Raw genomic sequence first — 125460 nt, 5'->3', positions numbered from 1 at the left:
GCTGACAAAAGTGTTTCAGGGCAATGTCGCCATCTTTAGCGGAAAAAACTACCTTTCCCAGAATGCATTTCCCTTATACCAGTCCATAATAGTATCAGTCCCTTAAATCAGTCCTTTATATCATTTCCCTTATATCAGTCATTTCCCATAGTTCTTTTCGGGTCTGAGAGTCAACTGGTTCTCTTTTTTACCAGACTTGCTTACAAATTCTTGCCCGGGAGGTTTTGAACAAAGTTTTTTGCTTTTGCAACGGAGATTTGAACAGGCATTTTACATTTTCAATTATGGGACATTGGGAGGTTTCTGGTCTCTCCTCAGCTGGCTTTATCAGGTGTCTCTCCTTTAATTGACACTGGCCCCCCAAATCAGAACTACACCTGCCTCGTTTAGCGCGCATTGAGGTGGGCAATTTCTGATAGCAACTTTCCTCGGGGCTTGTGTTTGTCTTAGCCAGTCAGTGAAAAACATTAACAGAGTTTTTTCATAGCTCTTTCAGAGAGATTTTCTCCCACTGATCTATCTCATTTTGCTTGTTCCTTCCTTCCCTAGATGCAGAGCTTCAGGTATCTGCGGCTCTGTACCTCTGCTAGCTGCCCTTGGAAGTAGGGGCTTTTTTTTTCTCCCCCCCGAATCTGCCTCAAATTCTAGCAGCTTTTTCAGGTCATATTTTTCTGGGGAGGAATCGGTCCCTTCTGTTTCTTTAGAGTCTTTCTCCCAGACAGTTCCCAGTTTGGTCTCAGTTTATCCCCCTCTACCCCAGAAACAGTTTCCGACACTACAGTGGCGGCTTTCCCTGCTACTGAAGGTAGGGACTTTTTGTCCGTTTGTTTTCTGGGGTCTGTGTGGTTTGCGTACAGACTGAAAATCTAACAAGGGAGGTTTTTGCCATTTCTAAACTCCCATTAGGACAGGTGTTTTACCTTATCAGACATTCACCTGGCCCAGTCCCCCAGTGGGTTGCATTTGCTTGTCTGGGTGCTCAAGGACAGAGCTTACGCCAGAGGCAATCACCCCTTAGGGCCACACTCCATCTCAGGGAGTCAGTTGAAACAAAGCTTTTCTCAAAGAGGTGCTTTCTCTGACTGAAAAGAAAACTTTACTCCTGGATAGTTCTGTTCTGCCCTGGCTGGGCTCTCTCCCCAGACAGCATTCTGACTCAGCAGCACGACTGCTTCAGACACAGTTCAGCTTTACTCTTTTCCCAGAAAGGTCCTTACTCTGATAGGAAAGCTTTTTCTCAGATTTCTTTTTGCAGCTGTGGACCTACCAACCTGGGACTTGTAGGAAAGTGGACAACTGTGCCATTCTCACTGGCTTTAGTTTTGTTTGTTCATTAGCAATCTTCCCCTGGGTCCTGCACCTTCCTGCCTCAGCTCTGTGCTCCAGGAAGTTTGCAACTGCAGGAACCCTAGTATCCCCGAAATGCACCCCCAACTCAGAGACGCTGGCCAGTCGCCTCTGGGTTTTTGGTCAGAAGTGAGGATACAATGCTAACAGTTTGCATTGCTTCAGGGGATCTTTGCATCAAGGACGATTAGGAGCACCTTTTCATTCTGAAATGCTCACTCAGAAACAAAACCCTTGATGCCTCAGCTCGGTTGTAACTGAGAAGCTTGACTTTTTTGCTTTTCTCAGGTAAAGTTTCCTGCCCTTTTGGGCTCTCTGTAGCTCTTTACCTACACTCTCCCAAGCGTTTCCCTCAGGGTATTCTGACCCACTGTCTTTTACTAGTTTAAAGAGAGCTTAGAAGAGGTTTTTTTAAGGAACTTGTCCCTGCCTCCTGCATTGCAGGGAGGATTTTTAAAGCTTGAAAGAGAACTTAGAGGTTTTGCTGTCTTAAGAGGTTTGTTGTTTTCCCTTTGAGCTAATCACAGGTGGTCCCCATACTAATATCTCCAGGTGATTCTAATTTTTGTCCTTCTGAGAGAAAGTTAAAGGCTTTAGTTTTTAAGTTTAAGAGAGCTTTTGAGAAAGATTAAGGCTTTTTAGAGAGTTCCCAAGTTTTCCAAGAAAAAGCTTTTAGTTTAAGAGAAAGATTTTTTTCCCCAGAAGAAAGACCAACTTTTCCCAAAACTTCCCAACTTTAAACTTTGACTTCTTACACCCCCATTTTTGCCTCAGGGAGAAATTACTTTCTCCTGCCGCTTGGACTTAGCATTTCAGCTGTCCCCAGGGTCAAAAGCTTCCATAGGAAACTTTTTCTTCCCCATAAGCTCAAAGAAGAGCTTTTTTACTACCCAAAAAGCCCAAAGAAAGTTTTTTTTTTTCCCCAGTTTGCGTTTATAGCCCCCAAAGTTAGAAAATTGAAGTTTTTCTGTCTAGTTGCCTTACTTATTTTTTTCCTACACAATCTTACACTTCTAAGTTTTTTCCTACACTATTTTACTACCCTATGCCTTATACTTATTTTTCACAGAAATTGAGAAAGGGATAGAATATAGAAAATTTTGACAGAAGAGAATTTCGCTGCAGCATCGGACATCCTTCCAGTCCGCTTTCCTTTTCTCTCGAGGATAAAACCCCTGCCTCTCAAAAATATATATATATAAAATATATATTTTCCATAACACCGGCATGCCTCATCCACTGGCAGGGCTGAACTCAGCACTTTCGCCAAAAACTCTGTAATAAAACTATTATTTTCCTTTATCTTTAGTCCCTATTACTTTGTCTTTAGTCCCTGTTCATTTGTCTTTAGTCCCCCCTTCTTTTTTAGTCCCCCCTTTTTTCTTTAGTCCTTTTTTTTCTTTGGTCCCTGTTCATGGCGCCATTCTGTGGGGCGTTTACCCAACCACCCCCACAGTTCCCCAGAGTTTTCTTGAGTGCGAGCAGCAGGAAATATTAGATAGAAGGATTTATTGCGGAGAATATCGCGGAGATAAACAGATAGAAAATAAAGGATAGCCTCGAGAGGGCCTGGAACCTATTCCAACGGGCCCCGACTGTCTCTGCCCCAGGGTTTTTATAGAGACACCAAGGGGTGGAGCAAAAGACCTCCTCCCCCAGCACAGCCAAGTGCAGACCATCTCAGACACCTGCACTCAGGCCCGTGGTCTAATCATCCTCTATGTGGACCTGCTGGGTAAAGCCACGAGGAACCCGAGAATGGGCTCCCACAGGTCCCCCTTTCTTAATATATAAAAAAATAACTATTAATGGCTTACAGCAATCTCCATAGCTGTTATACCTCCCAATATGGGAGTAGAGGATAATAAAGATGGCATTTCTCTTTTGAATTAGGTCCAAGGTGACTACAGCAGTCTTAGCTGCCTCAAGCCCTTTCTAAGCCAAAAACTCTTAAGGTGACTACAAACTTAAAGAATCCCTTAGCTTCATCATTACCATTAACAGGTTAACATAAACATTGCTATACATAGCCACAATTCTCAGTCTTACAACTCAAAGCAAACTCTTAACAGAACCATTTGAATTAGCATATATGGTGCTATATATAGTTAACAATTTTCTCCGTCTTACAACTTTAACTCAATCATTTGAATTTTCTTGCTAACAGAACGTAGGAAAAACTTTGATGTATTCACATCAAACTTAAATATTTCCTTAACTCCACAAAACCAGGGTGCATTAATATCAATAGGGTTCTGCAAACATAATTCAATCTCATAGCTCCTCCTTTTCTTTATAATTTTTTAAAGAAAACCTCAAACCTAGTTAGAAGAAACTCATACAATTCCTACAAACCCATATTGAAAAGCAGTCTTCTCAATCTAACCATTAACACTTTGAAAACTTAGCAAAACATCCAAAAGCAGTTTCTTAATAAAACTCTTTACACTTTAAAAGCAATCTCTAAGTATACCCCATTTGCATTTCTTACTAACAAAATATGACATTAATCCACTCAAAGAACTTTTGAAATTAGACTAAGGAATATTAACTCTCCCCCTTTTCTTTATAATTTAAGCAAAATCTCAAGCCTAGTTAGAAAACCCAAACTTCTGTTTAAACAGTTCCGTTTGTAACACAAACCAGCTCCATAAGTAATTCCATTTTACATAAACAGTTCCACAAAACAATTCATGAATCACCAGTTAATAAAGCATATATGCATACACAAAACTGCATCTTGATTCTAGGTAGAAATAAATTTCTTCATTTAAACAGTTCCATTTTTAACCCAATTCCAGCAAACAGTTCTAGGTCATTACTATGAATAAACTCAAAATTGTCCCATTGCAATGAAATCTCTACTGTTCATTTCATTTCTTAAGTCCCAAAATTCACATGATAAATTCTGGTACGAGCCTTCCAAATATGAAGAAATCCATAACCAAAATCTTTGTAGTTTTATCTCATTTTAAGTTCAAAAAGTTCAAACAAGAAATAAATTCTAGTATCAGGCTTTCACTTCCAAATATGAAGAGATGGTTTTCAACCAAAACTTTTTGCCGTTAACAATTTTAGTTCAAACAAGCGTCTCTGCAACTTTTGTTCTCACAGACAGACCTTTTTAGGTACAGTAGTATTCTAAACTGCACCGTTTTTGATGTTAGCTCAGGTTTTTCTGTGTTGCGTTGATTTTCCATGAATCTCAGCTGCGGATGCCTTGTGCTAGTTCTGGCGTCCGCCATTCTTAGCTTCTTAGCGGCTTCTGGAGCTTTTGAAAAACCGCTCAGACTGCCTGCTTTGCAGTCTGCTAGGACACTAACTTCTGTATGTCTCAGGTTCTTTCACCATATACATTAAGAATAGACTCACACTTAACATTTACACTTTACAAACTCACATATAACCTTTTGCCTTGCAAAGCATTTAGACTCACATTCAACATCTACATTTTACAAACTCACATATAACGTATTAACATCTACTTATTTATACTCCTTAAGGAAACTATAGAACTACTTTAGCAAATATATTTCTTATTACTTCTTATGTACTTATTTAAACTTACATTTACAACTAGCATCTTTACTTATTACAACCTTATTACTACATGTCTTAAGACTACATTAGATACTTCTTGCAAGCTTATATTCTTAAAGGATCTATAGATCTATTTTACACTTATATAGGGCTACCATTAGCATATATTTAACTTAGCAAACACCTAAAGATTTTTTAACACAGATCTAACAAGAGAATTTTTATAAACTTACATATCTTATTTTCATCTTTTTCTATTTCTTACTCTTAATTATTATCACTATCTCTATTAGAAAGATTCTTAACTAGACAGGAAGTACGTACATCATTGCTTAAGTTTAGAGTTTATAGTCAGCTTTGTTATAAAGCACTGGGATTTAGTGAGTGTTGTTGTTATAGAATTGTGATAGTTGTTGCTAGGGGACTGTAACCTTCCCAGGATGATGCCACACTCCAAAGTTGCCAGTTCTCTCAGCCGTTCTGGACCCAGCAGAGATGCACTGTCAGCGGTAGACGGTGTTTAACTAGAGGCTGTCCCTTCACCCAAATTCATAATAGTTCCCCTAAGTGCTTCAATTCAGACAAATGTTTCTATTACAACAGTACTTTTGGTTTGTTCTACAGGATAACTTCACTTCACACTGAGGGTGAAATTACCGTATTTAGCTGCTGTAAGGTCTTTGCCAAATACCGCACAGCTATTAGGTGATATAAAGTATTTTTCTAAAGGAGCTAGTAAAGCCACAAGTGGCACTACTCCGAACTGTATTTAGTGTTTTCTCTTCATTAGCTTTAACTCCTGATGTTATTAGCAGCTGTAATATTTAGCATTGATTTCTTATAAGGAACTTTCAGGTGAAGCAACTCTTTTGTAAGACAGCTAGATTTTCTGAAGTTTGTTTCCCATCTATAAAGCAGTCATTTTTTTTGAATGCCCGTTTCTTATCCCCTTAATTAGATTTGCAAAGGAATTACTCATTGCAGGCAGTTTGTTCAAAAGGTAAATGATTTTTAATTTCACTTAAGTTTCTTCATATCTAAGACAACGTTCAGTGTATAAACTGCTTTCTCTTGCTTTCTTAAGGATTTTAAAGTGGCTTGTTTGCTCTTATAGGTAGCTTTCTGTCATCCAGCTACCACAAAAACTTTGCACAGCTATTAGAGTAAATAAAGCATTTTACCAATGGAGCCCCAAACCGCGAAGCACCTAGCTCCGTATCCTTTCAATTTTTCATTGGAACTGATACTTAAACTCTTAGACGATTTTCCTCCTTATTCTTTTAAAAGCTGTATATTAATTTTACCATGAACGCATTTTTGAGCTGACAAAAGTGTTTCAGGGCAATGTCGCCATCTTTAGCGGAAAAACTACCTTTCCCAGAATGCATTTCCCTTATACCAGTCCATAATAGTATCAGTCCCTTAAATCAGTCCTTTATATCATTTCCCTTATATCAGTCATTTCCCATAGTTCTTTTCGGGTCTGAGAGTCAACTGGTTCTCTTTTTTACCAGACTTGCTTACAAATTCTTGCCCGGGAGGTTTGAACAAAGTTTTTTGCTTTTGCAACGGAGATTTGAACAGGCATTTTACATTTTCAATTATGGGACATTGGGAGGTTTCTGGTCTCTCCTCAGCTGGCTTTATCAGGTGTCTCTCCTTTAATTGACACTGGCCCCCAAATCAGAACTACACCTGCCTCGTTAGCGCGCATTGAGGTGGGCAATTTCTGATAGCAACTTTCCTCGGGGCTTGTGTTTGTCTTAGCCAGTCAGTGAAAAACATTAACAGAGTTTTTTCATAGCTCTTTCAGAGAGATTTTCTCCCACTGATCTATCTCATTTTGCTTGTTCCTTCCTTCCCTAGATGCAGAGCTTCAGGTATCTGCGGCTCTGTACCTCTGCTAGCTGCCCTTGGAAGTAGGGGCTTTTTTTTCTCCCCCCCGAATCTGCCTCAAATTCTAGCAGCTTTTTCAGGTCATATTTTTCTGGGGAGGAATCGGTCCCTTCTGTTTCTTTAGAGTCTTTCTCCCAGACAGTTCCCAGTTTGGTCTCAGTTTATCCCCTCTACCCCAGAAACAGTTTCCGACACTACAGTGGCGGCTTTCCCTGCTACTGAAGGTAGGGACTTTTTGTCCGTTTGTTTTCTGGGTCTGTGTGGTTTGCGTACAGACTGAAAATCTAACAAGGGAGGTTTTTGCCATTTCTAAACTCCCATTAGGACAGGTGTTTTACCTTATCAGACATTCACCTGGCCCAGTCCCCCAGTGGGTTGCATTTGCTTGTCTGGGTGCTCAAGGACAGAGCTTACGCCAGAGGCAATCACCCCTTAGGGCCACACTCCATCTCAGGGAGTCAGTTGAAACAAAGCTTTTCTCAAAGAGGTGCTTTCTCTGACTGAAAAGAAAACTTTACTCCTGGATAGTTCTGTTCTGCCCTGGCTGGGCTCTCTCCCCAGACAGCATTCTGACTCAGCAGCACGACTGCTTCAGACACAGTTCAGCTTTACTCTTTTCCCAGAAAGGTCCTTACTCTGATAGGAAAGCTTTTTCTCAGATTTCTTTTTGCAGCTGTGGACCTACCAACCTGGGACTTGTAGGAAAGTGGACAACTGTGCCATTCTCACTGGCTTTAGTTTTGTTTGTTCATTAGCAATCTTCCCCTGGGTCCTGCACCTTCCTGCCTCAGCTCTGTGCTCCAGGAAGTTTGCAACTGCAGGAACCCTAGTATCCCCGAAATGCACCCCAACTCAGAGACGCTGGCCAGTCGCCTCTGGGTTTTTGGTCAGAAGTGAGGATACAATGCTAACAGTTTGCATTGCTTCAGGGGATCTTTGCATAAGGACGATTAGGAGCACCTTTTCATTCTGAAATGCTCACTCAGAAACAAAACCCTTGATGCCTCAGCTCGGTTGTAACTGAGAAGCTTGACTTTTTTGCTTTTCTCAGGTAAAGTTTCCTGCCCTTTTGGGCTCTCTGTAGCTCTTTACCTACACTCTCCCAAGCGTTTCCCTCAGGGTATTCTGACCCACTGTCTTTTACTAGTTTAAAGAGAGCTTAGAAGAGGTTTTTTAAGGAACTTGTCCCTGCCTCCTGCATTGCAGGGAGGATTTTTAAAGCTTGAAAGAGAACTTAGAGGTTTTGCTGTCTTAAGAGGTTTGTTGTTTTCCCTTTGAGCTAATCACAGGTGGTCCCCATACTAATATCTCCAGGTGATTCTAATTTTTGTCCTTCTGAGAGAAAGTTAAAGGCTTTAGTTTTTAAGTTTAAGAGAGCTTTTGAGAAAGATTAAGGCTTTTTAGAGAGTTCCCAAGTTTTCCAAGAAAAGCTTTTAGTTTAAGAGAAAGATTTTTTTCCCCAGAAGAAAGACCAACTTTTCCCAAAACTTCCCAACTTTAAACTTTGACTTCTTACACCCCCATTTTTGCCTCAGGGAGAAATTACTTTCTCCTGCCGCTTGGACTTAGCATTTCAGCTGTCCCCAGGTCAAAAGCTTCCATAGGAAACTTTTTCTTCCCCATAAGCTCAAAGAAGAGCTTTTTTACTACCCAAAAAGCCCAAAGAAAGTTTTTTTTTCCCCAGTTTGCGTTTATAGCCCCCAAAGTTAGAAAATTGAAGTTTTTCTGTCTAGTTGCCTTACTTATTTTTTTCCTACACAATCTTACACTTCTAAGTTTTTCCTACACTATTTTACTACCCTATGCCTTATACTTATTTTTCACAGAAATTGAGAAAGGGATAGAATATAGAAAATTTTGACAGAAGAGAATTTCGCTGCAGCATCGGACATCCTTCCAGTCCGCTTTCCTTTTCTCTCGAGGATAAAACCCCTGCCTCTCAAAAATATATATATATAAAATATATATTTTCCATAACACCGGCATGCCTCATCCACTGGCAGGGCTGAACTCAGCACTTTCGCCAAAAACTCTGTAATAAAACTATTATTTTCCTTTATCTTTAGTCCCTATTACTTTGTCTTTAGTCCCTGTTCATTTGTCTTTAGTCCCCCCTTCTTTTTTAGTCCCCCCTTTTTTCTTTAGTCCTTTTTTTTCTTTGGTCCCTGTTCATGGCGCCATTCTGTGGGGCGTTTACCCAACCACCCCCACAGTTCCCCAGAGTTTTCTTGAGTGCGAGCAGCAGGAAATATTAGATAGAAGGATTTATTGCGGAGAATATCGCGGAGATAAACAGATAGAAAATAAAGGATAGCCTCGAGAGGGCCTGGAACCTATTCCAACGGGCCCCGACTGTCTCTGCCCCAGGGTTTTTATAGAGACGCCAAGGGGTGGAGCAAAAGACCTCCTCCCCCAGCACAGCCAAGTGCAGACCATCTCAGACACCTGCACTCAGGCCCGTGGTCTAATCATCCTCTATGTGGACCTGCTGGGTAAAGCCACGAGGAACCGGAGAATGGGCTCCCACAGGTCCTCTGATTTGTTTATCAGCGTATTTGTGTATTTATTTATTTACCACATGTCATGTTTGCAAAGTCAGTTGGAATCTTGGTGGGGGTTTCTTAAACATGTAGATGAACTTGGAGGATGTGATGGTTTGTGCTAATTGTCAACTTGACCGAATCTAGAAAAAAAAATGTCTATAGTCGTGCCTATGGGGGATTACCTTGATTACATTCATTGATGTAGGCAGACACATCTTGATTGTGGGTAGGGCCATTCCCTGGGTGGGGATTCTGGACTGTACAGAATGGAGAAAGCAAGCTGAACATGCATCCATTCTTCTGTTTTCTGATTGTGGATGAGATGGGACCCACTGCTTCACACCCCTGCAGCCTTGACCCTCCACCACCATGGACTGTGTCTTTAACTATGAACTTACACACACACACACACACACACACACACACAGAGAGAGAGGGAGAGAGAGAGAGAGAGAGAGAGAGAGAGAGAGAGAGAGAGAGAGAGAAGTATCTTTTTTCCTCTTAAGTTCCTTTTGTCAAGGCATTGTATCACAGAAATAGGAAAAGAAACTAAGATAAAGGATGTTGCCCCTTTAACAATGTTAAAATTTCAACTTAGTATCTTCCAACCATTTCCCATAGTTTTCGTGTTTTACATTTACTTCATGAAGAATATCCTTAAGCACTTTATTCTTTTTATATTTCAAATGGTCTTTTTTTTTTGTGTGTGTGTGTGTGTGTGTTTTGAGACAGGGTTTCTCCATGTAGTTTTGGTGCCTGCCCTGGATTTCGTGCTGTAGACCAGGCTGGCCTTGAACTCACAGAGATCTGCCTGGCTCTGCCTCCCAAGTGCTGGGATTAAAAGCATGCGCCACTGCCGCCAGGCTTCAAATGGTCATCTTTTTAATATCATAATCTTAATATGATATTCTTAATGTCATCTTCAAATCATTCATACATAATACACAAGCAGACAAAAAGAATGGAATTTCTTATATGATCTGATTGCTTGCAAATTCCAATAGGATTTACTGAATTCTTTTAGATTGCCTATATGCCAGATCATATTGTCTGCAAAGAGAATTCTAATTATTTTAAATCTGAATGTCTTTTATTTCATTTTCTTGCTCAGTGATTTTGGGTGGAAACTTATCCACAAGGTTAAGTAGATGTGGAAAGGGAACATCTTTTTCTTTTTGTATCTTAGCAGAAAAAGCTTTAGGCTTTAACTATAAAGCATCATAGCAATTATTGTTTTTTTAAGATTTATTTATTTATTATGTATACAGTATTCTGTGTGCATGTATGCCAGATCTCAACCACCATGTGGTTGCTGGGAATTGAACTCTGGATCTCTGGAAGAATAGGTAGTGATCTTAACCACTGAGCCATCTCTCCAGCCTCCGATTACTGATTTTTAATAGGCAGCTTAATCTGACCAATTAATTCCCTTCTATTCTTAGTTTCTTTTTTTCCCTTCAGATCTTTTCTTTATTCTTTTGCATTCTCTATTCTTTATTCTCTTGGTGATTTCCTTCTCTCATTCTTTTTTTCTTTTTTTCTTTTTTTTTTTTTATTTTTTGAGACAGGGTTTCTCTGTGTAACATTGCGCCTTTCCTGGAACTCCCTCTGTAGACCAGGCTGGCCTCGAACTCACAAAGATCCACCTGCCTCTGCCTCCCGAGTGCTGGGATTAAAGGCGTGCGCCACCACCGCCCAGTCCTTCTCTCATTCTTGATGTTTCCCTTCTAGTTTATTCTTAGTTTCTTGGTTATATTTTTTTCGCCATGAAGAAGTGTTGAATTTTATCAAATGCTTTGTTTTTTCCTTTGGTCAACTGATGTATGTTATATAACTTGATCCTCATATACTAACTATGCCTTTCATTCTTGGGGTAAATCCCACCTCGTCTTGATATAAAACACATCTTATAAGGTGCTGGAATCAATTTGTTAATACTTTGTTGAGGACTTTTGCATCTCTATAGCAAATTAGCTTATCTGTAGTAACTTACTTTGTTATGTCTTTGTATGTTATTTTGTGTGTGTGGTGTTGGAAAAATCCTCATATCACAAAAAAACTATGATGTGTTCCCTCCTCTTATATTTCGCAGGAGAATTTTTTAAGATCAGCATTAAAAGTCTGTTAGAAGTCATTGATGATTTCATCTGGTCCTGGGCTCATCTGCTGGGCAGTGTCTTTATTGCTAATTCAATTATTTGTTATTGTCTATGGTATGTCTATGATTTCTACTTGGTTTTTGTTGTTATTTTGTTTGGTAGGTTTTTGGAACAGGGCCTTGGTCTGTAGCCTGGGTTGGCTTGGAATTTATGTAGCCCAGAATGGATTCACAGTAATGGTGCATCCTCCTTCTTCCTCAGTCACTAAGCGCTGGGAGTCCAGCTCCACGCCATGGTCACCATGCTCCACACCGTGGCCATTATGCTCCACACCATGGCCATCATGCTCCACATATTACTCAGATTTCTATTTCTTTTAACTCTGCTTAGTAGCTTGTGAATTTCTAAGAACTTGTCCATTTTTACAGGCTATTTAATTTTCTAGATGTAGTTACTTACAGTATTCTCTTATAATCCTTATTATTTCTGGAGTGTTTGATAGTAACATGTCACCCCACTTTAATGTCTGATTTTAGAATCTTTCTTTCTTTCTTTCTTTTTTTCTTTCTTTCTTTTCCCCCTTTTTTTTGGCTTGGTTAACCTACCTATTGATGAGAATTTTGCTGACCTTCTTGAAAATCAACTTTTGAAAAATTGATTTTTCTTTATTTTTCCATTCCAATAATTTCTACTGTAATCTTCATTTTCTTTTTATGTTACTTTGGGTTTAGTTTGCTCTTCCTTCTCGGGTGCCTTAAATTGGAAGAGTAGGCCATTAATCCTTCATTTTTGTATATTTACAGTTGTAAATTGTCCTCCAAACAGTATCTCACTGTATACATAGGTTTTAGTGAAACCTCCGTTTCATTCGGTTCACAGCATTTCTTCATTTCCCTGGGGTACTGTTCTTTGGTTATTGGTTATTTTTGGTGTGTGAAACTAATTGTCACCTGTGCAGGAAAGTCCAAACTTCTTTGTGTTGTTGAATTCTAAGTTCAACTCCATTTCCAGAGGATGTCTGTTGTACTGTTTGGCTCCTTGTAAACTTACAGTGCCTGTTTTATGGCCTTCCTTGTGGCTTGAAAGGAGTGTGCACACAGCTTTAGCTGAATGACACATTCCAGAGACGTCTGATAGCTCTAGGTAGTTCATAATTGGTACTGGTCAATTTTTTTTTCTTTATTGATCTGCCTGTTGTATCAACTGTTTTTAAAAAGGAGTCATTGATATCTCTAAAACCGTTTCTTCTATTTTTTTTTAAAAGAAGATGTATTCTACTCTATGTACATGCGTGTGCTGCCTGCATGTATGTATGCACACCACACTCATGCCTGGTGACTGAAGAGGTCAGAAAGGGGCACTGGGTCCCCTACAACTGGAGTCACAGGTGGTTGTAAGCTACTGTGTGGGTGCTGGGAATCAAACCTGGGTCTTCTGCAAGAGGAACAAGTGCTCTGAATTGCTGAGTCATCTCTCCAGCCCCTCCATTTTTTTTAAGACCTCATGAATGCTAGGCCAGAAATCCATCACTGAGCCACATTCCCAGCCCTTCACCTTCCATGTGTTTTGGATTTCTATTGCTGGATACATATGCTTTTATAATTATTGTATCTTTCTTGTAGCTTAAGTTCTTTCTTTTTTTTTTTTTTTTTGGTTTTTCGAGACAGGGTTTCTCTGTGTAGCTTTGTGCCTTTCCTGGAACTCACTTGGTAGCCCAGGCTGGCCTCGAACTCACAGAGATTCCCCTGGCTCTGCCTCCCGAGTGCTGGGATTAAAGGCGTGCACCACCACCGCCCGGCTTCTTTTTTTTTTTTTAAACAACAAATAAGGAAAGCTTTACCATTATAAAAGATCAATCTTTTTCTCCAGAAAAGAAATTTTTGCTTTAAAGTCTCTTTCCTAATATTGTGTGGTCACTCCAGCTTTCTTTTCTTTCTTTTGTTCTTTCTTTCTTTTTCTTTCTTTCTTTCTTTCTTTCTTCCTTCCTTCCTTCCTTTCTTTCTTTCATTCTTTTTCTTGCTGTCTGTCTGTCTTTCTCTCTTTCTCCCCTTCTCTCTTTCTTTCTTTTTAAATCATTAGTGTTGTCTTAGTTAAGGTTTCTATTGCTATGAAGAGACACCGTGTCCATGGCAACTCTTATAAAGGAAAACATTTAATTGGGGTGTCTACTTACAGTTTCAGAGGCTCAGTCCATTATCCACATGGTGGGGAGCATGGTGGCGTGCAGACAGATATGGTACTAGAGAAGTAGCTGAGAGTCCTACATCTAACAGGAAGTTGACTCAGACACTGTGGTATATCCTGACCATAGGAAACCTCAAACCCCGCCCCCACAGTGACATACTTTCTCCAACAAGGCCATACCCACTGCACCTAAAGTGTACTTCCTGTGGGCAACATACTTCTAGGTCTTATTTTTTGCATCTAGTCTGATATCTCTGTTTAATCTATTACATTTAATTTTGTTATTGATGGACATGGATTCACATCTGTTACCTTGCTTTGTGTTTTCTATAGTTTCTGCCCCTATTGGAATTTTCCCTTACCTTACACTATTAAGTACATATTTTCCTTCCTATAATATTTTCTTTAATAATTTTGACTACAGCTACGAGCTATTTATTTATCTATTATGTATACAGTATTCTGCCTGCATGTATCCCTGCAGGCTAGAAGAGGGCACCAGATCTCATTACAGATGGTTGTGAGCCACCATGAGGTTGCTGGGAATTGAACTCAGGACCTCTGGTAGAGCTGCCATTGCTTTTAACCTCTGAGCCATCTCTCCAGCCACCTCCTCCTTTTTTTTTTTCTTTTCTTTCTCTTTTTTTTTTTTTGGAGGGATTGTTCCTGGCCTTACCACAGAGCTACATTGTCTTTTGCCAAACTTAGGTTAGCGTATTAGTTGCTGTTCTACTGCTAGAAGAGACACCGTGACCAAGACAACTAATAAAGGGAGACATGCAGTGAGGGCTTGCTTTCAGAGGGGTAGTCCATAAACATCATGGGCGACTGTGACAGCAGGCAGTAGGACAGCGTGGTACTGGAGTAGTAGCTGAGAGCTTTACCTCCTGAGCAGCAGGCAGCAGGCAAAGAGCGAGACACTGGGCCTGGCCTGGCCTGGCTTTTGACACACCTACTCCTCAAATATGAAAGCCTATGGGGGGGCTGACTTAGTCACTGTTCTATTGCTGTGAAGAGACACCGTGACCGTGGCAATTCTTACAAGGTAAGCATTGAATTGGGGCTTGCTCACAGTTTCAGAGGTTTAGTCCAGGGACTCACTCAGGTTGTCAGGCTTGGCGGCAAGCCCCTTTCACGTTTTAGCCCTCTTCTTGTCTTTTATTTAAACATTTTAATGTATCATATATCTCTTGGTTGGGCTCTCTGCTTTATGGTTCTGACATATTGGATTTTGAGTCATCTAGATTGATTTAATCAGACTCAGTCTACTTTCAGCCTCCATTGCTTTGGGCATCTTTTCCTGTCTGGGTTGCTGTGCCTCCCCTTCTGATAGTCCTGTTGTGTGTGTGTGTGTGTTCTCGTACACAATGCTGGTCCATGTTTCTCTGAGATTCTCTTCTCTCTCTCCACTATTATTACTTCTGCTGTTGTTTTCTGCTCTTTATGTTGCAAAGTCCTTCCCACTAGACTCTGCCTCTAAAAATAGACAGAGGTATATTAAAATAATTCACCCTTCATCTGTCTAGGGACGGACTTTCATCTCCATAGGACTCTTCAACTGTATTTGGTTACTGTCTTTTAATTTTGTCTATTTACCCACATTCGCTGATGAGACATTTTGATTGGTTTACTTAAGCATTGTTTCATTTCTTTTGTTGTTGTTGTTGTTGTTGTTGTGTGTGTGTGTGTGTGTGTGTGTGTTTCCCTGTGTTGTTTTGGTGCCTGTTCTGGATCTCGCTCTGTAACCCAGGCTGGCCTCGAACTCACAGAGATCCACCTGGCTCTGCCTCTCGAGTGCTGGGATTAAAGGCGTGCGCCACCAACACCCGGCTTTTTAAAAAACGACTCTATAATGGCTGTTTCGAAGTAGCTGTAGAATTTGACATTTAGGCCCCTTACTGGCCAGTTGTGTTCTGTGTTTTCTGTGTATGAGCCGCACTGTTTCACCTGTTTGCATATTTACCTGTCTTCTAGTTTTTCCTATTTCCTCCTTCCTCTCCCCGCTTCCTTCACCTTTTGCAGACAAGATCTTTTAAGTAAATCAGATGACAAGAGAAATTCCAGATACTAACCTCTCCCCCCTTTACAGGACTTCTCTTCTCTTACCTGTTCACTGACTTGGCTCCAGTCTTCATGACATCTTTCCCTTGCTGGGGCTCCTCTGTGTAAACCTTGGCATGTGCTGCTACCCTGGGATGGCGGTGGCTTCAGCAGAGCTCTTTGTCTCCTTTTCTGACTCTGTTCAGTTGTCCTTCTCTATTACATCACAGCCCAGCTGTTGGCCTCCACCAACGGCCTGATGACTGTTCTCTCCTTTCCAACAATTCCCTAGGACATAAATTGCACCACAATTTGACCTAATTAAATTCAAGCAAGGTATTTTTTTTTTTTTTTTTTTTTTTTTTGAGGCCAGTCCGTGAGAGATTTTCTTCCCCCACTTCAGGAATGTTCTTCGTAGTTATCTTTCCCCTAGTTCTGACTAGTAGATTAGCTGGCCTGAGGTTTTACCTTGTCAGTCAAATACAGCTCTTAAGTTCTTACCAAGTCTCCATTGTTTTGGAGAAAGGCGTGAACTTTCCCTCACTGTGTGTCAAAGAAGTTTGTTTTCTGCGAGGAGAACATTGCATCCTCTGTCCCTCCTGGCTGCCTTTCCTCATTGACACTGAGGCTGCTGGACAGTGGCCTGTCTCTCTTGGAGGGATACCTCTGCTTTATGAGCAGAGATCTGAATAGTTCTCTTGCTTATGAGTGGGGACTGGATGAAGGTGGTAACCCCAATCTCCTGTCTGCACTAACCAGGAAAATAGTGAGCCTCTGTGAATTGGGGTTAGAAGGGATGTGAAATGTCTCCCCTGGGAAACACTATATCCCTGGACTGGAGCCCCAGGGGCCTGATCACTCCATCTCTTAAGCATATCTGCCTGTGTGGAGTTTCAATTAAGGACCACTGTTGGTTGTTGATCTTCCATACATGGATTTTGTTGAATAAATATGTTAGGTTGTTGAATGCCCTTTAAACAATTTCCAGAAATTTCAAGTGGTTGTGTTCTTACCCTGTCCAGCAGTTAAGACTGTTTCACTGGACATTGGGTCTGCAAATCTCTTGCTGCCATCCCAGAGATCTCTAAAACACTGAATTCCAAGTTACATCACTACCATCACCATCATTGTTTATCATCATTGTCTCCACTGTACAGATAAAGATGAGGCATCAGGAGAATAAACCATTTACTTAATGTCACACAGTTCAACCAGTGGTGGAGGTTGGATTTGAACCTGGGCATTTGTGTTTCCACTGAAGCTTTCTGCAACACATAAAATGTTAGCTTTTTTTTTTTTTTGGTTTTTCGAGACAGGGTTTCTCTGTGTAGCTTTGCGCCTTTCCTGGGACTCACTTGGTAGTCCAGGCTGGCCTCGAACTCACAGAGATCCACCTGGCTCTGCCTCCCGAGTGCTGGGATTAAAGGCGTGCGCCACCAAAATGTTAGCTTTCTTATCCAAAGTGCATAGAAAGCCAGGTGTGATGTTGTAGGCCTATGATCTCAGCTACTTAGGAACCTGAGACGGAAAGACCAAAAATCTATGATCTCACTGAGGTGCAGAATGACTTAAGATCAGCCCAGATTGGGGAAAAAAAAAATTAAAAGAGACTATGATGTAATTCACTAGTACAGAGCTTGCCTAGCATGAGTGAGGCCCTACCTTCAATCCTCAGGACACACAGAGAGAGACAGACAGAGACAGAAAGGCAGACAGACATAGACACATACACACACACACACACACACACACAAACACACACACAGTGAGAGAGAGAGACAGAGAGACAGAGAGAGACAGGGAGACAGAGAGATTCCTAAGAGTGATGCTTATGAAATTTTCCTTTTTTTAAAAAGCTAAGGATGAAACCTGGGGTCTTTTAAATTTTCATCTACTTGTTATTATTACTGTGTGTGTGTGTGTGTGTGTGTGTGTGTGTGTAGTAAGAGTAAAGAAATGGCCAACTCTAGCACTCTGTTTAGTCTTCTTGAGCACCAAGCATCTACCTATACCAAAGTGAAAGACATCTACATTTATAATAGAACTTTGTAGTTAAAGAAAAACAGGCATGAAATTCGATTGTTCAATTAAGTCCAGAAACCAAATACTGACCTTTTAGGATAATAGTTGGCTCCTCTCAGAATGGAAAATAACTGCATGGGAATCAAAACCTGATGTGTGAACTATCCCCTCAAAGGAAGATATTCAAAAGACGTTGGAAGCTTTCACCAGGCAGGAATAGAGACATCTCTATTTTTCACTCAAAAGTTACCATTACTAATGTGAAGCACAACTGTCAGGGAGCAAGGCTCCTTCATGGCCCACCACTGCATGAGAGGACATCAGTCCATATTTGCAAGGTGTAAGGAACATGCAAAGCCTGGAAACTAGACACAAAACAACTCTGTGCCTATAATGACTGTACACAGAAGTATCTGGAGAGCAGATTTTTAATCAGTGCCAGAACAAGCCTGTATTACATTAATAATAATGTAGAACACATGCTTCCGCGACTGTTCGCTCAACCACAGAATGAGCCGAGCCTTCACTCCTGCAAGAGCGGAAGATAGACTCCGTGGAGACACAGCTGGTTCTGTAACGCGGTGGCGGCATGGTGACTAGGCCTGGGAAACTCAGATCAGCTATCAACTTGCACCTGGCCAAGAAGGAGCACTAAAATAACAATTGTAACAACAACCAACCAACCAGCAAACTACCTATGACCATGACCACCATTTCTTCAGAGGACTCTTCAACGTAACACCAAACAAGCAGAATGGGCACATTTACTCTGAAAGTCAGAGACTGTATTTAGGTGTCCAGAAGACTCCCTCAAGATGCATGGATTTCCCTGGGAAAGGAAAATAGAAGAGATCTCCTGGATAAATTGGGCAGTAGGGATGGGAACATGATGGATGGGGTTGGGTGGGTTGGGCAGGATGGAGGGGAAGAGTAGTAGAAGAGATGTCTTGATAGGGGAGGGGAGGCATTTCAGGGTTAAGGAGAAACCTGGTGCCAGGGAAACTCCCAGGAATTCATAAGGATGACCCAGCTAAGACTCCTAGCAATAGTGGACAGGGTGCCTGAACTAGCCATCTCCAGTAATCAGATCAGTGACTACCCTAATTGTCATCACAGAGCCTTCATCCAGTGACTGACGGCAGCAGATGCAGAGACCCACAGCCAAGCACTGGGTCAAGGGAGACAGAAGAGAAAGTGGATGGGGAGGCAGGTGGGTAGAGGGGAGGCAGGAGGGTAGAGGGGAGGTGGGGGAGGGGATGAGAGGACAGGAGGGAGGGGAAATTGCAGTTGGGACGTAAAATAAATGACAAGATTTAATTAATAAAAAGAAGAAAAAGACAATGACGACTCCCTCACGGTGTCTGTGGATCACAGGATCAGTCACTGTTCTCTCCTAGTTGTACTTTCTGGGCACAGGACTTTTAAGAACAAGAGAGCTCTCTGGTATGGGAGGCAGGACTCAAAAGCTTTAAGATGTGTATGGTTAAAAATCCCCACCAGGGCTGGAGAGGTTAAGGCACTAACTCTCAAGTCTGGTGACCTGATACCCATCCCTAGTCTCCACAGTGTGGTAGGAGAGAAGTCTTCCCAGAGTTGGCCTCTGACCTCCACAGGCATGCCTGTACTCCCTCTCACACACCAACTAAATGAATAAATAATACTTTTAAAAAAATCATTAGATCCAGGTACAACATACCTGTAATCTCTGCAGGAGGGAGGTTATGGTCAGAGGGGAACTGAGGCAGGGAGATCCAAAGTTCCAAGCTCCTGGCCTACCTAGTAAAAGCCTGTCTCAAAAGTATAAACAAAAGTCCACTAAAGCCAGGTTCTCGGCCACTGACTGCAGGCCCAGCACTCGGAAAGCAGGTGCAGGAGGACCACGGTCACTCTGAGGCCAGCTTAGTCTGTGCAGTGAATTGCCAGCTAGCTGGGATGACAAAAAAAAAAATGACAGACAGGAAAGCAAATCTTCGTTTGAACTTATCAGAGCACAACTGTAATTAGAAAAGAGAAATTAAGAAGGTATCTGTACACCTAACATGGTCTGCCCTGATGTCTCATTGGCTTATGATTGGGTTCAGACTACCAGGTCAAGTTCTAGTTACACACAGGCACACACACACACACACACACACACACACACACACACACACACTCATCTACTACTAGGCCAGGGATCCTTGAAAGCAGGGTCAGATACTTTCCTATGGATGCCCCTTTGCCAGCCATGGATTGATATCTACCAACTGTAGCAAGAATCTTAGAGGGTCTTATTAATAAAATCAAACCCAAGGCCAGTTATTGGGGTGAACACTGGAAGATCAGAGAGACAGAACAAGCCACAGCTAACCTTACCTGGCTGACTTCTCAGCTGATCCTGTTTCCTCAGACTGGAAGCTTCTGAGTCCTCATCTAGAATGAATCTCAGCTGAACTGCTGCTCGAAAGCCTAAAAGCTTAACCAGCCAAATGCTTCTAGTTTCTGGTCTTCACGCCTTATATACCTTTCTGTTTTTGCCATCACTCCCTGGGATTAAAGGCTGCTTTCTGGGATTAAAGGCGTGTGTCACCATGCCTGGCTATTTCCAATGTGGCCTTGAACTCACAGAGATCCAGAGGGATTTCTACCTCTGGAATGCTAGGATTAAAGGCGTGTGCTACCACTGCCTATCCTCTATGTTTAATATTGTGGCCGCTCTGTCTCTGACCCCAGATAAGTTTATTAGGGTGCACAATATTTCGGGGAACACAATACCACCACAACCAACTATGAGTTTTGATGACGGTGGAGACTGAAAAGACCTAAAACCAACTAACAGCACTAGTGAGCAGTACTGTGAGCTGGTCTTGACAGCAAGGAGGGGGAGAGATGTGTTCAAAGAGGTAAGAAAACAGTTTACAGTAAGTCAAAAACTCACATATCTAACCGCACAATATCTCGTCCAGATGTCCAGAGTGTTTGCAGACAGTCTTCTAATGGTGTCTTTTTCAAACTCTGAAATAAAATCAATCAAGGCTGTCTTTATTTAAAACCCAGAGTAAAGGCTTTACAAACAGTGCTAGGAGTCTGGCAGCTGCCGAGACACCTTGAAACAATCTTACTATTTTTTCCAGTTTTCAAAGATCTGGGCCCCACTGAGGCTGTGATTTCTTTCAGGCCACAACACAAGACCCTCACAGAACTGGGAAACAGAACCCGGGTTCCCCATTGTACAGGACATGCTTTCTACAGGCTGTTTACTCTAGCTGGTAAGAACCAGCCTCTACTTTCATGTTCAATTCAATAAATCCGGAGACCATGCTAAGTTCAGCGACTCGCGGTGGCTAAAGGGTTAAGGGTGAGCCAGCCTCATAAACAGGGTAATGGTGTGGTCTCTGCCCTCAGTGACTCATGATCAAATGGGAAGGGCTCTTTACACACCCAAGTAACATGTTTTGGTGTAAAAGTTTATCTTGAGAAATAACATTTTTTTTTGAAAATTTCTGACTCATCTAACTTGGGAAACCTTCCCCTTTCCTGCTATGCTCATGTGATCTAACACGCATAATTACCAGGTTTTATGGGATAGGAATCACTGGGGGGAAATTAAAAATTAAAAGAGTCGTGCCCCCCCACACACACAGAGGATGCTTCTCAATGACTGAAAGTGGGAAAATGAATTGCAAACTTTTAAGTGGTACTCCTTTGTACAAAATGCAGTCAAGGAACTGTACACTGGCTTATGAACTTGGAATTATCAAACCAATCAAGAAAGACTATCTTAAGTAAATGCATATCCATGTTAATTCACCAGTGTTTCTCACAATACCACAGTAACCAAAGGGTAGACATGTATAAAAATCATAGAGGGCATATGCAATTTAAAGAGGGGAATGGAGTTAGTGCTGACTAGCACTGCCCTTGAGGACAGGAATATCTATCTGTCTTACTGATCACTGGAAAAGTGTAAGTTTTCAAAAATGTATGAGGGCTGGAGACATAACCTAGTGGTTAAGAGCACTTCACTGCTCTTGCAGAGGACCTGGGCTCCGATCCTAGCACTCACGTGGTGGCTCTAAAGGAACAGAACTGATTGAATGAATACATGTATTATTGGGCTGACTTATAGGATGCAGTCCAGGTAGTCCAATAAGAGCTTTCTCCCACTGCAGAGGCCGAGAATCTAGTAGTTGCTCAGTGAGGCTGGACATGAAGTTAGATGTCCTAGCAGTCTCAATCTGGCCCCGAAGACTTGGAAGATCCCTGGAAAAAATGCGGGTCTCGATCTACATTGGAAGCTGAGAGAAGTAACAATAGAACAATACTGCAGGATAGAAGGACTTGCAGCAAGAGTGAGGCCAACTAGGCGAAGAGCCAACCTTCCTTCTTCCATGTCCTTTCGTCTGGGCTGCCACCGGACGGTGCTCTCCACACTGACAGCTGGTCTTCCTGCTTCAAATAATCTGACCAGCAAAATCTGTCACTCCTAGGGGTGGCTTGAGTTTCAGTTGTATTCAGTTCTAAGGATTCCAACATGCTCTTCTGGCCTTTCTGGGCACTGCACGCATGCGGTCCACAAATCTACACGCAGGCAAAACACTCATACACATAAAATAAATTAAAACCTTCTTAAAGACACTGTATGAGTGAGCGTAAGGGACAAACAAGTGGAAGGAGGGAGGAAGAGACAGAAGGAAGAAAGGGAGAGGAAGAAGGAAGGAGTACTGGTCCTGCTGAAAGCTGCAACAGCCGCATCAAAGCAGGTGTCTGATGGAGTCTGCACCCCAGGCGAAGTGCTAGCAAAGAGGAAGAAGACCGCCCAGGAAGAGCCGGGCTCCTGCTCAGTTCAGGCCACGCAGGCTGTGCACTAGTGCTGATGATGTCATCTGCAGTGACTAGAGGGTGCTGTGAGCATGGGCCCCAGCAGCCCCGAGGAGGAGAAAGACTGGAAAAGCGATTGCATAGTATGGATGCCTTCTGAATGCTCCTACACTTCGTAAATCGGGATTGATTTGGCTGACTAAAGTTGCCTTCCAGATTATAATCGAAGCAGAAGTAGGGGGCAGTGTGCTGTTATAGAAATAGTTGTGTTAAAAATCATTTAACATATTTGATTTTTGAAAATTACTGTATGTGTGTAAAGAGTCAGAGAGAGAATTTAAGTCCCACAGTTGTGTGTGTGGGAGTCAGAGGACAACTTCTGGGAGTCGGTTTCCTCCTTCTACCTTTATGTGGATTCTAGGGATTGAACTGGGGTCAACAGGCTTGCTCAGTAAATGCTTTCACTGAGCCAACAACAGTCACTGGGTTAAATTTTTGACCTTTCTAACTTCAAGTTCCTTGAAGAAAAAAATATATATATTTGTCTCATTCATGAATTTATCTCAGTACCTACACATAGAATGTAACTGATAAATACCACATGGATTTTAACCACATATTTTACACTCAATTGTTCATTATCTATAAAATGAAGTCACTCTCAGAATTCACCTGACACAACAAGAAAAGGCCCACAAAAGGCAGGTAACAGAGAGCCAGGCACACGATGGCTAATGACCAGACGTGATAAGGCTAGGTACGGCACATGTGGAATCTTAGTCCTTGGAAGGTAGACACAGGAGGATCACCACGTTTGAGGCCAGTCTGGGTTATATAGATAGTTCAAGACTAGCCAAGACTACATAATGAGACCATGTCTCAAAAAGAAAAACAAAATAAAAGAATGGAATGAGGTAAGAGGAAGGAAGAGAGAGAAGGAGGAAAGGAGAGATTGGGAGACTTGTTTGTTTGGGGAACGAAAATCTTCTGTCAATTTAAGTAATGAAATGTGAGTAGTTTGTCTCATAAGCAAAAGGACAAAAATGAGACACTAATCACATTCAATGTTTGTGAGCCCATTGCAGGGACAGAGATGTTTCAGACAGGTAGAGAGCTTGCAATTGTTGCAAAGTCTTGCGTGGCATCCAATGGGCAGACGTCAGAAATATTCAGTGTTGGGGGTTCCGAAACCAAATGCACAGAATGTCCTAAGCCGCTCTCACTGAGGAGCCTAGCAGTCTTTAAGGGGCTGTCTACAGTACTGTTGTTGTCCTTTTTAACAATGGTTGCTGCCTTTTAAGCCACTGCTGTCCGAATCAGCAACTGCAACTCCGCCACTACCAGCAGGGTTAGGCTGCAAGAGCCACAGCCCGAAGAAACTCTGTTCCCTCAGGCACCAACTCTTTCAAAGCTACAAGGGAACTTAACTAAAGCTCTGTCCTTCTAAAGAACTCAAGAGTCAAAGGTTAAGGTAGAATTCTGCTCCTCAGAGATGCTGAATAGCAAGGAGCTCCCCTCCCCTCCTTGCTCAAGCCTCCAAAGAGCCCTCATGCCTCTCCTCACCCCTACTTAAAAATCCTTCTCCATCTGGCTTCTCCCTATCACTTCCTGTCAGCTAGTTGCTGACTCAGCCTCCTGACTACAGGTGAATTTTATTTAATCAAACACATCTTTGCATCATTAAACAAATGTTCCAGAGCATAAACAAAAGTAACACACCTTAAAATAATATTTTACAACATTGTCCTTTTTGTCTAAACAAAAAAAATGAGAGGTTTTTAACTTTAACATAATAAGATTGTACACTATAAGAACAAATATCAAGTAAAGACTATATTCACAATGTAATGAATTCCAGTTCATTTGTGTTTGGTAAATTAAAATACTCCATTATTTATCCTATCTTAATGAATCTAAAGTTTTATACCTAATTTACTCTCTATCATAACTAAGAAAAACCGTAACTATAACTATCTAGTCTTCAACTCCATGAAAGGCCCCAGAAGGATAATATTTTTTGAGTAAACAAAAAGTGCATTGCAAACAATTTCCAAAACTCCAGCAACGACAGAGACATCTGACTGCCTGGAAAGTTAGCCAAAGTTCCTCTTGCAACATTGGGGCATTCACCTTCAGCCTACAGGCCTAGAGTATCAGGCAGACTTCTCAGTGAAGCAGGAAATTTGAAGAACTGTCTTGCCTTGTATTGGCAAAGTTCATCAGTCACTTTTCTCTGTGTCCTGCAAAATATCTGGCAGACTCTTCTGTGAAGCAGGAATTTTGAAGGACTGTTCTGCCTCGTTTTGGGAAAGTTCAACAGTCTTTTTCCTCTGTGTCCTGCATGTCCAGTCTGCACAGCACATTGTCAGCAGTCAAAGGCAAGAGCAGTTTTTTTGCCCAGTGGCTAACCTTGCCACAATGAAAGCAAACTCCACAAGGAGTTTCTTCAATACCCACAATCTTCGTAGTAAATTGGTGCTGCTAGGAGCAGATGTGTCTCATTGTCATAAAAAAAAAAAAAACTTTAAATTAACAAAACATTTTAAATGCCATATTTTATAGGTTTTTGAAGCATTTAAAGACTAAAATGTATCTATTTAACCTAGAAAACATACCTAACATATCTACAAATTTGATTGTTATAAACAACTACTGACAATGTTTCTTGATTGTCCTATATAATAAATAATAATTGCTTTCAAAAACTAGAACTTTATCTTACATTTTTAAATGAACTGCATAGGTACAATACCTTAAACAAGAGTAGAAATGTATATACAATATGTTGTAACAAAAATAACATTAAATTTTTATCAATATACAAAAAACCTTTAAACAAGAGTAGAAACATACATATGGTGTAACAAAAATAACTTTAAATTTGTATCAATATTCTATATTCTCCTAAATGATAACAAACATCCGTAACCCATCAAATAACCAAAGACTCAAGATGGATGCACAACCCCCACTCTTGGGAATGTGGGCATAGTTTTCTCTAAACTGCTTCCTGCTGTCTGTTGACAAAGGCATCGTTAGGGTCGCAGAGAGAAAATTTCAGATAATGACCAAGTCCTGAGAAAACCAGCAATAATTTTTGCTGATAGATATCACCTGTCAGGAGATCTTGCCTGATGAAACCTGACCCACGTTAACCCTGAAGGAATCCACAACCCCTCATCTCCCATGGGAACAAAACTCCAAAGCATTTTTAATTTCCATTTGACAAATATATTTTTTTGATTTTTTAAAAGTTAAAGCATTCCTAAAGTATACAGGCTGATTTATTTCAACAGTCCCTCTTTCAATTCCAGATCTCTTTGCAGCTGTCCTTTGCTTTTCAACAATCAAAAAATTCAAAAAATCAACACAATACTATACAGGATTCAGACTCCCTATGTGTTTCCCATCTTATGTGGCTTTTTCTTTCATATTACCTTTACTCTCTTTAAATACTTTATTATGTTTTTAAACTTTTCATTTCTTTCTATGCTATACCCTTTTTTCTTTTCTTAAGCCTACACACGTAGTTAAACACACTGTAACCTGTTTAGAGTTTTTTTCCATCTGGACCTCTTTTATTGTGTATCTTCAGACTTTTTGGACCAGGTGAGCAAACCTTTAATTGCTAACCTACACTGGATCCTTAGCATGCAGCTCTCAGGTGGCTATGCCTTCTTCTCGGGTCATGAAAACCAAGTGTGAAACTCACGACCAGTTGGAGGTTTGTCTGACCAGGAATTTCAACATTCCTAGAGTTCTAAAATGCTGATGCTTGCACTGTGGCAGGCATTTTTACTTAGTTTTTTTTTTTGTTCCTACTTAACATACTAGTTGCTCAAGGGCTTGCTGGCAGGCAGAAACTCTTAAAGGAGCCATATCATTTTTTGTTTTTTGTTTTTTGTTTTTTTGTTGTTGTTGTTTTAAGCTTTCTCAGGCACTATGGAAATCTGAGCCCCACATTAGATGCCAAAATGTTGTTATGTTTTTGCTCTTTTGGGGGGGCCCACCAACTAGCTCAAAATTAATCACACATGGAGGCTTATTCTTAATTATAAATGCCTAGCCTTAGCTTGGCTTGTTTCTTTCTTTCTTTCTTTTTTTTTTTTTTTTTGTTGGTTTTTCGAGACAGGGTTTCTCCGTGTAGCTTTGCGCCTTTCCTGGAACTCACTTGGTAGCCCAGGCTGGCCTCGAACTCACAGAGATCTGCCTGGCTCTGCCTCCCGAGTGCTGGGATTAAAGGCGTGCGCCGCCGCCGCCGCCGCCGCCGCCGCCGCCGCCGCCGCCGCCGCCACCACCACCACCACCACCACCCCCCCAGCTCATGCCAGCTTTTCTTAACTTTAAATGAACCCATCTGTCATTTGCCTCTGGGATTTTACCTTTCTCTATTTTTGTATACCTTTCTTTCTTACTCCATTGCTGGTTGTATAGTTGGATGGCTGGCCCCTGGTGTCATCCCTCTTCTCTTTCTCCTTGTTCTCTCCTCCCAGATTCTCCTTCTATATATTCTCTCTGCCTGCCAGCCCCACCTATTTCTCTCTCCTGCCTTGCTATTGGCCATTCAGTTCTTTATTAGACCATCAAGTGCTTTAGACAGGCAAAGTATCACAGCTTTACAGAGTTAAACAAATGCAATATAAACAAAAGTAACACACCCTAAAATAATATTCTACAACATTCTGTGGTGTTGAATAGGTATGGCCCCATAGACTCATGTGTTTAAATGCTTGGCTCATAGGGAGTGGCATAATTAGGAGGTGTGACCTTGTTGAAGTAGGTGTGGCCTTCTTGGAGGAAGTGTATCACTATGGAGGTGGGCTTTGAGGTCTCATATATGCTCAAGCCATGCCCAGTGTAACAGTTCACTTCCTGTTGCCTGTAGATCAAGATGAGAACTCTCAGCGACCTCTCCAGCGCCATGTCTGCCTACACACCTCCATATCCCACCATGATGATAATGGACTAAACCTCTGAGTCGTAAGCCAGCCTCAATTAAATGTTTTCCTTTATAAGAGTTGTCATGGTCATGGTGTCTCTTCACAGCAATAGAAACCCTAACTAAGACAGGTACCTTATTCTTTAAGTATGCTTTAAGATACTGTACCCACAGCAGCAAAGCTATTTGAAAATCATTTACTTCCACTTTTTTTTTTTTTTGGTCACAAGTACATGGAAAAATAAATACCAGGTTCCACCATATTACAAAATTGTCAATTAAAATACCAAAACAGGGCCTGGAGGGGACAGCTCAGTGAGTATTTGTGATGCACCACATCGACAGAATGAAAGATAAAAATCATCAATCATCTCAACAGACAGAAAAGAAATTTCACAAAACTGCCATCTTTTCAAGATTTAAAAACAAACAACAAAACCCCTCTAGGGGCTGGAGAGCTGGATCAGTGGTCAAGAGCATTTCCTGCTCTTCCAGAGGATCCAAATTCATTTCCCAGAACCCATGTTGGGTAGCTGTTAATTCCAGCTCAAGGGAATCTTTTGCCATCTTCTGGCCTCCACAGTGCACATGCATGGCATACTTCTGGCCTCCACAGTGCACACGCATGACATAGACACACACACACACACACACACACTATCTTCTGGCCTCTACAGTACAAATATATGGCATAGACACACACAATAAAAACACAAAATTCTAAGCAAGAACATTACAGATACAAAGACTATACTCTGTACTCTAAAGGCTATGGAACAGAAAGAAGAAGCCCACAGCTAATGGTAAAATTCTAAAAAACGTTCTTCTAAGGACTAGAACAGGACAAGAATTCACAGTCCATGTTGGAGAAACTGATAAAGGGAAAGAAGGCACCAAGTAGGAAAGACAGAAGTGAAATGTCACTACTACTCACTAAAGCCTAGGTAGCTTTAAATACACATTTATGTGCACATGCATGCTTGGACACATGCCTGCACACACACACACATATGTGTACATACATGCATAATTAGAACTAATAAATGAACATAGTAAAAGTGGAGGTTACACATCAACTATTAGCATTGTTTCTATACACTAGCCATAAATTATCCAAAAATGAAAACAAAAGAAATTTGATTTATGAGAAATTTATCATGTATAATTATTACAAAAATAAAATGCTCAGCAATAAATTTACCCAAGGAGATAAATGACCTACACATAGCAAACTATAAACCACTGATGAAAGAAACCAAAGACACAAAAAATGGTGATATTTCATGTTCACAGATAAGAAGAATTAATAGTTCAAATGTCCATGCTACTAAAACTGATCTACAAATTTAGTACAATGCCCATCAAAATTCTAATATCACTTTTCAAAAAATACTCCCCAGTCCTTAAACTTCATATGGAACCAACTACAAAAGGAACCTACCAGTCAAGGCAATCATAAGGAGAAAAAAAAAAAACAAACACAATATTGGGGCATCACATTACCCTTTAAACTATACTGCAAAGCTATGCATAGTTAGCACACAAATTTGACACACCAACCAATGGAAGAGGACAGAGAGCCTGGAAATAAACGCATGCATATGTGGTCAATAGATTTCCAACAAAGATGCCAAGAACATATAATGATGGGCTCTTCAATACATAGTAGTGAAAACTGGGTATCTACATGTAGAAGAATAAAAAAAGGACCGATATCTCATATCATATATAAAATTCAACTCAAGTCAAATGAATTAAAGACTTAGATCAGAAACTATAAACTATCAGGAAGCAGAGTAGGAAAACTCACATGATGCTGGTGTGGGCAATAATTTGTTTTTTAACCAATAGAGTACAAGAAACAAAAAAAGAGAAAAGAACAAAAACAAAACAAACTCAAATCCAAATAGACAAGCAGTATTATATAAAACTTAAAAGTTTCTTCACAGAAAAGAAAATTCAAAGAAAGAGCCTATGGACTAGCAGAAAATATTTTTAAGCCAGACATCCAGTTCAGAGGAAATACATAAAATATATAAAGAACTCAAACAATAATAGCAAGAAAACAAATGAACACAAAACCCCTACAATTTCAGAGCAGGTGAAGGACCTAAATAGACATTTGTCAATGTAAGATATACAAATGGTCAAAAGATATAGGGAAAAAAAATTAGTGTCATTAAGCATTAAGGAAATGTCAATCAAAATCACAGTAAGACATCATCTCATACCCGTTAGGATGTCTTGTTATCGAAAGGACAAAGACAGCTGGCAAGAACGTGGAGTAGAGAGCGGGCAGGGAAATGACCTAGTGGGAACAGAGCCCAGATCCCCAGGACTCACGTAAAAGGACCAGCATGGCTGCAGGCACCTGCAACACCAGTGTGGACGGGTGGAGACTGGCAGGCAGGTCTTGGTTCTCACTGCTCAGCCAGTGTAACTAGAACAGTGAGCACCATGTTCAGTAAGAGATCCCGTTTTAAAAAGGTAAGGTGGAGATCAATAGAGGCTCAGTTGCGACCTTTGACCTCCACATATGACTGCATTGGTCAAAGTGCCCAAACACACAAGCACACACATACACTGCCCCCTATGCTCAGCCATCTCACTGGCCCACAATCACGTTTTAAGGATCACTAACTCTTGCTCTATGTAGGTTTCTGTTGCTATGGTAAATGTTCTGACCAGCAGTAAGTTGGAGAGAAAAGATTTATTTCAGCTTACAGTTTACAGTCCACCTTTGAGAGAAGTCAGGACAGGAACCTGGAGGCAGGAACTGAAGTAGAGACTATGAAGGAGCACTGCATACTGCCTTGCCTTCCACAGCTTGTTCAGCCTGCTCTTTTATATAAGCCAGGACCACCTGCCCAGGGTTAGCACTGCCTACAATGAGCTGGGCCCTCCCACATGAATCATTAACCAGGACAATGCCCCACAGGCTTGCTTACAGGACAATCTGATGAAGGAATTTTCTCAATTAATGTTCCCTTTTCCCAGAGGGCTCAAGTTTGTGTCAGGTTGACAAAATCTAACTACAAACTCTTCAACTACTATATTTCTTCTTTAAAAGTTCTTTGAATTTTTCTCCTCACAGTTTCTAAGCTTTAGATCAGGAGCACTGCTATCTCTGATTTCTCTCCAAATATTCTTCTGCTAAGTAAGTGTAAATATTTTCCACAAAGTCCTGATGTGAGGAATATAAATTGTTATTACTTGAAGTAGTAAATAATTGGACTGGCATGGTGGCTCTGTTGCAGGATATTTGATCATACTGTGTGAAGATGTGTCTCTGTCCTTTCTCACCTGCCTAAGGCACCTTCTGATTGGTTTAATAAAGAGCTGAATGGTCAATGGCTAGGCAGGAGAGGCTAGGTGGGACTTCTGGGCAGAGAGAGGAACTCTGGGAAGAATCTGAGATGGGGGATTTTGCTGGTGAGATGTGGAGGAAGTTGGACATAGGGTACTGAGGAGAGGTAACAAGCCATGTGGCAGAATGTAGATTAATATAAATGGGTTAGATTAAGAGCTAGTTGGGAACAAGCCTAAGCTGAGGACAAGCTTTCATAATTAATAATAAGTCTCTGTGTCATTATTTGGGAGCTGGCAGTCCAAAGTCGCATTACATTACATGGCTCCATGGCTAAAGATCCATGCCACTAAGTCTTTGATCCCTATGGAGAAGCTGAGTCATTCTCTAACTTCCACAGGGCATACACACACACACACACACACACACACACACACACACACACACACACATTTTATTTTTTCTGAGACAAGGTTTCTCTGTGTAGCCCCAGCTGTCCTAGAACTCTCTGTAGACCAGACTGGCCTTGAACTCAGAGCTCCACCTGCTTCTGTCTCCAGAGTGCTAGGATTAAAGACATGAGTCACCACACAAGAATTTCTATATAACCTTTATCTGTTTTCCCCATTGTTAGCATCTTATAACAGTACATGTATCAAATCTTAAAAAAAAAAAAAAAAAGACTCAGTCCACACAGGTAGCTACAGCTAATACAATGAGCTGGGTAACTTATAAACAACAACTAAACTAAACTATTTCCCATTATGGAGACTGAGAGATTCAAGTTCAAGATGCCAGGCAGGTTCTGCATCCAAAAGGACCTACTTCCTGGCTAATGAGTGGGCCTTCTTCCTGTGCCTCCATAGTCGAAGAAGCAAGCTGGCTTTCTGGGTTCTCTTAGAAAGGGCTAGTCCCACCTTGTCCAGCCTAAATACACGGGGAGGTGTTTAGTCTTACCGCAACTTGATACACCATGCTTTATTGATATGCACAGGAGGTCTGTCCCTTTCTGAACAGAAACAGAGGAGGAGTGGATGGGGGGAGGGTGGAAGAAGGTGGGAGGGTGGAGATGGGAGGGGAGGAAGGGATACTGCAGAATGTAAAATAAGTAATAAATTAAATAAATAAAAAATTTTAAAAACTGGAGAAAAAAAAAAGGGCTAATCCCATGGGGACTCAATTCTCATGCCCTAATCACATCTCAAAGTTCCTGCTTTTAAAAAAAATCATCATCTGGGAGGGGGAAGATTTCAACATACAGATTTTTAGGGGACTCTAACACTGGAACCACAGCAGCCATACAGATACATCAAAGAAACTCCCGAACATACTTGAATTTCAACTGTTTCCCCACCAAAGTCTTTTTCCTATTGCAGGACCCACACCAGAAAACACAGTGCATTGTTCTTACTCGCCTGTGACCTGAATTTCCTTTTTCTTCTTGTTCCCTACAACTGTAACAGCTTTGAGGATTAACTGTCATCTACTTAGGTTTCTGTTTTCCTCATGATTATAGACTCCAGACACTGAGAACATGAGTTCTCGTCCCAGACACAGTGCCTTTCTCCAACATCACGTTATGGAAGACACAAACTTTTTTTCCTAAAGATTTATATATTTTTATGTGTCTGGCTATTTTGCCTGTATGTAGGTGCTCCACATGCGTGCAGTGCCTGAGGAGGCCAGAACTGGAGTTACAGATAGGTGTGACTTCCCGTAGGCAGACTTCCCTTGGCTGCACCAAGGTCCTCTGAGCCATTTCTCTGGCCCCATGAAAGGCACATCAACACAGCTTATCACTGCTGGGTACCATGGACAGGTAAGGCAGTATCTGTCAGCATTCTGTATGAATATATATATATTATTCTTTGGAAGCAACTCACTGAGGCTAGGCTACACTAAAAGCCAATGGTGCCAGCAGTTGAGAACACTGAAAAATCAGGTCCATGCTAGTGAACACTTGATCTCAAGAAATTTCACTGACAATAAAAACTGAAGAGAGAAGAGACGAGCCACAGTCAGCGGGAAACAAACAGCTGTCTACTTTTCCCCAGCAAGGATTTCACTGCATTTGGATTAGAATCACCCTTTTAGGTAGACTGGGAGGCTTTGAGGGCAACAACCAGCCTTTCTGCTCTTTTTAAGAATCATCCGCATAAGAACAAGAAACAAAGCTGCAAATGTCCATTTCCCAGAAACAAAAACGTAAAACTCTAACCCACAACACACAAGACAGGGCTGCCAAGGACAGAGAAGGTAAATGGCAGCACAAAGCTGAGTGGACGGCCAGCCTGGCTGGTCTCATTCAGCAAGCGAAAGACATCACATAAGAGGAGAAAATAGAAAATTCAATGTATAAAAAGCCATAAAACTACCATTATTTATAGAGTAATGCCTCTAAATGTTGCAAATGAGCACTCAGTACAGTAGCCAAGCACAAAACCAGTATAGAGGAAAGAATATTCATACAATGAAAAAGATGATTTATACAATATAAATGAGTTCCATTAGAATCTCTTCGGCTCCGTGGTCTAAAATATCCTCAAACTCGGTCGACAGCCAAGATTATCCTTGAGCTCTGACCTTCCTGCCCAACTTCGTAAGTGCTAGGTTAAAGACATGTACAACCACAGCAGGACTGCAAATCATAAATTACCCTATCATGAATCTTAAAAGAAATAACTGTATTAATATTAATAACAACACCCCTAATAAGAATAACCACATTAAGGTATTATAATTAGTTGAACATCAGCTACATAAAACAATTTTGAGCAAAGGCTACATGTAGAAGCTACAGGCAGGTAGAGCTATGTGACTACCAGGCCAGTCAAGGTTGTAGTACAATGGTTCTCAACCTGTGGGTCCCAACCCCTCTGAGGGTCAAAAGACCCTTTCACAGAGGTCGCCTAAGACCATCAGAAAATACAGATATTTACATTATGATTCATAACAGCAGCAAAATTACAGTTATGAAGTAGCAATGAAAATAATGTTATGTCCGGGGGTCACCACAACATAAGGAATTGTATTAAAGGGCCGCAGCATTAGAAAGGTTGAGAATCACGTGCACCACCACACCTGGCAGGGTGAAGGGTATTCTAAGGGTGGTGGGGCTGTGAGGGTGGAATGCCATCTAAGTATCTGTTAAAGCTAAGGAGTACATGCCAGATGGTGGTGGTACATGCCTTTAATCCCAATACTTGGGAGGCAAAGACAGGCGAGTCTCTGAGTTCAAGGCCAGCCCTGTCTACAGAGCGAGTTCCAGGACAGCCAGGGCTACACAGAGAAACCCTGTCTTGAAAAACCAAAACCAAAACCAAACCAAACAAAAAAAAGCTAAGGAGTACAAACTACAACAAATTTACTTTACATATGTTAATTACAAGCTAAAAAGAAAAAGAAATAACCTATGAGACAATTCTGAAAAGTAATAAAGATCAGCTCTAGCATATCAAAAACCTATCACAGTAGACAGATCCATAAAGTAGACCAGAATTTATAAAGAAATTCAGTATGCAATATTTGAAATCCAGAGAAATTTAGTGTTGAATACACTGTGTTGAGTATCATTTGGGAAGCAAAGAGAAACTGGATCGCTATGTATCTTTCATTAGTAAGTTCAAGGTAAATTCTCTCTGGATGAAAGAAAAGTCAAAAACATTTAAAAAATATTCTAAACAACAACAAAAGGAGAATTCTTCTAGAATCAGAATTATAAACCTTTTTACTATGACATCATTTTGAAACCATAAAATAAATATAAAAATAACCAACTTCTGCAAGTGTGTATCATCTGCTGTCTGAGTTTAAAGAGCTACTATGTGTATATATGTAGGTAAATGTATATGATGAGCCCCAAATAACAAAATATTGTTAAAAACTGCCTCTGGGGAAGGAGACTGAGACACACTCACGTTTATGTTGACCATGTATGATCAGCAATTCTCAAATCCAGAGACAATTTTTTTATTGTCTGCTATGAACCAGCTGCATAAGTATTTGGAGTCACCATAAAATGTTCTTTCGGAGAAGTATCTGTTCTGAGTATCTGGCTTATAATTACACAGATGAATCCAAGTCTCAATACTGTGCCTTATGTATACAGCAGCTGGCTAATATTACTTTCTTCAGCCCAGGACACAAAAAATTCTTTTGAAATGTCAAAGTTCCAAGTTCTGTATGCCATGTTATTGCACACCGTAATATAAAAATTTCTATTTTTCAAACTAATTGGAATTGACCAAAATGTAATTAATTTGAATCAGTAAGGGTCATTTAGGCCCTTCAACACCTGATCACAGGCCTAACTGTGATGGCACATGCCTTTCTTTAATCCCAGCTGTTGGAAGGCACAAATGGATCTCTATGAGTTCAAGCCTAGTCTGCTCTCCAGTGAGTTCCAAGGAGCCAGAACTGCAGAGTGAGATCTCAACTCATGCAAACACACACCACTTTGACCACACTTCCTGTGTGCTCACAGTCCAGGTCAAGTTCACTGCTTTCTAGTTCCTGCATACATCCTTGCAGTATCTTAAATACTGTTTCTGCTGCTGAGACCTTACCCTCATCTCAGTCCACAGAAACTACCCTGCTACTGTGGACAGTTCAAATCCCACTCAGTTCAGAGCTCTTTGAAAATATGCACTGGCCCATTATTCACACACACTCAGGAAGGTCACAAAAATGATAGTGATACAAAAGCAGAATATTGACCTTAAAAAGTTATTTATTATTTAAAAGTCCAGCATTATTGGATCCCTTTTGAAATATTTATTCTGAGAATAAGAATTTAGTCCAACGTTTTAATAACAAGGGAAACGACAAAAACTGGATATGAAAAAAAAAATTAACAGAGAACCTGGTAAACAAAATAACCAAGACAAAACATACAACCATACAAACTGTTAAAATATAAAACCCAAACACTGCACACGTATTTTTAAACTGTTGTTGGTATACTCCAATGTGGGCCAAATTATTATGTCCAAGCCGATAAATAACAAATAAACACACCTTCTTAAATTATCCTATTTTGTTATAGACAGTAACTTTTGTTACTTTGCTTTCTTGATACAGATTCTCATGTATCTCAGGCTGGTCTTGAACGATCCTCCTACCTCGACCTCTCAAATACTGAGATTACAGGCATGCAGCACCATGCCTGGCTTATATACACAGTAATTTTTGAAAGAATACGAATCATGTGTGTAAACTGTCCACATTCAGCAACACATATTTTACATATAAACACATTCACTTGTACTTAATGGAAGACAAAACAAAATGTAATTTAAACATCTTGATTTGAGAATAGTGGATCTGACTGTTTTGCTAAATTGCAACCTCAAAATCACCAAATGTACTATCAAAAGATAGTTACTTCAAATGTTTTTAAAAATAATTTCTTTCCAAACTTTTTGTACTTTAGGGTAAAAGGAAATACAAGATTCTTTGCTCATAAAGGATGGTACTTATTTTCTATGGCTAACCCAGAAAGCAGCCAAGAAGGATGAGTCCTACAGAAAAGTCCGTCTTTCCAGCAATTCCAAGTGGTGGTATTCAGCACTTCCTAGAAACACTGGGTATCCCAGATCTGGCAGTTACTTCTGCTGAAATGTCCTTCTGCCCATGACACCCATCAAAGGCTTTCAAGCACACCTGACCTTGGCAGTCCACAGGAGACCACTATGTGAATGGATCTGCAGTGGATATGAAGGCTCTTGTAAAAAGAAGTCACTCTGTGTTTCCAGGAAGAAACAAGGGACGGGACAGTTCATCCAGAACCAAAAAACCGGTTCCTACTTAGATCCCAGTTATACAGAGAACAGAAACTGAATGCCCAGACCTCAAGCGCACTCTCAGTTTCTCTGTATCCCCCTTGCATCCTCCTGCACAGAGGACCAGGCATTAGAACCGCCTTCTGGGCAGGACTCTGGAAGGGCTCCGCACGGCTTCAGTCCGAGAGGGACGGGGAGCGCACAGACCGGCCGCTGGCGGGGCTGGAGAAGGCAAAGGGCTCCTTATCCTTGTCCTTGCTGTCGTGCTTGTGCTTATGCTTGTGCTTGTGCTTGTGCTTCTTCTTCTTCTTCTTGTGCTCATGGTGATGGTGGTGATGGTGCTCGCTGTGCCGAGAGGACGTCGACTCCTTAGCAAACACTGAGAGTGGAGCCGCTACCATGGAGTGCACACTCATCTCCAACGGCTGCTCTTTACCTTCAAGATGAAAACACCAATGAATGTCTGTTGATAGTAAGAAGGACAGCTATCCTAGGAGGAAGCTGACGAGTCTCCTGAAGTACTGAAACACAACAGTTAACTAGTTCAACAGAACTGCCAGCATCTTGGCCAGAAGTCAACTAACTTAGGTCCATCTAGCCTACAGAAAATATTACATATGCTAGTGTATTAGCAAATCATCCTTTGGAGGTTAGTATTTTCTTAATGCCATGAATAAACAGTAATGACTACCTGAGTGCTATATACCAAAATCTATACTGGCCAATGAAAATATAACTCCTTCAAATACTGCTCTGCCCTAAACTATTATGGGGGAGGGTAGTGCTTTATTGAGTCACTTAGACTTAGAAAATTATTAATACACAAATATACTATCTTAGTTACTGATAACGGTATCTTGGTGAAAATGAAATACTCCTTTACTTGCTTAGATGATTTCTGGGAATATATAGATAAAGGGAAACTCTTCTGAAGGTCCAGTACACATGGTAAAGACCCAGGAGAGTAGAGGCTGTGAAGGGAAATGTTCCTAAAGACAAGACTCATGTCAGAAAAAAGACAGGAACTGAAAACCAGAAGACCGTGTTCTAGATGAGTCTGTCCGCTTAGCCTTAGGATGTACTGAATCTCATCGAAAAAGCAACTAAATGTCCTCAAACACCCCCTTCAGTTCTAATAATCTGCTGACTGAGCAAACTCGAACAGTCATGAAACTGTGCTATCATATGATCTTCATTTCAATCTTAAATGAATTAAGTATGCTCCTCAGGCTACACGTACAGGAAACCGGACTCCTCTCTCACAAAGCAGAGCCAGGCAGCAGGGAAAGGAGCAATGTTGGAGGCACACACACACAGCTGAGCTCCCTGCTCGCTGTTTGCCATTTTCATCAACCATGTGCGCTGACTGCCTAAGCTGACTGTCTGCACTTCTCTGAGCCTCAGGGCCTGTGCTGCACAGGGTTCACCATCACTCCTACACACTGGCCAACCTGCTGGGAATTCAGAGAAGCCAGCGGTTATCCTCCAAGTCGTGCTGCCCAGCAGAGGCAAAGGCCACATGGATGTCTGTGGTTTACTCTGTTCTAGGGAATACCTACAACCACTTCAAAGGTGACTTCATCTTCACCTGCAGGCCTCAGAGCTCACGTTAAGCTATTTGGACTACAAAGCTTGAATTGTGCTTGACTTTTATGAGAACACAAGACGTTAACTAGCTTCAAGAATCTGAGTGACAGGATCAATGGCTCCTGTGACAAAGCACTGGTTCCAGTCTGAATCAGAATATTTATAAGTTGAGCTTGAGGCACCAGATATAACAGCAAGAAACTTAAAGTTCTGCCCAACTGACTCAGAGTCAACCTCAAAAGCTGTCTAAAGATATAGCAAGTTCAATACTAATCCTGGATAATAAGTATTATGAACTGAAACAGATCAACATTAAAGGATGCTGGTCAATGCACTCATTGTTTTAAAAATTATTGAATGTACAGGGAGAATTAGACGTTTATCTAGACTCTCCTATATGGCTCCTACCACTGAGTAATAATGATGAGGAATTTAGCTTTATACAAATAAGTCATCCTATAAATAAAAATGGAAAGATTAATTAGAATTTTGTAATCCTTAATGAGTTAATACATTTAGATCCTGAACATCCACAATAGTTAACCTCATAAAAGAGTCAACCAGATATTGGGTATTTCCAAATGGAAATACACACCACTGACAAACCTGAATCCAATTACATGTCTAGATAGGACTGTAATTACAGAAATTACAAAGAACTCCATTGTGCTAACTTTACCACAAATAAACAGAAAAATTATACACCTGAAAACTATAGACAAAAATAGGATTTCTTTAACAAATACATTGCAGGGTGGAGAGAGAAAAGGATATGGACTAGAATGTAAATTTAAAAAGATAAATGATAAAAGGATTGCAATGTGGACTTTCTGTGGGCACTGATTTAAACAAATACACTCTAAAAATAAAAAAGAGCCATGGAGATGGTTCAGCATGGCTCAGTAGGATTCACTTTTAAGCTGGCAAAGCCCCCTCAGTGATGTGAAATGCCTTTTCTATTTTAGATAGGGGATATAGCAGTGGAAGAGATAACTATAATTCAAAATACTGTAATTTGTCCATTTTGTTAGACAAAAGATATCTGTTGAATGTAAAAGTTTCCCTAAGACCAAATTTGAACAAACAAACAAACAAGCTGTAGGCAACTTAACATATGTAAAACAAACAAAAGTACTTAATAAAAGCCCAACTTGCAAGCTTTGCAGTCCATCTGATAAGAATGCTTAAGAAACAGTGAACAATCTACTACTTTTATTGACTTCTTTTACACTGGGGAGGTATATGTTCATATTTAAGACAAAGCCTGTAGTAGTTTCTATTAGGGAAGACAAGTCTATTCTTTGATTCTTTAGATCAAATTAAAAAAAAATAAGATGTTGAAACACATCATTGTAATTTAAAGTTTGGAAAAAAAAAAAAAAAGCCAGTCTGTTTTTCATGTTGAGTTCCAAAAGAAAGATCTCTAGGGAAAGCGTCCAAGCCTTTTAAAACAAATTGTTTTAATTTCAAAGTAAGATTTCAAGTACTAGAATTGTGCTTTCTGAATTATGCAAGAAGGCGTTACATAATGCAGCAGTCTGAGCGAGACAGCTGCAGGACTCTCCTCTTCACACAGAAAACACCAGGGAGCTCCTGCTGCTCCACTTTCCCTGCCTTCCCCTCTGCTCTCCATGCCCGCCATCACTAAATGAACCTGGGAGACAGTCCTGTCGGCCCCAACCTTGCAGTGAACACAGAGAGCTCAGTGTTGGGAGGGAGAGGCTCCATGGTGACCAATCTGTCACTCACAGAACCATACAGCTTTTCCTGCCTGTTCTCCTTCCCTCCGGAAAAAGGGGATGGGGGTCAGTTCATGAAGGGAAAGACTCTTACACCTCTCCTCTGTTATCCCACGGTTTGACCCATTGCCTCCACAAAATCATACTCTGAAATATCTTCTTTACCCTCGTACACAGGAGGGGGAGGGAGGGACGGAGGGAGAGAGGGGGAGGGGGAGGGAGGTGGTGGTAAAAGCATATCATCATTGTCCTCTACCAACAAACTATGCATGTCTTCTCCATCTTACTTAAAGCATCGTGTTTTGTTTTGTTTCTACCCTCCTAGATGAGGTCTGTAACACACTTCCGTTGGTGAATATCATCCTGTTCCTTGGCTCTCAGTCCTTGAGACATATGACAAGTCACCTCACCTTATGAATAAAGGAAGCAAGGGACCCCCACTCAACAGCTCTGAGCCTGAGGAGACAACATAAACGAGGAAAAGCACACTGCTCAAAGGACCTTTCCTTAAATAGTTCATGAAAAGCTGTAGCTCTGTCAGATTTTTATATGCTGTCTCTCCATGTTTAGGCAACCAGGGCAAAACTTTTTGTGAGTTTTAGCTACCACGAATAAAAGAGACCTCAGCTAGATTTGGCCCCACAAAGCCCATATGTGCTCTTTAATCTAGTCTGGAGACTGAAGGGAGGCTAGCCCTTCTCTTACCACTGTGCCCTTTCACGAACCTAACTCAGCCACAGACTAATCTTGCTCCCACATATCCCCAGCTCCAAAAGGAGGCAGGAAGAGAGGAATTGCCCTTTAGGACCAACTTACTTGATATTTCTTGGTTTAGACTAACACTGAATCTCTGACATCCCAAAAGATGGATCTGTAAATAATGATCCCACAGAAGGATTGTTACACCAGCCAGGCAGGCCCCTTCTAGTCTTCCAGGAGAGCGGAATGGCTCAGCAGCTGAAGATGTTTACCACCAAGCCTGACAACCTGAGTTTGAACCCAGACCCCAAGTGGTAGAAGGAGAGAACTGACTCCTGCAAACTCCTCTACATGTGTACTGTAACAAAAGTGCATACACACTCACACAAATAAATGTACAAATGAGAAAGGAAGTAGGTTGATCCTTCTATTGCTTATTTGTTGTGTTTAGAAAAGCTACTTTATCCAGTGTAATGATGTGTTAGCAAAAAGCTGTATTTGAAATTCAAAATACACACACATGCGTACACACACACACACACACACACACACACACACACACCCCTTTAGAATACTACCCTTTGTAAAACAAAATCTTCTAAGTAATATTGCCAGTGAATTTTCACCATGTGCTATCAATAGCCTTCAGGAGCTAGCAGCACCAACATAACTTAAGGAACACTAAGAACATTATAAATTAAAGCTTAAGAGCCAGAAAGACAGCTCAATGGGTCAAGTGCCTCATGCCTAACAACCAGAGTGCCATTGCTGGAACCCATATGATGGAAGGAGAAAACCAACAACACCTCCATGATGTCCCCAAGCCTCCACACAGGAGCTGTAGCACATGGGTGCACAGAATACATACACACATATGCAACACAATGTTTTCAAAATATATTAAAGCTTAATATATACGTTTATTTAACTGTACTCTTGCTTCCTAACATGGTCAACAGCTAAATCTCAATTTCAGGCTTCCCTGTTTCCCACCTCTAGTCCTATATTTAGCTTTCTCTGATCTTCCAAAATGATGAGACTGGACAATGCCACAAAGAAACTAGAAAATAAAACTGAAAATGTATTTTTCAAAGTAGTTCTAGAACAATGATACAAACCATACACGTTAAGTGTTAAAGATCTGCTTTTTACATAGCTCATGTGCCACATCACAAATTCAAACAAATGTATTCAAACTGTTTTTGGAACAGGAATCGAATTGACTCTAGGAAACGCAGAGTTGACTTTTACACGGCTGAGGAGAAGGTCAAAGAATCATTTCCAAACTAATGTTAATAAGTCTGAAACTCCATAAGCTATAACTTTAGATGAGTAGAAAACTCCCCATGTGTAGTAAACATGTAACAGGTATAGTGAATTAGCGAAATTGTACCAAACGAAAGCCAAGAGCACACAGAAGTTAGGGATGTAGTTTAGAACATGTAGAAGGTCCTGTGTTCAATCTCCAGACACACACACACACACAACACACCCGAGAAGGAGAGAGAAGGAAAAGAACAAGAAAAGAGGCAAGAGGAGTGAGGAAGGAGGAAGTGAGGGGAGGAGCCAAGGGAAGAATCTTCCAATCCCTTCATTCCTGGAAACACAAGCCAAAGTCCCAGCTAGACTTCTTCTGAAACACAGTGTGTGACTGACTCTCTTACATAAACGCACACACCTCACAAAGGCTCTAGGTTGATGTATGGTCTTAACACTAAAGCATTTGAGCTGTTGCTTTTGGCCGAAGTCTACCATTAATCACAGATGGCCAAGCTCCTTTCTCAAATCAATAAACATTACTCTTCTGTTTATATCATACAAAAACATATATAAAACAAGCAAAATCCACCCACTGAAACATAAGCAGAAATCCATAGATGTTTAAGGTTTACTAATGACTTTTGGAGAACCACCCATCAGAAGTGACTTTGCTTATGGGGCTTTTTTTCCTATTCCTTTTCCTCAACACTCGAAAATTAATCTTTGTGTCCTGGTAGTTGATAGCATCCGACAGTTGCTATTCGTTTGGATTATACTCTTCGCTTAAGAAGCAACAAAGAACACAGTAAGCAGAAGACCATGTAAATGAGTGAATACATAGTAAATATGACTGAGCTGACCAACCTTTCTTTTTTTTTTTTTTTTTTTGGTTTTTTTTTTTTGGTTTTTTGAGACAGGGTTTCTCTGTGTAGCTTTGCGCCTTTCCTGGAACTCACTTGGTAGCCCAGGCTGGCCTCGAACTCACAGAGATCCGCCTGGCTCTGCCTCCCGAGTGCTGGGATTAAAGGCGTGCGCCACCACCGCCCGGCTCTGACCAACCTTTCTTAGGAAAGCCTAATTACTGTGGAATAATTTAAGAGTGTGTGTGTGTGTGTGTGTGTGTGTGTGTGTGTGTCTAGCTCAGAGAACAACTTCAATTCTCTCCTTCCATCATGTGGGTCCTGGGGATCAAACTCAGGTTGTCAGGCTTGGCAGAACCCACCTTTACCATGGAGCTGTCTTGCCAGCCCTGAATGGAATACTTTAAATAAAAGTTGTATATGTCTAGCACTAAGTTTTCATGACTGAAACAGCAATCCTGAGCAATGGGTGAGAAGTAAGTGGTTAATTCGTGGATTATATAAAGGTACAGTGATACCGATTCTAAGGTTTGTATAGAAGTTAACATCTAACTATAAGGCAAAAGCAAATAGTTATAGGTATTACAATGGGTATGCAACAGCATAATGAGAGGTGATTTTTTTTTCTCATCTATTTTTCTTCTTGTTATTTACAAATTTTCTATGACAGAAACACAAATTTTTGAAACAGATAAACACTAACCTGAAACAGTCTTTAGACTTACAAAATATAAAACCAATATATTACAAGAAAACTAAGTTCTCTATCTTTACAATATTTTTTAATTGATAAATTAACTCTGAAAAAAAAAAGAAAAAAAATTAAAAAAAAAAAGAAAAAGAAAAAGAAAAACAAAGCCGGGCAGTGGTGGCACATGGTTTTAATCCGAGCACTAGGGAGGCAGAGGCAGGCGGATCTCTGTGAGTTCGAGGCCAGACTGGTCTACAGAGCAAGTTCTGTAGGACAGACTCCAAAGCTACACAGAGAAATCCTGTCTCGAGAAACAAAAACAAAAACAAAAAAACAACAAAAAAAATTAACTCTGAATTTAGATTTGCTTGAGATAAAACAACACAAAACAAAAAATCAGGTAACTGCACCTGTTCCCTTTCGGGACAGTTCCATACTCCACTGGGGTTTTGTGGTTGGTATGATGTCACAGCCTAATGAATGCTGGGGCATCAAGGAAGATCTGGAGCTTGATGGTCGATATTTAGAAAGCCCTAAAAGATCAAACGAAAGGGAAAATATGATATATTTAGCAGAACAAAAGCTTGACGGTTTCACATGTAAGCTTTAAAACCAGAAATAGTTTAATCCTAGTAAAACTCTAATCATAAATGAATACGAGAAATATTAAGGCTACTACTAAAGATCACAAGTAATTTTATCTTTTGTTAAATTGCCTCAATCTGAGGAAATTCATATTGGAGTAGCAATAAACTTGAAAGACTTGCTGAACACATAAATTAGACCTTATATTACGCTGCAGAAGCCATTTCACATATTTTATTATTTATTTGGCATTTGCATAGAGTTTGTAAAAATTTCTAAAAGCATTTCAACTATCAAACTTACTGAACACATCAAAATAATGTAGGGATTACAAATGCATTTAAAGTAAGAATTAGTTTAGTGGTATAACATGAAACAGGATTATAACAGAATCCAGAGGTCAAATTCTGGTCCCAAACTTATTTAAAAAACAGAATGTGTTCTACAAGGGACCCTGGGACTCTTACATAAGATGAAGACTAAAAACTGCCTAGGTATGACCTGAGAAAAGGAAAGTTATAATAATAAAAAATGAGTTCTAAGACAGGCATGGTGACACATGCCTTTAATCCCAGCACTTGGGAGGCAGAGACAGGCAGATCTCTGTGAGTTCAAAGCCAGCCTGGTCTACAAAGTGAGTTCCAGGACAGTCAGGGAACACAGAGAAACTGTGTTTTTTAATTGATAAATTAACTCTGGGGAAAAGATAAATTAAGTACAAACTACACTGAAGCCACTAAGAATAGACTCAACTAAGCAGAAGACTGAGCATCAGGATGAAGACTAGGTTGATGGAGGAAAAGGTCCTACTGCAGAGCCTACAAACCTGACTATAGTTCCAGAGACCCATATGATAGAAAGGAGAGAACTGACTGCTGCATGTTTTTCTATAACTTCCACATGTGTACTGTGGCATGTACACACACACACACACACACACACACACACACACACACACCCCAAAAGAAAAGAAATACTGAATTCAAATACCAATAAATAAGGAGGGGAAAAAACCCTAAACAACATAACCGCAATGTCTAAGTACTCTGCATATGATTAAGAGATGAAACCTAGGAACATCTATCCACAGGCTAAGAGGAAGAACTGAGATTAAACACTAAAGACAGAAACAATTCAATGAAATTACAACAGAAAATACCTCAAATCTAGAGAAACAGACATCCAAACACAAGAGGTATTTAGAACCCCAACTAGACATGAGCAGAGAAGAATCTCTCCATGGTATGTAACAGTGAGAATTTGAAAGAACATTGAAAGCTGCAAAAGGACTGGAGATGTAGGTCAGTTGGCATCATGCTTGCTTAATATGTATAGAGACCTCGATTCAGTCCCCACCTAGTATAAAACCAGATGTGAAAGCTGGGCATGGTGGCGGTGCGTGGCGGCAGTGCATGCCTTTAATCCCAGCACTCAGGAGGCAGAGGCAGGTGGATCTCTGTGAATTTGAGGCCAGCCTGGTCTACAGAGCAAATTTCAAAACAGGCAGGGCTGTTACACAGAGAAACCCTGTCTTGAAAAACAACAAAAAAATCAGACACAGATACTCAACATCTACAATCCCAGTGCTTAGGAGGTAGATATTGTTGGTTGTTTTTGCTCTTTTGGGGGACCCACCACCCAGCTCCGAAATAAATCACACAAACAGAAGCTTACTCTTAATTGCAAATGTCTGGCATTAGCTTGGCTCGTTTTTTGCCAGCTTTCCTTAACTTAAATTATCCCATCTACCTTTTGACTCTGGCTTTTCTTTTTCTTACTTCTGTAATCTTACTTTCACTCTTACTCCATGGCTGGCTAGGTGGCTGGCCCCTAGCATCCTCCTCTCCTTGTTCTCTTGCTCTTTCTTCTTCTTCCTCCCAGATTTCTCCTTCTATTTATTCTCTCTGCCTGCCAGCCCCACCTATCCTTTCTCCTGCCTTGGTATTGGCCTTTCAGCTCTTTATTAAACCATCTGGTGTTTCAGACAGGCAAAGTAACACAGCTTCATAGACTGAAACAAATACAACACATTTTTGCATTATTAAACAAATGTTCCAGAGCATAAACAAATGTAACACACCTTAAAACAATATTCTACAACAGGTAGAGGCAGAAGGATAAGAAGTTCATCACTGGCTACACAGCAAGTTCAAGGCTAGCCTGTGATATGTAAGATCTAGCATTAAAAAATTAGTATTTATATATCTTAATATATAATATTATATACTAAATTACATAATTTAATATATATATTAAAAGCTACAAGGGAAATATAGCAACACATTTACAAAGACAAACACATCAGAATAACAACTGACTTCTCATCAGCCACCCTAAGAGCCAGAAAAACATGGAAAGATACACTAAAGCCCTGAAAGTAAACAGCTGCTAACCACAACTGCTAAAGTCAACACGGATATTTTTTAATTGGTAAGAGAAATGGACATTTCACAACACGGCAAACTAAGACAACTCATGATGACCAAATAACCTCTGCAAAAGATACTCAGAGGACTACCACATACAGACGAGTTCCATGGAGAGGTAATGCTCTCCTACAAGTCATGGGCTTAAACAAGAACCCCAATGCCAGGTGCAGTATACCTCCCCAGGAGTTGTTTGCCAAGAGGTTGTAGACAACCCCCAAAAGTAAAGGCTATGGGACTGTAGGATGGCCCAGCAGTTAAAAGCATTTGCTGTGCTTCTGAGGGACATGAGTTCAGGTCCAAGCACCCGTGTCAAGAGGCTGACAACTTCTGTAACTCCGACTCAAGGGAATCTGACATGCTCTTCTGGCTTCAGAGGGCACTTGTAAACACACACACACACACACACACACACACACACACACACACACACACACACAAACTATACAGGCTATTGTCATTGTTCTAGGTTGCCTACCAGAATCAGATGTTAAAAGCCTTTTTTACTGAAGATATCATATACTTGGTTTCAGGAGACAAAGAAATGAGGAAAGGACTGAATAGGAAACTCCCTCTCTGCTTACTAATGTTTATAGTGTAGGAAGACACAATGTAGGCTGCTGGGAGGGAAACTCATCCCTAGTCTCACCCAGCTGTAGACCATGTGTGCTACAAAACTGACCTGCCAGGGAATTAGGTCTACTGGGGCAACAGTGGCATGGCTATCTGTGGGATACCCAACTGTTCTGTGGGAATAGACACCTGATACTATACACCTGGTCATGACGAGGAGGACATGGGCCCAAGTGGGGAACACAGCACCACTGCTGAACATGTCAAACTGTCTTCAAAACATTTATGTTTAGTCTAAGACTACTGTGGCCCTCCGGCTGGGCAAAGAAACTCTTTTTGGAGACGCTGACGGTAAATGTAGATTCATACCTGGCCAAAGTGCTAAGACTAAATGTTCAGCTTAAAATAGAGTATCTATATCCCTTCATTCCCGAGACCCAGGGAACGTCATAGAAAAGAGGGCAGAAAGGACTTAAGATCAAGAGTGTTATGAATCACAGCAGTTACCCACATCTGCACATTTCCCATCATGGACAGAGGTATCTGCAAGGCCCCATCCCTTCCTGTGTTAATTACTGCTAATGACTGCTCGAGGAGTCATTAGCATTAGCCAGCGGCACAGCCATGGAAAACCAGGTAGAAAAATACAAGATTCAGAGGGAAGGGAAAGGGGATGCCAAACGGCAACGGGGGTGAACACAATCACAACACATTGTAAATACAGGAGAAAATGTCAAATCATTTGAAAGAGGAGAAGACTAGACGACCAGACTAGGAAAGTCACAGCCAACAACTGTCTCCAGGAAACACAGCTCACTGCCGGACACTCACAGACCAGTAGTCACAGTGTGGACGTCAACCTGTCAAGCCAACAGGCTGCGAACAAGCTGCTATAGCTCTGGGACATCTGATGATGCAGGCTTCCACCAAGATGCATTAAGAGACACAAGGGGCCAGGTTCACATACTAATAAAGGGAACATAAAGACCATTTAAAAAGTACAGACCAGGATTAAGACTTTTTTTGTTGTTGTGTGTTTGTTTTTCTCAAGACAGGGTTTCTCTGTGCAGCCTTGGAATTCACTCTGTAGACCAGGCTGGTGTCGAACTCATGCATACATCTGTCTCCTGAGTGCTGGGATTAAAGGCTTGTGCCACTACCAACTGGCATAGGATTTTCAAATAATCAGAAAAAAAAAGAGCAAAAGTATTCAAAGGGGTAGGGTGGAGTGGGAAGAAAAATCACTCATGATAAGAAAAAAATGTTAAAAAATAAATCTAAGCTGAGGAGATGACTCAATCAGTAAACAGTAGCTTCAGAAGCATGAGGACCTGAGTTTGGATCACCAAAACCCACGTTTAAAAAGAAAAAGTGGGGCCGGGCGGTGGTGGCGCACTCCTTTAATCCCAGCACTCAGGAGGCAGAGGCAGGCGGATCTCTGTGAGTTTGAGGCCAGCCTGGTCTACAGAGTGAGTTCCAGGACAGGCTCCAAAGCTACACAGAGAAACCCTGTCTCGAAAAACGAAAAACAAAACAAAACAAAAAGAAAAAGCGGGCCCGCTGGCACATTCTTTTATTCTAGCAAAGTCTAGATGGGAGGTGAAAACAGGCAGATCCCTGGAAGCTCACTGCACCAACGAAAGGCAGACAGATGGTGACTGCAGAATGCCACCCAGAGTTGTGATCTCATACACGTGTGTACCCACACATGAACACACACACAGGATGAAACAGACCTAAATCTATCATTCTGTAGCTATTATAAAGACAGCACAGCCAACCAAAATATGGTATTCAAAAAAAACACCCAAGTCTATGGTGTCAAATTACATGGAATGGGCAGATAAAAAAAAGAGCATTATGGAACACACTGTCTGCCTTTAGTAAAAATAATAAATGAAAATATTGTAAATGTAACTATAGTCGTATTATAACAAGATATTTCGTTATGATGACTACTACACAAATCCAGAAGTATATCAAATCTTCTGGGGTGGGGGGAGACAAAGCCTCACCATGTAGCTCTGGCTGGTCTGGAGCTCATGAGGAAGAGAACTGATATAATACAACAAACTAAAAGAAGCAGCACTTGTTAATTGTATTATTGTGTGTGCATATGTGTGCACATGCGTTCACACATGTAAGCACAAATGCATACCATAATACACAGATGGAAGTTAGAGAACTTTATGAGGTCAGTTGTCTCCTTCCACCTTCACAGGGTCCCAGGGATTGAACTCAGGGCACCAGGCTTGCACAGCAAGAGCCTTTACCCACTGTGCCCCCTGGCCAGATCTCCAAAACGTACTTTCTACAATTTACTATTTGTCAGTGTAAATTATACTGATACAGCCTAAGAATTTTATATTGTCTTCTCAATTTTACACTTATTTAAATAACAACAGACCTTAGACTGGATCTATGTCAACAGTCTCCACCTCTCCTGAGACCGTGGTACGTTGTCCTTACCTGGAGTAGACGGCCTTTCAAGCATGTTCAGATGATGGGAAATGAAGGCCTGACTATCATGAACAGTGTCCATATCCACCTCCTCCTCATCTTGAGAACTTGAAAACTAGAGCACACACAACAAAAGAAGAAAGAGCCATGGTATCACTTCATGTTCCGATATTATCTTCCAGCACAATCAGAGGAAAAAGGCCAAAGAATAGACCCATTGTAGTTTTAAAAAGAAAAACAAGTCTCTTTTCTTCAAAAAAGGCACTAAAACAAAAACTGGGTGAATCAGCCCCCAAGGCAGCTGATAGGAAATTACTGTGAATAGCAACTAAAGCCCATGCCTGTAATATGGGAAGAACTAGTGAGTTATGGTGGAATGCACTTTCCCAAATGTGAAGAAATATGCAGTTAGTTAAATAACTGGATGGAGTGTTTTAGGAGACTTGGATTCTTTTATGATTCGCTATTTCCGACGTGTTTCTCCTAAGGAAAACCTAAGAACAGTCCTACATAGCTAACACAGTAACCTCCATCTTTTACTTGGATGATGAGTTTGAGCTCACTGCTAGCCTCCCTCTTCTTCTCCAGTATCTGAACAGGATCTAGTGGGGCCCCCAGGGATCCAGCCTTCTCTTCACTCTTGCTCACAATCTTGTACACTTATCACACTGTGATCCTATGGCAATACTTAAGACCAAAATTTGATTTCTGGACACAAGCAGCTGGTAGTACAGCCAAAAACTAAAGAGCTGTAACAACCACACAGATTAGAGCATTGTCCATTGACCAAAGTTAACAGGAATCAATGTAAAATGTGCAGCCCTTTCCTGTCTTTATGGGGGCAGAAGTGTTCGTCAACTTTTGGCGATTTCTCTCACCCGTAAGGACCTTATGGGTTTTTAAAAATAATTTATTTATTTTTATTTCATGTGCATTCGTGTTTTGCTTGCATGTATGTCTATGAAAGTGTCAGATCCACTGAAACTGGAGTTACAGACAATTATGAGTTGCCATGTGTCTGCTGGGAACTGAACATGGGTCCTCTGGAAGAGCAGCCAGCCAGTGCTCCCAACCACTGAGCCATCTCTCCAGCCCCTTTATGTGTTTTTGTTTTTTTAAGATTTATTTTTATCATTTTAAATTACAATTATGTGTATGTGTCTGTGTGTTTAGAGGAAATAGTCACAAGTGTGCAGTAACAGGAGGCCAGAAGAGGGTACCAGATCCCAGGGGGCTGGAGTTAGAGGCAGTTGCGAGCAACTGGGAAGTGAACTCAGGACATTTGGAAGAGCAGTAAACAAATGAATGCTCTTAATGGCTTAGCCATGGTTCCAGCCCTAAAGGGCTGCATCTCCTGATGTCACTTTCTCTGTTATCTGAAGTGTGCATGTGGATACATCAGTGGGGGGGGGGGGGGGGGGAGGACAAGCACACTGATTCCCACCCAAGAGACCTCTTTACAAGGGACCGCCTTCTTCCATGTACACATTTGTCTGAGTTCTCCCCAACCCAAACCTTAGGACACACTTCACATTTACAAGAAACGTGATTATATTCCAGATAACTTAGTCAAGTGTCAAGACACCAGCAGGGAATGGCCATGAGAACAGTCTGGTCTGAGTCCTGCTGAAAACGGAAGGCTGGAGTATGGCAGACACTGTGTCATCAGTATGAAAATCACTTCTGGAAAAAGCCTTTTATGGTGAAATGATTCACACACACTCTTTTTATAGAGCCTGACAATTTACAATGCAGAGTTGGGTTTTCTAAAGGCAAAAACACAAATTTTAAAAATTACCAAATGTAATGTACCCTCTCCTCCCAAGTCATCATATTATCTGTTCATTCATTATTTTCTTTTCAAAACCATTTGCCAGGTGCTCACTCTGTTTAGAACTGCCCAACCATTCTAACTGTGCAGCAAGCAACGACTTACAGGCAGGTCTCTAGTTCAACAGTCTGGTACACAGACAAGACAGGCTGTGTGGAACAGGCTCTCGGAACTGAGTCTATCTGCAGTTTTATTCTGCACTATGCAGAGAAGAAATCCTAGGGTCCTAAAGAATCTTACATCACCACACAGGCAGACTGGAGCACATTTGTTCAATTTAGTCATGTGATGACTGTGATATTTTATGAATTGTAAAATGCTAAGCAAACACAAGCTGGGGGGTTAAAAAGGCAGTGACCTGAGGCTAGAGAGCTGGTTCAAAGAAGACATTGTCCTCTCCAGGTGGTGCTACATAGTGAGGCTCTGTCTTCTGTCCTAACGAGACACTCACAGGGTTCTGAAATCCAGCTAGCTGTGCATGACAGCCTGGGTTATTCAGAGATTCCTGGTTGCTTGCTCCAGCTTCTGGAATTATGGTAGGATTCAAGACAGCTTTTTTCTCCTTTAGATTAAGAACAAGCCCGAGCTCTGGCAAGGGTAAACAGGAAGGTCTACTGAGGCCAAACAGGGTGAAGTACAGGTCCACAGCACCACATCGTAACCTCCAGTCATGTGCAGTCCCTAAGAGGCAGACACAGAAAACGTTATTACCACATCATCAATCTTACAAAATCAATTTCAGAAATCAAATAAAAATCAACTGATTAACTGAGTGAGTGCGTGTGTTGAGCATGCATGTGCGGAGGTGCTGTGGTGAAGTGTGGAAGTCAGTACAATTTGCAGGAGTCAGTTCTTTCTTCCCACCACACAGATTCCAGAGGCCAGACTCAAACCATCAGGCTTGATGGCAAGTGCCCTCACCTGCCATGCCATCTTGCCAGCACAAGTGAAAACCTGCCATGTAAACAATAAATTGTTCCGGCTTTAAATATTTCTTTCCATCCTTCTGCTTCAGTAATCACTCCGCATGCATTCATTCTCTGCCCACTTGTTAGGACAACAGGATTCAATTACTAAAACAGATACTACTGGAAATTTCCTAATTTGAGGTTTTAAAGTTGATATGAAAATGAGCTGGGGAGGCAGTTAAGCAGGTAAAGGCACTAGCCACCAAGGCTGACCACTAGAGGTTGATCTGTGGGAGCCACAGGGTGGAAGAGGAGAAACCGACTCCCACAAGTAGTCCTCTGACTTCCATACATGCACACATGTGCACACCACACACATATACAAAATCACAAATTAAATGTAGTACAAAAAAATTAAGCACAATATGAAAATGTACAACTTCTTGATATAATTCTAAATGCAGTTTATTACAGATAAAGAAAATACTTTGCTAAACATCTTCACATTGTTAATTAAAGTTTCTGAAATCATTTAAGCAAATCTTCCTATACTTATCGCTTATGTATTTTTTCCTCAATAGCTATAATGTTCTCTTCTATATACTTTAAATGAAACCAGTTTTTAAAGTCTCCACTTTCAAACCATTGCCAGCTGGTTTTTTGTTTCTTTTTGGGTTTTCAAGACAAGGTTTCTCTGTGTAACAGCCCTAGATGACCTGGAACTCACTTTGTAGACCAGATTGGCCTTGAACTTAGAGATCCCGAGTACTGGAATTAAAGGCATGTGTCACCATGCCTGGCTGCCAACTGGTATGTTTTTGACAGAGTCTCATGCTGCCCAGGCTGGTCTGAGCTCACTAAGCAGTGAGGGATTATCTTGATTTTGATACAGCTCCTGAGTCCTAGGATTAGAAAGGTACCAAGTTTATATGGTGTCAAGGATTAAAAACTAGGGCTGTGTGCATGCTGGGCAAGCACTCTATTAACTGAGTCATATTTCCAATCCAGTGTCTTTGCTCTTGATAAAAATTTATATATTGCTCACCAGATAACCCAAGAGACTCAACAATGCACACAGGATTCAGCAAGACTTAGTGACTGAAATAATGATTTAACTTCTTTGCTTATAATATACCCCCACTCTTAAAAGAACAACTATTAAGATGATGGTACATACAGTAGGAAAACCCTGATGTTGCTTTAAAATGTTTGAGCCTGGGATATAGCTGTTATACAGTTTTACATATCACCGGCAAGGTCCTAGGTTTGATCCCCAACACATCACACAGACACACACACACACACACAGACACACACACACACACACACATTTTCCCCCCAACGGCCAAATACACTCAAATCTATATTGATATAATACAATTATGATTTTTCCTAACATGATTATATCCTATCATGATCATGAAAAATCTTTGAAAATTAAACATGAAAGCGACTTCTTATAAAAGATTCATTCTATCTGGAAGTTTAAATCCTCTTCAATCCAGCTTCCCAATCAAATGTTCAGTGTTCCCCAAAGTCACTTTGTAAATACAAACTTCTCCTGTCACTTCCCTTGTTCACACTGTTTCCAGTCACTTGCAAATTTTAAAGCTGACCAGGAACTTGTTAAGGACCACAGCCTCACTGATCTCCCTGTTCAGTGTAAATTTGTGGCGACAGAGAATTTCTAATTAAAGCAGCAACTACACTTTACATTAGATATTATCAAAAACATAAGGTATCAGTTGGACACTGAATTTGTCTAACTGTAACTTTCTGATGGGATCAAATGTTCAGAAACTGTCCCATTAATCTTAAATACCATTCCTCTTGTCCAAAAACTCTTCTCAAGAGGTAAGAAAAGAATTCTTTCTAACTGATTATGCCTTCCTCAATATTTTGAGCTACTATGGTCAGTCACATATTAATATTTGACTTTTGGCACATTTTGTACCAAAGATTTACTGCTAAATAATTTGTTAAAAGCTTCTGAGGTTCGTGCTCATCCCCTGGATCTAAATAAGAGACAATGATGTCTTTAAAGTAATAAGTAAAGTATTAAACTCTGTGCATATCTATTAATCTTCCGTGAGGAGGGAAAGTTAACCAAAACCAACTAACAGCATCTTAGTTCAGACTAGTTTACATGCTATTTTCTGATATTTGTTTTCTTTTTTAAAAACAAAGTCCATCCACTTTCATTTTACTGGTATATTTCCCATGGCTACTGCACTATGCGAGGGGATAAAAGTTATACAGTCCTTAGTATTTCAGTACTAGTAAACTAAATTAAAAAACTGAAATATTAAAATTTAGTATTTGATTCAGCAAGTTACCAATGGACTAGCATGGTAAGCAATTTTACATATTCTAGAGAGGAGAAAAAGTACCATACTCAAAAATTTTAAGTATTAGAAAATAAATAATTAAGTATTAGAATAAATACCCACAGGTATCTTTCTACTTGCAAAAACCATTTAAGCAAAATAATTTCCGCCTAGTTTTTGACTAAACCTTTCAATCAAAAGCAGTATTACAATTTCAATCTATTAAGAGATATAACAAAAACTGTCATTAAATATATGACATTTATAAAGTCATAGATTTAATAACCTAATTAAATAAAAGTAACTTACAATATTCTTGACTACCCAGGCTACTGAAAGTATAGCCAACTAATCAAGATCCTGAATTTGATTCCCCAACAGAGAAGGAAAGAAACACAAAGCTCAAATACATGAGAAACATAACACTGAGTGTTTAACGTGAGGTAGACACCGTGCTTTACAAACACCACGTTGTTCATGTCTCAGTTTGCGGAAACAGGTTTCACTACCTGCATTTTTAAACTAGTTATATGAAGAGTAACAATTGGGCTGAGGTTTAACCTCAGCAAACCCATCCCAGGGCTCGTGCTCCTGTGCACTACGTCCTTCCACTCCCTCATCTCACTCAAAAGGATGGAAACTCACACTACAGTAAGATGGCATGCTCTCTGAGATGTAGAACAGTAGCATGCAGTCTTTTAAACTACAGGTTGTCTCTTATTCTACATTCACTCACTGTCCTGGAAAAATAAGAAGGAAATTAGTTATCTCTGAATGAGGCCACTGGGAAGCTATAGAAAAGAGGTGGAGCTGGGCAGTGGTGGCGCACTCCTTTAATCCCAGCACTCGGGAGGCAGAGGCACGCGGATCTCAGTGAGTTTGAGGTCAGCCTGGTCTACAAAGTAAATTGCAGGACAGCCAGGACTGTTACATAAAGAAATCCTGTCTCAAAAAACCAAAAGAGGTAGAAAGACTAAGGTTTACAGCCCTTTAACTAATTAAAAAACTCGTAAAAATCACATTTTTTCATTTCTGCAACCACAGTATGAAACAAAGTAAACATATCCTAACACACGTTATAACTTAACGTAAAAATGTGGTATCCTATTTGAAATGGGTGACGAAAGGAGGAGCTGGAGAGTGGGTCACACAGCAAAGTGCACGCAACTTAAGCACGAGGGCCTGGGTTTGATCCTCAGTACCCATGTAAGTCAGGCATGGTGACATGCCCCTGGAAGTCCTGAGCTAGGGAGTTGGAAACAAAAGCCTGGCCCATCAGCTAGAGGTCACACACACACACTCACACACACACACACACACACACACACACACACACACTCACACACACAAACTCTCTCTCTCTCTCATCCTTGAAAATCTGATGTAAAATGAAAACAAGGGACTTTCAAAGGCACTGCTCTCTTACCAGAATTCATCAGTTTCCAGAGCTGATCTACTAGGGCTTCATTGCATAAGGGAGACTCCATGTTCTTTGTAAATGGTGGATTCTTCGTTAACATGTTTAGAATCTTATGCCTGCAAGAATGAAAAATAAATAAATGAATTTTTAAATGACCATTTGCAGACTGGTGCTACCAATAAGAAACACTATAGAAGATAGGAAAACTATTTTTCTCCTTTCCCATTAGGTTTAATTTTGTATTTAGTTCCATTTCTATATGCTTTATGTCAAATCCTACATATTTATCACGTGTTTTCTCACTAAACTATCTTGTGGGTTTGCTTTCCAAGATTATCTGAACTGTGTAAACAACGTCTTCTACAATCTGACTTATATAATCTTAACAATCTCATTCTTTTTAGGAGTATTGAAAACAAAAGCAAGCAAAACAACCAACAACCTGGTGGTTAAGTATGAAAATCCTTAAAATAGGACAACAGGAGAAAAATATTTCCAAGATGGGCCAAAAGTTCAAATTAATAGGAACATAAACTTCCTATCTTAGCCCCTTTGGAAAGCATGGAAATGTGTAGATCAATTTTAAAGATGGAACACAGAAAAAAAGGGGGGAAGTGTCTTCAAAATAAGCTGCAACTGAGTAAACTGTGGTGGCACATATAGTCCTACCAGGCTGGAGGCTGAGGCAGAAGAACAGTGGCAAGTTCAAGGCCAGGCTATGTTATATAGCAAGACACTACCATGAACAAGCAACACAAAACCTGTATGGAAAGAGGCAAGTAAGAAAAGTGTTTTCAGGAGTAACTGTAAACTCCATGGCTGAAGTTTTTACTGGAGATAAGGCACAACAAAGAAAACAAAGTCTTAATTGGACTCTTGGATATAAACGAGGAAGAAAAGAAATGGGATGGAACTCAAGGAAGACAGCCAAACTTTTGTTTGTTTGTTTGTTGGTTTGTTTTTTGTTTTGTTTTGTTTTTGAGACAGGGTTTCTCTGTGTAGTTTTGGTGCTTGTCCTGGATCTTGCTCTGTAGCCCAGGCTGGCCTTGAACTCACAGAAATCCGCTGGCTCTGCCTCCCGAGTGCAGAGAATAAAGGTGTGCAGCACCACCACCCGGCTCCAAACTTTGTTTTTACACTTCACTACTAGAGGTAAGAAATCCAGCTGGACTTTCAACTGGGGAGGAAGTGAACGGAAAGATGATGGGCTGGGTGTAGGTGTTAAGATACTAAACTCTCAGTCCTGCCATTCCATGTATGTGAAAGTGGAAGATGTGAACTTTATTGGCACCCTTTTTGGATGTGAAATTAAAGACCACACAAAACAAAGACTACTAAAGGCTATTACAAAAGAAAGGGGGCAATATGTAGCTTTAGATACAACTGAAAATAGATATACAAAAAGTGATAAAAATCTTACAAATCATTCATATACCCATTTTCATATTTATGAATAAACACAATCCTTGTCCTTCAAAATCTTCCTCTATGAGTAGATCAGGATTATGGGTAAATGGCATCTTTAAAAATATGGATGAGTTTCTTTAAGTTTTGAGGAGTTCTCACTGTGTTGCCCAGGCAAGTCTTAAACTCCTAAACTTAAGTGATCCTCCAGCCTCAGCCTCCTGAATGTTAGGAATTTTGTTCTTTAGAGCATATTAATGTTGTCAAGCTTTTAATTTGCAGTAAGTTGAAAAGCAAGGTTTCTGTCCAGCTACTTCTACATATCCAAAATAAAACGTAGAGACCAACCATTAAGGCTTTTGGTATTACTCAGAACACTACAAACACATTCTAACATGTCTATGATCTGTAAAGGACACTCTGAGGACATCTTTGAAATTACCACTAAAATAGCAGTGATGATTAATGAATACATATATAACTTGTAGCAAACTTTAAATGTTTCTTTAACATTTTTTTTGGTGTTTAAAATTCACATGTTAGGGACTGGAGACCATGGTTTGATGAATAAGAGGGCCTGTTCTTACAGAAGATGGGAGTCTGGCTCCCGGAACCCGTCAGCCAGCTGGCTCACAACTGCCTGTGACTCCAGTTCCAGAGGATCTGTTGCCCTCTTCTGTCTGACCTCCTCAGGTGCCTCAATGCTCATGGTGCACACAACAGATAACATGCACACCAATATACACTTAAGAAACAAAAAACGCAACTCCAAGGATAAAAACACCAAAACACACATGCACATACCCATACCCAAGCATACACCTAATTAAAATAATAATAATAATAATAATAATAATAATAATAAAGTTTACTTGCTATAAATGTTTTTTTAAACAGGAAAATATAAGTGGCTAAATATACAAAATGTTCAAAGGAAATAAGAAAAGACAAGTATTCCATGCTTAATTTATCAAAGATTAAATATCAAAGTGTTACAAGTGTATACTTCAGACATCTGAAACAGACTTAAAGCCAATCTCAAAGTCACAGGTTCATGGAACCACAACAGCAAAACCATCACTCCATCTGCCTGAAAATTTGATAATTTTCTTCATGAGGCAGTCTAATTCTAAAACCCTATCACTATTTTAAAAAAAAAAAAAAAGCAATAAACCAAAACCACCACAAACCAAACCAAAAAACAGCAAACCAACCAACCAGTAAAACAAATAAAAGCTGAAAATCTGTCAAGACAAAAAGCAGTGACCATAAATGCATCACCTCAAAGAACTGGTATAGTCAGATCATGATCATTTTACTTCCAAAACAGGAGCGCTTTCCGCTATCTTTATATTAACCTTATATAATCTAAACCAAACATAACGATACACATACATAAAACAACTATGAATCAACAAATCAAAATGGCAAGGACTATCACTTCTGGTTACACTAACTATAGTACAGTGCATATTTTTCTCTTGGTGGGGTTTTGTTATTTTCCAAAATTTGTATGACTATTTTATTTTATTGCAACAAGGTTGCATTATGTAGCCCAGGCTGGCCTTGAACCTGCAATTCTCCTATTTCAGCTTTCTAACACTAGAATTATAAGCATGTACCAGCCTGGCAACTGTATGAGTAGTTTAGCCACCCACACCCTTTTTTTGAAACTGAATTTTACTACGTCGCCTTGGCCAGACTGAGACTTACTCTATGTAGACCAGACTATCCTTGAACTCACATAGCTCCACTAGCCTCTGTCTCCTGAGTTAGAGGATTAAAGGCATGTGTGACTACTCCTGGCAAAGGTCATTTTTACTGAAAGGAAACTTCAATTTTGAAAATTTAATTTTAATATTAAAACAACACATATAAATTAAAATATTGGCTGGGCGGTGGTGGCACATGCCTTTAATCCCAGCACTTGGGAGGCAGAGGCAGGCGGATCTCTGTGAGTTCGAGGCCAGCCTGGTCTACAAAGCGAGTTCCAGGAAAGGCGCAAAACTACACAGAGAAACCCTGTCTCAAAAAACCAAATTAAAATATTTATTTTGGCCTATGCATCTAATTCTTTTTTGTTCTAAGAGACACATAAAACTGACAGCAAACTTTAGAGCAAAAAAGATATTGGTATCTCAAGAGATACATAAGTTACTCAAAATAAAAATGCTTAGTTTTAGTACATAAACTATCTTAATGAAGAACAGTCTTCGGCCTGAAAATGCTCTGCCGAGAGAAGACAATACAAGAAAAAGGAAGTCTCTGATCAAGACACAAGACATTGAGCTCGGAAGACTCAAAGCTTCCCAAACATTTCAATTACATCTTGGAAGACTTTCTCTACCTACAGTTGTTACAGGAGAAATAAAATCTCTTTAATCCATGAATTACATTAAATATCTACATATACATATGACTGGAGGAAAAAAGAAACATACACTCAGCCATTTGTGTCATCTGCATTTAGCTAACTTTATCTTATGTGCCAAAGATTAGGCCATGGCAAAAGATAGGATCCTGGACTATTCAGGACTATTCAGCAGGAGAGGGGACAAAAATGACCATGTCATCAAACTAGGACATTGAAGTTTACGTATGTAACTATTTATGTACTTAAGCACAATAGGACTGTGGGATTTCATGGGAGAATATGACTTGAGGGAACTGCACCAGTCCAGGGAATCACGGAGTATCTCTGTAGACACCACATTTAATTCTAAAGTGGAAGAGGAACTGCAAGTCATGGGAGTTTTCCTGCTTCTGACTTCTGGGCAACCTCACACCTTTACACAAGCGAATTCTGAAGTATCCTGTGATGAAAACAGGAATGGAAAATCTATACACTTCAAAAGTTGTCATTCTCATTGAGGGCCATTTTACCAAGAGTTTTAAAACCCATAAAGCCAAGGGCTGGAAAGATGGCTCAGAGGTTAAGAGCACTGACTGTTCTTCCAGAGATCCTGAGTTCGATTCCCAGCACCTACATGGTGGCTCACAACCATCTGTAACGAGATCTGGTGCCCTCTTCTGGCCTGCAGTCATACATAAATAAATAAATCTTTTAAAAAAAAAAAAAAAAACCCACAAAGCCCATAAGAACAGAATGCTTCTGTTTGGAACAGGACAGGAAAATGTCAATGACATAAACAGAGTTACACACCTGAGTATCTAGGTCTTACCATTAGTTCTACAGAGCAAGCAGTCATGTGATGTTTACTCAAGTAAGTTTTTACAAGTGTGACAGCAATGAGAATGGAAAAGAAGACATACTATAAAAACAAACAAACAAAAACAAAAACAAAACCCCAAGGAACACAAAACTAAAAAACGAAAAACAATACTTGCAGGACATCATGGTACACACCTGCAGTCCCAGCACTCATGAGGCAGAGGCAGAGGCCAGCCTGGACTACATAGTAAGACTGCCTCAAGCAAAGTAAAGCAAAATAAAAATAAATGAATGAAGTTCATTAAAAACACAAAGCATGGTATTTGTACTCAAAAGGCAGAGCCAGGTAGATCTGTGAGTTCAAGGCCCGTCTGGTCTACATGGTAAAATCTGGGACAGCCAAGGCTATATCAAGACCCTATCTAAAACAAAATAGAAAACACCGAGAGAGCAATCACTGTGTGGAAACACTTTTATCCTGTGACCACTCATTGCCATAATGACTTTCTAAAAATGAGACTTGAAAAATAAAAACCTTTGCTATTCTGTTGTGTGGTAGTAAGGGTGTGTGTGCGCCATGGCATGTGTGCAGACATCAGAAGACAACTGGCAGGAGTCAGTTCTCATCTCTAGCACAGCATACCTGCTGAGTCATTTCTCCAGCCCTTAACTGCAAACTTGTGCAACTGTGTGTGATTTAATGTAATCTATATGTAGGGTGATGTTAAAGGAGAAGTTTCTCTAATGGGGACATAAGTATGTAAATTAAAAAGAAAACATGCTAAACATAACTATGAAGCATACCTCTAAATGGATTTTCAGTCCAGACTGCAAATAGTGCTCTTGACATTTGAACGAACCAAAGCAACTCAAAAGTACAGTTCAAAAGCACTCAGTGCAGACAAAATGTGTAATACAATAACTTCAAATATCACAAACCCATGACAATCTGCCCGAAGTGCTCTCTGAAACAGTTCTTAAATATTTAGTCTTTAAAACAAGTTCTCAGAAACACAGATGTAAATTTTTTAATTATGCAAATTGAAAACAAATGGATACATGGTAAGCTTTGTCTATATTGCATTTATAGCATCTGTTCCCAGTTGCTACCAAAGACTTAAGTGGCACCATTTTAGATAAAGGAATGAGGCTGTATTCTGTGCTCTATACTTCAAAATGGGAAGCTATTAGATTTTTTTCTCTGCATTTCAACTTTGTATCACTCACAATAACAGATTACTCAAAATATAGATCACAAATCAAGAACATAAAATCTTAACAAAATTTCATATGAAAATTGGTGTAAAAAGCATTACTTAAAACATTGAAATATACAATTACTAACCAAGAAGTCACTGCTATAAAACGCCCAGGCTCTTGAGCAGACTACTCACGCCCAGAGGCATTTCAGATAGGAAAAAGCAGAGTTTATGTCATTCTAAAAGAATACTGTGTGCCACGTGATGCAGAAAGTTGAACAAACCATTTAAGGTCTCCCAGTCAAAGTCTTCTGTCTCTAGCTCCAATAGCTGTGAGTTGTTCTTCAGCTCTAAAATTCTGTTCTATGAAGTCATAACATGAAATCAAATAAAACCCAAGTGTCTACTATGTGCAAAAAAGGAAGACAGAAATGGTTAAATTGAATTCTTAAATAAAAACCCCATTGTGTAAAAAGCAAACAGCAGGAATAAACGCAGCTACTAGAGGTAAGCATAAATACAAAGGCAGATGCCACATCAAGCCTGCAGTTCTTTTAGTTTCTTAAGATTTTAAAAAATGTCAACTGTAATAAAAATGAAGGTTTTGAATGAAATGAAACAAAGACATGGGAGGCGGTGACGCGGCTCCAGGAGTAAAGACTTGTCCTCTGACCTCCACATGCTGCTGTGATACACATGCATGCACATGGACAAAATAAATAAATGTAATAAAAAAAATGTTAAATGAGCAAAAATCAGGATGTCCTGAAATAAGCTCCCAAAATGACATAAATAGTGAAATCAAATATAAGTTGGGACACACAAGGCATCATCCCTATGCATTACAAACTATTAACAATGTATTTTGAAAATGTTTTTCTAAAATCAAATAAGAAAAAGGCTTTAAACTTGATATGCCATGCTTTGTTGATAGGTTTGGGAGGCTTGCCTCTTTCTGAACAGAAACAGGGAAGAGTGGATTGGGGGGAGGGGAGGTAGGCAAAGGGAATGGAAGAAGAGGAGGGAGGGAAAACTGTGGAAGAGATGTAAAATAAATAAATAAATTTAATTAAAAAAAAAAAAAAAAAGGGCCAGGCGGTGGTGGCGCTCGCCTTTAATCCCAGCACTTGGGAGGCAGAGGCAGTCAGATTTCTGAGTCTACAGCCTGGTCTACAGAGAAACCCTCTCTTTAAAAAGAAAAAGGCTTTAAAAATATAGAACTCTGCTGTGGATATCGCTACAGAACCCATTTCCATATTTTTAAAAATCATAAACATAAATATCTTTCCAGGTACAATCTTTAGAAATGATTCAACCCACTTCAGGATTCATAACCAAGATATTACAATACATAAACTAACCTTACATAAGGTACAGGATCAGTCTGAATCATATTAAGTAGCCACTGAAGTTCTTCATAACTCCGGTCCACTGAAAGTAAAAATGAGTAAATATACATAGGGTTAATTATAACAAATCAAAGAGCAAGTGATAGTAAGCAGGGACATTAAATAAAGAGGCTTCTTAGCTGGACTGTCATGTAGCTGAAGGGTACACATAAGCGATTAGCACTCCTTTTTTATTTTCTAATTGTATGCACTAGGCCAGTAACTTTCATGAGCACCATGCCATGTGTAACCAAGAACAAAAATAGTACCTAGTACGTATTCAGCCAAAGACCAATACAAAATAGGACCAAAAAACAGTGCCCCATATGTAGTTCACACTAAAATTCAACCAAACACCAATACAAGTTTTAACTCACTAAAAGCCATCAACTAGACACAATTAGTTGGACAAAATATGCCTAATTTTTTAGATGCTTAAATCCCTGAGAGGCTTGACATACAATAGCATCATAAATATAAATGTTTTCGATCACATGGTTCCTTCTACTAAGATCCAAGCCAGTCAGAAAGGCAATTACAATTATGTGTTATTGTGGTGATATTGTATTCCCCAAAATATTGTGTACCCTAATAAACTTATCTGGGGTCAGAGAACAGAACAGCCACTAGATATAGAGGCCAGAAAATGGTGGTGCACACGCCTTTAATCATATCACTTGGGAGGCAGAGATCCATCTGGATCTCTGTGAGTTTAAAGCCACACTGGAAACAGCCAGGCACGGTGACACGAGCCTTTAATCCCAGGAAGTGATGGCAGAAAGCAGAAAGGTATATAAGGCGTGAAAACCAGAACTAGGCTGGTTAAGCTTTTAGGCTTCTGAGCAGCACAGTTCAGCTGAGAGGCATCCAATCTGAGAAAACAGGATCAGCTGAGGAATCGGCAAGTGAGGAAGCTGTGGCTTGTTCTGTCTCTCTGATCTTCCAGCATTCACCCCAATACCTGGCTCCAGGTTTGATTTTATTAATAAGACTCTTTAAGATTCCTGCTACATGCTATGACTATAACTGACATAAAATGACATACTACTATTGCCAATCACCTTTTCAACACATTTTTAAGAATTGAAAAGCTTTATTTACAAATTTTTAGGCATAATTGTTTTCCTTCTTTCATCTTCTAATATGCGCACCAATATTTTAAGCTACAGAATTCATGGTTCATACCTAAGCACCATTCAAATTTTTAAATTATACTTGTTAGTTTTGTACTCTTTTGGAGACATTAGTATTCTATTTCATTTTTGGTAGTATTAACTCATGAATTCTTCATATTTCTGAGACATATATCCTTCATCTATCTTCAGAAAGAAGGTTAGGCTAACAAATACACGATTTCAACAAGTCTAGATTTTAAGCTGGCAAAATATCAAAACATATATAGAGACACAGAATTATATATGTTAATTGTTTGTCAAATAACTCACTTAACAACAACAAATCATATTTATATCATCTCTTAAATGAAAGGATACTAAATGATAGCTCTTTCTGAATCACGGCAAACATATAATACAAACACAATATGGTTACTACTCTCTCTGCTTCCTGTCTCTAGGCATTTCTGTTGAAATTTATAAAATGTAAAAAGACTTAATCATACATGTTTCTAGTTCACAAACTCCCTATGGAACTTCCTGTTTCCTTTTATTCTAATCAGAGATTAGTATACTTCAGCTTCTTTATTCTTCCAATATTTCCGTTACAACCTTGACTTTTAGATTGAGATCATATATACATCTGAATACGTCTTCTGGCCCTAGTGGGAATCTGTGTGTGTGTGTGTGTGTGTGTGTGTGTGTGTGTTTGTTTGTATGCACCACACAGACAGACACACACACACACACACACACACACACACACACACACACAGAAACCAAAAACCAAACACCAAAACCAAAAGAATGAAACTTTTTTTTTTTTTTTTTTTTTTTTTTTGAGATAGGACCTCATTATATAACCCTAGTTGGCCTGGAATTGCTATGCAGACCAGGCTGGTTTCTAACTCCCAGAGATCCTCCAACCTCTACCTCCCAAGCATGTACAACTATTCCTGGCCCAAAATAAAATCTTGGGGAAAAAAAAGTTACACATGACCTGTGTGTATGTTTAATTCCCCAATGTAAATGACAACTTGGCAACATACAGTAGAGAATCTAAAACTCACACAGCTGCGGGGTTTACTGTCTTCTGACTCCCTAATCTGAAGCTGGCGACTAGACTATGTTTTTGTAGACTGAATCATGAAGAAAGTAGAATTAGGCAGAGATTTCAGCATAGGAGAAAATCAGAAACAGGTGTAGACTTCAATAGAGTCCCATATGCGACCTCTAGACTCTGTACACCACCTCGCTTCTGATTATGTCCAGGAACTCACAATTAAAACTGCAGTAGAGGCTAGCTTATGTCACTTTAATTTTCACTTCTCAGAGAATTCCATTGTTTCTTGAATTATTTTTTCCAGCCTCCATTTTTGTGAAATATTTCTATTATTTATCTTAATCATCCTACTTTCTGAAAATGTTTTAAATATGTACTGTTGCTTTGACTGTCACACTCTTTATTTCTCTCAACTTGAGACCTAACCTAATTTTCCTGCAGAAGTTACTCTCTTGCTTTGTTTGCATAGTTACAAATTTTTACACACTTGTACACTATTTCATTGAATCCTTAGATATTTTCCCCAAATGTCTTATTTTTAAAAATAATGTAAAATTGAATTTATATAATATGCTGGCTTCTCCCATTAGTTAAAGATATCTTTATTTTATTTTTTCCTATCATCACCAAACTAAGTTAGTGAGCCAAGAATTTAACAATAACAGATAAGTGTGAAAATGTCACAGTGCAATCCACTATGTACACTAAGTCAAAAGTCACAACAATGAAAATCTGTGCACTGCATGTGCTATGAAGACGTATTTCTCTCTAAGCTGGAACAAGCACCACCAGGATGGTATTATTACCTTTTGTGTAATCAACAACAGCTTCCAGAGCAGCGATCCTGATGTCCACAAAATGGCCGTACTCCGCATAGGATTTGAAAAGAGATGAATCACTTGGCACATGTCCATTCTTCTGAAGCACCCTTATGGCTCTCAAGCAACTAGTGAGAAAAAAGTAAATTACTTCCTGTGAAGTATCATGAACTAAATTTATTGCTTCAGTATTAGAGATTCATTTGTCATAAAAAATCCTTATTTATGGGGGGGCTGGACACATGGCTGAGCAGTTAGGAGCACTGGCTGCTCTTCCAGAGAACTCAGATTGGATTCCCAGACCCACATGGCAGTTCACACCTGTCTCTAGGAGATCTGATGCCTATATGCACAGATGTTCGTGCAGGCAAAACACTCATACACTCAGGAGACAGAGGTAGGCGGATCCTTGTGAGTTCGAGGCCAGCCTGGTCTATAGAGCGAGATCCAGGAAAGGCACAAAGCTACACAGAGAAACCGTCTCGAAAAACCAAAAAAAAAAAAAATCAAACAGAAACAATTTTTTAAAAGACTCATGATTTGCTGGGCAGTGGTGATGTACACCTTTAATCCTGGCACTCTGAGTTTGAGTCTAGCCTCATCTACAGAGTTCCAGGACAGCCAGGGCTATAAACAAAAAACAAAACAAAACAAAACAAAACAACAACAACAAAAAAACCCTGTCTCAAAACAAAACAAAACGAAACAAACAAACAAAAAAAAACTTATGATTTGAATGCACATTCAATTCTGTAATGTTCAATTTGTATGACAAAATTTCAATAATATCTAAATAGCATAAAAACAAATTTCAGTATGTTTAGAATCTTAGAGCCATATACATGTCAACAAAACCACACTCCAGAATTTACTTAGCAATAAAAATATAATTTAGATAATTTCTCCAGAAATCTTATTCATTCACCATAAAAATGGAAGGTTAGCTGGGTGTGGTGACACACACTTTAATCCCAGCACTTGTACAAGTGGGGGCTGGGGTGGAATCAGTTGGAGGGCAGAGACAGGCAGATCTCTGAGTTCGAGGCCAGCCTGGTAGACAGGACAGCAAGAAAGGCATAGTGAGATCCTGTCTCAAAAAAAGAAAATAATAATAATAATAAATAGAATAAGGGAGCTAATTTTTTTTTATAATTAGTAATCAACTTTTAGCAAACTCAGACAAAAGCTGACAGAGAATTGTAGTTCTGAAAAGAAGGCTAACAAGCTAGGTCTGGTGCATGTCAGCACTTCGAGAGGATCAGGAGTTACCAAGGTTATCATGGCTATATCAGCTGGGCTACATGAGACCTGTCTCAAAGACAAATGGGGTTCTTCACACACTAGTGATGATATAAAACATGAACCTGACAAAATATTTTCTTATGAAGAATTTCTAGGCTGGTGAGACTTCTAGGCTGGTGAGACAGCCCGGCAGGTGAAGGCACTTGACAGGTGTAAGCCTGGGAATCTGAGTTCCATCCCGAGTCCACACAAAGGTGGAAAGAGAGAATCAAATCCACAAAGTTGTTTTCTGACCAGGACACATGCAACACAGCACAGGTGCCCCACAAACCATGTGCTTGTATGTGTGTATGTGCACATGCATGAAAGGACAAAACAATATATATTTTTAGAAAATTAGAGGATACATACGATGGAAACTGTTTATAAAACTATACATATAGTATTATAAATTTAAAATTCCATTACAAAGAGAAAAACTTTAAAGAATATTTTCCAAATATTATCTATTTATCTGGAGATGATAGTATCAGAAAGTTTAAATTTCTAATTTTTACTTTAACTTTCCCCAAGTTAATCTAATGGAATAAGGGTACAGCTGTGGAAATAAAATATATCTAAAGGAGTAGCAAAGGGCTGAGCAACACCTGACAGTGATAGTGTGTCTGTAACTTGGGAGAAGTTTCTCCATATTCAAAAACCGGGTTATTTCTTCAAGAATTAGTCGAACATCAGGATTCAAGTTATCCAAAGTTCTGACTTCATTATTCACACTGACAGCAGGTGTAACAGAATTAGCCAGGGCATCAATCATTTCTGCACGATAATAGTTATCTGAAAACTAAGCCAAAGAACAATTAAGAACAGATACAATTAAGCCTTTTCATGAGATACTAATACAACAAATACAACTTTAAATCATTTCAGTTTAGAAGTACAGCACATCTCTAGTATGCACAAAGCCCTGAGTTCATCACCAGCAACACACACACACACACACACACACACACACACACACACAGAGTGAAAACTTGTATTTACCAGCAAGTTTTCTAGTAACTATCAACCTATCCTTTGTACAGACTTGTGATTTGGAAAACTGTGAAAATGCTGCAATCATCAGTGATCTCTTAGTATATTAAGCACTCACTATGTGTAAGATCACCCTGCAGTCTCCTAACCAGATCATCTACAAGATTACAGTCCAAAAAAAGAAAAGATAAAGAAAGAAACTAACTCAGCTTAAAGAAAAGCAACTTGGAAGAACCATGTACTTCAAAGAACAGAAACTCCCAGAAGAGAATCAAAAAACAAAAATTCAAAACTATCAGTAACAGCATATTCCTTAAAACAACACTATTTTAAAAAGAAACATTACAGTCTACATGCACAGAATGACAGTTGCTGTTTGATTTACTATACATTCTTCCTCTTCTGTTCTTCAAATTGTAGCTGCCTCAATATTCTAACCTCCTTCAGAAGCTTTTTGAAACATACATACACACACACACAGACAGACAGACACACACACACACACACACACACACACACACACACACACACACACAGAGGTACCCACTGGTTATTCCAATAAATCATGTCTTGTGCCTCTAACTCTAGAAAGGTATCAGGGGTTCACAAATGACTCTACAAATAAGTATTTCTTCCTTTCTTTTACTGCAGTCCTGGAGACTGCAGGCCCCCATATATTATCCTAAAACAAGTATCACTCGGTACTTTGTAATATTCATTGAGAAAAACACTGTACCTTATTTTTCCTGTTGTCATTATACTTGATTAAATCTAAAATAAATGTTAAAACTTCTTTGGGACAAAGATTATGTACATCTCTTAACAAAGCCATGGCAACCGGCATAGTCTACAAAAAAAAAAAAAAATTTTAAGCATACATCTCAACTTAATCATTATTATACCAATTTGGGCTATAAAGAGAATTACACTGGGATTAACACAGATATCCAGATGGAACCTAATACCCCATCTCCCAAGTGTTCCCACTACAGACATATCTAAAAGCATCACTGCTGAAATGGGTAAGAAATCCAGGGACTATTTTCATGACTGGACATATTCTACAGGCTATGTGCCTTAGCCCTCCCTTGCTGGAAGGAAGTATATATAATGTAAATTGTATCAATCCATTTTTAAGTGATACAGTGGAACCAGTATAAAATTTCAGCACTGGTTCATATATAATATAAATTGTATCAATCCATTTCTAAGTGATACAGTGGAACCAGTATACAATTTCAGCATTGGTTCACATATAACATAAATTGTATCAACCCATTCCTAAGTGATACAGTGGAACCAGCACACAATTTCAGCACTTGTTCATTCTGACTCCCACCTTCACTATCCACTACTCTGCATATCTCAGGCTAGCTGCTGCCCCACGGTCATTTTTAGGGCTTAATGATATACGGGCAAGAGGCATTAAACAAACTACAGCTAACCAGCCCGTGGACCAAGGACAGATAATAATAAGAAATTCAGGGTACCTTTCTTCTTTCTTAAATTTCATAAGCAACTTTCTGTTAGTGGCAACCTGACAGACACACAACAGTAAATTCTGGTAGTGAAATAAAGCTAATTGAGCCCTAGACAGAAGAGCAGCTGCACAGAAACTTGGTCCTACTTAGAACATGGAAGAGATCACGATTTTCCCTTGTAAACTGGACAATAAAGAAAAGGCTCATTTTCTTGCTTAAAAGAGCAGAAGCAGTGAGAACAGTGGGTAGTACATTCTTGCTAATTCCAGCACACTGGAGGTAGAGGAAGGAAGATGAGGAATTCCAGGCCAGCCTGAGCTACAGAGCAAGAAAACCTGTCTCGAGTAAAAAGGGGCACTATACAGAGACAATAAATAGAAACAACAGTAGTGTGACAGTGAATCTTCATTGCCAGCGTGACTACATCTGGAGTCACCTAGGAGACAGACTTCTGGGCATGTCTCTGAGGGCATTTCTAGAGCTTTAGCTGGAGGGTGGCTACGGTGGCACTACCCCACAGACTGGGGAACAAGGAGCTGAGAGCCAGCATTCACATTCAATGCTTCCTGACTGTAGATGCAATGTGACGAAGCACATCATGCGCTGCCCCATGCTTCTCTCCAGATGGACTACATCCTCTCCAGCTGTGAGCCGAACCAAAGCCTGCCTTCCTTTCTCTGCCTCGGTCACAGCAATGAGAACAGGGACTGATGCAGTCAGTGCTGGTTCTGAAGGAGAAACTCAGGGGAAGCTCCTTTCCCCACAGGAATACCTGTTCTCTGCCCATTCTGCACCCTAGCGTGGGAAACTTAAGTGTTTGATGTAGGCATTAATTTTTCTCTTCTGCCAACTTCAAGTGTTATGTAAAAGTCAACTGGACTAAAAGCATTCTCTCTCCAAGTTTTTTACTTCAACCCACAGTAAGAAATAAACTTTACACTGCAACCTAATATGCACACAAACACATTTTGGAAGAAATACATACAAACAACAACAAAACAAAACAAAAAGCCTTATAACTATCTTTATGACACACATATGTTCTCATTCTGTCCAGTCTATTTCCTTTTACTAGAAAAGAAGCCCAGTCAGTGGTGGTGCTTGCGCTCGTCTTTAATCCCAGCACTGGAGAGGCAGAGGCAGGCAGATCTCTGTGAGTTTACGGCCAGCCTGTTCTACAGTGCTAGTTCCAGGACACCTGCGGCTACACAGAGAAACCCTGTCTCCAAAAAACCAAAAAAAAAAAAAAAAAAGCAAGCGAAATCTTTAACCTCCACATTACCTTCCTTTTTGCCATATACACAGAGCTCCACTACCAACTCCTGCTAATCCTAGTCCTCTCTCCAATCAGGACCCCTCCACCGTCATGTCCTCTTTCTTTCTTTACTATTTCATTTTTGGGTGACTCATTGAGTTGCATTAGGGTCACTTATGGGAGCAAGGGCCTCTTACAGTTGCTAGACCACTGAAGAAAGCAACTCTCCCACTCTCATCGTCATTAACTGCCTTTATACCCGAAGGGAGGGTGGGGCCCAGGGAGTGCCGCTCCTCCCAACAGAACACTGAAGGTGCTATCTTGAGTAGGTCTTTCGCTGATAATCACTCTGCTAAGGGGTCCAAAGTGTAACTAACAGCCATGCCCTGCCCTAAAGAAGGTGTCCCACAACATTCTCTGGGCTCTGTTATTGCTTTGGGCCCCTCTTCCACAATCTTTGGAGCTACAGAAGGAGTTTCACTTAAAAGAAAATTTCCTTTCTACATGCTTGAGAAAAACAGTGTTCGTACCTTTTCTTCTATTTGCCTCTCATGTCTTTCTTTCTGCTCAAAGCCTGACCTGCGTTTTACATTAACTTTCTCCTCTGGCTTCCCTTTCTATCAAACAAGCCTGGAGGTGCCTAATCTTAGACATGGAAGAAAACAAACCGCAGTGATTCTTCTCTCTACTGTGCCTTGTCCCCAGCAGCTGCCCTCTTCTTCAACTAAGATCAAGGCATCCCTTTCGTCTCTTTTCTCTTCTTTTAACTCCACACTTAGTACTAGTACATCCAGTTCATCTAATCTCAGCCTTCATTCTTTTGACTGACAAAGTCTGCAAATGATTTCCAAACCACTCAACAATTAGTCACCTTCTCATATTTCAATGTAGCCACACTTCCAGTCTCCCTCTAACTTATTAATAGAAAGCTTCCTGTAAGTTTAACATTAAACACACCCTACAGATTTCATCTCATTTTTTCTTTCTGAAAATGTAAATGTGGCATCTAGCAGAACAGTGACTGGCACTGCCCTCCCAATGCAGCATCTTGCAGGCAGCCAAGGCTACATGACCTCTGTCTCCAAACAAGCAAGCAAAGCCTTGGCACTCTGAGCTGGGCTGCTTCTGAGTCAGAATGTACTGTCCCCATTCTAAGAGGCCTGCTATCAGAAAGGTGTGCACAGACTCCAGACCTCGGTTCCCTGTTACCAATCAAAGGCCACTCATTTTTTCCCACGTTATAAGCAATGTAGATATGATTTGTATAAAATGATAAACATGAGTAACCACTTAAAACTTTAGAAAAACTTCAGAGCAGAGTAGATTTGTAAGAAATACACACCTATCAGATGGACAGTTTCCAAGTTAAACAGATACACAAGAGTTTGTGGATAAAAAATCCTACTAGGTGAGCATCAATAAAATTTGGTTAGTATAAAGACATCATTAAGAACAAAGAGAAGTAAGGAGTACCTTCTGTAGAAAATAGCTCTGAAAGCTCATGAAGTTGTTTGTTTTCACAATGTTTGGACATGTTTTACAACAAAACATTCTAGTGAAGAGAGACTTCATGGCTGGTGGTCCCGTCCATGTGCTCACCATTGAGTTTGCAATCTGTAAACAATCAGAAGATGAAGTACTGTGCATCACCATTATAAATACACTTTGAAGACAAAATTCTAAAAGCCAACACTACGGTTCTTGGAAATTAATGCAACTTGGTCATTTATTACCCATTTCCAAGAAAATATACAAATTCACTCACCAAAAAACCCAACCAACCAACCAAACAAACAAACAAACCCAAGATAAACCAAAAGCCCACTCCTATGTGACTTACAGTCATTCTGCACAAGTTAACTTCTAATGCCAGCATCCTCTTGTGTTTAAGGAAAATGTGCTTGCAAAGACCTCTGACTGGGTTTGACCCTATCCCCTCAGTAGATGTAATTCTGATATTTTAAGCTTTTAAGACTGAAAACATTACTGTGAGTTTTAAATATTTTTCAGTCTACTCAAGTGAAAATGAAGCCAAATATGATATATTATTTATTTAGAGAAGAATAGTGAGGCAAGGTTAAGACATGATGAATGTAAGTTCCAGGCCAGCCTAGGGTACACAACAGACTCTATCCCTTTGCCCCTAGCCCAGGTCATGTACAAGGCCTTTAAGCGCTTCCATGCTGGTATCTGTCCCCTACTCAAGAGCAGAAGCCAATGCTGAGTGAATGGTTGTTTTCTCTTATGCAAGCCATGTGTCCTACTCTTGCTGGTGAAAAAAAAAAAAAATCACTGACACTCTGCTGGCGACTGCTAACTCCGAACTAGAGCCGAGGCTTGAGTCTCCAGGGTCTCTCACTCCGAGGCTGACGAGGCTGCAGGTGTACTGCAAGCCCAGCATGCTGAAGCGGCTGCCCGAAAGCAGTGCCCCTGGGGTTCCAGCCACTTAAAACTGATCTGGCACATGAAAAGAAACTCATGCTTCACAGATAAGTAATATCTAAATACCTCAAATTTAAGCACAATAAAAAAAACTACAAAAGATAAAAATAAAGGAAAAGAGACACTGAACTTTATGTACCAAGCAAATGCTATGTTTAAGTAAGCAAGGCTAGTCCTAGATTACTTGATGTAAAACAACAAATTCATAAATTAATAAGCTATAAAAACAAATTAATGTATAAGAGACCCCAGGAAAAGGACTTTCAGCAAAGCTCAAAGTTCAAAGTTCAAAAGTTTAAAGCATTTCCTTTCCTTAACTATTTAATTCTTTCCAGGCAGTGGTAGCTAACACTTTTAATGCCAGAACTCGGGAGGCAGAGGCTGGCAGATATCAGTGAGTTCAAAGAAAAAAAAAATTCTTAGTATTGAAATTTTTAGGGCCTATAAAAAGTATCTGAAATAAAGGAAATTATGATTAAATATTTTATCTTGTAGTTTTATGGCTCTGCTACAATTTTAACAAAAATCACAAGACTTTTCAAAGTGCCAATGAAATGCATCCCTAGCAAGTAATGCCATTCTCTCTACTATCTCAGCACACATAGCCAGACAAAAGAACTATAGAGCATCAGCACCCACTGAAACGGGAGCAAGCCTGTCATGCAGATGCTTTAAGTGCTCGGTACACAGCACGTTTGCTCAGCTTTCCATCTGCATCCTTCTGTTCAGACTTTTCTTTAATCTAAAGACCGTTTATTGATAAAGTAACTTTTGTTAGAATGTTAAATCATAGAGATAATTATTGTAGGTTACTTACCACTAATTTCAATTCCTAAACCAAAATAAAATAACTACCACAATGGAACAATTAAAATGTGTTAATTTTATGTATTCTCACATAAAACCATAAATTACTACAATCATAGAATTTCTTTTCTATTTTTCAGATTGATTTATTTATGATCATGAGTGTTCTGTCTGCATGCACATCTGCACGCTGGAAGAGGGCACCAGATCCCATTACCGACGGTTGTGAGACACCATGTGGGTGCTGGAAACTGAACTCCAGTCCTCTGGAAGAGCAGCCAGTTCTCTCCAGTCCCCAGTCACAGAATTTCTAACCAAAATTATTCTTACCCTTAAATATATGGTTGGTAGCTGGGTAGTGGTGGTGCCTGTCTTTAATCCCAGCACTTGGGAGGCAGAGGCAGGAGGATCTCTGTGGGTTCAAGGCCAGCCTGGTCTACAGAGTGAGTCCCAGGAAAGGTGCAAAGCTACACAGAGAAACCCTGTCTCGAAAAACCAAAAAAAAAAAAAAAGAAAGAAAAAAAAAGTGCACAGCAGTCGTAGGGCAGTCTCCTTCCTCCTGTGTAACCTCACCTTTGCAAGACAGAAGCACGCTGACATTCTAACTCGGTAGAAACACTGCTCCTGCTCTAGAATATCAGTGAGTGCAAGACGAGATGCCGGGGTGGGGAATTTTTCCAAGGCCAGGATGGATTCCTGCTGAGCAACAACATCTCTCTCGTAGCGGAGTTCATACTGCCACATAAAATCAGCCTGCTCAAATTCCACCTTCCTCAGGACTGACATGTCTGGGTCTATCCTTATCCACAGCAAAGGGGAATCAGCGCTAAGAGAAAATACAGTTTTAGAACTTTAAACTTACCTATAGAAAACAAAAACAAAGCAGTCACTACTCAGTCTCTCCTCCTAGACACAGGCTTTGCATGCTGTTGAGTTTTATCACAGTCACACTTTAAAACTTCAACCAACTTTTCACTGTGTTATGCTAACTTTCTCACAATCTTACCAAAGATCTTTAAAGGTATGAAGAGTTGCCACATAATGAAGAGTTACCACATAAAATACCAAATTCCAAATTTTGCAGTGAAAATATTACTCTGGGAAGTTTTACTGCAATTATGAGATAACAAAATGTAAATGATAAAACTTTCTTTAACTTCCTATAACTGACTATAGCTATAAACATTACTCCTTATTAGAAATTTAAAAAAAAGGAAAGCATTTGTTTTACTGAATTAATTTTAGTTAACATACAGTATCTTTTAAAATGCTAGACTCACTGGGTGGTAGTGGCACATGCTTTTGATCCTAGCACTCAGGAGGCAGAAGCAGGTGGATCTCTGAGTTTGAAGCCAGCCTGGTTTACAAAACAAGTTCCAGGACAGCCAGAGCTGTTACAAAGAGAAACCCTGCTTCAAAACAAAAAAACTAACTCATGACTACCTTTCTCAAGAAAGTTCAAATCATAATTTGAAGGCCCATCAATTTATTCTCATGTATTTCTCAAGTAACACGCAAAGAAAAAAATCAAGGCTATGTCAATATTTTGATCAGAAGAATACCACTTTGTAATACCAATTCAGTTCAATACTGGGTGCTCTTGACATACTCAGTATAAAAATATACTTAAGAAATATCAATCAGTATCACAATGAGCTGTAGAAGCAGGAGCATCAAGAATTCAAGTCCAGGGGCTAGAGAGATGGCTCAGCGGTTAAGAGGACCCAGGTTCAATTAATTCTCAGCATGCAAACGGTAGCTCACAACTGTCTGCAACTCCAGTTCCAGGGGATCTGGTGCGTTCTCTTTTGACCTCCACAGGCACCAGGCATGCATGTCAAACACAGACATACATGCAAGCACAACACACTCATGCATGTAAAATAAAGTTAAAAGAAAAGCAAAAGGCCAGGCTCAGCAAAAACCACCTGGGCTACAAGAGACCCTGTCTCAAGGAACCAAAACTAAATAGGAAAATTTAGAAGTGTGGTATTTAAACAGTGCGACCACAGAGGTTGTCTCACCGTGCTCCGGAGCACTGTCCCAAACACAATGACTGTCACCTTGGATTCACTTGAAATCGAAACTTCAGGCCCACAAGTAACACAATGAATCAGAAATGGCATTTTAAGGTTTATCAAGTGAGTTCCATGCATATCGGTCTGAGAACTACTACTCAAGGAACCACCGAGAGAGCAAGAAGGCTGTGTAGCTGAGGCTTGGCCTGTGCCTACACTACTGCATTTCTTCTTTTCAGCCAGTCTGAACATAATATCGTATCCTCAATGAGTTAATTGTTTCCTAACAGTTTTGATTGACTTTAAGTGGTTTTAAAAACATGCATTTCAAAGATAATTACATACTTTTAAGTAACTTACTCCATTGCAGAAAGATCCATGTCAACTTCTTCCCCATTCATCAGTGGGATTTTTTTCTTCTTATTCCTGTATTTAAAGAAAAGTAAAATTGAAAACTGTGGGATTTCCAAATCAGAATGGAGCTACCAAGCAGTCAAAGTTCAAATACAGGGTTTCGTGAAACATTAAAAGATATGCCAAAGAAGAGTGAATATACAATGAAATGGATTTTTTTTTTTGTTTTTTTGTTTTTTTTTGTTTTTCGAGACAGGGTTTCTCTGTGTAGCTTTGCACCTTTCCTGGATCTCACATCTCACTCTGTAGACCAGGCTGGCCTCGAACTCACAAAGATCTGCCTGGCTCTGCCTCCCGAGTGCTGGGATTAAAAGCGTGTGCCACCACCGCCCCGCGAAATGGAATTTAAGAATAACAAAATCTACCTTGAAGCTAGAGAAAGTGGGTGTTGAAAGCAAATCAGCCTGGAATATATAAGACCTGCCGCCCCTCAAAAAAAAAAAAAGCAAATGAAAAATTTATTTAAAGCCAGACATGATAGCAGAAGCCTATAATCCCTATAATCCCAGCACTTGGGCAGCAGAGGCACACAGATTGCGTTTAGTATAGTATACATAGTGAATTCTAAGCCAGCCTGGACTATAGAGTGATACTACGTCCTAAAATTAATTTAAATAAATATAAAAAAAATAATTCCAAAGACAGAGGTGTTTCAACAACAGAAAGCAAGAGCTGGGTGTGTAGGGATGCACGCCTGTGATTCTAATATTCGGGAGGTGGAAATAAGATCAAGGCTAGTAGGGCTACATGAGCTCCTGTCTCAAAAACATTAACAATGACATCAGATGCAAAGTATGTGTGGTAATGCTAACACGATGTACAACAGGAGAAAAAGCCAGCAGGTAAGATGCTCTTCCTGCAAACATTGGGTGTACAACTGGAGTTTAAGTTAGTCCTTTTTCCGGGTGGGATTTGTAGTTTCAGCTCCGGTTTAGAGTTAGGACTCACTGCCTACCTTCTGCTTTTAGAGTGGCAGGGTATATCATGTTTAAGGCTGTTTTCTTCAATTTGCAAGGTATGGTTGAAGGATCCGTCTAACTCTTGCACTGTCACTTTAAGTGGTCCCTTAAAAGAAACAACAGCAACATACCATTCAGACTGCTAGAAAACGGCCAGTGCATATCCTTACATTGAAAGGCAGGTAAGTCACAATATCAAAGTACACACAGTGACAGAGAGGGACCTCAGCTGGTGCCAAGCACAGGGAAGCGAGAGGATGCATGCTCTGCAATCTCTCTGCAGCCTCCTCCCTTCAAGCACTCGCTGCAAAGTCATCAGTCACCCCAGCTCGAAAGCCCCTCCTCCACTGGCACCGGGCTCGACAGAGCAACACACTCCTCTAGAGAAACACGTACCACATACTTCTGCGTTCCCGGAGATGTGTAATCTTGTTTTATTTCTAGTTCTAAAACGTTTCGTTTTCTATTAAACGCAAAACTTCCGTAAAATTTTACTACTCCACTCTGGTCTCTGAAGAATTGTAAAGGAAATTTTACATACTAAAATGAAAATGTGCTTTTTTAAAAAGCTTATTATATTAACAATTTTCAAATGTATTCCCACTAGATCAAAGTACACTTCATTATATCCCAGGTGGCAAAATAGTCAAAATTCTTGTGAAAAATGTTTCCCAGATTAAACAAACTTTCTGAAACATTGAGAAGCTCATGTTTTTAAAGTAACACCACTCCACTGGATTATTAATAGTACTTTCAAATGAAAAATGCAAAAATTGCCAAGTTCCAAGATACCATTCAAGTCGTGCCAAGCTCCAAACACATTTAAAAGTCACCAGACCATTTCATCTTACAAGTAATACTATAAGCCTGTCTGCTAGAGTACTTACCTTATCTCCATGGAACCTACGTTTCTGTTCATATGAAATAGCACAAACTATGTCAAATTTTATAAATATAAACATCCATGTTTACATATGATTCCAACTCAGTTTTTGGAAGGAGCTTTAGAAGACACGAGTCAGTTATTTCTAATTTTAGAGAAATATCAATGGATCGCCTCCCTCTTTCCCATCTTTCCCATAGCTTATTCTCTTCCCCACTTTGCTGAGCTGCTACTGAAAAGGATACACCCACTGCTTTATTAAGGGCTGGATGTCTTTGCCAGAGACGTTGGAAATGGATTTCAAAAACCCATAGGTGGAAACCAGCATCTGGCTCCACATGTGTGACTGGAACTTCTGAGATGAGGCGGTGCTAGCCAGACTTAGGAGTTTATTGAAGACCTGCAAGAACAGATGCCCACATAACACCATTTCCAATGGGACACTGCACCTAGGTTGCACTGGATCTTTTGTGATCATTTACAGAAGACAGCAACTATGTAACATATAGATTTTTTGAGTTAACTGCTAAAAGCAAGAGAAACATACAAATATTAAAACAGGATATAAGAACATTGTTCATAGAAACATTACTGAATGTTAACAATGTGCACATAAAATATCATTTATTAAGGATTAGAAGCACAATATATAATACCTACCAAATTTTATACAGGAATTCAAAACTAGGAATATTCATTAGGAGCCTAGTACTCTCATGTTAAACATGTCATAAATTTCATGTGTTTTTTACTTTTAAAAAAGGAAATATGAAAGAGGAGTGGAGCTGTGTTTCAGTGGGATGGTATTTACCTAGCACATGTGACCTAGCATTACAAAAGAAAATTCATAAATGAGGATACTAATTAAAATCTATTCCATTCTGAAAAGTATAAATGCCCTTTTATGGCACACTTTTCTTATTTAATATTTCTGTTCTTCAATCTTTAGAAAAAATTGTATGTTTTCATTTTTATAACATCAGGAATTAAACCCAGGGCCCCAGTCACATTAAGCAAGCACTCCACTGTACTACATCCTCAGCAAAAATGATTTTTCAAAAGTTTTTCTTTTAAACTGCCTTTAAGAATGTTATCAATGGGGAAAATTTAGCTGTTATTTTTTAATGCATCTATCCATTTGAGACCAGTATTTGCCTAGTATGTATAAGACCAGATATTTGATCCTCAGCATTTCAAGGAGAAAATGAGAAATACAGAAAAAGAAAAAAGAACACAATGGAATGGGGAAGGAGAGAGAGTGGGTCAAAAAAAAGCACATATATGATATATATTTACACAAGTAATCCATCTACCTTGTTTCTACTATTCCATCTCCTATATTGTAACTACTTGTACTAAAACTTTAAAATATGGCAAAATTTAATGATAGCAACAAAGTAACTAGCTGTGGAATCTTCCTCTGGTGTTAAGAAGAGCAGCTGAGGCCAGATGTGTGGCAGATAAGTCCCTGTATAGAGGCCTTCAGAGGCCACTTGGTGAAACCTTGGCTGTGTTGGAGACCCCAAGAGGTTGGAGGTGCTAGAGCCATGGACATCTGTCAAGGAGAGCTACACACAGAGAGGGGAATGAGCTCAGGAGACAGAAGTGTGCTGCAGGCAGAAAAGCAGGAAGGGCAGAGCCATCTAAACCCTTTAACATTGGATACAGAGCTAAGGGATTTAGAGTTTGTCCCGCCGTGTTTCATTCTTGCTTTGGTCCAGTTTTTCTTCACTATGCCTCAATTCCTCCCTTTTGGAATGGTAACGTATATTATATGCCATTATCTGTTAGAATTATGCATTTTTTTTCTTTTTTGTTCTAGATAGTGTTTCTCTATGTAGCTGTGGCTATCTTGGAATTTGCTCTGTAGACCAGGTTGGCCTCAAACTCAGAGATCCCCCTGCCTCTGCCTCCTGAATGCTGGGATCAGCGGTATGTGCCACCACTGCCCGATATAATCTGCTTTTCCTTTTACAGAGGATTATAATTAAGAGATTGCCTGAAGTCTCAGAAGAAATTTTGGACTTTGAAACAGTGTTTTGACTGTAAAGATGTTGGAGACTTTTGAAGATGGACTAGATGTATTTTGCATGATGATATGGCCACAAGACTACGAGAGACAGGGAGGCAAATGTGGTGACTTAAATGAACTGTGCTCCATGAGTCTCGGGCATTTGAATACTTGGTCAGGAGTTGGCAGCTGTTTGAGAACTAGGAAGCGTGGCCCTTCGGGAGGAGGTGTGTCACGGGGGCAGGCTTTGGGGTTTCAAAGCCTCCATTCTCAGTGTGTTATGTGCGTCTTCCCTGCTGTCTCGGCGGCCCGTCACCCTCCCTTTGCTCCACACCACAGACTCGAGCCCCCAGGACTTTGAGCCCAAATAAACACTTTTTTTAATAAGCTGCCTTAGTCGCCAGGTGGTGGTGACACACACCTTTAATTCCAGTACTTGGAAGGCAAAGGCAGGGGGAGCTCTGAGTTCAAGGCCAGCCTGGTCTACAGAGTGGAGTTCCAGGACAGTCAAGGCTACAAAGAGAAACTCTATCTCAAAAAATAAATAACGAATAAATAAATACATTGCTGTAGTCATGGTGTTTTATCTCAGCAACAGAAAAGTAACTAACACATACAGACATACAGTTATTTCTTTAACGTTGCTCAGTCCTAACGCTAGTACTCACCTGCAGCATAAACTCCATGCTGATTCTGTTCTCAATGAGTCTCATCACAAGGTGAGCCTTACACTGAAACATAGTGTAGTATTCCCAGGACAGTGTATGTGGATGCTTTATTGAAAAGTGAAGATGAGATGCGGGGCTGGAAAAAAACATAAATTCACTCAATAAAACAAATACGACTATTAAAGAAAAAAATAAGTAGAAGATGGACTTTACATTTAATGTAAACAATTTAAGCTGTTCATAATCTTCCACTCTTCCAAAATGCTACAGTAAATTTTACAAAAATACTTTTGCACAGCAAATACCTAAAAGCAGAATTTTTATGATCCTATACATACAGCAGAAACTATGTTACCGTAACACAAGCCATTCTAAAACTGATTGGCTCTAACTAATTACCTTTCAAAAGTGTATCAAATTACACTCTCACAATCAATGTCTGTGTGGTGTTGCCTCCAAATTCAGCTTTACCCATATACATAAAATAGAAACAATATAACTGTAAAAACAAGAAAAATCCAAGGACAAGGCTGCAGTGCAGCTCCGCTGCTAATGCATTTGAGAATCCCTGGGTCTGACACTGAGTACCAACAATGTATTTGAAAAGTATGCTGATTTGTGACTTTGTTCTGTTAACATAAAATTGCTGCCACACAGTAATATGGGGTTTGGGGAAAGCTGCATCTACCTGTGTCCATGGGCCAGGATCCCCCTTATCTGGCTCTGGAATAAACTATCTCTTATACTCCCCTTTGAGGTCAGCGTTGTGTTTTTGTGCCAACACTCTCAGGATACAATGGCTGAGTAAACATTCTTATTCCTAAGCAGAGGAGAACAGAAGGATAGGTCCAACGCAAACCAAAGCACAGCAGAGTAAAACTTAAGACACCATAGTTCCATGTCCAGCATCCAGGACTTACTGTAGGAGCCAGGTATGGGTCCCAAGTTCTTCTGCAGCCTGGTACTTGCTGCTTCACTTTGATGGCACACACGGCCTCTGTCTCAGGCTGTTTTGGCTGCTTTTCCTTGCAGGTTTCTCACCATTCTAACTTCCTGGGGTCTGACTCCATCTCTGGCTTCATTTTCATACTCTTATGCACTCAGAGGCTACCCAAGGGGTCCTGACCTTGCCACACACTGCTTAGCCTCCCAGGTCTTCCACTGAAATCTAGGATCAGGCCTCTATGACCTCATAACTTGCACACCACACGCCTGCAAAGCCATCACACATCTGATATCAAGGTCTGCTACCTGCTCAATTAGTAGCCAGACCTTCTCAGACTTCAGCTGCATGGCCTGTGAGTATCCATATGGCTGAACTCAGGAAAACCTCTCCCTGGAGATCCAGGCACAATCAGGGAGCTCGAGAGCTTTCTTTCTTCTCATGTTTTCCCTTATACCCACGACAGGTGAGGTTCAGGCAGCTCCTGAGATGGCCTCAAGGAGCCCTTCCTATCGTCCCAGTGCAAATTCCTTTGCTTCTTTTAATGGTCTTAATCTCTTCGGTTGTCAGCTCCCATGGCCCTGACTTTGTTTCTTTTCTGGGCAAACTTAAAAGTTTTCTGCTCACAATTTTCACTGTAAACCTGTCTCAAAGCAGCCAACAAAATTCAAACAAAAGCTACCTTGAAATCTCAGGGTAGAAAAGTGGAGACCTATTCTTTGCTATAATTTGACATGCATGGCCTCTAGCCCAACTCCTGGTAGAGTTCTTAGTTGTATCATAAACTTCCTGAGTCGGTCTTTACTGTCCATATTTCTCTTGGCATTTGGTCTTCTGAGCTCTAAACAGAATTGTCCACTAAACATACTGCTGTACATACTCTTAGAGATACCAAAGCCTACATCTCCAAACTGTTCCAAATTTCTTTCAAAACTCAGCTCCAAAGGCTTAAGAACCACAGTTAAGTTTAGAGACAGTGCACACTTTCTGTGCTAAACTTTTTGTCTGTAACAAAAACCTGATCAAAGTGACTGAAAAGTGGAAGGATGTACTACAGCTCAGTTTTAATCTACTTGGTGGGAAGGACATGGCAGAGCACAGATACTGTCTCCGGGAAGCCAGGAAGCATGGAGAAAATGCTTGTGGGGTTCTTCCTTGACTTCTTTCATTTCAACTAGCCTCATGCTTCCTAAGGCTAGTGCACAGGGTAGAGCACCCCCATTAAAGTAGCCCTGTGCCTCCTAAGGCTAGTGCACAAGGTAGTGCATCCCCATTAAAGTAGCCCTGTGCCTCCTAAGGCTAGTGCACAAGGTAGTGCATCCCCATTAAAGTAGCTTCTTGTCTGCTCAATCCCCCCTGGAAACATCTTCACACAGACTTAGAAGTGTGCTTTACTAATCTTCTGGGCATTTCTCAGTTGAATCAGGTTGACAATTAAGATTAACCATCACAATAAGCAAAATAACTACTTCCAAAGATTTTAAGTTTTAACAACAGTATGACGAAGTTGCGTTAGAAAACTTAGCACTAAGTTTCATTCACCAGCAGTCACCGAATGACCCAACAGCAGTGAGGGGCACTGGCATACTATCAGTCTGGAGAACCATAACTACCGTCATGGTTCTCCAGAAACACACAAGAGATCCTCTAAGAGGTAGTCTATAAAACGAGGTTTATAACATCATCTCAGAACAATAACATACTTATCCTTTTCTTTTCCACCACCAAATATGGGATGTAATAAAACTCCCCCGGTTTTCAGTTCATACGCCACTATTTTATCTAGCTCCTAAAAAAGATGCAAAAGTAAGAGTCAGTGAAAACTTCTTCATACAACCGTCTTTACTACTAGAGCACAAATTTTCTTTTGTGGAATCAGATGTAAATATAAGATAACAAACTATATCTGGAGAATAGCTCTTGTTTTTATAAATAGAGCAAGCTACACAAGCTGACTCAAGGGTAAAATCCAAAAATTTCTCTGTATTTTGTGACTGCAGGGCTCAATAGCAGGTCAGCAACTTTTTGTTATGGCTCTTCTCTGCCTCTCAGAATTGTCTTCTAAATTGACTTAGTCCTCAGTATTTTGCACCTGAGGACTAAGGCAGTTAACAAGAAGGGAGATTAAATTATGCTAATAATCTATCAATTTAAAACTCCTCTGTTCTTCTCTAATACATAATAGCAGTTTTTAAAAAAGAAAAGAAAGTAAAGTTTAAAAAAGACAACATCAGGGCTTGAGAGATGGCTCAGCGATTAAGAACACTGGCTGCTCTTCCAGACGTCCTGAGTTCAAATCCCAGCAACTACATGGTGGCTCACAACCATCTATGAGATCTGGTGCCCTCTCCTGGCATGCAGGTGTATGTGCATAACTAATAAATGAATAAATCTTAAAAAAAAAAAAAAAAAAAGGAAAAGAAATACAGTCAGGTAATAAATGTTTTTTAAAAAAGACAGCATCATAACTATGCTGGAATTCATGAACGGGTCAAATAATATAGACAGCAGAGAAAAGCGGTAAACAGTATCATAAGATGATTAAAAGCCAACTGGATCCTGGCAATACAGTTGATTAGCCATATACTTTACTAAATAATTTAAACTCTATGTATAACACAAAATCTAAACGGTCTTATAATAAAAACCTGGAGCCAGATACTGGGGTAAATGCTGAAAGATCAGAGACAAAGGAACAAGCCACAGCTACATCTCACTTCACCAACTCCACGAATCCTCTGACTGAATGTCTGAGTCCTCAGCCGAAAGGGATCCAGCCAAAAAAGGGCCTAGGTTCCTATCTCCTCACGCCTTATGTATCTTTCTCTGCCCTGACATGTCACTTCCTTCCTAGTCCTGGAATTAAAGGTGTGTGCCACCACTGCCTGGCATCTATGTTTACTCTAATAGCTTATTCTGCTCTCTGATCTTCAGGCAAATTTTATTAGGGTACACAATACATCACCACATCTATGTGCCTTAGTTTCTTCATATGTAAAGTGGGGAGAGTAAAAGAACTAAGCTAGTACTCTTTTTATTACAATACTATTTCATTACACACGTCAGTTATTTCCTTCTTCTAAAAGGAAGAATGGGCTCTACCAGTGCTAAGCATGTGATCCCTCTAACAATTCTTTGGATAGAATGCTAATTTAATAATGATATTAAGGTGGGGATTTTTCTACTTGAAAACAATGAATTTAAGGATCTAATCAAATCTAAAGAAATCAATAAAGTATCTATGTGTATAAGAAATAGATATCCAAAATACTCTTTTCATTTTTTGCCTTCATCTTTAAATAACAGAGAAAGGTGCGGCAGTGACAGGGAACAGGTAGGTACTGAAGGCTCGCTGACACACGGGGGCGGCTGTGTGCAAAGCACCCTTCCCACTGCATGAGTAAGGTGCCCCTCTCCCTACGAGTGGAGTGGACGCTGCCACTCTACCATCCTTACCCAGCGAAGACGGGGAAACAAACGTAGGAAGAAGAGTTATATCTTTTCTTGGGATGTAATTTTCATTGTATTTGAAAAGAGCTGTTGTACACTCATTAGAGGACAAGAGGGCTAGCAAGATGGCTCAGTGGGTAAAGACTTGGCCAAAAAGCCTGAGAACCTGAACCTGACTCCAGGACTCACAGGCAGTGCAAGAGAAACAGTTGCAGTAAACTGTCTTCTGACCACATACGCACCCTAGCTGAGCACTGCCCCCCACACAAAATAAACAATCAGAAAGTGAAGGCCAGGGGACCTGGAAATCAGGAAAACACTAGCATACATTACTGACTTACAAGTGGAAGACAAAGCTAGCTCTTCTTTACCTCTTTAATCCAGTGGCGGTACTCATTAACACCAAAAGTTTTTTTCATCCAGAGTCCATAAATATAGCCGGAAATTCCCTTCAGCACCCATTCATCAGACCTAAGGAAAAGTCAATAAAGCTTTTAATCATTAAAACCTGTCCAAGCAGGGTCAAACAGTGTAAGAAAGTAAGTGCCCACCCACCCTTCTCCACATCTGACTGGATCTTAAATCTTAAGACTGCTTAAAATCAAATGTTTATTACAAGGCCTGACACACTGCAAGTGGACAGTTGTCTTCTTTGGAAATCAGGAATGGGCTCCACTAGTGCTAAGTGTATGAATCCTATAACAGGATTTTTTTGTACAGACTTTGTGTCTGTCTGTGTAGGCTGGAATAGCGTAGCTCAGTAGCAGTGATTTCCCAGCATTCCTGCAGTTCCGGGTTTGATCTTTAGTACAGAAAAAGTCAGAAGTCCACAATGCTTTACTGTCTCCAGTTGAATTTAGCAATGTATTCACTCTGATAGTGCTACTTTCTCTCAACGCCACTGTTCAGACTGTCTGCCACGAAAGAAGTACTTGTCCATAGTCAGGACTGCTTAATTCAAAAGTTCACATTTGCAAGGTGTGCTGGCATTCTCCACACCTGGAGGCTGAGGCAGAATGGTCAAGAGTTCAAGGTTACCCTCAGCTACATAGTTGAGTTCAAGGACATCTTAAGCTAGGTAAGATGCTATCTCAAAAGATCAAAACAAAATCCACATTCTTGGACTGAGAATATATCTCAGTGACAGAAAGCTTGCCTAGCATGTACAACACCCTGAGTTCAAATCCTCATACAGGAAACTCTAATCCCACATACTTTACTGTAACATATAGACATAACTTTCACAACCTAGGTTTTACAATATCCTTAAGCAAAACTGTTTAATATTTGTACTTTCTCTAGAGAAAAGACAAGTGGCACCAACCACTTATCTACTCACATATATCCATCATATACACACAACAATAACATTAAATCTGTAAAAAGTAAGATAAAAGTGAGTCCTACATTATTAAAATATAAAAGAAATTATAATCTCAAGGAATTTTTGTACCATGCTTTAAATTAACTATAAGCAGCCAAGTGTGGTGACTTCCATCTATAATCCTAGCACTCAGTAGACAGAGTTTGAGGCCAACCTGGTCTATACTGTAAGCCAGCCAAAGCCACAGTGTTAAGACCCCTTCTCCAAAAACAGACTAAAATCAATACAAAATTCATCTCAAGTTAAAGAAAATAAAGATTATCTCTGTTTTCAGTGTTGGGGCTCAAACCAAGGGGCTAGCACCTACAAGAAAGCACTGTACCTCTGAGCCGCACTCCAGCCTCAAATACACTTCTCCTTCCCTTCTCTCAAGAAAACTAGCAAAAATCTAAAAACTAAAGGCAAATTCTCTACACCATTATCACTACTGTTGAAGATAATTACTTTGCTTTAAGAATCATCTCAGCGGCTGTAGTGGCGCATGCCTGCAATCCCAGCACTTGGGAGGCAGAGCCAGGCAGATCTTTGTGAGTTCGAGGCCAGCCTGGTCTACAGAGCTAGTCCAGGATAGGCTCCAAAGCTACAGAGAAACCCTGTCTCGAAAAACCAAAAAAAAAAAAAAAAAAAAAAAAAAAGAATCATCTCAAACATTTTTCCACCTAATTTGAACACTGACATTTGAATTCTAATTAGTTTTCTATATATTAAAATCTCCATTCTATACAGCTAAGATATTATTTTTCAGAGTTCTTACTTTATGGTAAAGTATATAAGTAACTCTGCTGTTTTTTGTTTTTGTTTTTTTTTTGAAACAGGGTCTCACCACATAGTGGGTGCTTCTCTGAACTTGCTACGTAGATCACACTGGCCTCAAACACAAAGATCCACCTGCCTCTCTGCCTGTAGAGTGCTGAAGTTAAAGGCATGTGCCACCATGCCCCACTAATTATAAAGAGGAGAAAGAGCCAGAGAAGGAGGAGGAATCTGGAGGCCAGCCACCCAGCTACCCAGCAAGCCACGGAGTAAGATTTACAGAAGTTAGAGAACGGGAAAAGCCCAGAGGCAAAAGGTAGATGCGATAAGTTAAGGAAAGCTGGCAAGAAAAAAGCCAGGCTAAGGCTAGGCATTCATAAGTACAAATAAGCCTCCACGTGTGATTTATTAGGGAGCTGGGGGGTGGGGCCCCCAAAAAGAGTAAAATACCACCACCAACAATAAAGTGATTTATAAAGCTGATAGAAAAATAATTCAGATAAAATTTTACTAATTGACTAATTTACTAATTGTCTTTTTTGAGGCAATCTCTCAAAATAACTCAACATTTATGAATTATGGGCAATAGTCAGTGTATAACACAGGAAGAGACAAGAAACTAAAGAGGGAAGCACAGCAGCACAGACCAGTTACCCCCTGGGAGGGAGAGGCAGGAGCGTCAAGTGTCATAGTAAGTTTGCGGACAAAATGGACCACAAGAGACTCTCAGAGAACAAGAGAAGAGGGGAGGGGGAGGCTCAGTCTGCAGCTCTGACATCACTCACCAAGACATTCTGGATATGAAGCATCCGAAGAACTGCTGTGCTAAGGCCTGCGCTAAGCACCGTCTGGTCAGCGGCGTCTCATCTATAATCATGGCACTGTGCAGGAGGTTTGTGCTGAAAGCCAAAGACACGGTAGCCACTTAGGACCAAGGGATGAGCAGTTGGTCAGTCAAAATAGAGTAACTGCACTCCTCAAGCAATTCAGTGTTAGGTTCAAGTTCAATGCAGAAGGAAAAAGTCAAGAATATTCTACCTGAGAGTTTCCAATCTTTCCAAAATTTATCTAAAATTCCTTGTCTAAAGCAAGGAACACAATGAAAATGTTTTCTATTGATTTTACAAAAAATATAAATCACTATTTTGGGGAGTGAGGAAGAAACTAGTGTGTTAATCAGAAATGAATCTCAATACAATGGAGTTACTTAATTTCACAAATCTTCACCAAGGCTGGATGTAGAGGCACGTTCCAGTAAACCAGTGTTCAGTCTGGTGCACAGACACCCTGAAACACATAGCATGGAGACACTTCTCCCCAAATCAGAAACCCAATTACAAAATTACAACCCTTTTTCAAGTGTCTGGTACATTTCGGCACTCTGTTATTTACTTCCAAATACACTGCTCCATTCAGTTTTTCTAACTGTGTTCTGGAGAATGCACAGTACTAGAATCTCACGTGACACATGAGTCAGGGAAGTCAAGTAAAACAGCTACCCTGACACCTGAAACTTAGAAATTTGGAATACCCACACACAAACCACAACGACATTAAAAAAAAAAAAAAAAGTGCAGAAAAGGAGGGCTAAAACAAAGAAAAAGAAGAATCTGTTTTGTTTTGTTTTTTAACAACAAATGGAGGATACCAGTACACTTTTATAGTGCTACAAAAAAGACATACTAATGACCCATAAATGTGGAAATTAAACATTTACAAACATTAAACATTAAGAATGAAACCAGAAATGGAAATGTGAAGGACAATTCTGGAAAAAGGCATTAGGATGTGTTACTTCCTCATGCAGGAAGCTACATTCTAACATTCTTAAACACACCAGGTTAACTATAAACTCGATTACACCTTAAGTTCAAAACCAACCTTAAAATTGATCATATAATCAGTAGCTTTTCCTTTTATCGTTACCCTAATTAGGCATTCCCCATTTGAAGAGACACTAACCTAAAAATACTCATAGAAGCGTAAGCAGCCACTTCAACGTAAGCCTCATCAATGAAGACGGTCTTAAAACAGGAGTAAGGATATCGACAAGTCAAAATTTCTTCATAAAATTCAAAAACTTCGTGAAGGTATGACGTGGTATGTTTAAGTAATGGAAGAAGTTGGGGTAAACAAAAATGTGTAACCTGCAAAGTAAAAGGACAATCGTCTCAAAGAAAGGACATATTTAGCTTTTAATACATTTCGTAATGTTGAAAATAGCTGTTGTAAAATTAGTGGACTTTTCAGATTAGTTTTACAAAATGTTCATTGTACTAAAAATTAAATTTTAAATGGATTACATGTTTATTAAAAGCTTACACACAATGAAAATAAAACTGGTTCCAAATTAAATTTTTTCTCTTCTCCATAAACAAGAAAGAATTAAAATTTAAGGCTTAGCATAATCTCTTACTTATGTGTCTAAACCTAGCAAATATTGCATATTTTATAGTAATATTTTAGTAATTTTTTCATGTGTACAATGTTGAAGATTGAACCTAATGCTTTTCACATGCCAGGCAAGTCTCACTAAATCTCAGTCCCTGAATCTAGGACTGAATAGTTTCTGTTGCCCGGGGTGGTGGCTCAGAAGAGTAAATCTAACTTGGGAGGCTGAAGCCAGCCTGGGCTACATAGTGAGACCTCAGCATAAAAGAGTTAATGCTGACCAGAACTAGCTGCGTCCCTAGAACAATCACTCTTGTCATCCTCTACTGTTTCAGCTACGTACAGAACACTGGGGAGACACACGGGTAGAGAGGAGGTTAAAGAGACCCACAGGAGAAATAGTAGTCATGGTTTTCATATTGAGCTAGATTCAGAACAAGTGTCATAGACTGTCTCCTGAAACAATTCTACGCCAAATGAATGAAGAAGCCAGGGACGGTGGCACAAATCTGTGATCTCAGCCGACACTGTCCGTCCACATTCCAAGAACGGAGTTGTGTGAGGAGAATTCTGAGTGCTTGTGAGAAAACCTCAAGAAGCCAACACAAGAGTCATGTGATCTCAGTTTCTTCAAAAACTTGAAACTGTTCTATGAATGTGCTTTCATGGCCCTCCCAAGTACAACGGACAGGAGTGAGTTTACTTCAGATTACTCATTACAACTGGCTATTGTTTATATACCTCCATGGAAAACATGTTTTTGCCCTGTGTGGCCACAAATGGCTTGTCAGCCACATACAACTTGTCCTTGTGAATGTCCCCGTTACACCTGTGACTCTACTTAACCATCGAAGTATAGACTGTCTAATGCTCTCAACCAAGTCGGCTACTGCATGAGAGAGGCTTTAATCAGCCTCATTTATTAGCTCGATTCTCCCAGGTCCCATCATCTCCAGCGCAGTAAAGAGAGTATCACAAGTTTAAAGCCAGCCAGAGCTACAGAGTGAGACTGTCTCAAAACAAACAGAAACCTACGAAGGTTTCATCTAGAAGACGGTGTCGTCGACAATCATTTCATGGGAGGCAAAAGTTTGACAGATAGAAGCCAGATGCAGTGATGCATGCCTCAGTACTCAGGAAGTTGAAGCAGGGAGACTGTCATGAGTTTGAGGAAAGACTTGGCTATGTAGGAAGACTGTCTCAGAAAAAGAAAAACAAAATCAAAACAAAACAAAATAAACCTAAAAGTCTGAAAGGTCAGATTAAAAAAGTAGATACCGCCGGGCGGTGGTGGCGCACGCCTTTAATCCCAGCACTCGGGAGGCAGAGGCAGGCGGATCTCTGTGAGTTCGAGGCCAGCCTGGTCTCCAAAGCGAGTTCCAGGAAAGGCGCAAAGCTACACAGAGAAACCCTGTCTCGAAAAACCAAAAAAAAAAAAAAAAAAAAAAAAGTAGATACCCCAAATGGAGTCAAGGCTAACAGGAAATATGTTATGACTAGAGAAATGTAAGTAAATATAAGTAAACTATTTTAAATATATGACAACTTTGATCTGTTTTCTAACCCAGTGCTTACCATTATAAAAAAAAAAAATCAAGTATACCCTGGCTAACATGTTAAGTTGGTTTCTAAAATTAACTGTCATTACTAATATCCTTTTAGTCACAGCCCCATGAAGCTGAAAAACTGCAATTTAGAAACTGAAGTACAGAGTACAATGGACTGTATGACTTCAAGGTCAGTCTATGCTGCAGAGAGAGACCTTTCAAAACAAAAAAGGAGTAAGATTTATCTCACGTCAGCATACTGAGGAAGGATTAGAATCCTGGTCAACAAACTCACCAAAATGGTTTTCTTTCCAAATAAATGTGACGTGAAACCTTTTCTTTTTAGCGATAATACTGAGAGTTAAAGGTAACACTATTTTATTAGTGCCTCCTTTTCCTAAGGAGAAAAAGTGCAGAGAAGAACAAGACGGGTGAAATGACTTACCTCATGCATATATGGATCTACAAGTATTTCAAAAGGCCCAATGGCCAAGGAGATATTGGACGCTGCTGTAGGAATAGTAAGCATATAATGGAAGGTCTTCTTCCTCATATCATGGGTATACACTGTCTCCACCAAATCTCCATTGGACACGGCCACCATTGCAGCATCTACTGTAAATTCTAACTTCCATGTACACAACTCAGAGTATGAATCAACACACGGGAACCAAAATCTACAAACAGATTAACAGTACAGAAAATGCTTTACACTTAAAATCTCGGGTCAGGTCTTACTATATGACAGAATCAGTACAAGGCACCAAAATATAAATAAGTCTAAAACATAATCTTTGGCTTAAAAGAGTTAATAATCTGAGGAAAGTACTCACATTATAAAATATTTCAAAAACATGCAGTCAACCACAGAACACGAGAATGAATGGATTATAATTTCACATAAAGAAGTAGGTAAACCTATCAACATTAAACAATAAAAAGCTAGCTACAAAGAGCACAACCCATGAATGAGTCCATTTACTTAAAGTTCAAAACCAAGCACAATCAATGGTATCTCAGAAACAGAGTAACTAGACAGAATGCCAGGTGGGAATGCTGAATGGAGGCAGAGAGACCCTGCCAAACGGTGATGCTACTTCTGCTGATCTGTGTGAGCTCAGGTTTGGTCATTTGTGGAAAGTTACTATGTTTTTGCATTTCAATGTGGACAGTTTTCTGTATGCACGCTGAACTTCACCATCAAGTTACAGAACCAAGCTGATGGATTATTTCTGGATTGGTGCGTAAAGGGAAAGATGAAGAAAGAAATGATGAGACTGAAAAGGAATAAGCAGTACAGCATGATTCAGAAGCAGCTTGGGGAAAAATAAAAAAAAAATCAAGCTTACACTTGTCATTCTAAATAAATAAATACACTGCATATTCAATACATAAAAAGGCAATCACGAAAATGAAGTTAATCGAAATATATGAATTTATAATCTACCTTGTAGAATTCTGATACCCACAAGAGAAGACATGAGCACCTCTCTCTGCCATACTCCCCTCAACACTGGGTACCACAAAATGAAGACCTCCTTTCGGCTGATCCAAAGAAAAATTAATATGTATCTTCAGAACCTTCAACTCTGCAACAAATAAATACATCCATTCACTGACACACAAATAAGCAACAGTAATCTATATACTGAAGATACACCAATGAGAACCATAGCCTGAGCATCAGATTAAGAAACCACAGAGCTGCTTGGGATGTGGCTCCAGGGGTAGGGCACTTGCCTAGATGCTAGAGGCCTGGGATCAAATCCCACTACATAAAAACAAAGACACCGCTGGGCAGTGGTGGTGCACACCTTTAATCCCAGCACTTGGGAGGCAGAGCCAGGCGAATCTCTGTGAGTTTGAGGCCAGCCTGGGCTACCAAGTGAGTTCCAGGAAAGGCACAAAGCTACACAGAGAAACCCTGTCTCGAAAAACCAAAAAAAAAAAAAAAAAAAAAAAAAGCAAAACAAAAAACAAATCAAAGATGCCATACCACTTGTCACAATGTAGGCTTTTAGTGTTTCCACTTATACTAGCTGATGACGGGCCTCCAATCAATCTAAGTGCTGCTTCCGGTTTCTCACAATCCGGTTTCTCACAAGCACAGCACCAGGAGCGTCACATTCTCTTCTCAATGTTTCTGACATGTAATGTTTTCAGAAAAAAATTCCACAACCCCTAATGTGGATGCTTTAAGGCCTTTCAAAGCCAATTGCAATTCTACTTTTCAAGTTTTCTCTCCTTTTGTGTTTTCTCCCAAACTGTTAACTCTATTTGACTTTGGAGGGTAAAGGACAGAGGTAGGATGGGGAGGATTACTCATGAAATTGCATCATCTATTATGTTTCTAAATTACATTTTATTTCTGTATAGGAAAAGCCTTGTTAAATGTAGTTATTTTAATTCCCCCCTATGAATATGCAATAAGCGTCTATAGGAGCCTAAACTGAATAATCCCAAACAAAACAAGAAACAATGAAGGAGCTGGTGGCACAGCCTTGTAACAGAGAAGCCCAGCATCTACAAAGCCCTGGTTTCCTAGCATCACATAAAACAGAGAAACCAGTTACTTTGTAACAGCCTGTAACAGCTAATGTATTCCTATCAATCCTGACCCTAAAGAAGGAAATCATTTTCCAACCGTGGTTAGTGCACAGTTCGGGCATCACTAACTTTCTGGCCTCTACATCTAATAGGATTTATTTCACTGTGTAGTAATACATTCCTGGTGCTTTACCATCAACATGCTTCCAGAGCTCTGATGGGACCTTAATGCAGAGTTCTCCATTCCCCGCATCAGGATCCACAGCACTAACGGCAGCTGCATATGCATTGGAAAAATAATTGAGATTTCTCCTGGGGAGATAAAAAGCCAACTTGTAATAACAATAAGCCACACATTTCACCAAGATCTTTCTAATATCAATGGACATCAACTACTTCTAAGTATTATGTCTTCTTACACAATTTGTTAAGAATTCTTTTTAGCCAGTTATCTACTCCTGATGCTGATCCCCATGATAAGAACTAATAACGTGACGGACATGGTGGAGCATGTCTTTGATCCCAGCATTCTGGAGGCAGAGGCAGGAGGATCTCTGTGAGTTCAAGGACAGCCTGTGCCCAAAACAAAAAGAAAGTGACGGAGGGACAGAGGGAAAGGAATGAAAAGAAAAGGAAAGAAAAAACCAAAAACCCAAAAGCTAAAAAGAACTATTAAAGTGATCATTGTGTTCACATCCTTCATTAACTCTGGAATGCCAAAATCACTACTTTCTTAATATCAGTTTTCTAATATAAATGTAAAGAATGCACAGGGTATGCACCTGCATACATGTGTATACATACATTCCCAAACATCAAAGACCAATTTTTAAAAATACTGATGTATTTCAAGTATATTTATACTTTATTAAAGTATTTTATAAACTAAAGAAGTATGTTTCATACAAATCAAATAGTTTCTTTGTAATAACTGAGGTTTCTGTATGTGTTCTGAGTCTACAAACTACAGTGTTGTCAGGCACACAGGAGTATGAACTAGGGCACAGCTGTAACTCCAGTACTAGATAGGTACGAGGGTCAGAAGTTCAAAGTCACCCTCGGCTACAAACTGAGTCTGAAGCCATCCTGGGCTACATAAGATCCTTCTCAACATCAAAATATATAAACAAACACTTCCCTCTTTGTTTTGACAACCAGAAACATCAGAAGCAAGTCCTCTTGAGAACTGGGTAGTAATTAAGTAACAATGTATAAACTGCATTTCTTTACCCTTTGCACTAACTAATCAGTTACTTTTTAGAGCCTTTGTTCTCTACAGCCCATTGCAGTCCCCTTTGAACAAGTCAGAGAAAAAAGACAAGGAAAAGCAACAACAAACACTGGCCAGCTGTGGTGGCTCAGGGCTATTATTCTAGTACTTGAGAGGTTGAGATAGGAGAATTACCTCAAGTTCAAGGCCAGCCTGGTCAACATAGTGAGTTCCAGAACAGCCTGGGGTACACAACGAGACCATGATTCAAAACAAACAAATAGGCAAACAAATACCCCTTCTCTTAAAGTGCAACTAAGTTTCTACAGCCAGCAAGAAAACTAGATAAACACTTACTGAATGACCTATTTACTATGATCGGTTACTAACCAGAAGGAAATTATAAAGTACATTCTGGATCCACCAAGGGCCTAACCTTTGAAAAGATTTTCCTTTGTAACTTCTTGCCTCACATAATGAAAGTGATGATTCATCATCGACTTCACTGGAAAAAACATTTAGGAAGTTATCTTAGTGCTGGCTTAGCCTGCGCATACACTAAAAGATGAAGTTTCTCTTCAAACACAGAGCGAAGCGAAGCTAACTTCCTCAACAGACTAGGATGCCTGCTGTTCCTTAGGAACACTATCCCGGATCCCAGGCCATTCTCTTTGAGTGCTGGGCACTCCCAACTAATTACTGGTGAGAACAGATGCACACTGTATTTTGTGATTATCCTCTTACTCTATCATGAATGCAGACTCAAGGCTGAATATGCTAGGTGTTCATCCTCTGGCACAACAATGGGTTTTTATAGGTTGTTGTCCACTCATTAGTGGTAATATCGTTTACTACTCTGTAGTAGATTTTATTCTCTTCAGCAGAACAGGATATGCACATAGTTTCGTAACAAGTTTTTTTTTTTATGTCAGTTCTACTAGCGTAGTAAGAACACTGGGGTTTTAGCAACTCACCTTCATGAAAAGGGAGCTTTCAGGAGAGGATGCCTGGACTTTTCCAACACCATTTTCCTATCTCCTTCCTGAGCTTGAAAGATTCTAAACCAATGATTATTAGCATCATAATTATGTCTAAGGCTAAGACCTGGATCCCAAAGTCTTCTAATCCCTGGCTGCAGTGTTCTCAAGCTTCAGACTCTATCAGAATCATCTAAAAGGCTTGCAAAGCTCAACTTGAGAGACTCCATGCTGTCTGATTCAGTAGGTTTGGGCTAATACTTGAGATTTGACAGATCTAAAAAGTTCCTAGATGATGGCGATATTGCTTGTCTGGGAATATACTTTGAGAACTCTGCTTTAAGGCAATATGACACTCTATCCTAGGCGAGTTAAAATACCATCTTGACTGAAAAGAGTTTAAAGCTGAGTTTGGCATCCCACTACAACATACCGAGAAGCACAGAAATAGTAAGATCCAGTGCTATGAAGACTTTTTAAGAATGCCCACAAATACAGCTGACAGTAGATGCAGCACTTCCTAAGATACTCAACATAGTACAAACATTTAAAAGACTATTTTAAAGTGTCTCTGGTCTGAAGATGATGGCGACCATCCAATTCATTCAAACTAGTTTCTGGTATTTATGAAGTAAACATGTACATAACATTAAAGCAGAACACTGGGTAAGACAATTTACTAAAAATAGCTACTGAAACTTCCCAGATAATACTTCTTTAAAGCTGTAGTATGAGGAAGGGAAATTTAATAACTTACTACGTTGGACAAAAGTAGAAAAATGCTTGAGCCAAATTTTCAATGCAGTAAAAGTAACAGAAATTATACAACATATAGATCTGCTATAATAGTAGAAAACTTGTTGAAAAACATTAACATGACAATCATTAAAAATAACGGACAGAATGACACATAAACATTAACATGACAATCATTAAAAATAACGGACAGAATGACTCATAAACATATGCTTCTTAAGGTGTACAACTTACTGTTTTGATTCACTGTGACAAACTTCTAAGGTTGGATCATTATAAATAAAAGCGGCCTCCAGGTCATTGATCCTGACTCGGTATATCCTACACTGCTTACTGTTTAATTTGATTCTATTCAAGTTTGCAACTGTAGGAAATATAGTCAGCTCCACAAATCCCTGTAAAAATAAAGAACAGCTATTAAAAACACTGGAATGAAGCCGGGTGGTGGTAGCTCACGCCTTTAATCCCAGCATTCAGGAGGCAGAGGTAGGCGGATCTCTGTGAGTTCGAGGCCAGCCTGGTCTACAGAGTGAGTTCCGGGACAGGCTCCAAAGCTACAGAGAAACCCTGTCTTGAAAAACCAAAAGAAAAAAAAAATGCTGGAATGTTTTAGAGCATATTTCTGTAATTGCTACTTATATATGCTACCTCCAAAGATAAAATTCCAAATAGCTACACACATGTGAGTGCTCTCCAAGAATCTTAATTTCAATCATTAATTATACCAGTGGCTGAATGAGTATAATTTATCTAGATTTTACCAGCTTGGTACTTCCTTCAACTGTACAACTTGTGATAAGTCATTGACTGGAAAAGTAAAACACACACTAGTCTCACAAGAATTTCTAGGCAGACTGCAACCACAATAGGCTGGAGGAACAGAAAGTGGTATGGGAAAAAGTCACAACCAGGAGGTTGATATAAAAGAATCTGATAACACAAAGACCGTCGACTTAAAAAACTACACTACTGAAACTAACAAGTGTGAGTCTCCTTACGGGAGTTAAATGAGGAAACATGGATCAGCAAGTACTGCCAGAGAAAACAAAAGCAGGCAGGAGCAGCAGTACTTCCAAATGCTGACCAATTTTCTGCCAAGCAGTACTACATGATACACACCTCTGCCATGTTATCTGAGGGCTGTGCAGTCCATCTAAAGAAACTCTCTCTGATACAACTGACTGTTGAATACTCTTACCAACATCCTGTACTGACTCAATGGGAAAGATGGGTGAAATATGGAATGCATGGGCAGTGATTTTCATGTTCCTGATTGGCATCAAATGTTTCAGACGTAGTGAGTACAAAGATTTTAGAGGTTCCAACAGAAGTTATCTAGGAGCAACCAAACCATCGGCACAGAGGACTGGACATAATGGCTAGTTCTACACATCAGTGCCACATTACCTTCTGAGGTCCTCTCTAATCCTGATACCAACCCTGAGGACAAGAATGCTACTGGAAACATTTACACAGACGCCCTAAGAGATATGTACTATTGGAAAGTATTTTAACTTGTTAACTTTTATATATAAATCAAAAAAGCTAAGAAAATGCTAGCTAGATCTAGATCTATCTGTTCCTACTATTCTATAATCTTCTGGGCACAAGGTATTTAAATAAAGTTTGTGAATATTTTCTGTATAACTTTTAGACGAACTCCTCAAAAACATGCAACTGTACAGTCACTATGCTCCCAATTCCCAAGTAAGAGTCACAAACTCTTAAATCAGACCATCAGCATGGATCCATAGTTGACATCGGAACAAGCAAGGGCAAAAATACTGTGAAGAAAAGCAGTGTATTTAAAAGTACACACTGAGCTGGTGGTAACACATGCTTGTAACATTTGGACTTGAGAAGTGGAGACAGGAGGATGGCCACAAGTTTGAAGCTAGGCTGGCCTACATAGCAAGAAGCTGTGCTGGAAAAAGAAAAGGTGTAAACCGTGAGCCAGTGTAGCACAAATCCCAAAATATATAGACTCCCTTCCCTGCATGTAGTCTTAGCTGGGCTGGAACTCTCCATGAAGATTCAGTTGACCTCAAACTCAGAGATCTCTCTGCCTCTGCCTTTAGCGTTAGGACTTAAATTGTGTGACACCATGCCTAGCCCAAAAATTGTCTTAAATCACCCTGTCAATCACTCAATGACCACTCTAAATAAATGAGCTTAGATTAAGTGAAAACCAGCAAGCAGAACTAAATGAATCAATGTGTGTACGTTTTAATTTGTTCACGGGATAAATCTCACTACAGGCTTATTCTTGTCTTATGCATGATGTGAAAGTGCTTGACTATAAAGACTGTCTATTCCACAACATATTTAATGTATTAAACATTTTAATCAGGAAAAGATAGAGGTGGGGAGAACAGAAGCAACATATATAGCAAAAGTATATGACAATCAAACAGACTTGAATTCTAATTTCTTATTCTTGAGGCACCATCCATCATCTGGAAGATTACAGAATCTCTAAGAACTGTGAAAGGCGACTTATACGGTTTATGGTGACTGGGAATGATCTTACCACAACAGATTTTCTCTGGAAGTTTATGTTGTTGATACAGACGACCTGATGAGTTGTATATTAAAAAAAGAAAAGAAAAAGAAAGAAAACAACTATTATTAAATAAAAGCATAGCTGTATCCAAGTACAAATAAGAACTATGTTCTAAGCGGCTCAAAAACCGCTCCAGCAAACTTGCTAAGTTTATATCTTCAAAGTCTACTAAATGAGTAATCTGCTTATTTTAAATCTAGCGAGAGCCCATGCAAAGGTTTACCTTGACAAAACTATAGCAGTACTTTTAAAAAGGTTTATGAGCCTGCGAGAGGCGGGAGGAGGCGGGAGCCTAAATCTGCTGAACAATGCTGTCATTCAAAACGTTTCCACTCTGCAAACATCAGGTCCACTGGCGTGGACTCTTAATTTGCCCCATTCGTTTCCCAGCCCCATCAAGTCATTCGTGCAAACAACGAAAACAAAACCAAAGAAGGGTGAAAACCAGGGAGATGGGGGGTAGGCGGGGTACTTATAATTTGTACGGCCGTGGGCTTTCGAAGCCCTTGTCTCCTTTCTTCCTGTTCATCCTGGAGGGCTCTATGCCGGTGGGCGGCATGAAGAGCTCCGGCGGGGCTCGCCTTGCCGGCTGCTCGGGGGGCTGTGGCGCATTCCCGGCGGCGGCCCGTGCACCCTGAGCGCCCGGCCACCCGGCCTCGGCCTCGCCTGCCCTCCTCGGCCACTCTCAGCCGCCTCCGCCCGGCCCCTGTCACACAGACGAGCCGCGCTACCGCCGCTCAAAGCCGCTGACGGCCGACATCTTGCCGGTCACCTCTGACCCGCTGCGTCAGAGGAAGTGGGACCCGGCGGAGGCAGAACCCGGAAGTCTGGTCCGGGCGTCAGTGGGCGGGGCTTGAGGGCTGAAGCGAGATGTACAGTTTTGGCTCCTGTTTCCCCGTTTGTCTCTAACGACTTAGAACAGAGGAACGATTTACTGGGTGAGGCGAGAAGAGCGGGAAGGAAGGGAGGGGGCGTTAAGTGTGGAGGACGAGGCGCCAGGTACAACCGAGGTGAGGGGCTAGGAGCTGGAAATGGTCCCCAAACCGAGACGTTGCGCTGTGTCCATAGCAAACGCGACCCATTTGCAGCCTGTGGTTTAAACTGCAAATGTGTTAACTAGACCGCAGGGGACTCTCAAGCCCCGATGTCCCAAGGCCTCGGCATCTCTTTTGAAGCTGCAGATATAAATCGAATCACGTCCATAAATACAGAAATTTTTATTTAAAGATATTTTGGCGCCAATGTATTATGCATTTCCTGTTCCTGGGGGTCAAAGTGGCAAACCGGTATCTGTTAACTCCCTGTTAATTGTGGATTGTCCATTAACATTTTTGCCACCTTCGTAGATTTAACTTACCCTTTCTAAGGGTCCTGTTGACAAGTTCATTAGCTGATTTTAAATTATTTGAACGTTGGTCTAAACCGAAACCAATTAGGAAAATGAAGTCGTAACTTTATCAAACGTTCCAAAACTAGGAATTATTTGTTCCCAATGAACATTTATTTATTAAACCCATACAGTGTAAAGGTAGAGCTCATAAATGCTTGACAACTGCCCTCATGCGGGACCACTTCCTTACTCTTTGTTTGCTGGGAGCATCCTCAGACTTCCATCATTTTCTACAGTTATATAAGACCCAGAAGGGCAGTGGTAGGCTTGTTCCAAGTTAGTCTCCTCAGAAAGTGAAGGGGAGTGCAGTGATAATGGAAACTTTTACTGTGTTTTATAAAGATACACTGAGGTGAACGCACTTCTTTCCATACCTCTGCTGAAAATCTTAACTCAGAGAGCTGTCTGGAAAGTCTTATAACCATCTGTGAGCTCACTGGCTTCTTTTTGGAAAGCTGGAGGCGACGTCTCAACATTAGTACAGGAAACAAAAGTCTGTGTGTTTTCATGATACATATACATGTAGTTAACATAAGGTCTGTGGTCTGGTCAAGGTCAGTGGCTGAATCAATGTTAGTGTCAACCTCTAGACCTTCCTAATGCTGTGACCCTTTAATACAGCTCCTCATGTTGTGGTGACCCCAGCCATAAAATTATTTTTGTTGCTACTTCATAACTGTAATTTTTTTCTATTGTTATGAATCATAATGTAAATACTTGATATACAACCTCCAAAGGGGTCATGACCCACGGGTCAGGAGCCACTGCTCTAGACCAACAGTTAACACTACCTCAATTGCTTCTGATTGGTCACTGGTTGAGTTTAGTAGGTCAATAGTTGAATCTAGTAGGCCTTCACTTACTGGATATAGTAGGTGTATTAGGGCTCTCTAGAGTCACAGAACTTACAGAATGACTCTCTCCATATGTATATATGGGAATTTATTAGAATGACTTACAGGCTGCAGTCCAACAATGGCTGGCTGTGAATAGAAAGTCCAAGAATCTAGTAGCTGCTCAGTCCCGCAAGGCTGGGTGTCTTAGCTGGTCTTCTGCACATGCTGGAATCCCGAGGAAGTAGGCTCCATTGCCAGTGAAGGAATGGATGTGCTGACAAGGTGAGGGCAAGCAGGTGAAGAACGAACCAACCCTTCCTTCTTCCATTGTCCTTATATTGGCTTCCAGCAGAAGGTGTGGCCCATATTAAAAGTGTGCCTTCCAGCCTCAAAGTCTGGATTAAAGGCAGGTTTGTTCCAGCCTCAAGATCCGGGTGACAAGTGTGCCCTCCATTTCTGGATTATACTTCATTCCAGACATAGTCAAGTTGGCAACCAAGAATAGCCATCACAGTAGCTCATAGTTGAATCTGGTAGGTCTTTACTGGTTGGGTCTAGTGGGTCATCATTGATTGCTTCTGTGTACAGACTGGGGAAACCAGAGCCAGAGCACACAGAGAGTGCCAGGACTTTGCAGAGCATGGTGCCTCAATGAGAGTAGGGCAACCAGTGAACAAAAGGAAGGGATTAACAAAACTAGAAGTGATTTATAATTCTCTAGTGAGTTTACCTGTGTGGGGGATTGTACTGCTCCCTAGTGTTCTTCATAGAGGATGCAGGGTTATACGCACTTTACCCACAGTGCATAGTTAAATAACCCAAGGCCAGAGTTAAGCCAACTTCAGCAATGTAATAAATAACTAATATAAAGGCTCCTACTGGTGATGGCTATTCTTGGTTGTCAACTTGACTACATCTGGAATTAATTAATTAATTAATTAATCCAAGCAGCTTGCTACACCCATGAGAAACTTTTCTTAATTAAATGTCTAAAGTCAGAAGATCAACTTTAATCTGGATCTTTTGAGGTAGGAAGATCCACCTTTAGTCTGGGCCACAACTGGTAGCAGCCATTATAAAGGACATGGAAGAAAGAAGCTTTTGTTCTTTGCCTGCTTGCTCTCACTCTCGATGGCAAGTTCATTCCTTCATTGGCATTAGAGCCTACTTCTTCCAGATTCTGGAGGATAAAGAGCAGCTGTAACATCTACCCTCATGGACTGAATAACTACTGGAATCTTAAACTTTTCATTGGTAGACAGCCATCGTTGGACTAACTGGACCACAACCTGTGAGCCAGTCTAATATATATATTATATATTATAATTATATAGCTATGTATTATAAATATCATATAACATGTGTTATATGAATATTATATATTATATAAACATTGCATATTATATTATATATTATAATATATGATGTTATGTGTATATAATACATAATACAAAATATGACAATATATCAAATATTATATATAAATACACTTATATAGTATATAATTTATATACATATTATGTATATATGTGCATATAATATATATAACTATATGATATATAAATACATATTATATAATTACAGATTAACACATATAATTATAATATACTTATACATTTTATGTATTATATATAATTATATATGATATAAAATTAGTATATACTTATGTATTATATAAAACATATATAAGATTATATTATAATATAATATATATATTCTAGAGCATCCTGACTAATGTATAATATACCCCTTAATTTAGAAATACCTTTTAACAGAATAAATCTTTGTATGAGACTATTACTAATAGTTATTTAGAAAACTTTCTAAGTATATTAATAACTGGGACACCAAATCTTAAGTAAAGATACAGAGTTTATATGTGAAAATCAGAACTTTCTGCACATAGAATCTTACAGACTTCAAGATATAAGTACAGATTTTTTTTTTTTTTCTGAGACAGGGTTTCTCTGTGTAGCCCTGGCTGTCCTGGACTTCCTCTGTAGACCAGGCTAGCCTCGAACTCAGATTCACCTGCCTCTGCCTCCCGAGTGTTGGGATTAAAGGTGTGTGCCACCACCATCCACCTTTTATTTTTTGTCCTTGTATTTAGTGAGCATTGTGCAAGTGTAACCTGAAGGATATGGAAATATCTTACTGCACTGGAGAAATAAAAAATGGTAACAATTACAAAATGCGGAAGAGGAGAAAAAGTATTCAAAGAGTTGGTTTTAGAAACCAAGAATAGGGCCAGCAAGCTGGCTCAGCAGGTAAAGGTGCTGCTTGCTGAGCGAAACTGGCAATCGGAGTTTGATCCCTGAACTTGAAAAGTGGGAGGAGAAAAAAAGACTACAGGGAAGTCCTCTGATCTCTACACGCATGTCGCGGCATGTGTACCCATGCACACACATCATGTACATATACAATAGTCATAAGTACAATTTAATCTTTAAAAACGTCAGGGGTAAAAATATGCAAGAGAATCTTCTTTTATTACATCCAGGAACTTTATAAAGCTATTTAGTCTCCCCAAAAAGTCTGCCATTCTTTTAAGAGATGAGTCTTCTTGAATTATAAACTTTCACGCCATTTTGCATTGAAGAACGAGAATATTTAGTAAGTAACGCACCTATAGTTTGCTTCTCTCCGCACAAATCTCTGTGGGAATAAAAATAAACAAGTGCCATGAATATTTTAGGGAACATAACGTGATACAGCACTGCTTACTTACCTCTACCTCCTAAAGCCATCTTTCTTTTTGTTTGTTTGTTTCTCTGTGTAGCCCTGGCTGTCCTGGAACTCCCTCTGTAGACCAGGCTGGCCTCGAACTCAGAGATTCACCTGTCTCTGCCTCCGGAGTGCCAGGACTAAAGGTGTGTGCAACAACATCTGACTTAAAGCCATCTTTCTAATAGCCATGTGAAAAGAACAGTGAAAACTCTGTTGTGGGATATTTGTTCACTGTGTGAAGATGTATTTGGTGTACTAAAAGGCTGAACAGCCAATAGCTAGGCAGGAGGGATAGGTGGGACTTCTGGGCAGAGAGAGAGGAAGGAGGAGATGAATCTAGGCACAGTATCAGACGGCAGTGAGACATGGGAAGGAACCAGACATAGAGTGAAAGAAAGGTGAAAAGCCACGAGGCAGAACAGATTAATATAAATGGGTTAAGATATAAGAGCTATCGGGACAAGCCTAAGCTAAGGCCGAGCTTTCATAATTAATAAGAAGTCTCCATCTGTGAGCTGGCGGCTGACAACACAGCTTGCTACACAACTGCTTCTGAGTCTTCATTGAACTAGGTAGATTACATGTATCATTTCACTTAACCCTCACAAGAAGAGGAGTAAGGAGTTCTTCAACCCTGTATTAGATATGAGGAAACAAACTGGGGTATTAAAAAGGGTCAAATTTTGCCATCGTGTGTGTATGACTTCAAAGTCCTATGTTATCTCCATTATATCATGTAATCTTTAAAGTAGAAATAGAGGGGGCTGGAGAGATGGCTCAGGGGTTAAGAGCACTGGCTGTGCTTCCAGAGGTCCTGAGTTCAATTCCCAGCAACCACATGGTGGCTCACAACCATCTGTAATGAGATCTCGCGCCCTCTTCTGGCCACAGGTATACATGCAGGCAAAACACTGTATACATAATAAGTAAAATAAATCTTAAAAAAAATTAATCATAAATAGAAGCAGTGTGATATGGAGGCGTCTAAAGTCAAAGAACCTGTATCCTAGGCTTGTCAGGTATGGGCTTGTCTAGATTGCCTGTACTTCTGGGACTTTTGTTTACCTCAAAAAGAAGACTGCCTGAAGCATAATTTGAGGAGAGAGGAGATGACGTGAGGGAAGAGAGCTAGATCACAGAGGGCCAGAAAGTTCACAGAAAGGGCCTGCTAAATATATTGTAAATGATTGTAAATATAATGCAGAGGCCACTAGTAGTATGTTAAACAATAGAAAAAGCATACTATGCTCTGAGGTTTAAAGGATGGAGGAAATGAGTTGATTATGGAATTTTGGCAGTGAGAACATGGAAGACGTACTATATTGGTACTTTTCAATGTTTGCCAATTGGTAGGTCATGGTAAACATCAACTTTGAAAGCAGAATAAGAAAGTCACTACATTTATTCAGGCCTGGATGAGGTCACCCAGGGAACCATGAGCAAAAGAGGGAATGTAGCTGGGCCAGGTGGTACAGGTTTGTAATCCTGTAATCTTAGGCTCTTGGGATTAGAACAATCACAGATTGAGGTCCTACCTGAAATAGGAGTGAGTTCCAGGCCTACTCAACCTAGTAAGAACCTATCTCAAAAAAAAAAAAAAGAAAGAAAGAAAGAAAGAAAGAAAGAAAACTTAAAAAAGGAGAAGGGCCAATGAGATGGTTCAGCAGATAAAGGCATTTGCAGATGGTTCAGCAGATAAAGGCATTTGCAGATGGTTCAGCAGATAAAGGCATTTGCAACCTGATGGCCTGAGATCAATCTCTGGGACTGAACATCACAGAAAGAAGGAACCCACTCTTAAAAGCTGTCATCTGATTTCAACATATGAGCCATGACACACACTCCCCCGCTCTCCCTCAAACAAATAAGCAGGGCTGGAGATAAAGCTCAGTGGTAGAGCACTTGGCTAGTTCAATCAGGCATTTTCCTATGAAGGAGAGAAAAGGACATGGGGTCAGCAGGTTGCTTGGCAGTCTGGGTGACACTATAGACCATGTGTGATGGGGGATGACCCAGTATGGGAGAAAAGAGATAACTCAAGAAGCCAGGTCTCAGAAAGGGCCAGAGGAGATGGCTGTAGTGCAGAGGGAGGACTGGCCTCAATAGGAGGAAGAGTGGGACTGGAGAGATGGCTCAGTGGTTAGGAGCACTTGCTCCACAATCATGAGGACTGAGATTTAGATCCCAGCACTCATGCTACCACACTGGTTGTTATGTGTGTGTGGGGGGCACCAGCATTCACCACCCCCACACATACACACACGCACACACTCCCACATACGCAAAGATTAAATAGATAAATAAATATAACTAAAAAGAAGAAAAGAACACCACAAGCAATGCCTCAGGCAGCAGGAAAGCTAGGAGGTGGCAATCAATGAGAGGTATCTACCTTTGGGACATGGGTATACTTACTCTCCTCGGAAGAACTGTGACTTTTGTAGGAAGGACAGCAGAGAAATGATTATAGAAGGAATGTTAAGGGGAAAAGATAACACACACTCCACCTTGAGGATGAATAACCAGACAATGATAGAGCAGGCCATCTGAGAAAGTTTCAAGGGACACAGTATCCTCAGGGACTACACAGCACTGTCGTGTTCAGGTCATAAATCTGAAACCCTATGCCACATCTTACAGAACAACCATCATAACCCATTCTGACTGAATTACTTACTGGATATATGGAGCGATGTCTTCCTCCGTCCACTTTTCTCTTAGAGAGAAGAGACTATTAAAACGCTCCTGTGTTCCCTCAGGCAAATCATCGACTTTGAGCAAAAAGATAATTTCTGGTCTTGAATTCCTATCCATCAGTGCTAAACCCTACAACAGACAAGAAGGGAAAAGGGCAGCTGAAGTAATGATCTCATATTTAAATATGACTCGTTTCTTTGGCCATTAGGTTTAGCCCAAGGAATTTAAAACACCAGAGACATGAAACTTTACAGAAAGTCTAGCCAGAGACTTACAGGGCGCTATTTTCATAAAAGAGTTCCTTCAAGCTGTGATTTCTTTGCCCTCTACAGTCTGGCTGACACTGCCATCATTTTACCAAGATAGCTTTTGTCACCAGTGGCCAGTCACTGCCAAGTACAGAAAGCCCTTCCTTGGCTTGTTGGCTCATCTTACCAGCCCCATTTTCTTATTAATGTCCACTCCCCTTTCCTTTTCATTTCTTTCCACCTCAGACGCCACTGCCTTCTCCTCTGTCTTAATGTGTGGTTTCCCAGACCTCCACCCCAGCCCATTACCTACTTCTCCACCCGTCCCAGGTAACCTCACCCTACCCCACAGCCTCCAGTGCCCTGGCTCATGACTGGAACATTTGCATCTTCTCCTCAGATACCTCTGCTGAGCCCCAGAGCCGCATGTCCAGATTACAGGAGACACCTACTCCATTCCCACTGCTTGGAGAAACAGGAAATCTAGATAACCTAAATTCTGGTATTCAAATCCCATACCTGAGTCGCCATAAGATTTCTCTATCCAGCACCCAGATTGTTTGTTTTTTTACATTTTTTAGTGTGTGTGTGTGTGTGTGTGTGTGTGTGTGTGTGTGTGGTATAGTGTAGGGCAGAGGGAATATGTGCACTTGATAGCACACATGTAGAAATCAGAAGACAAATTAAGAGTCATTTATCTCTGTCCATCACGTGGGTCCTAAAGATTAAACCCAGGGTGTGAGGTTTGGTGGCAAGCACTTTTACCTACTGAGTGCCATTTCTTGCCTCGCAGTGTTATCTAATTCTCTGGCCAGTATTCTTTGAGCGCAGGGTCGGGGGAGGGGGGGGGCGTTTGTTTGCTTGTTTGTCCCATCCCCCCTTTTTTGAAGCAAGGTCTTCTCTAGCCCAGACTGACATAACCTCATTGTGTAGCTGAGGATGATCTTGAACTCCTGATCCTCTGGCCTCTACCCTAAATGCTGGGGATTGAACTAAGGGCTTTGTGGGTACTAGGCAAGTGTTCTACCAACTATGCCACATCTGTGGCCTCAACAACTGTGCATAAGTACTGGAGGAAGTTAAAGGACTCTGTGATGGGGCAAATGAAGGCTGTACCCTGTACCCCTAACGGGTGTCTAGGAAAATAAAATAACTCCCAGGTGAACTCCAGGACAAGAATCACCTCGTCCAGTCAGATATCACCCGGAGAGCCCCAGGCACAGCCCCCATCAGCCTTACCTTCAGCTGATCAAGCCGAGTCGTCATTCCCTCGGGGACACTCTGCTGCCACACCTCCTGGAACTCGGCGAGGTTAAATTTCACAGCGTTCTGCAGCAGCATCTCTGCGGTCACTCGGCATATTTTGTCCTCATTCAGTTCAAAATAAACTTCATCTAAGGAAACGGCGTCAGATAGGTTCATGCGTCTCTTTTTAAAAATGGCATTGGTCTATTTATTATTTGTGTGTACGGGAACGGACACATACGGGCTCTCGTATGCCACTGCATGAATGTGGAGGTCGGATGACCACTTTGAAGAGTCTGTTCTCACCTTGTACTAGGGATAAAGCTCAGGTCATCAGACTTGGCTCAGCCATCTCACTGACACTGTACTATCTAATTTTTCAGTACAATATTAGCACTTCCCTTACCTCAACAGAATGTCTTGGAAGGAATCCTGTATCTCTGTCCACCTCCCACAGTCCCATGGTTCTTATTAACACCAATAGACTTCTTTATCACACAATTTAAAATCCCTATTAGAATACTTTCCAATCTTTACCTTCATCCACGTATTTCTTTCCATAGCATTTAAGACAGTGTTCAATCATTTCTCTGAAAATTTAAAACATACAAGAAAACTTATCAGCATCTTATAAACATTTTAAACCCAGTTGCTAACTATAAACTCATATAAATTAAGGATTTGAAATATTAAATTACTTGGATGATAAATAATACTTAAAAGAACTAATTTAAATATTCTAGGAAATGTCACATACTAGGCCTGTGCTACACATTTTGCATGAATTATATAGTCATACATTCATTGTTATACAGTAGCTCAAACATAACCATTAATTTTTTTGTGTGCGACCAAAACAAAAAGCAGAAAAGATGATGCAGACTTATTCACCCCAGTGACCAAAAGTCTCAAGTCCTTTCTGGTTGTATATTTTTTATTTTCTCCCCACCCCTGGGCTATAGAGCAGCTCAGAGGTTAAGAGCACTTGCTGTTCTTACAGAGGACCCAGGTTCAGTTCCAAGCACCCACCTGGTGGCTCAGAACCACCAGTTAACTCCAGTTCCAGGGATCTGAGGCCCTCATCTGACCTCTACAGGCAGCAGGCATGTACATGATGCACATACATACATGCAGGCAAAAACTCATACGCATAAAATAAAAAATATTTTAAAAATTTTTTTCTATATCAGAATATAAATTCTATGCCCCCAGTTTACTTCTTGTCTGAAAAAGAATTTCATTGTCTTAAAGAAATCTGCAGGGACAAATAATGGAAACACTTACTCTGGCTCCAGAGGTCCAAGCTCCTGCAGGCACACATTCAAGGGAACTCTACTAAAAGACCAAGATTCGGAGTCCACAAGCTGAGTTACGTGATTCAGAAGTTTGATCTCATAATCAAATTCAAGAATCCTCCAATAACCTACAAATGCCAAATGTCAAACTTACCAAAGAACATTGTAAGTGAAGGGATTAGATAATCAATAAATAAAGCAGTAACACCCTCTTACCCATAAGGCATTGTGGTGGCTACTGTTAATTGTCAATGAGACACAATCTAGAGTGCCCTGGGAAGAGACTCTCAGTGAGGGATAGCCTGAGGTAACCTGTGCTGCTGCTGAAAGTGACTCTCTGATCACAACTATCTGAAAACGTGTTCTCACAGCACAAAGAAGCCCGGCTCACTGGAGAGATGACAGATTCTGCTGCGGTGTGGACACGAACAATAACTGCTGGGGGGTCAAGATATCTTTCCCTAGTTCTAAAGAAACTGGCTACACATGTACACAATGGAATTTTCTTCAGCAGTAAAGAATGAAATGATGACATTCAAAGGAAAATGGAGGGAAGTGGAGAACACTATGTTAAGAGAGATGAACGAGACTGAGAAAGACAAATACCATGTTTTCTTGAATACATAGAATCCAGATTTAAATTTGTGTGTGTGTGTGTGTGTGTGTGTATGTGTGTGTATGTTTGTGTATGTAGGTGTGTATGAAGACACATTTATATGTATGACGTGAAGGCAGAAATAAGATTATAAGGGAGAGGTCTAATGGGAGTGGGGAAGGAAGAAAAATTAAAAGAATATACATGTCGTTAAACCAAAAGGAAGCCTATTTGCAGGGCATAAGGTCATCACCAAGAGAAGGCAGACAGTTGATGGAGGGGGCAGACAGTTGATGGAGGGGGCAGACAGGTGATGGAGGGGGCAGACAGGTGATGGAGGGGGCAGACAGGTGATGGAGGGGGCAGACAGGTGATGGAGGGGGCAGACAGGTGATGGAGGGGGCAGACAGGTGATGGAGGGGGCAGACAGGTGATGGAGGGGACAGTTGATGGAGGGGGCAGACAGGTGATGGAGGGGGCAGACAGGTGATGGAGGGGCAGACAGGTGATGGACGGGGCAGTAGGAGGGTGTCTAAGAACAAAGTATAACGATACATACATGAAAATGTCACAGTGAGCCAGGTGTACTGTAGCACACACCTTTAATCCCAGCACTCAGGAAGCAGATACAGACGGATCTCTGAGTTTGAGGCTAGCCTGGTCTACAGAGTGAGTTCCAGGACAGCCAGGGCTACACAGAGAAACCCTATCTTGAAGAAAACAAACAATAGCCACAAATGTCACTGTGGACTATGTCTCTTTGTATGCTAACCATAAAATTAATTTGAAAGACACCTGTCCTTATTTCTGTGAAGGAATCTGAAATGCCACTGGATATGGTAGTGTATACCTACCCTAGCACTCTGGAAGCTGAGGCAGAAGAATCTCAAATGTTTAATGCCAGCTAGCTACATAGCAAGTTCAAGTTCTAGACCAGCCAGGGCTACAGAGCAACACCCTACAGGAATTTAAAACTAATGGCCCAGATATCATTTTCAAAAATAAACTCAAATTCCTAGCTATCATTTTGCAAGGAAAATTTCTGTATATTCCGGAAAATCAAAAGCATCATTAAGAGTCAAGTGGTAGTGCCACATATTTAATCTCAGCACTTGGAAGGCAGAGGCAGGCGAATCTGAGTTCGGGGCTAGCCTGGTCTACAGAGAGAGTTCCTAGATGGCCAGGGCCACAGAGAGAAACCCTATCTCACAAAGGGGGGGGGGGAGAACATGCATGCAGTTCTTTATTTAAAAGAATTTTCCACATTTAAGGGCAAGGCACACAAAAGCTAATCTTGTTTGTAAGACTATGAGCAAAATGAATAGCATATCCACAAATCATACTGATTTCCTTCTTCTTAAATAATAGGTGAAGAATGAAGATGTTTCTCTAGGCAAGCTAAGAGTGGGTTCATAGTGGCCGAGTGGCACATACCTTCAGCACCAGTACTTGGGAAGCAGAGGCAGGAGGATTTTCATGAGTTCCAAACTAGCCTGATCTATTTAGTGCAGTGATTCTCAACCTTCCTACTTCCTTTAATACAGTTCCTCATGTTGTGGTGACCTCCAACCATAAAATCATTTTCGTTGCCACTTCATAATCATAATTTTGCTACTGTCATCTGACACGCAGGATACATGATATGCGACCCTTGTGACAGAGTCGTTTGACTCCCAAAGTGGTTGAGACTCATAAGTTGAGAACTGCTGATTTAGTGAATTCCAGGCCAGCCAGGGCTATGAAGTGAGACCCTGCCTGAAATAGATAGATGGGTGGGTGGATGGATGGATGGATGGATGGATGGATGGATGGGTGGGATGCTTACAAACATGGACTCAGTGATGACTACAGATCCAGATGCTGACAAAAATGCTACACTCCAGAGCAGAAGCCAATCAAACCCTTAAGGGAGGCACCACAGAACTCTTCTTCATCAACCTCTGAGCTCAACCTACCTGGATCTTCCACATGTGCTGAAATGATAAATAATGTGTGTTCATCAGCACACTGGCATTAGCATCTGAAGAAGCACAGCACACTTTCCAAGCTATCTGAAAATTTAATGAAGTTGTTGACCTGATTCCAATCCAAAGATGTAGCGCTGATGCCATGACTGTCATTAACACAATCCCAGGCCCTTGCTAGGCCTCAATTTTTTTACCTATTTAAAAACTGATTTAAGCCGGGTGTGGTGGCACATGCCTTCAGGAGGCAGAGGCAGGTGGATCTCTGAGTTTGAGGCCAACCTTGTCTATATAGAGAGTTCTAGGACAGCCAGGGCTACAAAGAGAAACCCTGTCTCGAAAAACCAAAATAAAAATTGATGTAAATGAAAAGATCAGACTACTTGATATTTAAGGACTTTCAAAGGGAAAGGTCTGTAGTGAGTGGTTCAAATGTCACTGTTCACAGACTGACAGAATGACCTCATGTAACGATCATCTTATAGGCTAGTCCAAGACAAACATCATCACCGTGTGTGTGTGTGTGTTGGGATTCAAACACGAGGTCTCACACATACTCAACAAGTATTCTTCCACTTCTGATATCATCACCTTTGAAGCTAAAAGGAAATTAAACAAGCATGCAACCTGGCTAAGGTGTCCCAAAGCTTCTCACTCGCTTAGGATACAGTCCCACCATTATGAATGGTAATAGTCACACTACCTCCAATCTCACAGGCATTCAGGACTTGTAACTGGGCCATTATTTCTTCCTCGCTTGCCTGAATTTGATCAAGCAAATCTTCAGTTGTATACTGAAACAAACAAAATAGATACATGATCTTAATGATTTGAGAAACATTACCTTCTTAGTTTTCTTACTGAGTTTTGGAGAAGTAGTAAACAGAGATAATAACAGCATGAATAGTTTCTTCTGTTAATGCATAATGATCATAACACAAAATCAAAATCTGTCTTAAAACGGGCAAATCTTGACGCCATTGCACTTGGCAATGGATTATTGACTAAGACACTAAGAACACAAATGACTGAAGAAAAGACGTAAGCCAGGTGTGATGGCACACACCTGTAATCCTAGCCCTTGGCCAGCTGAAGGAAGAAGAACTTGAGTTAGCCTGGGCTACACAGTTTGATCCTATCTATAAAACAAAAACAAAGAAAGAACAAGAAAAGGAGGAGGAAGAAGAGGAGGGAATGGAGGAAGAGGAGGGTCATCAACTAGACTTCATAAAAAGGATCAAGTTTTGTACTTCAGAAAGCTGTTGCTGGTCATGGTGTTGCACACCTGTGATGGAAGTGCTCTGGAGGTGGAGGTGGGGGATCAAGGTCCAGTCTAAGAGCTGGTAAGATGGCTCAGTAGCTAAAGGTTTTTGATGGGTAAAGATGCTTGCCATTGCAAGCCTGATACCCTGAGTTTGATTCCTGGAATCCATGTAAAGGTGGAAGGAGAGAACTAACTCCACCAAGCTGTCTGTCCTCTGACTCCACACTCAGATCATAGGATGTACACCCACCCTCCTCCTCATATACATATTTAACACACACCAATCTCAAAAATAAAACAAAGAGGGCTGGTGAGATGGCTCTAGGTAAAGGTGGATGCCACTAAGTCTGATGACTTAAGTTCAATGCCCACAAGGTGGGAGAGAGAACCTGAGCCTGCAAACTGACCTCTGACCTCCATACTCAGGTTATGGCACATGAGCACCACTACCACCCACCACACATACCAAATAAATAAATAAATGTAAAAACAAAACACCTATCTATACAAAAGGACAAATAAATATATGTTTGCACTTACATGATGTATTAATAGTGAAATTCATAGAGACAAGAAGTAGTGAGTAGTTGCCATTTCCTGGGGGCAGGGGATTATTATTTAATTAGTGGGGAGTTTATAAAGATAAAATGTTCTAGAGATAGATGGTGTTGGTGATGGCACATCACCAAGAACACACTAAAACACAGAGTGTACAGACAGACATACATGCAGGCAAAACACATGAAATAAAATCTCCAAAAAACAAAATAAAACTCAAACAAGCAAGCAAAAAAACGATAATCAGGGTCTAGGGATACAGCCCAGGAGTGCTCCCGAAGCATGTGGGAAGCTCTGGGTCCCATCTCCAGTGCCACTGACACCCTCCATTGTAGTGCATGCCTGTAATACCAGCATTTAGGAAGTACACACAGGAATATCAGGATTCCAAGGCCATCCTCAACTACATAGCAAGTTTGAGGCCAGATGGTGATCAATGAGATCCTGTCTCAAAAAAGGACAATCAATCAGAACAAGAAAGATGGTCAGCATCATTAGTTATGAGGAAATGGCCACTGAAACCGTAACAGGGTATCACTTTATATACTTACCTAAAGCCTGAAGCACACACTAGCCCCAGGTGGTCTCCCATCCATCTCCTAACTCAGCCCAATCCTGCTTTGTTTCTTGTTTTGATTCTGCAAATTCTAGTCCAATCAAGGCAATATTGTAAGACTGGGGTTACCAGGGCCCATACCACCAGGCCAGGCTCCTGCTTAGCTTCTGAGGTCACACAAAATCAAGCATATTTAAATGGCAGAGTCCTTGACAACATGTCACTCTGTATCTACCCAGACAGCTTTATGTTTATGTCCAAAGGTTATGTTCAAATCTTTATAACACAAATTTTAAAAAATAAGACCATCACCAATAATGGATGATGGCACACACCCTAAATAAATAAATAGATAAATAAATAAATACAAATAAATAAATTTGCATTTTAAAATTTCAAATAAAACCAAGAGATAATATTCTTACTTTTGAGCGGCTTGGATCCTCTTCCTTGTGACTATCAGGGCCTTCGTAGGTATTTTCCATCAGGAGCTTCTTCAGCTTTTTTAATTTAGGTCTGCATCTTCTTAATTCCCAATAATTATTAGAGAAACCAAAGATCTAGAAATCACAATGCAGCATAAGCCTTTGTGGGCCTTTCTCAGACACAAAAACATTCCCACGAAGTCATCTTTGCTCTGTGGCACCTTCCCAGCCATCTCAGCTACTTTGAAAAGCCCGTTAAGAAAAACACCGCCACCAGGTGCACACCTTTGATCCCAGCACTCAGGAGGCAGAGGCAGGTGGAACTCTGTGAGTTCGAGGCCAGCTTGGTCTAAACAAAGAAACCCTATCTCAGGAAAAAAAAATTTTTTTAATTAAAAAAAAGAGAGAGAGGAGAAAAGCACTGCTAAGAAAATAATGATCAATACCTGAACATCACACCCTAAAAATACTCTAGAAACACTCTAGAATGGATGGGGTGGCAACAATTCTATCAACCAGATGGAAACAACTAGAAATATAAAATAAATAAGAGAAATGCCAAGCATGATGGTACATAGAATACATGCAGGCCAACATCCATACATATAAAATAAAAATAAATTAGCCTGCTGGTGGTGGCCCATGCCTTTAATCCCAGCACTCGGGAGGCAGAGGCAGGCGGATCTCTGTGAGTTCGAGGCCAGCCTGGTCTACAGAGCAAGATCCAGGACAGGCACCAAAGCTACACAGAGAAACCCTGTCTCGAAAAACAAAAAACAAAAAACAAAAAACAAAAAAAAAAAAAAAAAAGAAAGAAAGAAAGAAAGAAAGAAAGAAAGAAAGAAAGAAAAAGAAATAAATTAACCCTCCAAAAACAAAACACAGGGTCTAGTATGGCAGCACATGGATCTCTATGAGGTCCAGGCCAGCCTGGTCTATGAACTATATACAAGTTCCAGACCAGCCAGGGGTACACAGTGAGACCTTGTCTCAAAAAAATAAATAAATAAATAAATAAATAAATAAATAAATAAATAAATAAATAAGCAAACAAAAATATGCCCATGACCTGGGATATAGCTCAAAGGCAGATGAAGCAAGAGGATGAAGAGTTCAAGACCAGCCTGGGCAACACTGAAAGACTGTCTCAGAAATCAACCCCAAAACAGGAGGCTGGGAAGGGACTTCCACTGGTAGAGTGCTTGCCCAGCCTGCAAGAAAGCCCCGGATTTGCTCTGAGCACTACTGCAGAAACCAGGGATGGTAGTGTATGCCTGGAGTCTCAGCACTTGGGAACTGGAAGCAGCAAGATCAAGATCAGAAGTTAGCCTGGGCTACAACACACATACACACACACACACACACACACTTATTGATAGCTCCCCTCTCCGAATACCGTATGAATCATTACAACTCCCAGCACGTTCCCTTATTTCTTCTTCAATTCTCTTTTTAAGGAAACAGCGACTCTGAGTCATTCTGAAAGAATCACGGGCGTTGCTTCAACTGTCACATGCGTGACAACCAAGAGAAGTTGGAGACTTGTGTTTGGTAACTACCATTGGCATTCACCAAAATAAGTAATGTTTCACTTGGCTCCATATTAACAAACTAACCTAACTTCAAAACTAAGACACACACTCCCTTCCAGCCCCAAATTTTTTCCTTTCTCTACCTCATAAATTCTACCAAATGCACTAGTTGTGGTATGAGGGATTTATTTTTCAAAACATATCTGTGGCATAATTTACTAAAAATGGTTAAAACTTTAAGAATGAGTCAGTTAGGCTTGGAGAGATGACTCAGTGACTTAAAAAAACTGGTTGGCTGCTCTTCCAGAGGACCGGGTTCGATTCCCAGCACCCACATGGCAGCTCACAACCATCTGTAACTCCAGTTCCAGGAGTATCTGACGCCATCTTCTGGCCTCAAAGGGCACTGCATGCACATAGTTCACAGACGTAGCACGCAGGCAAGACACCCACACACAAAATTTTTACAAAATAAATATAATAAAATAAAAATTTTAAAACAGAACAAGTTACCTAATAGCAAACAGACCACACTAAGAGAAAGACTGGCCAGGCATTGGTGGTGCATGCCTTTAATCCCAGCACTCGGGAGGCAGAAGCAGGCAGATCTCTGTGAGTTCGAGGCCAGCCTGGTCTACAAAGCGAGTTCCAGGAAAGGCACAAAGCTACACAGAGAAACCCTGTCTTGAAAAACCAAAAAGGAAAGAGAGAGAGAAGAGAGAGAGAGAGAGAGAGAGAGAGAGAGAGAGAGAGAGAGAGAAAGACTGGATGTGTCTGAGGAAAAAAAAAAAAAAAAGGCCAAAGTGGAAAGAAAAAAAGAGAATTCACAAATTCAAAAAGAACTAAAATAATACTGAAACATTTCAAATTTTCAGTAAAGAAATTTTTAGACTTCCTATGATGACACATATCTTGTACCAAAAGTTTTTAACCAAAGGGAAGCTTGGAACCCAGAGTGCCATCTCAGACACGGGTATAGGACAAAACAGTACCTCCGTGTGAACAATGTTACTCTGTGTTTCCTCCCTCTTCAGCTGGTCTGGAGTCTTGCAGCCAGGGATGAAGAGCAGCATATTGGACGTGTCCGCTATCTTCAGGTCATAGGTCTTGTCTCTACTGCACAACACGGCTTGCTCGTCTTTGTCCCCTCGAATCACAAAACTACGGGAAAATGGGGGTGGGGGCGGAAGACACGGCTTATTGAGACACTAGTGGATATCTCATTTCAAATACTTGCCAGAGGACAGTTCCTCTGGCTTCTAGATTTAAAATTCAGCCTTGGGGCTGTACCTGTGGTACTTTGAAGAGAAATCCACCCACCCCCACCATACCCTCAGGTTCAAGCATTTGAACACTTGGGCCCCAGTGGGTGGCACTACTGGGGGAGATTTAGGAGGTGTGGCCTTGGGGGACGAAGTGTGTCACTGAGCGTGACCTTAGAGAGTATACAGCCTGGCCTTCTTCCAGCTCGCTCTCTCAACTCTGTGCTTGCCACAAAAGATGTATCTCTCAGCTTCCTACTCCCACTGCACACTTTCAGCTGGCTGCCAGGCTCTCTCACAATGATGGACTCTTTTTTTATTTTTTTTTTTAAGATTTGTTTATTTATTATGTATAGAGTGTCCTGCCTGCATGTATGCCTGCAGGACAGAAGAGGGCACCAGATCTCATTATAGATGATTCTGAGCCACCATGTGGTTGCTGAGAATTAAACTCAGGACCTCTGGGAAAACAGCCAGTGCTTTTAACTTCTGAGCCATCTCCCCAGCCCCACAATGATGGACTCTTAACATCCAGAATCATAAGCACAAATGAAATTTTCCTTCTATACGCTGCCTTGGTCAAAGTGGGATTTTTGTTTGTTTTGATTTTTTTTTTTTTTTTTTTTGAATCGCAAAACAGCAAAGAAACTGATACAGGCCCCTGTGGTACAATAATGGAGTCCACAGAAAAAAAACACCAGGACTTAGAGCTAGCTAGCTATCTGGTACCTAACCAAGGAAAATTAATTAAATACAGGCAAGAAAGACTCCAAGAGACCAGAAGGCCAACTGTCACCACAGACAGGCTAAGAAAACCAGAAGACACTGCATCCAGATGTCATGATGCTGTGGTATGCAGCTGGCTGAAGGGCCGATGGTGACACTCACTTGTGATTCTAGCCATTAGGTGGAGGCAAGGGGATCAGAAGTTCAAGGCCATCCTCAGCTACTACATAGTAAGATGGTACACGGTGGGTCTGAGGTCAGCCTCATCTACTTGAGATCCTTTCTAAAAACAAAACAACAACAAAACCAAAACCCCAAACAAACCAAAAAAGCAAAGGGAAAGAAAATGCCACAGCAATCTTCTAAAACAGGCTAAAGCGGCACTTTACTTCTCAAACACACACAGAGACACCTTGGAGAAGACAGGCAGACTGGGATACGGTAGGTCTGGGATGAGACCTGGGATTCTGCATCTCTCACAAGTTCTGAGAGGATAAGCATGCAGCTGGTACCCACTCAGGTCCGGGATGAGACCTGGGATTCTGCATCTCTCACAAGTTCCCAGAGGATAAGAATGCAGCTGGTACCCACTCAAGGCATCCTTGTCTTATTCTGCACAGTCAAAGGTTCACAGCATGGCCTACTCATCGGCTATGTGGCAGAGGGACCTTGGGGAAAAAAGGCTGCATGAGAATTCTATTTACAAACGAGACTAAAGACTGGAGTTCTCCACAACTGAAGAAGAGTAAAGGTGAAGGTGAGGGAGCTGGAGAGATGGCTCAGTGGTTAACAGTACTGGCTGTTCTTCCAAAGGACCTGGGTTCAATTCCCAACACCCATATGGCAATTCCCAACTGTCTATAACTCCAGTTCTAGGGGATCTGACACCTTCATACAGACATACACGCAGGAAAAACCCAAATGTACAATAAATAAATAAATAAATAAGTAAATAAATAAGTCTTTTTAAAAAAGGTGAAGGTGACGAGGGGGGAGAAAGGTGAAGATGACAGAGATTCTGAGGTGTTGGTTCTGTTTTCATTACCTATAAAGCATTTTATACTTTTGTGCACAACCAACTTCCCTTAACTAAACAATAAATAACCGAAAATAGGAGACTGGACTTTTCTAAAACTAAACTTTTAGTTAGTGTAAAGAATAAGAGGGGTGTTGTTTGTTTGTTTGTGTTTTGTTTGACTCTTGGTGCCAATAATGTTCAATGCAGTAGTTCTCAACCTGTGGGTCGATACCCTTTGGGGGTCAAATATCAGATATCCTGTATATCAAATATTTACATTATGATTCATAACATAGCAAAATTGCAGTTATGAAGTAACAATGAAATATTTTAATGGATGGGGGTCACCACAGCATGAGGTACTGTATTAAAGGGTCACAGCATTAGGAAGGTTGAGAACCACTGATTTAATGGGTCTAAGCCCCTACTCTTTAACAGTCATTTCTACATCCTATTACTAATCCCACTTCAAAACATTTTGTTAGGAGTAGAAAGGTAAGATCAGGAGTTCAAGGTCACCCTTGGCTACAAGACCAGCGGAGGCCAGTCTAGGATACATAAGACCCTTTCTCATAAAAACCAAAACCAAAAGTGAGGGGTACATTTTGTTCCAATTCTTGTTCAAGAATAAATAAATAATAAATAAAACGGGAGGCCAAAGTGCCAGTTCACCAGGTAAAAACCTACATGAAAAGCCAGATGGACTCATGGGCATCTGTAACCCAGCACTCCTGTGGGCAGATGGGGGTGGAGACACGAGAATTGGCTGGGGTACACAGTGAAGCTGTAAAAACAAGGGGCATTCTACTTCCCTCAAACGCGGAGGAGAGAACCAACTCCCAAGAGTTGTCCTCTGGCTTCAAATCACACAAAGGCTCTCTCTCTCTCTCTCTCTCTCTCTCTCTCTCTCTCTCTCTCTCTCTCTTTCTCTCTCTCTCTTCCCCCCCCCCCACTGGTAGAGGAGTGCTTGCCTAGCCTGCACAAAGCCCTGAGTTTTTCGCTCTCCAGCACAGTACAAGGCCAGCAGTAGTACACACCTAGAATCCCAGCACTGCAGAGTCGGAGGCAAGAGGATAAGAAGTACAAGGTCATCCTTAGCTGCAGAGTGAGTTTACTGCCAGTCTGGCTAGAGACTCCGTCTTGAGGGGGGATAGGGGTTAAAAGGCATGTTTTAGTATCTTGCTTTTGTCAACTAAATAAACTAAATGAAATAATTACTATAAATTAACTGAACAAAGAAAAGATCCTTCACACCTGAAGTCCTTCTTAATCTCCAATTCAGCTGGATGGAAATACGAAGTTTTGGGGTAATTCTCTTAAGGACACTTTGTGACCAGTGTGTGGCTGGTGGGCTAGAACACTATGTGACGGGTCCAATATACAAACTCAAAGAGAGCCAAGATGGTCCGACTAAAATGAACCTAGGGGAGGAAACAATGCCTAAGGAATACAAGAAGGAATCAATTGGCAGGAGTCACGTCTGCACAAAATAAACGGGTCCAAAAACTAGTTGAGGAGGGTGGCAGGATGGCTCATTTGGTAAAGGTGCTTGCCTCTGGAAGAGCCGCAGATATTCTTAACTATGACCCATGTCTTTAGCCACCCCTATTTCTCATCTTTTTTCCCCCTACAGGACCTAGGATCCAACCTATAGCCTATAATACAAGCACTTTATCACTTAGCCCAAACCAGTACCAGCCAGGGCCCCTTGGTTTTAAAATCCAAGGTCTTGGCAGCAAACTTGTGGTTGACCTGGAATCAGAAACACCTCCAGTTCTTCAGTCGGTGACTCCCCCAACCAAGTCTACATCAGGCTTTAAACTTTTGCCTCATCTGTCCCACCTACTGTCCGACTAAAAGAAACCCAAGTGAAAGGCAGGCACTCTCTATGTAGATACTGCCGCTATATTCTGAGATAGAACAACTGTGTTCTGTAGAGTCCTTGGCATCACGGTTAAGGCGTTCAGAACTCCCTGGCGGTCTCTGTTCCCGACGTTCTCCCGCTGGCATCTGTCTCTAAATTCAGCTGAATCCTGCTAATACATCAGTCTAGCAGAGAGAGGTATGGATTCCTCCTGGCAGATGACAGCAAACCCGGGATCCGCCCACGAACCGCTATTGGCCCAATCAAAGCAACTCTCTGGACCAGTTCCTCATTCGGAGATCCCACACTACAAAACGCAACAGGTAGGTGGCCTTGCACGAGGCTGGGGATCGGCGTGTCCCGGGGTACCCCCCAATCCCATCCTGGCTCACCTGTGCCCGGCCTCCAGCTGCTGGCACAGTGCGGGGTCCAGCTCCAGCAGGCAGAAGTCGCCGGAGGCGGCGCCGCTGGTGCCGGGACCGAAGCTCAGGCAGTGCACCGTGGGCAGCAGCTCGGCGGCGTTCAGCTTGGCGACCTGCAACGTCGCGTCCACCTCCTCGCGGGTCCTCCGCGAAGCGGGCGGCCGAAGCATGCCGCGGCACCGAGAGGGGCGTGTCGCCGACCGCGGAGATCAGAGCTCCCAGGGACTTCAAAAGCGCGCCAAGTCGGCTGGAGCGGGCTTCCGGGGAGGAGCGGGGCGTGTCCCGGGACGTCACAGGGCAGTCCACTCACCGCGTGTGTGCAAGTCCCGGATTGCTGAGGGCCAGCGCGGGTTTCCCCTAAGGACTCCTGGAAGGTCGTGTTAGCCGTTCTGCGTCCCGGCGGGGCCAAGCACAGAACTTGCACCCACCCCTTCCGCCGCACTGTGCCCGCCCCCTTCTTTCCCGCCAAAGCTGCCTTTTCTCTCCAGCTGTGGTGGGTCCTGGTAATGAGCTATTTTGCGTGCACAATTTCTTTAACCCGTGACCATGACCCAGTAAGGCAAGAATCCTGGTGATTGATCCCTTCATGCAAATGGAAGCAGGATGCTTGCCAGGGATGGCAGAGCCTGGAGATGGCAAAGTCTGAATCCAGGCTAATCTATGGTGACTCCAAAATTGCCCAGTCCAGTTTTATATAGACAGTCCAGGACCAGGACTAGCAGAGTCAGATGCGGCATCTCACTTGTTTGGGCTTGGAGGCGACCCAAGATGGGAGATAACGCCTCCTGTTTGTTAAATACTTCATTTGTGCTAAGTGGCACGTGAGACTTCTATCCTCTAAAAGCCGTATGCCTGGTTCTGGAAAGGCCCTGCAGGCTCCAGGGAAGAGTCCAGCTAATTCAGCACTGCAGGGTGTGATGTCTTCTTCACCAAAGTTTGCAATGACCTCAAACTGTTTTAAGATGAAAATTCATACATAGACTCATATCCTTGAACTTGTAACTGCTTGGTTGGGAGCTCTCCAAGGGATGCCAGCGAACTCCCACAGACCTGGCTGCCCATGAAAGTTGAAACAGCCTAAGAGGAATAATTCTTCTCAGAGGGGGTGGCCTCCTACTCATTCCTGTAAGTTAGACTTTAGTTGAAGTAGAAGAATGTATTGGTTGAGAATATTGAAGGGCTGAATTCCAAGGAAATGAACAAGTTTGTTTGCTGTTTATTTCCCCCCCAGCCTTTTGATGAATCGATAGGAAAGCAATGGAGCAGAGCATCGTCAGGGTCTGCCAGAAGTTCTAGTTGGAGGAACAGTCAGTCTATCACTTCATTAATCTTCTCTTTTAAAACATCTGAACCGCCTGGCATGGTGGTGCACACTTTTAATCCCAGCACTGGGGAGGCAGAGCCAGGCAGAGATCTCTGTGAGTTCGAAGCCAGCCTGGTCTTGAGTGAGATCCAGGACAGGCACCAAGACTACACAGAGAAATCCTGTCTAAAAAAACAAAAACAAAACAAAAAACAAAACATCTGAACCACCTGTCATGGTGGTGTATGCCTTTAGTCCCAGCACTCAGTAGACAGAGGCAAGTGGATTGCTTTTAGTCTGAGGCCAGCCTGGTCTACACAGTGAGCTCCAAGCCAGCCAAAAAGCTACATAGAGAGAGGCCATCTCAAAAAGCAAAACTCTGAACCCGTAAGGAAACTGATGGAGCAATGTACTGAACATGAAAGTGTTGAGAACTCATTACTGGGTATCAGTGAGATGGCTCAAGGTTGTTAAGTGTTTGCCATGCAAGCCTAATGGCCTGACTTCAATCCCCAGAAGACAGTGGAAGGAGAGACCCAACTCCCAAAAGTTGTTCTCTGACATGTACACATTCGCCATGGCACACACCCACCCATACTTTCACATGCACTTATAACCACACACAATAATAATAAAATAAAAAAAAAAATTGGAAGATAACCAACCGTTGAAAGTAAACTATTAAAATGGAGACAAAAGTGCTCGCTGCCAAGGCTGATGACCTGAGTTCAATCCCAAGAATCCACAGTAGAAGGGGAGAAGCAACTTCTGAAAGTTGTCCTCTGACCCCCATGAGCCATGGCAAGTGTGCACCACCCACACACATGATAATAAAATAAAAAAATTGCCGGGCGATGGTGGCGCAGGCCTTTAATCCCAGCACTCAGGAGGCAGAGCCAGGAGATCTCTGTGAGTTCCAGGCCAGCTTGGTCTACAGAGCAAGTGAGATCCAGGACAGGCACCAAAACTACACAGAGAAACTCTATCCTGAAAAATAAATAAATAAATAAAATAAAATAATTTAGCTAAGCGGTGGTGGCACATGCCTTTAATAACAGCACTTGGGAGGTAGAGGCAGGTGGATCTCTGAGTTCTAGGCCAATATGGTCTACAGACTTAGTTCCAGGAGAGCCAGGGCTATACAAGAGAAACCCTGTCTCCCAAAACCAAAACCAACCAAACAAACAAACAAAACCAAAGAAAAGGGGGGGGGGGGTTGGGAGCATTCCCTACAACCAGAAGTAGTGTAGGATAGAGAGAAGAGGGGCATTTTCAATAGACAGATCTGGCTTGGAATCCTAATTGTCCTTAGAGTGATATTTAGCAAATTACTTATTTTTTTCTAGCTTCAACCCCTTATATTTATCATTACTAATTGAATAATTTCACTTCATTTTTTTCTTTTTTCTTTTCTTTTTTGGTTTGGTTTTTGGTTTTTCAAGACAGGGTTTCTCTATGAGTAGCCGTGGCTATCCTGGAACCAGCTCTGTAGACCAGGCTGGCCTCGAACTCATAGAGATCTGCCTGCCTCTGCTTCCCAAATGCTGGAATTAAAACCATGTGCCACCACTGCCCAGTGAATAAGTTCATTTCTATTTAATGAGGCCAAGTTAAGTTTCTTGTCGCTGCAACAAAATACCCCCCAACAAAAGCAACTTCAGGAAGAGTTTATTTTGGCTTGAAATCCAAAAGCGATACAGTCCATCTCCTTAGGGAAAAGGCATGGCGGCGGGAGCAGGCAGTGCCTGGTTATATTGCACCTGCAGTCAGGAAGCAGA

The 125460-nt window shown here is 40.6% G+C and overlaps 2 protein-coding genes across 2 annotated transcripts; both read right to left on the bottom strand.

Moving 5' to 3' along the window:
• Positions 1-35428: 35428 nt before the first annotated feature.
• Taf2 (TATA-box binding protein associated factor 2) lies at positions 35429-100531 on the bottom strand. The gene is made up of 26 exons (XM_059247118.1): positions 100232-100531; positions 99723-99777; positions 97427-97587; positions 94443-94561; positions 93150-93291; positions 92148-92379; positions 89727-89911; positions 88550-88663; positions 85999-86098; positions 83881-83966; positions 81235-81370; positions 78801-78955; positions 78069-78183; positions 77669-77778; positions 76660-76725; positions 74855-75107; positions 72506-72646; positions 69033-69143; positions 67912-68105; positions 66011-66150; positions 63000-63069; positions 55870-55979; positions 51660-51889; positions 49387-49492; positions 43744-43866; positions 35429-36933 (listed from the first exon to the last, which is right to left on the bottom strand). The coding sequence occupies exons 1-26, from the start codon at positions 100312-100314 to the stop codon at positions 36674-36676; spliced, it is 3597 nt and encodes a 1198-aa protein (XP_059103101.1). The 5' UTR covers positions 100315-100531; the 3' UTR covers positions 35429-36673.
• Positions 100532-104451: 3920 nt separating this feature from the next.
• Positions 104452-122763, bottom strand: Dscc1 (DNA replication and sister chromatid cohesion 1). Its single transcript, XM_059247890.1, has 9 exons — positions 122350-122763; positions 118080-118248; positions 115556-115690; positions 113456-113546; positions 110183-110321; positions 109436-109488; positions 108893-109047; positions 107386-107534; positions 104452-104636 (listed from the first exon to the last, which is right to left on the bottom strand). The coding sequence occupies exons 1-9, from the start codon at positions 122547-122549 to the stop codon at positions 104528-104530; spliced, it is 1200 nt and encodes a 399-aa protein (XP_059103873.1). The 5' UTR covers positions 122550-122763; the 3' UTR covers positions 104452-104527.
• Positions 122764-125460: the final 2697 nt, after the last annotated feature.

This window comes from Peromyscus eremicus, chromosome 20 (genome assembly GCF_949786415.1).
Source record: "Peromyscus eremicus chromosome 20, PerEre_H2_v1, whole genome shotgun sequence".
Classification (NCBI taxonomy): Eukaryota; Metazoa; Chordata; class Mammalia; order Rodentia; family Cricetidae; genus Peromyscus; species Peromyscus eremicus.
The sequence above is the reverse complement of the archived record's forward strand: the minus strand, read 5'-3'. Positions and strand labels throughout refer to the sequence as shown.

Bases quoted from the DNA above. Each gene is read 5' to 3' on its own strand.
- Taf2 (XM_059247118.1), bottom strand. From the start codon at position 100,314: ATGCCGCCCACCGGCATAGAGCCCTCCAGGATGAACAGGAAGAAAGGA. The intron at 63,070-66,010 runs GTAATAATACCA...TTTTACTTTCAG, and splicing joins TGTTGTTGATTACACAAAAG to TGGACCGGAGTTATGAAGAA. The intron at 49,493-51,659 runs GTGAGTGTCTCG...TGTGTGCTCTAG, and splicing joins TAGCTGGATTTCAGAACCCT to TTTTCAAGTTCTCAAGATGA.
- Dscc1 (XM_059247890.1), bottom strand. From the start codon at position 122,549: ATGCTTCGGCCGCCCGCTTCGCGGAGGACCCGCGAGGAGGTGGACGCG. The intron at 118,249-122,349 runs GTGAGCCAGGAT...ATTTTCCCGTAG, and splicing joins CAGCTGGAGGCCGGGCACAG to TTTTGTGATTCGAGGGGACA. The intron at 104,637-107,385 runs GTAAGTAATTCA...TTATTCCCACAG, and splicing joins GACATCGCTCCATATATCCA to AGATTTGTGCGGAGAGAAGC.